This window comes from Sphaeramia orbicularis, chromosome 1, assembly GCF_902148855.1.
Source record: "Sphaeramia orbicularis chromosome 1, fSphaOr1.1, whole genome shotgun sequence".
Lineage (NCBI taxonomy): Eukaryota > Metazoa > Chordata > Actinopteri > Kurtiformes > Apogonidae > Sphaeramia > Sphaeramia orbicularis.
The window spans coordinates 54280747-54424925 of record NC_043957.1 but is presented as its reverse complement, the minus strand read 5'-3'; the positions used below and the strand labels follow the sequence as shown (position 1 = coordinate 54424925).

At 37.2% G+C, this 144179-nt stretch overlaps 2 protein-coding genes and 1 long non-coding RNA gene across 4 annotated transcripts in view; all 3 read left to right on the top strand.

Moving 5' to 3' along the window:
* Positions 1-6343, top strand: part of chrnb3a (cholinergic receptor nicotinic beta 3 subunit a) — a 48292-nt gene extending 41949 nt beyond the window's left edge. The window contains exons 4-9 of one of the 2 annotated variants that reach the window (XR_003936142.1): positions 1542-1651; positions 1739-2252; positions 3519-3709; positions 3785-4001; positions 5752-6093; positions 6132-6343. Coding sequence is in view for 1 of the 2 variants with exons in the window: in XM_030142342.1 (XP_029998202.1) it covers positions 1542-1651; positions 1739-2252; positions 3519-3709; positions 3785-4001; positions 5752-5886 (1167 nt within the window). In the remaining variant the exon portion in view is untranslated. Of the gene's footprint in view, positions 1-1541; positions 1652-1738; positions 2253-3518; positions 3710-3784; positions 4002-5751 lie in introns of both variants that reach the window. The other variant, XM_030142342.1, reaches the window with a different exon arrangement.
* A 27813-nt stretch (positions 6344-34156) lies between these two features.
* LOC115424900 (neuronal acetylcholine receptor subunit alpha-7-like) lies at positions 34157-128630 on the top strand. Its single transcript, XM_030142297.1, has 10 exons — positions 34157-34369; positions 71361-71500; positions 80004-80048; positions 88438-88547; positions 110701-110780; positions 112247-112414; positions 120296-120490; positions 121023-121109; positions 125570-125679; positions 127563-128630. The coding sequence occupies exons 1-10, from the start codon at positions 34300-34302 to the stop codon at positions 128148-128150; spliced, it is 1593 nt and encodes a 530-aa protein (XP_029998157.1). The 5' UTR covers positions 34157-34299; the 3' UTR covers positions 128151-128630.
* A 4677-nt stretch (positions 128631-133307) lies between these two features.
* The window catches only part of LOC115425193 (uncharacterized), a 17373-nt gene continuing 6501 nt past the window's right edge, over positions 133308-144179 (top strand). Inside the window, exons 1-2 of the long non-coding RNA XR_003936195.1 lie at positions 133308-133662; positions 138143-138145. This is a non-coding gene — a long non-coding RNA (uncharacterized LOC115425193). The remainder of the gene's footprint in view (positions 133663-138142; positions 138146-144179) is intronic.

Sequence of the window (144179 nt, the reverse complement as noted above, 5' to 3'; positions counted from 1 at the left end):
AACAGCAGAAACCTGAGGATGGACGAGTGACAGGAGGAGAGAGAGGGTTAAAGACAGAGAGAGAGGAAAGGAGGAGAGAAAGAGAGAGAGGTAGAGAGAGACTGGGGGAGAGGGGGAAGTAGGGGGAGACAGATGGATGGAACTGATGAACAGAAAACTGAAGTAGAACTGATGAAAGGAGATCAGCTGGAGTTGGAATAAGAACTAGAAACCAGAACAAATATACATGACTGATAATACTACTACTACAAATACTAACAGTGGATATACTACTACTTCAAATACAAACAGTGGATATACTATTACTACAAATACTAACAGTGGATATACTACTACTACAAATACTAACAGTAGATATACTACTACTACAAATACTAGTACTAACAGTGGATATACTACAACAGTTAGTTCAAATACTATAAACCTGTGCCATCTGTGGAACTATAGAATAAACACTTTCATAACTATCTGGGTAAGTGAGTGATGACGGTGATGTGGCCTTCAGACCCATAGAAGGACTCACTGCAGAGTTTTATACGTTTTTCCACTTGTATTTGTGTTGTCAGTGATAGTTAAGAGTCCTAGTAATCTGCACACAAGTTCAATATGACAGATGAAGGTCTGAAGGCTCATGTATGTTCACTTTACCTTCGTAAACAGCTCCGTCCATCCTCCTCAGGTTTCTGCTGTTAAAGGTACTTTTTCCTCTCTCTCTCTCTCTCCCTTAACCCATAACCCTCCCCTGTGTTTTTTTTCCACACACAAATACACTAAGTGGCCTAAACAGTTTGTTTGTTGTCCTAAAATAAATAATTTGGTTAATTTTCTTGTTAATGTTGCTCTTCAGTTTGTTCAAAGAGAATACTAGTTTGCCCTCCTGTTAATGTTGCACTTCATGTGGAATTTTTTGGTTATTTTTCTGCAGAATGTGAACTGACAGAACTGTGATTAGATTTTTGTTGTCTGTTTAAAACTACCTTTCAGGGAAAAGTGCAATACTAATGTTTAAAATACATTTAGTAATTTTTTATTTATTTTACTTTCTATTTGATTTATAGCAACAGAATTATATAACTCTTGTTTTTCTATATTCTATTGTCTCCAAAAACTGGGGGAAAAATGTTCAAAAATTCATAATAAATACATTAAAAACATTTTGAGGGGTTTTCTTTCGTCCCGTACCGAACCAAAAAAAACTGAACCGTGGCTTTCAAAACCGAAAATGTACCGAACCGAAAATTTTGTGTACCGTTACAGGCCTAGGAATTACATATGCTGATAAGAGCAGTTTGGCAAGGAAAAGTATAAAGGTGAATCCAAAGAAAATCATACAATATCATCTAAAAAACAACGATAAATACTATTCACAGAAATAAAAAATACAGTGGTGCATTTTGTGAATTGCTGTTTTTTTGGGGGTTTTTTTCACTGGGTGCTGTCCATGGTTCTGAAATGACAGGCACTGCTTCACATAAGGCACAACAACATGGAAATGCAGCAGGATCGGCCACTAATATGAGCTCTGTCTGTGTTTTTTAAAGGAGTGGATTGACGTGAAGCTGAAGTGGGACCCAGATGAGTATGGAGGCATTACTTCTATCAGAGTACCATCAGAGACTATATGGCTTCCTGACATTGTCCTGTATGAAAAGTGAGTCATACTGCACTCCACATAAATCAGCAGTTTCTTATTGCTATCTTTTTCCATTTCATTCACTTCACTTCCACTGTGTCGCAGTGCTGATGGTCGTTTTGAAGGTTCCCTCATGACTAAAGCCATAGTACGCTGGGATGGCACCATCACGTGGACCCCACCTGCCAGCTACAAATCCTCCTGCACTATGGATGTCACGTTCTTCCCCTTTGACCGACAGAACTGCTCCATGAAATTTGGCTCCTGGACTTATGATGGAAATATGGTAGACCTGGTCCTGGTGGATCACTACGTGGACCGTAAAGACTTTTTTGATAATGGGGAGTGGGAGATCCTTAATGCCACAGGAGTAAAGGGGAGCAGGAGGGATGGGGTGTACTGGTACCCGTTTGTCACCTATTCCTTCATCCTCAAGAGGCTGCCGTTGTTCTACACCCTATTCCTCATTATCCCATGCCTTGGCTTGTCTTTTCTCACTGTGCTGGTTTTCTATCTGCCGTCAGATGAAGGGGAGAAACTGTCACTTTCCACATCTGTGTTAGTGTCGCTCACTGTGTTCCTGCTGGTCATAGAAGAAATCATACCTTCATCCTCAAAGGTGAGGAATCTAAGTGCTAGGTTTATTCCAGACTTTCAATGACTATTTTTTTTTTTTTTTTTTATTTACCTCCATGTGCTCAGTTATCCTAACTATAATCTTGATTAGAATACGTTGTATGTGACACAGATCACAGCCAGATCCTATGTAGAGTCATATTGTTTACCAGCATCTTAAACTGTGTGGCCCTCAATTAAACAAATAAAGTATGATTTAATTAACCATTATATAAACTATACAATTATAAATATATACTGGCGCATTGACCTGTGGGGATCCACAGGTTCTAGATGTGGTAGTTTTTATGCTGTTGTGTATTTGTGCATGCTTTACCACATTTGTCCAGCAGTCACCGCCAAAGTGTTCTGGCCTTAGCAATGTGATTGTAAGACTATTGTATTCCAAAATTACTAATATCTCCCAAAATATCAGTTCTATCAACTTGCCGTTTTTGCTAGTCTGTTCCTTGATCAAAAATACATAAGTATGTCAAACTGCAGCCATCAGCTCTTTCTGAATTTTGTGTTAGTCCCAAGACACACATACACGCACACAGAGGCCACTGGCACACTCACACAAAACACAGAAAAATAGGTAAGGTGAGGTTGGTTCAACATCTGAATATATGCAAGTAAAAACTTGGTTGAAATGTATGTTGTATGTCACTCTATAATGCAGCGTTAACAGACTAAGAGGTTCCACAATCAACATGAAATTTTCACATAAACAAACTAGAAGCCCTCAGAGAGCGCAGACCTCCGTCAAGGCTGATCAGTGGCCCCCCCCGTGGGCCCCCCCACCCCCGATCACCACCAAAATTTAATTATTTCTTCCTTATCCCATTTCCAACAAACCCTGAAAATTTCATCAAAATCTGTCCATAACTTTTTGAGTTATGTTGCACACTAACGGACAGACAGACAGACAAACAAACCCTGGCAAAAACATAACCTCCTTGGCGGAGGTAACAAGAAAAGCACTCAGAGAGTGCAGACCTCCACCAAGACAGATCTGCCCCCCCCCCCCCCCCCCCCCCCCGATCACCACCAAAATTTAATCATTTCTTCTTTGTGCCAGTATCAGCATTTCCTGAAAATCTCATGAAAATCCATCCATAACTTTTTGAGTTATCTTGCTAACAAACAAACACATACGCAAACACGCACGTAAACACACAAAGCAACGTGATCACAATACCTCCTGACAGAGGTAATAACAATTGTTTATATGATATGATAATATTACATCTACTATGTCCCCTGCCAGGTCATCCCACTGATCGGAGAGTACCTGCTCTTTATTATGATCTTTGTCACCTTCTCCATAATCGTCACTGTCTTCGTCATCAACGTCCACCACCGGTCCTCTGCAACCTACCATCCCATGGCCCCCTGGGTAAAGAGCCTCTTCCTTCAGAGACTGCCCAGACTGCTGTGTATGAGAGGACACACTGACAGGTAACACAAGACAAACTGCATTCCATTTCTGTCAGTACATACATGACATCAAGTACAAAACCTATGTGTCAACAGGTACCACTATCCTGATATCGAGCTACGCAGCCCCGAGTTAAAGCCCCGCAGAGGTGTGGGGAGGAGGGGCGTTCTTGGTCACAGCGCCGGCCAGCAGAGAGGCCCCCTCGGAGGGAAGGAGGATGAGAACCAAGCCTGGCTGGCCATGCTGGAGAAAGCCACAAATTCTGTCCGCTACATCAGCCGTCACATCAAAAAGGAGCATTTTATTCGAGAGGTGTGAGAAGGGGCTGAGGTGTGAAAAGACGTGGGATGATTATGACTATGATTATTATACTCACAAAAAATGAAAACGTATCTTTGCCATTTATACTAGTGAAGAAAGATGTAGACGACGATGTTGTGCCACTGTGTTTCTATAGTGGCTCCAAACTGACCTCCCTTTTTTGTATTGACAGTTTTTAATGGGTAGCATATTGCATTAGGGTGCACTAGCATCACCTCTGATATCTGATATGGGCCAGATTTAACATGTCCTTAAATAAAAAGCTACTAGCAGACAAAACAACACTGGCTGTAATAAGAGACGTCCACATTGTTTTTGCATTCTCCATATATGAGGGGTTACAGTTGGTTACAGTTTGCAGTTCCTCCGCTAGATGTCACTAAATATCACACAATAAACCAGAAATTCTATCCTCATCAAAATAACTCTCAACCCTATAATGCCAAATGTATCATATTTGATACATGAGTTCTGAAGCCCTCTATATGATCAGTGTGATTTTTTTTTTCTTGAAAAACCTGATGTATACAATTAGATACATGCAATACACAGGTAATCCACCAGGGGGGAGGAGTTCATTCACTAGAGGCTTTTCCAGTGACACTACAAGACTGTCATTAATGAGGAAGGAGGCAGAACTTTGACAATTTTGAAAAAGAGTAGTTAGTTAAAATTAGTTAAAAATGTTTGTTATATTATGCTTTTGTTTGTTCAATAACAATAATATTTGAGGATTGAGACCCGATGTATCAAATATGATACAAAATTGAAACTCATACACGGAAATTGATATTTGAAAAATAAAAATGTTTTGGTTGTTCAGAAGAACCAATAAAGGCTCCAGTTTCAAAGAACTGGAATTTTCTGTCAATGATTTAATGGTTCAGGCTTTATGGGGTTAAGTGTTGTAGTTTAGGTTAGAGCTGGTCAATAAAGCGGAAAATGTTATGACCAACATGACCAACATTCCCACATCGGTCAATTTTGTAAATGACCACAATAAATGTAAAATCATTATTTCTCTCGAGTTTGTAGACTGGTCACAGGCAGATCTGAAAAAAAAAAAAACAGATGGGTATTTGTGGTTTTTAGTTATTTGGAAAAAAACAAAACAAGATGAAACAAATTTAAAATAAAGTAAAATATGTAGAAAGACAAATTATGTAAACAACAACAACATGAAAATAACATTAAAGACATAATGGGAATAAAAAGGCACAACAGAACAAAAGCACTGTAAAAGAGACTAAAAAACACAATAAATCAAAAACTGTTTTAAGGGATTTTGTGAAAGTTCCAAAAAGATTAAAATGTTATCAAATAGCTTCCAAAAAAAATTGTACAATACACTCTTCAATTTAGCACTGACGCATTTATACTGGCTTTCAAATGAACAAATCCTATTTTTGCCCTTTTCCCAATTTTGAAAATGAATTACCAATTTGTTAGACAGATTTGTATTATATTATGTTTTTGTTTGTTCAAAAATAATAATATTCGAGCATTGAGACCCAACGTATTAAATATGATACAAAATTGAAACTCACACACGGAAATTGGTATTTGAAAAAAAATTGGGTTGTTCAGAAGGACCAATAAAGGCTCCAGTTTCAAAGAACTAGACTTTTCTGTCAGTGATTTAATGGTTCAGGCTTTACAGGATTAAAGGCAGAATGTTTTTATTTTAACAGTTTTAACAACTCTGTCTTTCTTTTTTGTTCCCCTCTTCTCTCTCATTCAGGTGGTACAAGACTGGAAGTTTGTGGCTCAGGTCTTAGACAGGATCTTCCTTTGGGCCTTCCTTACAGTGTCAATATTGGGAACTGTCCTCATCTTCACTCCTGCTCTGCAGATGTACCTCAGCTCACCCTCATGAACACATACTCTCAAATTCACCCATAAACAGCTCATTCTTGTTTTCCTGTTGGTCTCTGACTATAATTTATTGATAAAGCTTAATAAAACATTGTCATTGTATATTTCTATTATAAAAACAAGCTCAAGCCACAAACTTTTACCTCCCTACAGTATGGTTTACAGCCTGTAATTACTCCTGGAATCCACCATGTTCAAGATGCAACTTGTTATTCACTGTAAGCTGCATCCACAGGCGTACAGAAGGACTGACAGCAATAAGCAGGTTACGGTAGCGTGTTTGATTTGAATATCCATGTTTGTATAACTGTAACTGTAATATACATACAAGAACATGCACAGTATCACCCATGAATAATGAGTTGTTTTATGTGTCACATGTACCATGTTGTCTAGACCTGACCCTATCCTTTATGTGCAATATTATGATAACAAAATTAAATCTGATATAGTAAATAAAATTTTCTGTCTGTTTTCTTTTTTTTTTTTTGATAGATTAGATTAATGTAATGCGATAGCATCGAATATGCTATGCTAATACCAGGTGACTTCATGTATAGAATGTGTTTGAACCACAAGAATGTCATTAATTTAAACCGTCATGAGACAGGTTAGTTTTACCCTACTGATGATGTGTTGTTGCATTAGTAATCCTTGCTAAATTCACAAACAGTGAATTTAGCAAAGATAATAAACAACATACCCACATAAGCCTCACAAATAATCACAAGTTTAGAGGAAATGTTATGATGTTATGAGAAACTCCCTTATTACTATTAGTAGTAGTAGTAGTAGTAGAAATAGAAGTATTATTATTATTAGTATTATTATATCTGTAGTGTTTCTTCAATTTATGGAGGTGAAAGTGGATTATGGTTGTAATGACAATGTAACAACACTAGGTGGCAGCAAAGACCTTTTTCCATAGAAAACATTGGTTTTGTTCTTGGAAAGGAGAAACACACACCAGTAAGTGAATATAGATCAATGATATGACAATTTTTATGCCCTTCTTGTTAATTATATTAAATGGTTTAAAACTGAAAAAATAAACTTACAAAGAATACTCGTGTTTTTTGAGTAATTAGTGTAAAATTTCTTGTAAGTCATGTCTAAAACATTTGACCAAATAATTAAACCTGCTATACAAGGCCAAATATTAAATAAAATATTCTGAATGACTTACATCAAAACTACACATATCTAATAGTAAATAAAACGAGTCTAATCATCTTGAATACACTTTCCACTCATTCTTAGACGTATTCAGTCTTTGAGTAAAAATGTTTTAACGATGTGATTCCATGTGGCATGAAACCAACCATCCATGACTAAAACAAGCTACAAGATTTTTAATGGCTCAGCTTGCCAAGTCTGACCTGTGTACGGTGTTTTTAGTTGTGTAAGTCATGTCTTATACTATCAGAGCGATGCATATTCCTAATGCTGAGGACCTAATGATATTGTAAAAGTAATAAACTTGAGGTATTGTATGTCTTATGTGACTCCACTTCTGATCAGGTCTGCTCAAACTCTGACTCATCTGTTGCTGAAGTGTACGTCAGTCTTTTTAATTCCACAGCAGACAGCATCTCCTTCATTTCCTCTGAACATATTCTCCCAGCTGTCTGCCTTTGTCTATCTGAACAGCAGAGCTTCCACTTATTAGCTGCTCTAACTCGCCTGTCAAGCCTTCAGCAACCAAATACTGTCACATGTGGCGGACCCTGGTGATATCGCACAACATTTTTTTATTGTGGCCTAGTTTTCAAGAGACATGAGTTTGTTCTGTGACTTATTAAAAATGGCTGGCATACTTAAGTGAAAACTCCCGTCTGTCCCCCCACTCCCCCCTCCGTACTTGAATAGTCTGACCTCAACCTGCTCCTCTATTATTCACAACTACAGATCTGACTCAGGCAGACAGGTGTGTGTGTGTGTGTGTACAGATGTATCTATGCAAGTGCAAGACCAAGTGAAAGTGCGTAAGAAGGGCATAGTGTGTGTTCGTGTGACACAGACAGACTGTGACAGAGGGTGCAAAGCCCTCAGGATTCCACATAAATAAACAAGTCAGAAAAGCATGTGACCGTATTTGGATAAAAACTCTAAATACATTTTCATGTACCTTTCCAAAACTCAGAGTCGAATATTAATAAATACTGAAACAGAACATCAGTTGTTTACAATAAGTTACCAGAATCTGAGGATTACATCATATGTAATATACAGTTCTTTTTTCATTTCTATACCTTGTGCAGGATTTCCACTCAGCTGTATTATTTCCCTAGTGCAGTGGAGCTATTTGATTCATATGAGGACCTTTCCAAGCTGAGCCCTACCCCACTGTTTTTCAACCTTGGTGTTGGGACCCCACGTGGGGTCACCTGGAATTCAAATGGGGTCGCCTGAAATTTCTAGTAATTGATAAAAATAAAAAAAACTTACTAATAAAAAATATATGGTGAGTTGACAGACAATCCCAATCCATAAAAGACATGACAAAATCTGAAGCTGAAACTGAAGCACTGTGGTACTGCTTATCTTTCAAATGTTCATTGTGGTCAGTTTCAGATGCTGCAGCTCTTTCATAATTCATAGTTTGAGATATTGTTTGTTCAGTATTAATTGTCAGCCTTGTAAAGCCAAGCCGGACTGACTGTACATATCCTGACCAAGGAAAATCAAACTCTCACTTTGTGCAGTAAGCTACACCTGACTTTTCTGCCTCCATCCATAATATTATACATTATATAGACTAAATGTCATCTAAAATTAACATTTATTTGCAACATAGTAGAGCAAACTATTACATAACAAAAAACCAAATTAATTTTAGCAAAAAAAAAAAAAAAAATTCTCAGTTTTGAATGTCTGGAGTTGTCAGAAATCTGAGATATTAAAATGGGGTCACGAGACAAAAAAGGTTGGGAACCACCGCCCTACCCTAAAGAGCTTGCATCAAACCTGACCAGCCTGTAGGTTTTAGTTTGTCTCATTTAAAGTCATAGCATTTCCTAACGAAAGCACAATCTTGGAATGCACCGGGAAAACTCATGAGGTGCAACAGTCTGGGAGTGCATGGTTGATGCACCTGCTTTATTTTCGGTGACACCACCACATAGCTTCAGTTGCAATGAAGAGAGATGATCATGGGAACACTCTAGGGAAACTCTCAGTATATAGAAAAGACTCAATTTTCTGCTTCACATCTGTTATCACCGGTGTATATTGAAGCTCATCTGGATGGAAAGGCTGAAGCACACGTTCGCCACAAGGTCATCGTCTCATGCATTCTTAATGAAGTACCTTCAGGCTATACATCATGGGAAAAGTGTAGGGTAGGCTGCTGTGTGTGTGGCGCAGGCTGTGGGAGAGAGCTGACCATGCAATGATCCAGGTTCTGATTGAACTGCTGTAGACTGAACCAATGAGACAAATGCATTTTAGCTGCATGGGTCATCCTGGTGTTACATAATCACAGGTTGTTTGCTTGTTTTTGAGGTGTGTAAGCCTTGTCACTTTCCAACTTCATGACTCAGACTGCCAGTGGCACTAGAGCACTGCGGAAAGGTCGTTGTAAGTGCTGCAAAACATGCCTCTGCATCTAGAGGTGTGATACTCTCTCAAAGGAAACACAGTCTTACTTAAAAATGACCTTTCCTTTTTATGTTTTCTGTCACGGCAGCAGACAGCCACTGGACAGGATGTTTGTTAATGTCACTGTGATACACAACAGAATTTAAAGTGAAGAAACTGATATTGATACCAAAGAGGTGAAGGAGCAGCTGGAGAAGGAAGAGCTCCAGTGGTAATGATAACAGATTTTAGCCAAAGGCCACTGTACCACTGAGTAAATATCTACAGTGGACATTATTTTTTAATTCACTGAAGGAATATTAAGGTTTAGTTCTCCATTAAAGCTGCAATAAAAGCATATTTTATGCAATTTTTTTTTTTTTTTTTCCACTTAACCCATAAAGACCCAGTGTTACTTTTGTGGCTGTTCCCAAATGAATTTTCCCTCTATTTCTACCTTTCTTCATTGATTTATCAATTTATTAAAATAATATTATCCTCTGTATTTGCATTTTTTGGTGTAGATCATGTATTTTTCTATATTTAATCCAGAGACCATGTACATATTCATAAAAACTCTGAGTAAATTCAAAGTTCACAAGAAAAGCACTCGAAGAGCGCAGACCTCCACCAAGGCAGATCAGTGGGCCCCCATGCCCCACCCCCAATCACCACCAAAATTTAATCATTTCTTCCTTGTGCCAGTATCAACATTTCCTGAAAATTTCATGAAAATCCGTCCATAACTTTTTGAGTTATCTTGCTAACAAACAAACATGCACGCACGCGCACAAAGCAAAGCAATCACAATACATCCTGGCGGAGGTAATTATATCAAAACAGAGAAAAATGAAGAAAAAGTTACTTTTTCTGTAAAGATATTGCTAACTGAATGTAAAAGAAAAAGTGTGTCCATTCACTGTCATTGATCCAACTCAATGGGTTTTTACTGGTGAATCAAAATTGTAGAAGATGACAGTGTCTCCACGTTAACTATGGAGCCTCTGAACGTCCAAATGGGTCATATCTGATGACCATGAAAAGATGACAAACTGCATTTTACACCTATTCTTTGCATGTATTGGTAGGAATAGTGAATCAACAGGTATTAAACAGGTCATATCTGTAGATGGTTTGAGTCGCCGGTGGTTGTTTGGGTCTTTATGGGTTAAGTGTCCTGCAACCTATGGCTTTATGACTGTTTAACTTTACCTCTAATATGCACATTGAAATGCATAAAATGATGTTCTGGTTCATACAAGTGCAAGAAATATAGAAAATGTCAATGTAAAAACAAGCTAAAATACTGTGCATACATACATTCACATATCTATATGGTGTATCTAAATACACTTAGAAATATGTATCTACTTTCATCCATTATTATTCATCAATTATTAATTAACCTCAAAAGACCTGTAAATGCTCCACATTCAGTTGGTTTCAAGGTTAGCTAATGGAGCTGTTTTCTTTAGGTCTATCAATCCTGCAGGCTGCCAGAGATCCTCCAAATCCACACTGTTTTATAACTTAGTGGCAGACAGATGAAGTTACAGACTAGCAGGTGTAGATATTGGAACATTTAACATCTTAAAGTAACTCTTTTCAGGAGTTAAAATTTAACTCTTCTGGGAGTTACAAAAACTAATCTCATGTACAGTAAAACACAACTCTCGCCTGGAATTCATTTTATGTGAACTCTGGCATGGAGTTAATATGTTAACACTTAATGGGGGTTAATATTCAACACTTAATGGAGTTAATATTTCGATTCAATTTTTTGGGGGGGTTAAAATGATTACAAAAACAAAAGACACCACTAGTTGTTTTTTGTTTGTTTTTTTAAAGTGTGCCCAAACACATGCTATATAGATGCTTATAAAGTGTTCTTGCATGAAGTGCTTTCTTTCAACAATATAAATAGCCCAGGAGACAATCCATGAATTGGTTTGAGGTGCCTGAACAAAAGTGAAACAAAGGAAACAGCTTAACATTGTCGATGTTTTAGCCAGTTACTGTCACGACTGAGTGAAAGACTGAACTCAAACACACAGTGCTGAAGGAAGAAAATGGGTTTAGTAACATAAAATAATACATGAGAACGAGACAAAATCTGGGTTTGAAAACATCAGAGTCCATGGAAAGACAGGATCAGGACGGTGAGAGTCCAGGTTATGGCCCTGAAGTGGAATGGGATGAACGTCTGTGGAGGTCTGAAGCAGTGACAGCAGCAGAAATGTTCTGGCACCGTACCAGAGCAGAGGAGCTGCTTCTATGGGCTCCTAATGCAGATCTGCTCCAGGTGTGACAGGTGCCAGCAGGTGAAGTTGATAATGAGTCTGAGGGAGGGGTCTGTGGCAACGCAGGAGTGCACCATGACATGCACTATTTGTTCAATACCTTTGCTCTCAACTTTTGTATGAATTACCTAAGACTACAATGCAGGAAGCCGTCGAGCTAAAATTAGCATGTTCGACGTTCTAAGTTTGCAGCAAGAGCTAAGTTTATCAGCTGGTTAGAAGTTGGTCCGAGCAGAAATATACACATTATGATACTGACAGAGCTGACAGAAAAGTTCCTTCCAGCCAAATAAATAGCCTTGTTTCAGAAGTAAAATGGTGCTTATACAACGCCTCATATGACGTCCATGAGCACACTGGTTGCTATGTCCAAAAATCAACACCCATTATGGTGTTCAATCATGCTCCTCAACACCTGGTAAATGTACCCCAAAAAATGACACCATCAAAGACACAAGCTGGAATTAAATTTACAGAATGAACTCCAGAAATTTAACTCTTTTACTCTTTTTTACCTAACTCCAGATCATTTTACTCCACAAATTTGCTGTGAAAAGACCACTGGTCCTTCATTTTTATTTATTTTTTCTTTTTCTCTATTATGATTATTAATACTACTATATGTGTGTATTTATATATCATTTTCTTTGTCTTATTTCCTAGAAGTGTGGTTGGCTATATGTACAAGTTTATTATCCATTTATTTACTTTTTTACTTTATTTATATTACTCCTTTTTTGCATGCATTCGTTTCATGGACACGTCCACAATCATTTATATATGTAGATAAATGTGAGTGCATGCAAGTACATGTAAATATGTTTGTTTGCATATATAATCTTTATTACTATTGTTCTACAAAGTAGGATGACCATAAAAAGCACTGATTTTCACAATTTACTCTTCTGTTATGTTTGCAAAAGTCTGCAAAGTCTATGTTTATATGACAATATTCATGCAACAAAGGTTCACAAATTACCCCCCTTTTTTTTCTTCCTTCCAGTGAGCAATATTGACACCCAAAAAAAAATAAAAAATACAGAGCAGTGTACCAGTGTTGTCCAGTGTAATATGTTAGGAGACTGTTCTGAATAATGTGTTTTCAGACAGGTAGAAGGGTTAAACACATGATTTACAGCTGTAATTATGGATCACTGTTCAGACCCGACCTGGATGAGGTTCTACTGTTCTACTCTGTGTCTCCACATGTGGAGAAAAAGTGGCTTTATTCATCAAGAAAAGCATGAAATGATGTCAGGTTCATCTGTTCTACTGCTTTAAGTCTGGCTTGTTCTCAGATAGTGGTTGATGATGAAGTAGCATGATAAGGTAACAAAAAACATAAGAAGATAAGATAAGATAATGTCACCCCACCTGTGTGCTGCCTATGGCGCCTCTCTGCACCTGGAGACTGGTTGTGTTTTTGTATGGATGTAATACAGAGGGACAAGCCGGACACACGGTGGTGACTGATCGTGACTTTGACCGCGCTGGTTATTTTCACAACCTCACTCATGCTGATGCTGGCGGCTTCACTTTTTCAACCTTTCAAGGAACAAGAAAAACATGACAACATCAGAGTATGTTGCATAAAACAACTCAGTAACATTTACAATGAAGTTCTATAGTTCCACCACCTTAGGAATGACTGAAACTAGGAAAGCTAACACACGTACAAATTAAAACCTAGCCACACTCATGGCTGACATAAGCATGAAAAATATTTAACTTTAATATACTCCCAAACTTCTCCAGACTCTTTCATTTTTGTTTCAACACACATACCATTCACACAGAATTACTTTACAACTGTTAATAGTTCAAATATTTGACTATACTGGAGAGAGACATTCACAGTATCCTTACCTTTCAAGCAACAAGAAAAGCATTAAAGCAAAATGGCGCTAAAATACGGTAGCCTATAAGGATAAATGACCACTATTGCTACACCCCCTGAGGGCAGAAATAATACCACAGCGCCATCTACTGACCAAAATAGGCAACTGCCCTACAAGAAGAGAAGACAAGACAAGACAAGATACAGAATATTTAACTTTATTAACTGGGTGCTTCCATGAAACTGGTCCCTAAAAACAGGACACGGGGGATAAAAATTCAAACCAGATGTAGACTAATGTTATAAAGAAAGTCTGAAAGCACTGGGTATATTTTAAAACTAAATACTTACTGAGATAAAAGAGAAACTACTTTTCAGATAAAACACAGTTTTATATTATTTTACATTATATTTAAAACAAAAATCTGCATGTAACACGGTAAAAAGGACATGAAAATTATGCACTACTATTTTTTTTAATATCTCTTTACTCTCTCACAGGTACATTTTGGGAATCAAACTAATTATGCAAGGCAGTGTTTCATAAAAATGACCGCTGTTGCTAAATCATTCGCAATTTATGTGTGTTTAAATGGTCAGGTTCTGTATGTAACACAAGTGGACACGATGGGTTACACACAAAACCTGGAATGAGACTGAGATTCATTGAAAAACCACAGGGATCATCAAATTTAACAGTGTTTTTGTTTATAGAGCTATATAAGACCATTTCAAGCCATGTTTTCAAGATAAAATGTACTGACACCTAGGTAGTTTTTCCTGTCCTAAATTTAGTCCTATTTTTGGCCCAAATATTTGATTAAAAAATGCATTAATTTTGAAATGGGTGACACAGTGGTGCAGTGGTTAGCACTTGTGCCTCACAGTAAGAAGGTCCTGGCTTCGGTTCCAACACCAGTCGATGGGGGTGGGACCTTTCTGTGTGGAGTTTGCACGGTCTCCCAGTGTCTGTGTGGGTTCTCTCTGGGTACTCCGGCTTCCTCCCACCATCCGAAGACATGCACTGATTGGTTAATTGGTTAATCTAAATTGCCCATAGGTGTGAATGTGAGAGTGATTGTTTGTCTCTATATGTCAGCCCTGTGATGAACTGGCGACATGTCCAGGGTGTACCCCGTCTTTGCCCTTAAGTAGCTGGGAAAGACTCCAAGCAACCCCCCATGACCCTAGTGACGATAAAGTGGGTTCAGAAGATGAATGAATAATTTTGAAATGGCTCAGAGCAAGAGTATAATTTTTTTGCATTTATCTGAGGTCATCATTAGGTACATCCTGGGGGGAAATATGTCTACATTTCTCTTTTATTATTGGGTCTAAAAAGCTGGAAAAGTGCCAGGTACCAAAATGAACCCAGTTCCACAAAGGGCAAATTTACCATTAAAATCAATATGAATTTTATATCCCTCCAAATCCCTCAAACCTGAACCTGTACAACTACCTTTATTCATGTGGTGTCTGCAGTGTTGGGAATAACATGTTACAAAAGTAATGCATTACATTAAAGGATTACTTTTTTTGCTGTAACTCAGTAGTGTAAGGCATTACTAATCAGTTTTCAGTAATATTTTACTTGGTACATGTTCAATAGCGCTTGTGTTACTATTTAATTTAACTGCTCAAATGAAAAAATAAATAGATAAATAAAAGCAGCAAAGCTGTGAGACCTTAAGGTATCAAAAATGCAACAGGAAAGTTCTATTTCCTCTTGGTGTTCAGCCAGTGGGTGAAGATGGCAGATGACAGTACATTATCCACATGGACATATGCTCATTACTAACCCTAACCCTGCTTTAAGAAGCTAGTTAGCATGATCCCTGTGATCTGTAATGACAAAATAAGCTAACGTTTCTATGACAAGTTAGAATTACGAGTGTCCTCAGCACTGCACCCCCTGTTTGAACATGTAAAATGTTGAAAAAAATGTAAGCGTTCCGCACCCTAAATAACAAATTTAAGAAAATATGGGAGCCTGTTTTACACTACATGAATATGTTGCCTGGCCCGAACCTGTAAACATATTTTAGTTGTTTATATTGCTATTGACTTGTTTTGTTTATTTACTTAGTTGTTTATTTATTTATTATTTATTTTCTTTCCTTAAATGTACCAGAATGTACTGTCTTGACTGTCTTGTTATGCGTGTTTTGTTTACATTGCCTTTTTTTTGTTGTTGTTGTTTTCTCTCCATGGGTTCTGTTTGTTTATCATGTCCGGTGTCAATCTCTGTATTATAAACACATTACTTGAAATTAGAAACGTTATATTTGTTAAATGAAAAGTTCTATAAATATTGAAAAGTTCTATTAAAAAAAAAAAAAAAAAAAAAAAAGGCAAGTGTTCCTGCTGGGATTTCAACATCATAGACCGCAGCATTACTTACTGAGCTATCAATCCACATGTACTTCATGGTGTAAATGTATGCGTCCCAAGGCTGTCCTATCTGTTGTATGGGGGGGGGGGGGTTCTACTGCACACGCGCCATTTATGATGAGATCCTGTATGTAACCCATAAGTAATACAGGAGTTGTGTAATGCATTAGGATTCTGAGACAGTAATATTGTAACGAATTACTTGTAAATAACAGTAACAAATAATCTGTAATGTATTACAGTTTGGAAGTGCACAACACTGGGTGTCTGTGATAAAAAGTCAAATGTTGGCGGTTATGATTTAATTTGGTGTATTAGCTGAAGGAGCTTTGGCGTTTTCATCCTTATAAAAGCTGTGGTCTCTTTCACAGTCGCTGCAGTCGAGGCTTTTCTCGTACCATATTTAGTGCGGATGTGATTATACAGAGTATATACGATTTAATCCAGTCAGTGTTCGGCTGACTGGTATGAACATCTTGATAAATCACATAAATCAGATGTCCACCCATATGCTTGATGATCATGCCTGACATGCTCGTATGTTGCCATGTTTGTGTTTATGATATTTATGGAAACAGTCTCCGGGCCACAGCGTTATATGTTAATGTGTTGCGGGTTGTTAAAAGAAGAGGCGGAAGAGAACACACAAATACACAGCCTTGACTGTAAAATAAACAGGTGCACAAGTGGAAAAAATGCAAACCCACACTTTCACAGATACTCAGTACACACACACACGCACACACACATACATGCATGCTACCAACTGTAATCCCTGCAGGCTCAGCCAAAAGGACATTTATTTAATATGAGATGATGGCGGTCCACATACATGTTCGACTGTGTCCAGACTGAGGCCAGAGGAGACAGAAGGAGAAGGAGCGGTGATGGGGTGTGTTAATGTGTGTATGTGTGTGTGTGTGTGTGTGTGTGTGTGTGGGGGGGGGGGGGTTACATACTGAGGGGCTTACAGGAAAGGAGAAAGGAGAGTGATACATAGTGAGAGCTGGAGAAGCGCTGCAGGCTGTCTCGTAACGGTTTGAGGACATTACTGCATCCAGCGCTCACAGGCAGAGCTACAAGACTACATACAGAACACAGAAGTGGAAAAAGGACAACAAAAAAAGGGAGAAAACTGAGCAGGACAGGCAGAATGAGTCTGTGTGTGGCGGGCTAGAAATAAAAGATTAAACGAGTGACTTATGAGGAAACCGAAACATCATAAGAGTGAACATTAAGGAAATGATGTTGAGCAGACATGAGTGGCATATATAAGTGAGTTAACAGATTGGGACCGAGTCATCGAGCCATTAAAAACCTGAAAACATCTTCGAATAGTCGAATGAAGCTGCATGGCGCACCAGCACACGTCCAAACACAGAGGGATAATCCATCTCACGTCATGGCATGGCTGCATACCCTGAAGATGTTTTCCTTTCCTTCACACCTCACAGAACCACAATGAAACTCCAGCTGCCTCATTAGAGGTAATTATGTAATACAATATGCTTTAACGACCAGTCACATGCACCGAAACATAAAAAAAAGAAAAGAAACATGCAGCAAACTAATATGAAATTATGTTCTACGTAATTTATTGTCTGAGCTACTGCTGAAAGAGAAATGCACAAAAATAGTAACAGACAGGTAGTGAGTAATGTTATGTTGTTACTATGACAGTGGTTATAACCAGCTGATGTTTATAATACCAGGGAATGGAGTGTGAAAATGTGTATATCTGGAAGCAAGTCAAATGTTTCCCTATCAGAGAGACAAAAACAGTCTTTTACTGTATACTATGGGATAGGGATGCACCGATACCACTTTTTTCGACTGAGTACAAGTACAAGAACTTACATTTGAGTACATGCCGATACCAAGTACCCATATGAGTACTTAATAATACCATTACAGTTCTTGGTTACTTTTGTAAATGTGCTTTATTGTCATTGTCATTAGTCCAGTGTTTTTCAACCTTGGGGTCAGGACCCCATGTAGGGTCGCCTGGAATTCAAATGGGGTCACTTGAAATTTCTAGTAATTGATAACAAAAAAAAAAAAAAAAATTTCTAATAAAAATATATGGTGAGTTGAGAGAGACAATCCCAATCCATAAAAGACATGACAAACTGAAGCTGAAGCACTGTGGTTCTGTTTATCTGTCAAATGTTCATTGTGATCAGTTTAAGATGCTGCAGCTCTTTCATAATTCATAGTTTGAGTTCTTGTTTGTTCAGTATTAATTGTCAGCCTTGTAAATCCAAGCTGGACTGACTGTACATATCCTGACCAAGGAAAATCAAATTCTCACTTTGTGCAATAATCTACACCTGACTTTTCTGCCTCCGTCCATAATAATATACATTATATAGACTACATGTCATCTACAATTAATGGTTATTTGCAACATAGTATAGCAAACTATTACATGATCAAAGACAAATTAATTTTAGCAAAAAAATGTCTCTGTTTTGAATGTTTTGGGTCGCCATAAATTTGGGATGTTAAAATGGGTCACGAGCCACAAAAGGTTGGGAACCACTGCATTAGTCTGGCTGGAACAAAGTGCTGCTACTGACATTTAATGCGTTGGAATGAGCATTTCTCAATCAATCCACCACAAATATTGGGTCTAAAAATAGGACCAAAATTGAGACATGAAAAACTACCGACGTGTCAGTGCATTTGATCTGGAAAACATGGCTTGAAATAGTCTTATATAGCGCTATAAATAAAGACATTGTTAAATTTGTCGATCCTAGTGGTTTTTCTAATCCAGACATGAGGGTTTTTCATGAATCTCTGTCTCATTCCAGGTTTTGTATGTAACCCATCGTGTCCACTTGCGTTACATACAGAACCTGCCCAGTTAAACGCATATAAATCTAGCAACAGCTGTCATTTTTGTGAAGAACTGTCTTGCATAATTAGTTCAATTCCCAAAGTGTACCTGTGAGAGAATAAAAAGATATTTAAAAAATAGTAGCGTGTAATTTTCATGTACGTTTGACCGTGTTACATGCAGATTTTTGTATTAAATATGACGTAATATAAAAATGTGTTTTATTCGAAAAATAGTTTCTCTTTTATCTCAGTAAGTATTTATTTTTTAAATAGACCCAAAGTGCTTCCAAATGTGCTTCATAACATTAATCTACATCTGGTTTGAATTTTTAGCCCCCATGTCCTGTTTTTAGGGACCAGTTTCATAGAAGCACCCATATCCATACCCATCACTTATCACACAAAAAGTAATACAATACAATAAATTTTACATCAATGTACACACGAATCAACTCATAAACAGTTTGAGAAGGGACAGAAAGAAGCAAAAGCTTATCTAGTCCTGCCCTTCCTTACATTCAGTGTTAGATTAATAACCAAATATATTTCCTTCATCGGCTATCTAATACATTAAAATAACAAACAATAATAATAGATAACAATGAATAACTAGTCATAGTACATAATTTTATACAGATGTTTATGTAGAAAAAAGTTTGTATAATATTTCATGCATTGAGGCTGTTTGTATTCATTTCAGGTGTCTTTTGTTACTTTGTCCCAACCTATTACTTCATTTCAATGCTTCAGACTGAGAGAGTATACTATTTTTTGCTTTGAATAATCACTCTCATGAAAATACACCTTTGCAAACCATATCGCAGCAGTTTAGTGTACTTATATTTGAAGTTGCTCCACAGCACACAGCTGCATTCCAGAGCAGGTGGCTGTAATGCATTAACTCTGACCTGATTTTAGACAAAAGAGGAACAAGAGGGTGACTCTAATGCAGTATATAACACAGGTAACTCAGGTGGCTTCAAGTGTACATCCAGGTGTCTTACTACAGGTTTTCAGGTTGTCACATTTAGCTACATGCCACTTGGTATGTTTAGTCAGAGTAAATAGTATCTGATGGATTTTGGATCATAACTGGTCATTATGGCCAATTATACTTTTGACCTTAAAAAAAAGTTGAACACAAATCAGTCTCATTAAATCTACTTAAAGTAGTGATATTATGCTTTTTTTAATGGAATTATGCATTTTAAAACATTTCCCTGTGGTCTACATAAACTGCAAATGCTCTGCTTGGGTCTGAATTCTTCATTAATTCAACTCCACAGGTCCATCTTCAACCCTATTTCTGACTAAAGACACCAGAAAGGTGGTTTTGAGCATTGGCCCTTTAAATGCACATGAGCCACTTCACGCCCCACCCCCTCCAGGTTACTGGCTATGGTGCTCTGTCCTATTCAACCAACAACTGAACCTTTTTTTTTATTATTTATTCATTTCGAGGACGCAACAAAGCAAAGTAATCTTACTTAGTCCTTAGAAATAAAACAGTAAGAAATCACGGAGAAAAAAAAAACAAAAAAAACTTATACATATATATGAAAGCAAAGTATGACTTCATTTGCACATTTGAAAAGGAGTGGGAGGAAGTATGACTTATTTAATCCCACCCCTTCTCCATTTTAGGTAATCAGTTCAAAGTTTGGACATACTTTCAGTTTTTACTACAAACGTTGCAGCTGACAAACAATTATGTTGTACTCGGAGAAATGTTCATCAGAAGTCTTGACCTTATATGTGCAAATGTTGCAACATAACTAGTTATAGACCTAACAAATTAAGCAGGAATTAAAACAGGTTGTAGAAATCTAGTCGATTTTGGCCAAAATAAATAAAAAGATAACTTTGCAGCACCTGGAGGGTTGAAATTCAAACTTTTTGAACTATTAGGGTCCAAATACACAAATAAACAAGTGTTTAGAGAACGCAAACCTCTGCCAAGCACCCCGAACAGTGTGCATGTGTGGATTGACTCTTTCTTTTTAAATTAAACAGTTTCAAGGTTGTTCCATACAGCAGAAAAGGTTGAAGCTTGGTACCAGTCATGTGTATGTCAAATTATATTAAATTCCAATCCACATTTGTTGAGTTATAATGAAAAATGTGTCATAAATGGGATTTTCAGTGTTCAATTGAAATGTCCACAGAGTCCACATTCCACAGTGGATGTGGACAATACAATTTTGTGCCAGATACAAGATATTGTTATAAGCTATGGGTGGATCAAATTGGAGGCTAATCGGAGTCGTTTTGAATTTTTTTATGAATTTTCGAAAATTGCTCAATGATGAGAGATAGGAAAATTTGAGATTTTGTGACCTTGCTGTGACCTTGAACTAGGGCTGCACGATTAATCGATTTTAAATCGAAATCAGATTTTTTAATTAGGACGATTTTTAAAAAAGGGAAATCGTAAAATCGATTTCATCTCTCTCGTGCCTGCGGGCCGTGCGCTTGCGGGCTCCCGTAGGCTCCTCCTCCTATCAGTGACAGCGGTCTGTCACAGAACTCCGTGCAATGGCCGGACTTTAAATGTGTTCATGAGCCCGCAGTACTTATAGCAATGTAAGCCGTGGCTTCACGCACGGATCCCGCAACTGAAATAGAACTGCATGCGGATCACTCATCTTCCGTTGTCCCGGATCCGTACCGTACTGTCTTCTTCTGATCCGGGTCCGGGTCTCGGGGTCATCAGCCTCAGCAGAGGAGCCCAGACAGCCCTGTGCCCACACACATCCACCCGCTCCAGGATAGAATCCCTCCAGCGTGTCCTGGGTCAGTCTATTCCACGCACGGATCCCTCAGTTTAAACAGAACCGCATGTGGATCACTTATATTAACCTGGTCCACGCACGCACGCACGACTGATGCCTGTCACTGACTTACATTGGTATCATTTCTGTGGGCCCAGATACCCAGGAAAAAAAAAAAAAAAAAAAAAATTAAAAAAAACAACAACAACAACACACACACACACACATATATATATATATATATATATATAAAAAAATTTAAATAATTAATTTAGTCCTCTTACTTGCTAAATTTTTCATTCACAAATGTAAGTTCTGTAACACAAAAACAAATATTATTTATTTTTTGAAAGATGTTGAACTTTATTTAAAGCTGTTAGATAAATCTGGAAACAAAAAGGCTATAAAAAACATAAGTATTTGCTCTGATTTGGACATTGTATTATAGTGTATTCCCCCTGGCAAACTTATGTTATTTTCTTGTTGCATACATTGTTTGTATACTCTATTTCATTCAATAAAGATTTAATTAAGAAAAAATAAACTTCTGGGGGTTCATCACGTGATACCATCACAGATTTGAGGTCAGAGCAGTGCCTTGCATTGTGGGCTGCTCACGAAAACGACATGCTGACTTCTGTTGTCTTTTGTAGTTTTACCCAAAAATCGAAATCAAAATCGAAAATCGAGTTTTTAGAGGAAAAAAAAATCGGGATTTTTTTTTTGCCAAAATCGTGCAGCCCTACCTTGAACTTTGGCCTACTTGGCCCAAAATTGAACGGGTTCATCCCAGGGCCTAGGCCTATCTGTGGGTAAAATTTGGTAAAGATGGTTAGATGGTTGCAGAGGTGGGTAATCCCAGCTCCATAGAGTAAAAGTCCTGCCATGTATTTGTTCCAGCCACTCACTGAACCAGCCCAGTTTTGATGAGCACAACTCCTCATCCAGGTAGATGGATAATTAGTGGAATCACCTGTGTAAAGTGAACAGGTAGAACCAATTCATGGCAGGACTTTTACTCTGTGGAGCTGGGATTACCCACCTCTAGATGGTTGGAATAGTTTTCTCGTAAAGTTGCTAATAAACAAACAAACAAACACACACACAAAGCAAAGTGATCACAATACCTCCTGGCGGAGGTAATGTACCAAAGACAAATAAAAGTGGGTTTAGCAAACTATGGCCTCTTTAAAAAGACCTAAAGCACATAGCATCAGAGGTGTCAAAAGTATTCACATTCAGTATTCAGGTAGAAGTATAGGTACTAGGGTTTAAAAAGACTTCTGTAAAAGTTGAAGTACCAAATCAAGCTTTTTACTCAAGTAAAAGTGTAAAAGTACTGGTTTCAAAACTACTTAAAGTATAAAAGTGAATGTAAGGGGAAAAATGCTATTGACTGTAATGTTATATTATGTGGGATGCGCTAGACTACCTGTTTCAGCCTCATATGTCCATTCAAAACGAACACATTTGGCCATGAACAAATATTAAAAGCTCTTTTTGATGGCAAGAAGTAGTTCAAGGAAAAGGGTGAGTCAAACACAAATTTACATATTATTACCTAGTCAGGAATTTTAAGTGTTTGAATCGTCATGTATAAAATCTAAATAAATACCTACAGGTCGTCACCTCACACCCACTGTGATTGTGATTTCATTGAATGCTTCTGAATGAGTACGCTGACGAGGAGTGCAAAATTTGTAAGAGTAGACAAGGCTGAAAGCGATGTAGAATTTTAAGACAAAAAGAATGGTATAAAAAAAAAAAAAAAAAAAAAAAAGAGTATGGCAAATTTGTCAGTGGTTGCCTCTCCTTGCAGGAGGACAAGGTTGCTGTATAGAAGTGAGAAGACAAGGACAGCAGACCTGAAAAAAAGACCTGACAAAACAGGACTAAGCAGAAAAGTTAGACAGAAAAAAATATAGCTCCTGCCATAACCCTGTCAGTGGAATTTGATACAAAAAAGAGAAGCTCTGTCACAGTCTTAAAGCACTAGACCTGTGGAAGGAAAAGGACAAAGACTATTCAGCGTGTTTCACACTGAGGAAGACATGGACTTACTGCAACAAACGGGGCGTCTCAAAAACAAAAGACAAAAAAAACCAAAACATTTGCAATTAAGAAAAACATTTTAATTAAAAAAGAGAATTATTTAATGATGTCACAATGATATTTTCATTGTTTATCATGTTTATCCAGTGATGTAATTTTTGTGATCTGGTTGAGGATCTGAACAGAGGTGAGATCTATAAACCATCCACCTCATCCCTTATAATCCCAATTTACCTTATGCAGTGTCATTTTGTGCTAATATAAAAAAAAAAAAAAAAAAAGGGATTTTCTCCCTACTAGTTTACATGAACACATTGGCGCCTGCAGCAGAGTGAAATTTGAGAGAGAGAGAGAGAGAGAGAGAGAGAGAGAGAGAGAGAGAGAGAGAGAGAGAGAGAGAGAGAGAGAGAGAGAGAGAGAGAGAGAGAGAGAGAGAGAGAGAGAGAGAGAGAGAGAGAGAGAGAGAGAGAGAGAGATATGCCCCCCCCACACACACTGACATACTGTATTTATTACTGCACTGGAATTCTACTTTTGTGTTCAGTGATGTGACTAGATGTACAATATTGGTGAAAACATGGCAAGAAAATGTATGTAAGCCCTTTGAGATTACCTAGTTTCTACATGAACTGGTCATAAATCGATTCTGATCTGCATCTAAATTACAGTTACAGAGAAACAATGTTGTTAACCTAATACAGGGTATGCACGTGATGTCACCACTAGCAGAAGTCACCGCGGTTCTGCCCACTGAGTGGCAGAAAGAGGGAGATGAGTTAGCTTCAATACTATCTAAACTTAAGAACAGTATTTAATAAAAAATAGGGAAGAGCTGTTGTGCGATTGATTGTATGAACAGGTTTGAAATGCAGTCGGAGCTATCGTTTCACAGACACTGAAAGACAAAGAAAAGAGAAGTAGATGGATCCACAAATCCAGGAATCCAAACCTAGATTTGTGGATCCTGTTTAGTGTCAGGTCACATTAATTTATGTTGTATTTTTGGGTAAAATCAGACCTTAAATGACGTATTGTTTTGGCTAACGTTACTTCTTAGTAAAGCTCTTGGTTTCATGATCAGATCTTTCATGGTTTTTGTCTTCATTTTGTGATTCTGAGCCTTGTGCTCCTACATGATTAGTAAACTAACTGAAACTGAGGCTAACCCAGTTTTTCAAATACGGGGGAACTGGAGAATAAAGCTACAACGGCATATTAGGGCCACATAAGAGAATAAAAACACTTGTCACCACGAGTATAAAGTCATAAAATATCGCAATAAAACCCGTAATTTATGATAATATAGTCGAAAACAAAAAGAATCACAATGTTATGAGAATAAAGTCATAGTTCTAACAAAAACTAGTATTTTAATAAAAATGTCATTCGTTTATGAGATTAAAGACATCATATTCTGACAATAAAGTCATAATATTGCAAATGTAGCACCCCCTAGCTGTCTGGCTATTTGTTGGAGTGCGCTCCCCGAATCCATGTGTTGTGAGAGATCTCTCTCTCTCTCTCTCTTTATAGTTCACCAATTCGCTTTGTTAGGCAATTATAAGCTCCTAAAAATGTAACTGTTCAGATACTCCTAATATCCTACTGACAGTAATAGACTACTTTTGCGACACCTGTAATAGCTATATAAGTGAAACTAGTAAATTTAGATTATATAAAATCAATTACTCAGTGTAATATATTTTAGCTTCAATACCCTGCCTTACTTATGCACATCAAGTTAGTTTAAACCCTGTTCAAATTTTTACTCCTTTTACTATTCACCCCTTTAAAATCAATATCCCCACAATATAAATTATCACAATTAAACATGCACACATACACCAAACAGAACATTGAACAATTTACTAAACATTTGATTAACCCTTTCATGCATGAATTATGAGAACCTTAGTAAAGATTTTTTTCTCGAATGTTTTTATTCCTCCTTACACATGAAAAAAAAAAACAATGCAACCAATTTTTTTTTTTTTTTTTTTTTTTTTTTTTTTTTTTTTTTTTTTTTTTTTATCATGGAGTTACAAAAATGTCCATGCATTTAATTTTTGAAGTAAAGAAACGTGTGTTTAAAACCCAATATCAGAAAGTATGGAAGAGGATTAGGGCCACTGGAAAAAAATACAATAAACTAAGGTCCAATATGCATTTCTTATTATTATTATGGAAAAAAAAAAAGAATTCTGAGATTAAAGTCAGAATTCGGAGAAAAAAAAGTCAGAATTGTGAGGAAAAAAAGGAGAATTCTGAGTTTAAAGTCAGAATTCTGAGTTTAAAATCAGAATTCTGAGGGAAAAAAGTGAGAATTCTGAGATTAAAGTTCCAGTGGCCCTAATCCTGTTCCCTAAGAAAGTAATATGAAAACAATGAAATAAAAAAAATTTTAATGCTGCAAATCTGATGTTTTCTCACATTTTACAATATTCTAGGCCTTGTTATTACTCACGTCATAGAAATAACATGCAAAAAAAACAAAACAAACAAAAAAAAACCTTTGTGTCTAACAAATAACAGGTGATTTACACTCCAACATGTCAGTGTAGATCAGGTTTATGAAGAACAGCAAAGTGACAGTTTGAATATCAGTGAATGGGATGGTGCATAAACAGCCAGTGTGTTGGCTGATATGGAACTAAACCAGCAAAACCCATGAATATACAAGAGAACAGATGTAGAATAACTGTCCACTGTAGTGACCACTATGCATGAAAGGGTTAAATAAAACATTCAATAGGAAGATGTAAGATGTAGATGTTTCTTTTTTTCTGTTCAGTTCTTAGAAATTAGTCCAGTCCACTTCAAAGAGTATTATAAGTCCCCTTAGTTCACTTTAAATGAGTGGTTCTCAATATTTTTCTGTCAGGCCCCCCTTTGGAGGACGAAAAATCTTTAGTCCCCCCTCAACCCCAACAACATTGTAGCAGTGGTGCACTTATAACTTTTATTGAAAGAAACATCAAGACTGTAACAATACTTTTAGCTTTTCCTTCAATTATTTATTGCACAAATTAAAAGTAACGTAGATTTTTGTGTGAACAATATAAATAAACTCAACCAGACTGCTCCCTGAGACAATATTTTTCCAAATAAAAACAGGAAATGTGCAATTATCTACAACTATGACAATACAGGTCCTTTTTTTAGAACAACAAACAAATTTTGGTAACAAAGATAAATGTTTTAACAATATCTGTGGGTCAATGAGCCCGTTTACATTGCATCTCACATCATTAAAGTGCAAACTGTACAAACTGTGCAAAAACACAAACTTTGCACATTTGTCTTTTCCAGTCCAGTCCTTGTCCGATCTCCAAACCTAAACTCTTTGTCTAGTCTAGTGACAGATCACCATGGCAGTAGATTTGTTTCTTATACGTCCTTAAAATGGTGTTAAAATGGTGTAAAAGCAGGGTGCTCCAACGCTAAAACATTAGTTCAACCTCCTACATGTTGTAATCTGGAAAAAAAAACAAAAAACACCCTGGATTGATTCCATGCCCACCCCGGCAAGCCTTCGCACCCCCCCCAGGGGGCCCGCCCCACAGTTTGAGAAACACTGCTTTAAATGAACAGAACACATAAATCATAACCCTTGTAATTTAAATCCTAAAGCCAGCAGTTTATATACCTAAACTGACATATTTAAATATCAAAATGAATACCAAACACGTGAGTTACAAACCGGTGCAGGCCTGAAGCGTGGTTTGGGAGCGGAGGGACCTAAAACCCCATGGTCATTTCGCACTGTGGCGCAGAAATAAAAAAAACTCACAGTTGCTGGTTAATGGCGGCGGCAGCGGTGTCCTCTCTGAAGCCTCGCAGCGCTGGCGGTGCCGATAGGAACTGCTGTCGTTGTCCCGTTCAATAATCCGGCTTCCAAGGAAAAAGAGTCTGATGAACTGGGCTCCCTAGTATGGTCGAGCAGACCACTAGCTTGCACAGTCCACTTTAAACTCTGGCGAGCTAAGTCGGGTTGACTAGCATTCACAGCATCTTCCAGGAAAAAAAAAGCACTTCGTCAGAGTATTCCACATGAAGCACAGAAAATCCAAATAAACACCACAGAATGTCCATAAGTGACTCACTGTCCGTTAGTCTTTGAACATTTCCACATTACATCCACAAATTAGCGTTTTGCCAACTCCTTTTAATGCCTCTTCAACTCTACATGTCTGTCTCCGCCTCTTCCGCATTCTCCTCACACGTCACTTCCTCCTGACTCGGATTGGCTCAACATAACAGGTAAACGATTTTTTTTTTTTTTTTTTTTTACAAATAATTCTTTTTACATATACACAATGTTTCAAAATTTTAAACATAGCAATATTCACATTTTAATTAAAAAAAAAATACAATGAAATCAAAAATATTAATTTAAGAAATCAACTTAGAATTCCCGTGGGGCTACACAAAAATAATGTCGTAATTTAAAAACAGGTAGGAAAAATGTCATAATTTACAACAATAAAGTCGTGCCCTGCTGGTCCACAGCAGTAGTATCTGTGTTGTATAAAGTACTTGATCTGAACTAGACTCAGTAAATCTCCTCAGTCCCAGTAGATCATGCATATATTCACTGGGGTCAGCACATGGTCTACTGTAAATGCACTTTGGATCAGCTGGTTCTGGGCCCTGGTTTTCGACCCTGGTTGTCAGTAATGATGAAACCATGTATGTTTGTTTCAGGTAAAAATAGCCATGATCCCCTACACCCTGGATGTCAGGATACTCCATTTCTGTCCACATGTCAGTGTTCATGGACCACTCATTCTTTGGTAGTTCATACGGATCCATGTCCAGTCCAATTCTCCTTAATTTAATTTCATATTTCGCATTTTCCCGGTCTCGCTGTGTTTACTGCTATACTCCATCATGTTGAGCAGGCTGGTTTTCGCCACTCAGTCTGATTTAGAGGGGCGTGGCCTGGGGGGAGGGGACATATGTGCGTACCCTCTATACCACACAAACAATTATAGTATTCCATTTTTTCCAGGTCTATTATCAATCCTAAATTGTCATAAAGGGCCATTTATTTAAGAGCACGTGGCTCCCATTTTTAGCCTTTAGGTTTGACCCTGCTGGTGCAGTAGGTTGACCCTATCACCCCAGAGCAACAAGGTCCTGGGTTCAGTTCCTTTCTGTGTGGAGTCTGCATGTTCTCCTGTGTCTGCATGAGTTTTCTCCAGGTACTCCATCTTCCTCCCACTACTGACCACTAACTGGTCAATCTAAATGTGAGAGTGAATGGTTTTTCATGTGTATATTTGCCTGCCCTGTGATAAACTGTCCTTGGCCTTTGCCCCCTGGTTGCTGGGATACGCTCCCCCGACCCTCCCACAGATGAAGCCGTTCAGAAAAGGAATTAGTGAATGAACATACTCTGTGATGTTTTATCTTTTCTTTCAGTAAACCGGCATGACATGATCCTTTCTCAGTAGTCACTTCCTTCAAACACAAGGCACGAGGGTTCAATTCCCTCATGAAAGAAAGAGGCTGACCAGAGCAGAGAAGGTCCCACCCTCAAATCAATGATTCATTTTATGTCAATGATTTAACTTTTCATTATTTCTTATTTATTTATGTATATTTTTATACTGATTTTTTTATTCTATTTACTAGTGTTTTATCTGTGTGTTTTTTATTGTGACAGTTGCATCATCATTTAGTTTTGCATTGCATCTATCATGTAATGTTTTAACTAGGAGTGTGACAAAACATCTATATGGCGAACTATCACGATATTTAATTTTACAATGGATCATCGATGTGCTCTTGCCATGTATCATTTTAAATAATTACTATTAAAATATAGCCGCTATAAACTTCTTTCATGGTTCCTCCTCAGTGAGTCGAGTCACCGTTGTACATGTCCTCCAGGAGGTGCTCCTCACACGAGTGGCTGAAAATTGGGCTCAAGTCACAGAAGAAGAAAAAACAAACAACGGTGCTAATATAGAGGACTCGAGTGGTGAAGTTCAACTGAAAGATGCACCGACAAAGTTTTAATCCAAAGTGTGGACTCACTTTGGCTTTTATTGTGTGGATGGGACAAAGCCGTACAAGGACACTGAAGTATGTGTAACCGGTGGTGTCGGACTCTGCGTTGGCTTTTTTTTAAGGACGAGACCCGCACATATAACTTTGGAGGCAGTCTCCGTTTATTGTTTTTCAGCTCCTGACAACAGTGGCATAAGACACAAATACCTCTGGTCAGCGACCCCCATAAAACAAGCTCCCACACAAACCAAATGATACAGAAATGTGTTTCAGCACATCATAAGCACCTCATACAGTTTGAACTAGCCAGTTCATTTACGAGGGCCGTTCAATAAGTTCATGGCCTCACCCAGAACAGAACAACACAGACTGATAATTTATATTTTATTTTTCAACATAATCTCCATTTACAGCAATGCACTGGGTCCATCGATGTTCAAGCATCACTATCCCATCACGAAAGAATGTAACATCCTGTATTATAACAACCAGTATTTCTGGGTGAGGCCATGAACTTATTGAACAGCCCTCGTAAAAATTGAATTAGCAGAGGCTAAACCAAAAATTTTCCTCGACTGCACGGCTGCTTACCTCTCCCATAGAGATCCAGAACAAAAGGGAAGAGGTAAAGGCATAAAAACTCTTGTTATAGCGGGCAGTGTCACACTGTAAATTACTCGTTGGGGAACAAACTCAAATGAAAAGTTCCATATACTGACTCAGAAGCTCATAATGTCAGGTATTAACCAAAAGAAATGAAAACAAAATGAATAGATTTTGTGTAATTATAACAAACAATACACAATATCATCGACATACCCACATTGATGCGAAATAATTGACCCTGTTACACATGTACGAACTGTCTCACAAAAATACGATACACTGGCGGCATGACAACCATGCACAGGAAATGAGATGAGATGAGATGTCGTGTTTTCTGAATGAGTTTAAAATAGTGTCACTGTTTGTCAGACACCTAAAAAAAATCCTGTTTACAGTTTTGTTGCACTAAAACAGTGTCATTGTTTTTGCACTATTGCTGTTTGTACTCTGGTTAAATTATGCTGCAAAATATAAACTATGAAAGTTATTTATTTTGTTTGTTTTTGTTTCACCCCTATAAACACACAGATATATCATAGGTTATTAAGAGCCATGTATTGATAATCGCAGTATTGCTATATCGCGATATTATTGTAGGCCATGCATTGCATGTCATATTGTATTGTACGGTGATTCCCTGAGATTCCCAGCTCTAGTTTTAACAGTGCTGAGGATGTGAAGGATCTGCAGATGCTTCAAGAATCTTGGAATTTCTCCAAAGAAAGGACTTAGACCTCAGAGGGATCCTAGGGATTAACCCAGTCCTCTAGTAAAATGTGATTACATAACTTTATGCAAATGAATCCTCGAAGGATCCTTAGTGGAGAAAAAAAAAAAAGACACATAGCATAGCTGTAGTTTTTGGTGGAGATGATGACACATAGACAGAAGGTACCAGGACTTTGTTTGAAGGAAGTTTGTATGAGGGTCTGAAATACCAGTGTCCTCTGTTTAGTGGGTAAAAATCCATAAATTTAGCATGAAACCTTGATTTGGATCAGCACCAGTGGCGGCTCATCAATAGAGTGCACTAGGGCATGAAGAAGACGCTCGGAATCACATGAAAAAATTTTTACATAAACATGAATATTTAAAAAAAAAAAACGAGCTATACATGATATAGCCCATGAGTACCATGTATAATCTGCATTCAAGGGTAGTCTAGGTTTTCAATTGTTTAGTGAGCAGTCAAGTGATGTGTTTCCCGTTTGAGGTGTAAAAATCTGCACCCAAGGCTCTCAGACTCATTATAAATGATGCATGTGCAGTAGACCCCCCCCCCCCAATATATGAGATAGCAAAGCCTGGGGGTGCAAACATTTGAGCCAAAGCACCACCCACAGGTGTAAACGTCACATCCCTCAGAAATGCAACGTCACACAACATCGTCTAAACCCACACTTTTTGGGCTTGTGTGCTGCTTTTAAAATGATCAAGACTAAATGATGCATGTCCAAAATATATTAATATAAACACCAGTGGATACCTGAGTAGGTCACACTACCAATGCAAACTGAGTGACACAGTAGGTAACATTACTGACTATGATGTGGAAGACTGGGATTCAAATCCTGGCACCAGCAGTGGTAAAGTTTCATTTAATTTAGCCCATTGGCTGACTTCTATTTTTTTTTTTCTTCTTTATTAAAATTAATATAATTTAAATAGTGGTGTATGTGCTTTGGCGAATCCTAGTGGGGATATGTGGTTATAGTGCATCCACAAACTGACTTACATACTGCATCCCACTAAAACATAATTTCACCAGCCTCCACTGATCACAACCTGTTCATTCTTAACAGTACTGCAGTTTTCTTTTCTGCAAATGTAACACATCATTTCTCCTTTCAAAATAAAAGCTCTCTAGCTTTTCAGTGGATAGAAATGATTAATTACTTAACAGAGGTTTTATCATTTTAATATTGACTTCCTGTCACACAAATGATAGTTTTGCTGAAATATGAGACAAACTCCCACCTGCAGTGACTAAAATCTCACAGTAACACTACAGATGACTGATGTTAAGAAACAAAGTCATGCAAATTTGGATTCTTTTTTAATGTATTAAGTTGAACTGAACTAGAAATGATTAAGTGGCATCACTTTATAGACTTGACAGAGATATTTATCCATGTTGGTGAACTGGAGCTCTGTCAGTGTATTACTTGTTAGCACCAAATGAACAAGAAGACCTGCGTATGTACCTTTTGCTTCGAACATTTTTAGGGCTGTGAGATGTGAGAGGACCTGAAAGTGTATTGCATTAACTAGTGCCTGAATTTGTGTTTCCCCCATACACTGTTCACATAATACACCAGAATGCAGATACTACATGGATGTTCAAATAAAAATTAAATGACTGCAAAGCCATTTTCAAGTTTCTATGTTGACTTACTGAGAAAAATAGTTTAAAATTTTAATATTTGCATAAGTTCTACCTGCCTGAAAACACCTACACTGTAAAAAAATAAATAAATTTTAAAAAATCCTGTTGTTTTTATGGAAAAAAACTGGCAGCTGTGGTTTCCAGAAAAATACTGTAAAAAAACACATCCAACTGTAAACATATTTACGGAGTAATATGTAGATTTAACATTTTAAACATGTATTTAACATTGGATTTAAATGGTAAATGGACTGCACTTATTTAGCACATTTTATACACCTTCATGGTGCCCAAAGTGCTTTCTAAAGCCACCAGGTCCAACTGGGAGCAATTTAGGTTCAGTGTCTTCCATGTAAACTTTGACATGTGGACAGTCGGAGCAAGGATTCGAACAGCCCTTTGGGTATTGGACGAGCCGCTCTACCAACTCTACCAACCCATTAATTTACAAGTTTAAAATGTTACATTGTTAAATGTTTACTTTTTATATATATATATATATATATATATATATATATATATATATATATATATATATATATATATATATAAGTAAATAGGCTGTTATTCCAACGTCATGGTCTTGCAATTGAAACGGCACCACGCTGTACTTCAATTTACAGTTTTATTTTCTAAAAACAATAGAAATACATCATTTCTACTTACAAATCTGGTTTTGTTAACATACTCTTCCTGTAAGAACTACAGCTATATTTGATTTAATCGTTAACACAAAAATCTTTTCAAATAAACAACTTTGCATTGTATTGTCACTTACAGTTTTTTTATGTTGCAATTTTACATCTTTTTGGTGTTAATTCTACAGTCATTTTTTACAGTGTATGAACACCAGAAAACAGAGTCAGTGCAAGGAGGTAAAATTCATTTTTATTCTCAGATCACTTGAATTAAAATAGGCTGAAATGTTATTTATGGAATTTTTGGGCAATCATTTTCAGTTAGATAGGAATTACAAATATGCACAATCTATTACATGATGGAAAACGTCTTGATTTTAAATTTTAGACTAAAAAAAAAAAAAAAAGTCTAAAATCTTAAAATCAGGGGGGTTGTCTGCCTCTGGTTAGTCATTCTTCTTGTGCGTGTGGAATTTTGCATGTTTCCTTTTAGTCATAGAGCAGATGGGCACGGAATGCCTCCAGGGCGCAGACCTTGACGAAGTTCCCTGCGTTGTGCATCAGCCATCAGACAGGTGGATGACACCGGCAGCACTGGAAACGACAGCAAACACGTAGATGACAGGATGACAAGCTGGAGATGGAAGGTATAAAAATATAACTGAGGGAAGAGGAGGGGGCCGGTTCAGAGGGAGAGGGAGGCGCACGGTGACAGAGAGAGCCAAACCAGGGGAAACGGACCAGGGAACGGAGGAGAGAGAGAGAGAGAGAGAGAGAGAGAGAGAGAGAGAGAGAGAGAGAGAGAGAGAGAGAGAGAGAGAGAGAGAGAGAGAGAGAGAGAGAGAGAGAGAGAGAGAGAGAGAGAGAGAGAGAGAGAGAGAGAGAGAGAGAGAGAGAGAGAGAGTCTGTCTGACCAGCGGCATCCTCCAGAAGCCTTCTCCTTCTAAGTTTGCGTCTCCACCGGGCTACACCGGGAGTTGTGCTCCGCCGCAGTGATGGACCATCGGAAGTCCACTGGATCACTATTAATTGGAGTTTACCTGTGGGCGACGTTCTGCTGTCAAGGTGGGTTCCCTGCTGTAGCCTCCAGCCCAAAGAAAGCCCCCCCCCCAAAAAAAAAAAAAAAAACAAGAAGTATCTAGAAGTGACTGACCGGAGCTTTAACATGTTTATTATTTTTTTCTCCATTTAACTTTACGCGTCATTAAGTTTCAGGCGCGTCTTTTGCGCATTCTCACATTCTCTCCCTCCTCTTTTTTTCCCACCATACTGCAATTCAAAGTTATGTTTTCACGGTTGTAAATGCAGCTTATGTGTGATCTGTTATATCACTGTGTTTGTATGCTTGCAGTATATATATATATAAATCCGTGTCACGGTGTTTGTGCGCGCTCCCGCCGTCTTTAATTGACGGAGAACATCTGGCTCAGAATAAGGAGGGCGTCCCGGCGATGATGCACGAAGCCCATTGGGGTCGTTCATCCCCTCAGTGTAATCTGCTGCTAAAGGATTGTTAAATGCGTGACTGGCAGAGCTGACAGACAGGACCTTCAGAGGAGGTTAAATCTCTCTGTAATATGCTCGAATCCCCGATTTAAGTCTGATTTCGATAGATGGATGTTTTTTTGTTGTTGTTTTTTTTATACATATTGTTGCTTATGCAATCACACATACTTTGCTGCAGAAGAAAAAGTGGAGGTTTTGAGGGTACACACATCCAGTAAGTGGGCTCACATATTGAGCAGCTCTAAAGGGGGACTTGACAGAAGGAGTTAAGACAGGGGTCTCAAACTCATTTTCTTTCAGGGGCCACATTCAGCCCGATTTGATCTCAAGTGGGCTGGACCAGTAAAATAATAGCATAATAAGCCATAAATAACAACAACTCTATTATACTATGCCCATGAATAATGACAAATTTAAATTTTTGTCTTTGCTTCAGTGCAAAAAAACGCATTAAATTATGAAAATACTTACTTTTATAAACTATCCAAACAAAAAAGATGCAAATAACCTGAAAAACCTGAAATTTCTTAAGAAAAATAAGTGCAATTTAACAATATTATGCCTCAGCTTATCATTTATATGTGTGCATTATGGATCAGATCTACAAAGACACTGTTGTTTGTCCGTTAGTCTTGATGACGACCTTGACTTCAGTTTTTGTGGGTCCTGGAGTGGGTTGTCAGCCCTATTTTTACCCTGAAGTATCTTCCACAAAGACATTAAACACTGAGTAACAGGCAGAAAATTGTTAAAATTGTGCTTGATTTTCTTTAGACATTTCAGGTTGTTCATATTTGTTCAGATTATTCACATTTTATTGTTCAGGATAGTTTGTAAATGTAAGCATTTTCATAATTTAATGTTATTTTTTGCACTAAAACAAAGACAAAAATTTGAAGTCGTCATTATTTATAGGCATACTGTAATATTTTTTTCACATCAAACCAAGAAGAAAATATGGAGTCATTCTTTTTTTGTAGGTTTTTATGCTAATATTTTACTCTAGATCATATTGGTCTGAATGTGGAACCTGAACTATGGTGAGTTCCACAGCCTTGACTGTGGAATTTTTGCACTTTGCAAATTCATCCCACGGGCCGCATTGGAACCTTTGGTGGGCCACATTTGGCCCCCAGGCCACATGTTTGAGACCCCTGAGTTAAGATGTGTAAGATCACGACTGTCTGCCTTGGTTTTTTTATCAGTAAACTCAAACATGCGCACAGGTAAGGGAAAAGAAGGCTGCTTTATGCACATGTTCCCTTAATGATTCTCACAGCAGGATGAGTAATTCCACACTGGTCACGAACACTCGAATAAAATAGCCTTTGTTTGAATAAGTACAGTATAATTAAAACAGCCCTGTGGTCTACGTACATAGCATAAGGAGTAACGGCTTCCATAGACACTGCAATCCAGTCAGATGTTCTTTATGAGATCTCTAATCACCAGATGAAAACATCTGGGGTTCGAAAACGTCTGCAGTCCAGACGATCGAGTAAAAGCATCTCTATTCCTCAAAGTCTTCTTGTCTTGGAACAGAGGAGAACTGAGCTGCACTATCTCACTGGCCAGTGGAAATAATGTGTAGTACACATTAGAAGCAGGGTTTCACTTCTTCATTTTACAGGTGACTTCTTCCCTGATGTCCACGTAACTGTTAGTGTGTCCGCTGTCTGTTCCACTCAGACTCTCTCCAATTAATGCTGCTGGATCAGATGTAGCCAGTATGCCGTTCTATCAGTGTTTAATGAATGTGATTGTGTGATTTTTCTGTGGGCTTGTTTTAATAGAAGTAGTTATTTCTAAGAGAAAAAAAAAAAAACAGAGAGCATATCAAAAACTTTTCCTTGTACACAACAGATATGCGTATTAGTGCATAGTGTTATAGAAGTGTCACTGCTGCCAAAAGGATAATGTCTCCAACTTGTAACTCTGAAAATGTAAGGTTTATTTTCAGTGTGTTCTGAATAGAAATGTGTAGATACTTGAGTGTCCTGTTGGCACATATGTTTTTTAACATCATGATGAGAAGGTTAGATTTTTACCAATGTCTGCTGCTTTGTGACTTTGAACAGTTTTGGGTAGTAATCCCCAAGATATGCATGTTCAAGGCCAAGGTCAAGGACAGGAAAAATTCAAAAAAATGTACTGTAAAAAAAAAAAAAAAAAAAGCTGTGGAAAAAAAACAAAAAACGGTAATATTCTGGCAGCTGGGGTGCCAAAATAATACTGTTAAATAACGGAAAATAACCATCTCATAAAAAAATGGTAATTTTCCACAATTAAAATACAGTTTTTTGCCCTAACTTTACATGAGATTTTGCATATTTTTTTTTACTTTTTAATGTTTAATAAAGATTATTTACATGTATTAAAACAATCAAATTACCTATAAATACATTTATAAATAATTTTCAATGAGACTAAGTTGTACAATGCACCGATAAAAGCTGTATTTTGACAGTTTATGTTATACATTTACAAAAATACATTTATTCAACATTTTTGTTGTGAAACCTCCTGTAACTACACAAGATATTTGTCAATTAACAAACAAGTCTTGTTAAACTTAAAGAACAAATACTTTTTTTTTTTCAGTAATTTTATCTAGTTTTTTTTTTTTTTTTTTTTTTTACAGTATTAAACTTTAAATTAACAGTTTAATCTCATAAATAGAAAAGAAATATTTGTGAAATTATGATACATTTGCAAATGTATTTTAACTGTATTTTTCTGTGAAAAAAGAAAAAATTTCTTTTAAAAAATGGAAATTTTATGGTTATTCACAGTTACAGTTTTTTCATGTTATTTTACATCTGACATGTAAAATCACAGTCTATTTTTGTTAATTTCACTGATACTTTCCTATATCTTAAAAATACAGGAAAAATACTGTAAAATAAACAGTGAAAATTCTGTTGAACTGCAGGGTTTTTTTTTTACAGCGTATTTGTGCTATACGTCAATCAAAACTTGTCTGATTTGATGCCACTATACAACATACACAGTACAACCGTGAACTTTGACCATAGATCGTCAAACATCAAGGTCACAGTACACAATTGTGTAATAATAGACTATTGTCAGACCATTGTCTTCCAGAATGCAAACTCTCTTTGGTCAACTGATCAAGGAAGACGGCCATTCTCCAGAGGTCATGGTCTGCTCCAGGTTTCTGCCTGTTAAAAGGAAGTTTTTCTCACCACTGTCACCAAGTGTTTGCTTCTGGAGGATTCTCTTGGGTTTCTGCAAATTGGCTTGAGAGTCTGGTTTCGACCGGCTCTATATGGAAAGTGTCATGAGGTAGCATTTGTTATGGTTTGGCGCTATATAAATAAAACTTGATTGATTGATTGACTGAAACCATGATATTGACCATAAAATTGCACACATGCAGAAACAAAAAAATCTGCATTATCCCTTTTAACAGATACAGGAGCTCAGAGTTAGGGTTAGGGTTACTGCACCTAACAGGAAATGGTTATCCATTTATTTCCATGAAACCCATGTGATCTCTGAGGATGGTTTATTGTTCTTAATGTGGTTTCTTTGGTGTAAGTCTGTCTTCTTGTTAAGAAATAAACATCAAGTCAAAATGTGATGATGCCATAAATGCTTGGTGATATTGAAGGCAGGCGTTAGATGAATTGCTGATGGATGAATTTAACTCCATGACTCAGATATTTGTAACTTTCTGTGCTTAGTAATTTGTTTTAGTCTATTATTCATCAGTCTGAGTCACCTTGATGACAAAAGTGACTGATTAAAACAATGGTGGCATTAGGAGAGAAAGAACAAGGGGAAACCATGCGATTACATTTGACTTTTACACATAGAATTTTAAAGTTTTTTTTGTTTTTTTTTTAATATATATAACTTTATTTATAGAACATTTGGAACATTTTAGACAGACAGAGTGATGCCCAGCATGAGGTACAAAAAAAAGTACAACCGACGTTGACTGCTACACCTGAATATCAACTCCCTCCACCACCACCACCCAAGGCCAGCCACTCAAAACCCAAACAAAAGACAAAGAAATACTTTTAAAAGGTTTTAATGCAGTTCTGTTCTTGCTGAATGTGCAAAATGAACAATTTGTAAACACAGTTACCATTTCAAGTTCTAAAGGGACGCTTGTGTGTTTGTATCTTGGGATGCTGCCCCCAAGTGGCCACAGAAACGATTTATTGCAGGTTTGTCGAGAAGTGCTCCAATATTAATGCTAATTGGCCACACTTGTAAAAGTGAAGCTTGCATGATGAATGAGACGCCGTGTGTGCACTTCCTTAGCTGCATTGGCTGTTGTGACCTTGGTTGGTTTTCTTGAACATGGTGTACTGTTCAGATTTGGTTTTCTGTGTTCTCTTGTCTCATAGATATTGGATGTTCATTGATCTTATACAAATATTTGGGGTCCAGCTGCTTTAATGTGATTTGATTTGAAGGTTAGCTTAGCCTCTCAGGTGTTCAGAGGGAGCTTATCAGTATTCAGTCTGTGTGTGTGGTGGGATATTCTTTCTAAGAAAAAAAAGACAAATTATAAATAGTGTATCTTACAGTGAATTCCCCAGTTTGGAAGTAAGACTCCAACAGGTGCTTGTTAGAATTTTTTTCTGTGGGTATTTAAAAGGAGACTGATGAATGGAAAAAAGGACCACGTCTCATATAAAGAATTCATTATTTTTGACAAAAAAAAAAAGGTGTAAAAAATATAGGGGACATAGCCTACATTAAGCAAAGGTTAAATCACCATACACAGACCTGTGACCATGACAGGGATTTAACCCTTTGATGCATGAATTATGAGAACCTTAGTCAGATTTTTTTTCCTGACTGTTTTTATTCCTCTTTAGGCATGAAAAAAACAATGTGACTGAATTTTTTAATGAACCTAATTTTTATGGAGTTGCAAAAATGTCCACTCAGCTGGACACCCTGTGTTTAATTTTTAAAGCAAAGAAACATGTATTTAAAACGCAATATCAGAAAGGGATAAACTGTGTGAAAACTATGCAATAAAAACATTTTAATGCAGCTAATCTGATGTTTTCTTACATTTTAACATACTCTAATACTAGTTATTATTCACTTCGTAGAGATAATATGAAAAAAAAAAACCTTTTTGTTTACGAAAACTGTTAATTACAGTCTAATAACTAGCAATTGATTTACACTCAAACATGTCACTGCACACAATGGATTAATGAGGTTATGTCCTTTTTAAAAGTAGAGAAAATTAGATATTCAAAACAGGGAAACTTGAACAAATTCTACAATAAATGGCAAATGTTCATGGATTTTTTTTTATTTTTTTTTTTAATTTATTTATTTTTTTCTTATGTTTATGTCATCAGTTTAATTATTTTATTCAGATTATATCTTAATATTCATTTCATTGTATTGTTTTTCGGGTTTCATTGTTATTTGTTCTTATAAATATGCAGTTCTAAACCTAATGGTGTACAGGGTGGGGAAGCAAAATTTACAATGAACATTTGGTTGTTTTTTCTCGGCAGGCACTACGTCAATTGTTTTGAAACCAAACATATATTGATGTCATAATCATACCTAACACTATTATCCATACCTTTTCAGAAACTTTTGCCCATATGAGTAATCCGGAAAGCAAACGTCAGAGTGTGTGATTTGCTGAATGCACTCGTCACACCAAAGGAGATTTCAAAAATAGTTGGAGTGTCCATAAAGACTGTTTATAATGTAAAGAAGAGAATGACTATGAGCAAAACTATTACCAGAAAGTCTGGAAGTGGAGGAAGCAACAAAAAACGTACCAAAGCTTTTATTAAAGCTCTGAAATCCAAAATCCTAAAGGATCCAACCAAATCCATGAGAAAAATGGCAACTGAACTTGAGGTAGACAACAAGAGCGTTAGAAATGCAGTAAAATATGATTTGAAGTTAAAATCTTACACAAGAACACCAAAACACTTGTTGACAACAGCAACAAATCCAACTTTAGCAATTTTTAGGAATCATGTTTATGGCCGCCTTCTAGCCCAGATCTAAACCCTCTGGATTCTGCTATTTGGGGCGTTTTAGAACATGCTACCAATAGAACATCACACAGCAATGTCGACTTTCTTAAAGATACTATTAAAGAAGAATGGGAGAAGTTGTCACCCGAATATTTGAGGAACACTGCGCAAGTTTCAGGAAGTGTATGAAGGCAGTTACTGAGAAAGAAGGAGGACACATAGAATAAAAACATTTTCTATGATGTAAATTTTCTTGTGGCAAATAAATTCTCACGACTTTCAATAAACTAACTGGTCATACACTGTCTTTCAATCCCTGCCTCAAAATATTGTAAATTTTGCTTCCCCACCCTGTATATAAACATGGTTAATGTTGACATCAGTGTGCCCTGGTATTTGTAGTACCTTTGTTTCTCTTGGACACACTTCAATAAAAATATGAAACAAAAACATGGCACTGCAGATCAGGTTTATCAAGAACAACAAAGTTACAGTTATGGTATGAATTGCAGTGTTTAAGATGATGCATAAGTGTCCACTGTGTCAGCTGATATGGAACTGAAACAACCAAACCTATGAATATACAAGAGAAGTAGAATAACTGTCCACTGGAGTGACCACTATGCATGAAAGGGTTAAAGACCACCATAAACTGCACATAAAAAAAAGAAGAAAAACATCTCTCAGGAGTTTAATTTTAAAGCTGCATGTGATGATCGTCACCAATTTTTCATCAAATCTGTAAAACCTGAGTGATAGCCTAAGTATCACAAATCTGTTAGTCTTTCCTTGATTACGCACCTGAATCACTTCCCTCACCATGAACAACTTCTAAGTGTACGCCACCACAAACACTCCATTTGTTTAAATACTAAACTGAAACCTAAACGAAACCGTCACTTGGGTTTTTTCGGAATTCCACGCAGCCACAGTATGGCCGTAGTGGCAACAAACATGGAAACGGCTTCATTGTTTCTTACTACTACAGCTGTGAGGAATTCTGTAAAAAACAGAATGACGGTTTTGTTTAGGTTTCAGTTTGGTATGTAAACAAATGGACTGTGTGTAATGGAGTACACGTCACAGATTCGTGATACTTAGGCTACCACTCAGGTTTTACAGATTTGATGAAAAATTGATGACAAACGCCATACACAGCTTTAAGGGATAGATTGTTTTCTTCAGGGCAGAAGTTTTGTGTTTCTACAGGAATCACTTACAGATACCTCCATTTTTTTTTTTTAATTTACTCTCCTTTAAGACAATTTCACTGCCATTTTCCTGTTGACTTTTAAGTACTGGCAGCTTGCAGTTTTCTCCTTTGTATTCCATCCTGTCAAATGGTTGTGGAGTGGATGGTTTGTAGTGTAACCATTTTTCATTTATTTGTTTATTTATTTATAGTGTATTTAGGGTTCTTCCTTCTGCGATTCATATTGACTTCAGTCTGTAAACGAAGCTGCCTCTTGGGGACATTAAAAATTGACTGAACTCTGCTCCACTCTGGCATTGACCTACTGTTTTTACACATTCCTCGTAGTGTGAAGTTAATATTGCTGCGAGCAGCAAGCTGTCCAAGGATGGTTTCTGGGTCTTGAAAGCTCTAATATGGTGTGTACACTGAGACAGGAAAAGCCCAGATTAGGACTGCGCTTGGGGTGTGTGTGTGTGTGTGTGTGTCTATATATATGTATATATATATATATATATATATATATGTGTGTGTGTGTGTGTGTGTGTATATATATATATATATATATATATATATATATATATATATATATATATAGACACACACACACACACACACACAGAAACACACACACACACATTTATTTATTTAATTTTTAGCCTATTTTTTTCCCCCACAGCTACACTCTAAAGAACTCAAAAGTGACATAATATAATGTAATATATTATAATATAATATAATATAATAATATATAAGCCCTGCGATGAACTGGCGACTTGTCCAGGGTGTACCCCGCCTTCGCCCCTATGTAGCTGGGATAGGCTCCAAGCGACCCCCATGACCCTAGTGAGGATAAAGCGGGTTCAGAAAATGAATGAATATAATATATAATTTTCAAAATACCATCTAAGTGTAATAAAAAAACCCAAAACAAAACAAACAAGAAACTAAAAAAGCACTCGGAGAGCGCAGACCTCTGCCACGGCAGAACAGTGGCCTCCATCACCACCAAAATTTAATCATTTGTTCCTTGTGCCAGTATCAACATTTCCTGAAATTTTCATCCGAATCTGTCCATAACTTTTTGAGTTATCTTGCACATGGACAGACAGACAAACAGACAGACAGACAAACCAATGCCAGCAAAAACATAACCTCCTTGGCGGAGGTAAAAAACCCTCCACATGCATGCATAGCTGTTAGGAAGAAGCAACAGGATATAAGTAAATAAATTAATAAATACATGTACATACATACACAGTATTAAAGGTTATACAATTACATGTAAAAACATTTAAATGAAAGATTATAATAACCAAAAATGGTCTGGGATGATTATGTGAAGAAACAGAAATGTGAATTTGAGCCCAGATTCTGTTGTGGTGCTTCATGAAATTCTATTTGTAATAAATACTGTTTTGATTAGATCTTATATGTTTCAGTATGAAGAAGGTGACAGCTCCAAAGTAGTAAAAAATTCACACAGGAAGTAGCATTAGTGTAAGCATCATAAAAACTCAAACCTAACTGACCTAATGCTGCTTTTCCACTGCGTGTATTCAGCCGGACTTGTTAAAACTTAGCACAGCTTTGCTCAGTTTAGCCACGAGTGAAACATTTTCATTGTACTCCTTCAGTCACAGCAATGTAAGGTCAAATACTGTGACATTGTCTTTACCACAACTGCAAGTTCTATCAACACAAAAATGGAGGATGGAAGTTTAAGTAAGTCTGAAATGAAACATACTATTTTTTTTTCTTAGGTATATAGATATTTACACTTAAAATATATGGGTAATTTATCTGATGTTTTTAAGAGCCCCCATTGCCTTAACACTATTCCACAGTGAGACATAATGGTTCACTTATGTAATGACACAGTGGATTGACCAGTCCACGTTTAGTATTGCTTTGACCCATTTGGAACCTCAGAGAAGACGGGATTAGAAATAGTATCTGGTAGTCTCTTGTGGTTCCTGACAGAAAAGCTGTAGCGAGTTGAGGCAAGTTGAGCTGATAGTGGCGGTGGAAAAGGGGCACAAAAGAATCAACACTGAGGGTTACATTTTTAAGAATCCAACCAGCAGCCATTTAATTGTTTCTCCTCAACTATTTGAGGAGAAACACTATGATCCACACATATAACATCAGCTATTTGCTGCTCCATCAGCTGTAGCTAACAGAACAGCATTGGAATGAGGTCAAAGAACTTATGTTGCAAGATCTGAAAGTCAGTATCCTTCCACTGAAACAGAATTGCCTATCATCAGATCTACTTTGAAACCATTAAGGACTGAATGGTTCTCAATAAGCTGACTTCTAATCTTTTTCTCCAAACCTGTGTTTCTATCCTCTTTGCGACTGCCAAGCACCTTATATTGTTTAGAAGTGAAACACAATTTTTGCTCAACGACACACACAACAATTTGTAGCTTAATGCCCTTATTTGTCTTGTTCATGGCAGATCTTAGTAAACCCTACGTTCTGCGGCTATTTACACTGTTCAACTCACCAATCATGCCAAGACCATAGAGATAGGGTGACTCATTACTGTGGACAATCCCAGAGAGCAAGGCATGAAGACAAATAAATAAACGTATCCTTTGCACGATAGCAACAGATTTTATTATTAGCTTTTGAGCTTTTGTTTTTGCTCTCAATTAACCATTTAACAATCAAATTTCTTGAATTTCCCTCACGATTAATAAAATATCTATCTATCTATCTATCTATCTATCTATCTATCTATCTATCTATCTATCTATCTATCTATCTATCTATCTATCTATCTATCTGTCTATCTATCTATCTATCTATCTATCTATCTATCTAAATTGAACTGTCTAAATGTGAACCACATGATTAGGGATGGGAATCAAGAACCGGTTCCCAGTAGCTCATTTCCTTGGAATCATTTGCCTGCCTGCTTAACCATTCTGCTTATCCATTCCGCCTTCATTGTGCATGTGCGATGACACAACATGTACGCTGCATTGTTTTGATTTAGAACGTAGCCAACATAGCAGAAACACTCCAAATAATGGCTACATTTCATACCAAAAGATGACACCAGGGCGACTTGTAAGACTTGCAAGGCTTCCATTTCTTCAAAGTTGGAAATCCCTCCAATATGTTCAAGCATTTGTCCACACAACATGTGATTCATTTTCAGGAATGTCACATGTCTGATACGCTACTTAGTGACGCTTGTGAATGTAGTGGCAGAGTGAACACCAGGGCATCATCTGATTTGGGGGGGGGGGCAGGCAACAAACGTCCTGCCGTCTCACATAAAAGTTTTGGAAGGTAGGGAAAAGGAAAACCAAAGAACAACACCCCCCACCCTAGTGTCATCTGTTCTTATTATTTGTGCGTACTGTATATGGTAAATTTTCTGCGCAGAGATGAAAATATAAAAGACAGTTAATACAAACAAACACATTTGTACTCTTTTATTTCCTTACCCAAGGAGAATTGATAAGAGAATCGATAAGGAATCGGATCGATACGCAAAATCGATAATGGAATCGATAAATTCTTATCTATTCCCATCCCTACACATGATCAAAAGTGTGTTTTGTGAGGTGATCCTGACCTTGACTTTTAGCCACCAAAACCGTTTCACTTCCTACATACTCCACAAGAACAGAGTGTGTTCTCGCTCCCAGGGCTGCCAGAAAAACAAAACAAAACATAATTTTGTTCTCACAGCGCTGGTTTGGAAGTTCTCACAGCTTGTTCTCAACACATCATACAGAGAGAACTTCTTTGTCAAATGGTGTCCGAGAACTATTGTGTGATTGGTGACACATTTGAAGTGGGCGTGGTTAAAGGTTTATGACAGCCTAATTATCCCGTAGGGAAATTCAGCTGTTGTATGTTACCCATCCTAATACATACACAGTACGTAGCATTAGCATTTAACACATAACACACAACACACTTTAGAAGCAGTGAGCTACCATTGAAGCCTGCGCGGCGTGGAGCAAACAGATAAACTCAACACAGAAAGGGTACAGTCTGACGGAAAAAATGGAAAAATACAGGACTTCTCAGGAGTTCTGGACTTGAGAGTCTTGTGAAATCTTTGCCAAAATGAACTTTGTTTTTGTTTGTGTCACTTCAACAAAATGGACAAGTTTTTCTGTTCTTGCAAAGTATGTAATCACTTTTACATCCTAGTGAAGGTTTATATCAAATTTTAAGTGATTTTGTCCCTGAGATATTTCATTATTAATGTAATGATCAATGGATGGACAGACCATCTGGAGATGCATTATGGAGACATATCATGGAAAAAAATGGCACCATTTTCATAAAATGTGAAATTTGGAATTGATAAACATTACACTGTTTCACACTGTATTTGGATTTATATCAGAGAAACATTTATTTCTAATCTGTGACTTGTTCTATTACAGTGATTTGTTACACTCACAAGTGTTTTTGTTTGTGACAGAAAAATGAGGACACCAGTGAGTCTGTAAAAGTGATTTTGAAGGCAGAGAATACTTTCAGGGGTGAATGGATCATAAACTGAACTGCCTATATGGCAACTACTGCAATAAAATAAACCCTTTTTATTTTTCTACAATATAGCTGAGCTTTAATGATTGAAGCTTGAATGAGGCCCCTGATGGGCTCTGAAATGGAAATATGAGAAGACACTAATACTATCACAGAGATATATGTGGGCCATTTGAGATTGATAGGTGCCTTCAGGCCGTATGAAGGCTGTTTGTATTGGTATGTTCAGTGTATCTGTTGAGGTTGTGGATCATGTTATCATCAATGACAGCAGGGTTTATTGCTAAAAACTGTATGTGTGGCAGTGGTCCTGAGAATATGATGAATACACATCAGTTTTTTCACTAATGGTGCCGATTGTGGCAGTCAACCGTAGCCTATTTTTCTCAACTACCTTTGTAAAATTAACTCATAAAGACCCGGTGCTACTTTTGTGGCAGTTCCCACATGAAATTTCTTTCTTTTTAACCTCGCTTAAAATATTTATCACTATTAATTGTAATATTATCTTCTGCATTATGTGCTTTTTCAATGAAAATCAGGTATTTTCCTATTTTTAATTTTCTGATCATGTAAATGTTCTTAAAACCTTAAAGTTGTTTGTCATAATATCAGAAACAGAGAAAAATGAAGAAAACGTGACTTGGTCAACAAAATATGCCATTAACTGAATATAAACCAAGTGTCTCCATCCACTGTCATTTGTTAAACTCCACGGGTTTTTACTGGTGAATCAATGTTGTAGAAGATGCCAGTGTTTCCACGTTCACTACAGAGCCTCTGAACGTCCAAATGGGTCATATCTGATGACCATAAAAAGATGACAAACTGCATTTCACACTAATTATTTGCATGTATTGATAGGATTAGTGGGTCAACAGGTATTAAACATTTACATCAGTAGATGGTTTTAGTCACCACTGGCTGTTTGGGTCTTTATGAGTTAAAGAAAATACCAGTGTTGAGCAGTGTTTTACTTATGTCACTAATGATTTAAATGCATTTTGGGATAAATATGGACCATGGTATTAACTTTGCAATGCAGGAAAAAAAAACACAAACTAACCACTACCACACAAACTACACTTTACAACATTCACACATGTGCATGTGAGCCAAGCCCTAAACCAGCAGCCTTCAAAACCACAAGAACTGCACTTGCAATGGAAAAATCAACCTAATTCAATCAGATAATAGCAGTTTAAATTAGGGCTCCAACTAACAATGATTTTAATTATTAATTAATCTGTAGATTATTTTTCTTACTAATTAATTCATTGGATAAACACAAAAGACTCAATTCTCAAAGATCAGTATGTAACCCAAAGCCATATAGGCAAACACGTCACTAATAATTACATTCCCACAATGGCTTTGGGTATAGTAGCAATTGTGGGTCCCTTGAAAGGTAAACGTTGTGGGCCCTTCATAAAATAAAGTATCTGAAAATTTGTTGGTGGAATGGGGAGGGGGGGCGTATGTATACGTGGTACGTCCCATAAGTGCTGCAACTAATGTAACTGGTGTGAAACCGAAAGTGAAACTTAACTTTGGACGTCCAACTCTCGGCCTCTATGCCTCTCTTTTACTTCGTAGCTTACAAGAAATTTTCACAACTTCTACCCTATATCCACCAGGCCTCCTGGGAATGCTGGGCCCCATAAAGTTGTCATGTTTACACCCCCTTTACGGCACCCCAGGTTAGCAAGCACTAGCCCGCTACCAAGAGTTGTTATGGCTAGAGAGTAGTAAGCTATAGTTTTCAACCTGCTCCTGTAGCGTGCCAGCATGCCTCAATACAAATGTGCTCAAGAGTCAATGAATCGACTGCCGAATTTGTTCTCGACTCCTTAAAGAATCCATTTGGATCGATTTAATCAATTTGTTGTTGCAACATTAGTTAAAGTATTAACAGCAATGTCTCTGTTGTTTATTTGTAAAGTAATTACTGTTTGTCTGTATCGTACATGTAGTTTTACAGTGAAATACAGTGAGTCAACTCCTCAACAGCTGCAAACATTAACTAGAAAAGCACACTCGGAGAGCGCATACACCCCCCCACCCCCCGGTCACCACCAATTTAATCATTTGTTCCTTTTCCCAGTATCAAAATTTCATGAAAATTTCATGAAAATCCATCCATAACTTTTTGAGTTATCTTGCTAACAAACAAATAAACAAACAAACAAACAAACACGCAAACACACAAAGCAAAGTGATCACAATGTCTCCCAGCAGAGATAATAGCATTAATGATAGTGTTTGTAAAATGCAAACATTATTTCCCAGACAAATCTGCCATCAGATCATCAGAAAATATGTTATCAAGCCAACAGCTGTGCTTTGTGTTTATTGATGAGAGAAACAAGTCTGTTCTTTCATTGATTTTGCTCACATTCGTCATGCCAACTCTTACACCCAAAGTCCATTGTCTCACAGGGTTAAAACTTTAGGACTGATAACTTGACTTCAACTGAGTGCACGTACGCCGAAGTGGAAGGCAATTACCATGGCAACAAGGGACACTCACTGGCAGACTGTTACTGAGCCTCTGCAAATTATTATAACCTTAATAGTGAAATATAATAGTAGAACACGTCTTTGTTGATATCATGTAATCAACAAAATGTCACAGACACACTGAGATCTCTATTCTGATCTTTCATTTTAATTCAGTAGCAAAAGCAGAAAGAGAAAAAAAGTTTAAACTGTTGTAATGATCACTGTGAAATAGGAAAACTAGGACTCAGATTCAGATATTTATCTCAAAGAGCATGAAAATAAACATTTTTTAAGTTAAGTCAAATGAAGTCATCAAGGATTTTGAATGTGGTGTTTATAGCAGTGTTGATATCGTCTGTTCTTGCAGTGCGACATTTGGGGGGTTCACGTATGCAGCAGGACATAAGTCAGACTTCCCTGACTCCCATCTGAAATTAGAAGACAAGGTGTTTGGCATTAATCCTTGTCATGTAAAGCTCAGCTGCTTTGGATTGCATGGTTGAATTCACTTTGAAAAAAAAAAAAAAAAAAAAAAGCTGAATAAATATATATATTCAAATCACTGCCTGAAAAAAAAACAGTATTGTGTTTAAAACATAGTATTACTTACATCTTTTGCTGCTTTTCATGAGGCAGATGCATTTTAAATGAGGGAAATATTTGCTACATATTAACTAGGGCTGGGTCGTATGGAACAAAGAGAGTTTCAGAACGTATATTTCTATATTTTCTGAAGTGGATAAAAAAATTATGTTGTAACCAAAACCATGTGAAGTGTCACACATCCTTATTTTAAAGTCTATTTATCTAGTACATGATGCACTCATTTATAGCCTCATGAATAACATACAGATATATAAAAGATAGTGCTCTCAATTAGGACTGGGTGATGTGACAAAATATATTTTTCTAGCACCCCTTCCTGTGGTTTCTGTATTTATTAGTTTCACCATCTATCTTGATATATAATCTAATAATGCCTGAAAGCTGAGGACTCATATAAACATAGAGAAGTTTTTGAACACATTGTGGAATCCTAGATGTAGTACCATGTATTTACAGACTGGAAAATAAAAAATCTAAATAAATGCTCCTGTTTTAAACAATATTTGTGGTCATTTATGCATACCGTAATTTCCGGTCTATAAGCCACTACTTTTTTCACATGCTGTGAACCCGCGGCTCAAACAATGATGCGGCTAATTTATGTTTCACGGGCTAACGATCGATCCGGCTGTTAAAGAAGGAAATAGAGCTGCTGCACGTAAGGTTGGCATCAATGACTCGATGGTGAGACATTGGAGACGGCAGCGTGAAGCGTGGGTGCGGCTTATAGTCAGGTGCAGCAAATAGTCCGTAAAGTATGGTAGATTTCTGTCCAGCCTTAGACTTTCCAAGTTGCCATGAATGCATCCCTATGCCTGTTTTAGGGCCAAGACACACCAACTCAATTTTCGGCAGTCGGGCAGTCTGGCGTGGTCGGTGACATGAGTCTGTTTGGTGTGTTCCGTGCAATCAGCCATAGTTAATGCCGTTGCCAGTCTTTTCAGCTGATTCAACATGTGTAATCGGCCACTACTCAACATTCAGTTTGACCAGTCTGATCGGTGGAGGGACAGCCCTTGACAAGCGAATCAGTGAATGAGAAGACCGGAATCTTTCTTCTTCCACAAGAACAAGCCTGAGAGCTAACAACGCCAGAATCTTCCTATTAGTAGCCATCCGTTCAACAAGTTCAACCACAACCGTTCTTGACTACTCAACACTCTCTGCTGACAAAAATGACTGACAACAGTGAGGTCTGTGTTTTGGCCTGAAGAGATGTTCCGTCATTTCCATTTTTTTGGGCCACAATACAGATTAGCGCCGCCTGCTGTTGTGGAGACACTACGTCTCGCTCAAGCGCAGAACGTATGCTCAAGTCAGTACTCGATGTGGTGTGTTCTCCACACTTTTTTGACCGTGTCGGGGAGACAGGAGCCAACTGATCAATCTGGCTACCTTTTCTGGCAAGGATCGGCAGTCAATTTGGTGTGTCTTCGCCTTCAGTTGCAAACAAAACTCCAACACAGAAAAGCAACAGAAACAGGAGCAACTGATCAGTAAATGAGACCACAACACAGTACAGAGTTTTAACACTGATTTAAACACTTTGGTACAAACATTTAGGCTGAATCCCAATTCACCCCATGGCCCCTCCCCCTTACCCCTACCCCTCCATTTTGTGCATACACGTGAAGGGGTAGTGTTGTTCCAATTCTCAATTAGACAGAGGGGAAGGGCTAAGGAGAAGGATTGTATAGCCCTCGAAACTGAGATTTTTCAGGAACACACTACGAACAGACAGGTAGGAGAAATATTCCATAATTCTGTTCGAATCATCAGCAAGATGGATTTAAGCACAGCAGTGGGATGAAAGAAACACACAAATGTACAAATTTTCATTGTAAACAACTTAATGATTTGATCGATTGTTTAATGCCGTTTCAGTGTGTTGTGGATCGCATTTCTGCGGTTTATAGTTGATAGCAGCAAAAAGATGTCCAAAGCCCATGCAACAGAGACTGTTACAGCTACTGATGGCATGATGAATACTTTCAGAAACAAAGCTGACATATCTGTTAATAACAGCATCGATGACAAAACAGGTCGCAAAGGCTTGTCCTGTTTCATAGGGGAATATTTCAACCCCTAACCCATGCAGCTCCATTTCAAGGGGTAGTGCAAAGTGCAAGGGCCAAGGGGTAGGGGTACGGGGGAGGGCTAAGGGGTGAATTGGGATTGGGCCTTACCTCCCCATTTGATGAACAGCTTTTGGAGGTTCTCTGCAGGTTAGAATTGATAAACACTTTCTCAGCTGAAGAACTGTTATGTCATTTAATAAACTAAGTAGGATAGGAATATCAGTGCTTCTAAACACACAATGGAGTTCTCTGTCTAAAAGATGCAGGTACATGACAGAAAGGTATAGGAGAAAATGAAAAAAAAAAAAAAAAAAAAAAACAACTCTGATGCTGAAATGAATTATATGACAATTTTTTTTAGCACTAGCAATATGGTCATTTTCTACACCATACCATACCATACCATACCATACCATACCATACCAGCTTTATTTATAAAGCACTTTAAAAACTTTACAGTTGGCCAAAGTGCCGTACACAAATCATAAAACAAGGGAAAAAATAAGTAAAACAGTGATAACATAAGATGCAAAGTGGGCTATGTACAACAAAATACACCCATCATAAAAACAAATTCAAATCTGGTATGAACAACATAGGAAATTTAAAGAAACAACTCACTCATTGATTAAAAGCCCCAAGTATATTTGAGATATTGGTTATCAATATTTCTATACGTATTTCCAAGCCAAGCCAGCCTCTTACACAACAACTGAAGAATACTGGATACATAATGTACATGCTATAAGACCTCGAGGTACAAACAAACTTTATGTTTAGAGTATAACCATCCTGTGGCCTTGTGTTTATCCTTAAGGTCTCATAAAAATACTGAAAACATACTTCTTCTCTCTTATAAAAACTTTCTGTTCCTATGTTAACTTGGTAGCACTGGCCTTGTCTGCCTTTCTCGGCATGTTGTTATATTTTGTATCCATTGTTTCCACTAGTCCATAAAAAAAGGGTGCAATTACTGGTAAGATCCTGCTCAGGTTCATGTCATGATCTCAGTAGAATAACAGTGAAAAAAGTAAAATGACATTATGATAATGTTTACATCTACAACGTTTCCTTAAAAATCTGAATAACACGAACAACTTGAAATGTCTTAAGAAAAACAAGTGCAATTTTTTGCAATTTCTGCCTCAGTTTATCATTTACACATGTGCGTTACATCTTACATTACAATTACAAATACACAAAACATATAGTACCAGGTAAAATATTTGTAAAATTGCATTTACTTCTCTTAAGACATTTTAGGTTGTTCATATTTGTTTAGGTTATTTTCACTAAAACAAAGATAATCTGACCCAATTGAGATCTAATTGGTCTGTGTGTGGAACCTGAATTAAAATGATTTTTACGCCACTGATTGTTAATATCTTCAGTGTAATTTTTGTATTTCACTAATTCATGCTACGGGCTGGATTTGGCCCCCGGACCGTATTTTCGACACCTGTGATGTAATGGATCTGAATTTGTGTTCTTGTTCTTGTGGAGAACAATGGGGATACTAATGGGCAGTGACTTGTATAACATTACCCTATAAAACTCCACAGGACACCTTTAATGTGATGGTGAAATGATTATGCTAATTAATATGGGAATCTATACTTAGTGATTATGTAGAAGTGAAGAATTTAGTTTATTGATTCATCTGTTAACTGCTGATTAAAAAATGCACAGAAGTATGTGATATGATGTAAAGGCCATGTTAGAGGAGAGAGGGTGTTGCAGGATGAGAAGAAGAATGCATTGCCTTGATTTTTTGTTTGAATTTTCCACTTTAAAGTACTTGACCTCAAAGTCACACATTTTAATGAGACATTGATCCAGATTTTCAGTACGACAGGTCACACTATCACTCCGATACACATTTCCAAGATGCTCGCAGTAAATTATGTTCAGAAATATATTGATCAAGAGATGAGGTGTGCGGGCATCAACTGTTTATCTGTCTAGACACACACCGTCTTTCTTTTCATACTGTTCTTTGGTTTTATTGTTGGCATTGTATTTTCCACTTCATTTTCTTCCTTCTAGAGACTATGGCAGCCCATAATTCTGAAATTTGGCTCGTTGATCGAAGACAGCCTCCAGAGTCTCTTCACCGAATTTCATGTTTATGTAACTGTGTCCAAGTTGGAAATACTTTTCTACATCCAATTATGTACCTGTATGTCTGATTATCAACTAGAGAAGCACTCAGAGTGTGCAGACCTCCACCAAGGCAGATCAGTGTGTGTGTGTGTCCCAGCGCCCCCCCCGTCACCACCAAAATTTATTAATTGTTCCTTGTACCAGTATCAACATTTCCTGAAAATTTCATCAAAATCCATCCATTACTTTCTGAGTTATCTTGCTAACAGACAAACCCAGATGGAAACATAACAGCGGAGGTAAATATAAGGTACTGTTAGATTCCTTGGATATAGTCATGTTTTGTTGTCAGGCAATTTTTAGAGACCACAAATTTCACACATACTGTATAAGTAATCTCCTTGGAGTTTTATACAGATTTTTGAATGTTGTAAGCATTGTCCAACACGAAAGAGAAGCTACTAAACAGAAACTACGGTTTGGTTTATGAAAGCCAAACTCTGAACCTTATTTTGAGAATGCAGAAAAAAGTACCACAAGGGGGCACTGCATTAAGCAAAAAATGTCTGGTGACACTATAGCCCCCTTGACGCAGCACTTTACTTACGGGAATATTTCGCCTTTATTCCAGAAGGACGTCTGTGCAAACGAAATGGTGGGATCATTCGGTCCCACTTTTATCGCAGCTTCGTAACACATCTGGAGGTAGTAACAGAACAGTGATAAAGGTGGAATCATGGTTCTGGAACACTATGTAAAAGGAAGACCTCTCATTCCGCAAGCAAAGTGTGACGTTTTGATGACGTATTGCATGTGCCACCCCTGCGCCAGGGGGATTTAAAAATGAGCATGGGCCGTGTACAGTAAACAAACATATCAACATGACCAGAAAGATATCAAACTGGAGAGATGCCGAGATCCACCAGCTGTTGTCACTTCGGGCAGAGGACTCTATCCATGCTAACATTTGTGGAACGGTGAAAGAAGGGCCGACTCTGGAGAGGTTAGCAACACCGCTATGCTCGGGGAATTTCCAAGGCGCAAGTTAAACGTTACTGTAATGACGGGTCGCCGTTATGCCCGATGTTAATTCGTCTGTGTATTGAATGATTGCGGCAGTAAAGGGTAATTTATGGATCACAGGAATATACACACAGCGTGTTTTAAGCTGAAATATTTATTGAATATGATTTGTGTTGTGGTACTGTGGTAGAGTTGGTCCGGCGAGTGGATGGTGAGCCATTTGCGCTTCAGTCCTCTTCACCATTCCAGCGCATATCACAAAAACGCTGCATATTAATTGTGGAAGGTATAGCTGTTGTGATATGGTGAATAGAGACAACGTACCAGTATTATTTCAGAATATTGTGGGAAATGGGTTTCAAATGCCAACTTGCCGTATGTGTACTTCGGTTTCCGGCATGGTGTCTGGCCAAAAGAATCCTGGGGGGGGGTTCTGGGAGTGTGAGCACACACGGGAGGTTGAAGGAGGGGTGTTTAGTGTTGGGTGAAATGTAAATATGTATATATTTTTTTTGTATAGTGTTGTTTTGGGTATTTGGTTTATACTAATATTTGTAAATAGTGTATTTCGTGAGTTTGTGGTGTTTTTTTTTAAAGGTAAAAAACTGTATAGTTAGTGTGTATATTGTGTCTCCCCTGTGGTAAATGGTGTATCCCAGTCACATGCACAGTGCACTTTTGTATATATTTGGTCCAGTTAGTGTTCATAGAGTGATGGTGAAGGTTGTGTTTTGATTCTCCAGAGAAAATAAATAAAAACAAGTATTTTTGGCTACAACACCTGGGTCCAAGCACCTTTTTGAACGCGCCCTGACCGCTCAGGCTATTACAGTTACACTATACGCTGCGTCACCGCTCATTTGATTGCGGAACGCAGGTCCGCTGTGTAAAAGTCCAGCCTGTCTCACCTCTGTTACTCCTTCGGCTGTGGAAATCAGTCAGTGATGGAAAAAAGGTGGGATCACCGTCTCTTTTTTCCTTTTTTCCAGGATCTCTGTGTAAAAGTGGCTTATGAGACGCTAGCATGTCAACCAAACTAGATGCTAACTCTGGTGCATCTACAGCAGTGTGAATCGATGTACAATGTCCTTGTTAAATAATGGATTTTATCAAAAAGTTTCATTATTTAAGTGCTTACATATTTTGTCTTATTTTCACCAAATGTGCCATAGCTGGTCTTTAGACTGAAATTGTTTCTGTCATGGACAATTGAAATTGCTGATGGACGTGGCAGCACTGCTTTATGTTTTACAACAATATTGTATCATTTTACCTACAAGCACTATTACAAGCAAAAACATGTTTCCCTCATACAGATTAATACAGATTATGTTCATTTTGAGAGATCCCAAAAATCTGACATGACAATCTATTATCAACCAGATTAGATCAGATTACATTATATTAGATTACATTAGATAGGAACTTTATTGATCCTCAGGAAATTGAGGTTCCAATAGCAGCGCGAAACCAAATGCACACACACAACAAACACAAGCCAATACCAACCAAATACATGTGGCTACCATACTGGATTTAATCATCAACCATAAAGAGTTTTCATTGGCCTAAAGTACCGTTCAATCATCATCAAATTGCACAAACATCGTACAGTTAAATCAAAGGGACACAGTATAAAGAGGATTTGAGCTACACTTTCAACCCAGTCTTCAGTGTGTTGACATTAAACTTGCTATCACCATTTGGGTGCTCCTATGAAACTGGTTTCATTTTGGTATCTGGCACTTTTCCAGCTTTTTAGACCCAATAATAAAAGATAAATTTAGACATATATCCCCCCAGGATGTGACTGCAGATAAATGCAAAAATATATATATATATATATTCTTGCTCTGAGCCATCCCAAAATTAATGAATTTTTAATAAAAATATTGGGGCTAAAAATAGAACCAACATTGGGACATGAAAATCCAGACGTGGGTTTTCCATGAATCTCAGTCTCATTGCAGGTTTTGTGTGTAACCCATTGTGTCCACTCACATTACATGCAGAACTTGCCCATTTAAACACAAATAAATCGTGAGTGATCATCGTGTCATTTTTGTAAAACTCTCTGCCTTGGATAATTAGGTCAATTCCTAAAATGTTCCTGTGAGAAAATAAAAAGATATTTGAGAAAAATAGTAGCGTGTAATTTTTCGTGTCGTTTTTATTGTGTTACATATGGGTTTTTGTATAAAAATAAAATAAAAATATATATAAAAATGTGTTTTACCTGAAAACTACTTTCTCTTTTATCTCAGTAAATATTTATTTTTTAAAATAGATGCAAAGTGCTTCCAAATTTGCTTCATAACATTAGTCTACATCTGGTTTGAATTTTTAGCCCCCATGTCCTGTTTTTCGGTATAAGTTTCATAGAAGCACCCATTTACATCCATGTTCTCAACATGATCCAGCCTCAGCTCTGCTGCCTGACTCAGCTGCATTTTATGTTGTAATATCTGAAAAACTGAAAATCACTTTCATTCACCATAGCAGTAACTATTCTTCATTCATCTGAATTATTCATATCCATAATATCCCAATAATTCTATCCATCAGTCTGTCCCCTCAGTTACACATTCATTTGCATTTTAAACATTTATTTCTACAAAGATGACTGATATTGACTAAGTAAGGCATTTTTGTCTGCTTTGTGTAAAATATCCTGTATTAAGTTAAAGCTGCTTTTGTAACTTTATTCATTTTTTCCCATTTTTTCGAGACTGAGTTTTTCTTTTTTTTTTGTTTTGTACTGTTTTTGTTGGAATTTACTGTCTTTCATTCCAAACAGTCAACCCATAACTTAAAAGCTCCAACAACCCCAACCTTCAAAGTGATGTAACTGCACACAATTTAGCAGCTGTAGAAAACAGACTGAAGTGTTCAGCTGCTAAAAAAAAAAAAAAGACAATAACCTCAGGAGATAAAACACAACAAAACAGGACAAGAAAGTGTACAGTTTTTTTTAATGGAAATTTGATATTTTGCAGTTTCACATAAATGTTCTATATCTGCACATGTCTAAATATGTATATGTAAGTGGCTGACCAGTGTTTGTCCTCAGGAGCTTTAAAACTGAAGATTAAAGCTGAAGTTAAACACATCAAAACATGAGGCTGTACATTTGGTATGAGCACATTATGTTGGCGGTGAGCAGCAAGTGCAAGGGGTCTTACATAACTGGACCACTGACTTAAAGCATACATCACATATGGACACTATAAGGATTAACATGCAGATGTGGGTAAACTGCCCTGACGCCTGATGGGAGTGAACGTCTGAAGCCCAGTCTACACAGAGTACACTGCCTCAGGCTGCGCTGGGATGAACCACCACTGCTTACTAACAATAGGCTGTGTTGTCTTCTGTAGCGTATTGTGGCATTAACATTTGTTTACAGATCTAGTATGCAAAATTTAGGGGGTATTTACAATGATCTAATTGCAGAAATTCCAAATATTTAGAATATATTTGATTAATCCTGTAAAGCCTGAATCATTAAATGACTGACAGAAAATTCCAGTTCTTTGAAACTGGAGCCTTTATTGGTCCATCTGAAAAACCCAATTTTCTTTTCTTCTTTTTGCATACTGGTCACTACAGCGGACAGCTATTCTCCTCTTGTTAAATTCAGGGGTTTTGTTGTTTTTGTTTCATATCATCCAGTCACAGTCGACACTTCTGCATCATCCCATACACTGCAATTCACACCATTACTGTAATTTTGCTGTTCTTGATAAACCTGATCTGCAGTAATATGTTTTAGTGTAAATCAATTGTTAATTGTTATTAGACTGTTAAATAAAAGTTTTCTTAAGCAAAGAGTTGTTGTTTTTTTTGCATATCATTTCTTTGAAGTGAGTAATTACAGTCTACTCTCGTTATACCGCCAACTTCCGTTCACGGCCAAATTGACGGTATAGCGAAAATGGCGTTACAATGGGTTGCGTCCATAATGTGCATGTCTTTACTAAATGATGTCTATGCTGCCTCCGTTAACCCGTTCTAATTGCGTTTCTAAATAAATCTTGATTCTGTTATGTTGTAAGGGATCATTTAAAGTGGGGAAACATTTTAAGCATTATTATACCGTGTTGGGAAATGACACCCCATCATCTTGAGGCTTTGGCTTAATCCCACGTCCTCTTCCCGACATCCTGACCTACTGAGTGTTCTGCGATAAATGAACGGTGGCCGTTCCGTAGACCTACTCGTAGCTTGTCGCGATCAGCGTCTGGCGCGTTTGTTTCAGTGCATTGTTAAAATCTATGTGTACTCGATGGCAATCACGCTGGCGGTATAACGGTCGGGAAATCAATGGTATAAGTGTTGTTTGTGCATGGAACTGGGCTGGCAGATGGCGATAGGCGGAAATGGCGGTAGCTAATGGAATAATGCATTGGGGATTTTTGTGCAATGGTTTTGGTCGGCGGTGAGCGAAAATGGCGGTATAACGGCGGGCAGTTTAACGAGAGTAGACTGTACTAGTATTAGAGTATGTTAAAATGTGAGAAAACGTCAGATTAGCTATAAGAAAAATGTTATTATTTCATAGATTTCACACAGTATACCACTTTATGATGATGGGTTTTAAATACATGTTTCTTTGCTTCAAAAATTAAACACATGGTGTTCAGCTGAGTGGACATTTTTGTAACTCCATGAAAAATAGGTTCATAAAAAAATGCAATTGCATTGTTTTTCATGCCTAAAGAGGAATAAAAACAGTCAGGAAAAAAAAACCATCTTGACTAAGTTTCTCATAATTCACGCATGAAAGGGTTAAATATCAGTTTCCATGTATGAGTTTCAATTTTATATCGCATTTGATACGTTGGGTCTCAATCCTCAAATATTATTATTTTTGAACAAACAAAAACATAATATAACACAAACCTGTCTAACAAATTGGTAATTCCTTTTCAAAACTGCCAAAGTTCTGCCTCCTTCCTCATTAATGACAGTCTTGTAGTGTCACTGGAAGGGCCTCTGGTGAATGAATTCCTCCCCCCTGGTGGATTATCCGTGTATTGCATGTATCTAATTGTATACATCAGGTTTTTCAAGGAAAATGAATATCACACTGATCATACAGAGAGCTTCAAAACTCATGTATCAAATATGATACATCAAGTTGATTATCTAAAATGTTCAGTTGTTGGTTGTATTAACGAACAAAATGGCTGAACTGGACAGAGCAGCACAGCCAACAACCTGGAAGCGGGGGGTGGGGTGGGGTGGTGGCTTATTTGCATTTAAAGGGCCAGCGCTCAAAAGGACCTTTCTGGTATCATTACTTAGAAATAGGGTTGAAGATGGACCTGTGGAGTTGAATTAATGAAAAATTCAGACCCAAGTAGAGCATTTACAGTTTATGTAGACCACAGGGAAATGTTTTAAAATGCATAATTCCATTTTTAAAAAGCTAAATATCAGTCCTTTAAAATCCTTAATTCCATATTATTACACTGGGTTACAAAAAAATGTTTTTTGCAAGTTGTCTAGGTTTTTTCAACTGAATTAGGACCACTTTGCACCGCTAAATTCAAAAATGACATCTATTTTTCTCAATCAGGTCAGGTTTTTTTTGCTAATTTGATTTTGAAAAATTTGATCTTCTCACAAAATTGATTACATTTTTGTGACTTTATCAGTTGATTTTTTATATAGTTCTCACCCAAAATAGGTTTTAAGAGAAAAAAAATCATTCGATCACTTGATTCCTGTTAGGTACAATGGTGTATTCACCGCAGATGTAGCAGAATACGTCAGGCTTATTTTTGCAAGATCTTCTAGTCGAAGCCATTTCATTCACCTGTAATATTAAAAAAAATATTAATCATAAATTGGCAAAAGTAAAATCTTCAGAACTCATTTATTGCAAGAAATATGAAAGAATTTTGTGTCGTTTTCTGTCGTTAAGGTACATTTCCTACTATGTTTCTTGAATTAATATCCCTTTAACTAAATCTCAAAAAGGACAAAACACTTATGGGAGATTTATGCATTTTATTCCCCTGCCATCATAAGTTAAGGTGGGGGTTTCAATCTACACTTTCATCTCTAAATGTCACTAAATATCACAGACTGAACCTTTAATACGCAGTCACGTCCACATAATTTCATATATGTGGAGGAGGAGGTAAAATGTGGGGCTATGTCATTCCTATTTCCTAGACAGAGCTTTCAAAACGCTCTTAACTTGCAGATAAATCACATATTGCCACATAGTCTTCAGAATGTTCAAATTTACACCAGATCTGTAACTGGGCAGTGTTCTGTTAAGCCTGACTCTGTTCACTTTGGCTCAGCTCACTCCACTTCACTGGGTCTCAACACTTGAGCTGGCTGATACTCGCAGCTATTATGCAGATTCTGTGTCATGCCAAGATTTAGGGGTGCCCGATCCGACACCCGCCAACACTCTCACACAAAAACCCACAGGGGGCTGTCTTTGTGTATATTTGCTTCATTAGCTAATTAGTCATCCACTCAGTCATTGTGTCTCCACTCACGTCTTGGCTGTCACTCTGTAATTGCTGGAATATGTTGAGACAACATCTAAATTGGACAAGGCTCAATGGGGACATGCAGGCCAAGACCTTTTCAATTCTGCCTCAAATGAGACACTGATGGATGAAGCGGTGTGGAAAATTTGCAGATGTAGCAAAGGTGTAAACTTTATGGTAGGAAAGAAACTACTTTTCCTAAGTTTGGAAACAATAAAGTACTGATACCAAATATCTATATCTGCTTAAATGTTTGAACTCAGAATGCATGTGTTAATAGAACAGTATAATTTTGCTACTTGTCGTTTCTACTAGTACTTTCTAATGTGCAATTGCAAATTTTTACTACTCCTTTTTATACTTATTGTATTGCTCTTTTCTTATAGTATTTCTTGTGTGTATATTTGATATTGTGCTGCTATTGGAACCTCAATTTCGTAAGGGTTCTGCCCAAACGATCAATAAAGTTCTATCTAATCTAATCTAATCTAATCTAATCTAATATAATATAACATAATATAATATAATATAATATAAAACAATCTAGAGCTGCAACCAATTAATCGACTCAAAGTGAAAAAAAAAAAAAAATTCAACCACAATTCACCTGAATCAAAGCTTAGTTTCCCTCTTTTCTCTGCTGTTAAACATTGGTTCCACTGTTATGTTTCACACGGACGCTTATTGTGACGCTCAAAGAAGCTTCAATTCAGGAAAACTGCAATAGAATATTTCCCTTCAATCAATTCGAGTCGATTAATTGAAATGTGAATTTTTGCATTCGCTTCAAGAACCTAATCGATTAATAGGTTGCAGCTCTAATCTAATCTAATCTAATGTAATCTAAAAATTTTGGTAAATAAACTTAATTTTATCTCTCAAGCATAAAACAACCAATATTATCAGTAAAGACATAATAAAAAATCCTGGCAAACTCTAGTTTTTCCTCATACAAATCAGTGTGTACTTCCCACTGATTAGAAAAACTATAAGTTAAAATACAAAATATGGAAATTAAAGGAACATGTGCTTTGCAAAAACTTTGTGAACTTTTTCTCATTTATTTCTGATGGGAGAGAGTGAACCTGATTAAACCAACACCTTCCTCAGAGCCTTTACAGACCCTTTAGATGCCAGCAGTTTTTTTTTTTTTTTTTTTTTTTTATTCAGTTTTGATATAAAGATTTCAAAAAGCTGTATCTTGGAAGCGGTTAGAGATAAAGACATACTGTAAATGTGAAAAACATTGGGTATGACCCCAAAGTATATGTTGGGAGTAGATTTACTCAACTAATTTGCATATTGGGACATCACAGGGTGGCAGCCATATTAGGTTGCATCACTTTTAGTAACAAGAAACGTTGAACATATTTAGATGGAAGTTTTCTTTGTGTTTTTGTTTATTGTGAACTTAAACATTAGTAGAAAGTAAAAGGCAGCAAGTTTTAGTAGCTTTTTAGCTGAACAGCAGAATTGCCAAATCTGTCCTTATTTATCAAAACTAAACAAGTGGTCCCAGGCACAACAAACCCCGCCCGTCGCATGTATTGTAGCGTATTTTGGTATGGATCCAGCTGATGTCATCATTTCTATGTGTGTGCTGATGTCACCATATCAGCTGCCTCTATATATGTGCCAAGTTTGAAGTAAATTGACCAAAAAAATTATGTTTTTATAGAGTTTTGAAATTTCACCCATTATAAGTAAATGGGAGAAAAAAGATGTAAAAAAAAAAAAAAAAAATCATGAAAAAAATTTAAATTTGACCTACTTTTCCAAAAAATATGACATCTATTCTTGGTCACTGGCAATCTATAAACCCAATTTGGTATGAATTCAACACATAGTTTTGCAGCTACAGACATTTGAAATTTCACTCATTATAAGAAAAAGAAGAAAAAAAAAAAAGTTTTAAAATAAAAAAAAAATACATAAAAATTCACTTTGAACTACTTTTCCCAAAATTTAATCAGATCTATACTGGGTCACTAGCGATCTATAAACCACATCTGGCATGAATTCAACTCATAGTTTTGCTGCTGAAGTGTTAACAAACAAACAAACTGAGCCAAAAACAATACCCCTTGCCTCCCCTTCAGAGGGCAGGGTAATAACCTTTACTTACTTACTAAACCAGCTCAGGACCACACCTGTCAAACTGGATTTTCCTTTTAACTTTGACAAGAAACATGTCCTGAAATCCATCCATCTATTGATAGAAGGTGGTAACAAGATTTGGCAACTCTGTCTGGAGATATGGTCTGTTTCATTCAGTTATATTGTTTGTTGCAATATTGCAACTTTAGCACTTAAAGAGTTAAGTACCCCAGAGGCAAGGGGTATTGTTTTTGGTTCAGTTTGTTTGTTTATTAACACTTAGCAGCAAAAAAATTGGTTGAATTCCTACCAAATTGGGTTTATAGATTGCCAGTGACCCAGAATAGATGTCATTATATTATGGGAAAAGTAGGTCAAAGTTCAAATTTTTTATGATTTTTTCAAATCTTCCCATTTACCTATAATGGGTGAAATACGTGTGAGGGGCGGCATTTGTTGTGCCTGCCACCACTTGTTCTTTATGCTTTAACATGAAAGATGATTGAAATTTTAAGGAGTTCACTGTTAAGATACGACACTCTGGTGTGGACCCAAATGCTCGAGACACACAGGATTTGAGAGGTTAAAGGAATTTAATTAAACAAAAAAATCGAAAAATACAAAATCACGAGAACAAAAGGAGGGAGTAAAAACGTGCTCAATTATAAAACTAAAAAAACAGATGAACAGAAATACATGAAGCTAGGATCAAGGTAAATGAAGGACATGGTCTTCACGGGGGTAACAAGAATGACGCACTGACAACAGACGAAGGGAGAGAGGAGAATAAATAAGGAGAGCAGGGATAACAATCAGGTGTGGGCAATCACAGGAGGAACACCAGGTGCAGGCAATGAGGGAATTAGGGGAGACAAAGACAAGTCAGACAGAGTGCAGATAAAAACAGGAAGGTGAACACCTTCACCAAAATAAAACAGAAAAAACCAAAAACCCTAAACTAATTTAACATAAACAGTGGCACATGACATTCACAAGATGTCTGACATTCCTGGACTCAGTGGGTACGTTGATATCCATACTTACAGGTTAACTTTTATGTTTTTCTCATAATTTTGTACATACTGTTCAGACTTAACCTCCTGAGACCCAGGAAATGTCAGCAAAGTACAAGCTTTTTTTTGTTTTTTTATTAAATAAGTGCCTATATTGGAAACATCATGATGCAACAGTTTTTTCAGATGCAGTTTTTAAAAAATTTAAGGAATGTCCTTTGTGGTGGACAGTTTTCTTTTTTTTGTATAAAGTTGTGAAACTCTGGACAGAAAACCAATAGCTGGGTGTTAGGAGGTTAAAGCCTTTACACACCATGAAGGCAAGAAGAATAAATAGCATGAAACTGAAAAATACTTCCTTATAACTAAGTAAAACAATAATTATTCAATATCACCTGGAGCCTTTTATCCTTTCTATTATGTGTTCAATACAAACTCAACTTGATTCATATGACACTCATGTTCCAGAAACTCCTCCCTGTCCCAGTAGTCTAGTGTGGTTTATGATGCTGCTCCACAGATAATCCTAATTGCTAGGTCAATTTTTAACTCAATATAATGATGCGTGAAGTAATTGTTCAAAGAAAACTGTGTCACTGTCATGTGTTTAGAGCAGATGATGCCATCACTAGAGTGGAAAGACGCTCTTGGAAATATTCAAAACTTTTCTTTTGAAACTGCAGCTGCTCTTACACACTGACTACCATTAAATCATTCTTATTACAAATATAGACATTTTTGTTTTCTTTCAGATGTAACTCCTGTCTGCCTCAAAGTGACAGGACTTCCATTCCAATGCCCCTTTTAACCCTTTATCGGACACTCATAGAAATACTCTGAAATTCTAAATTTCAACCTTAGTGTGTTATTGGAGGACATAACAAAACTTTATTACTTTTGTTAAATTAAACAAAAAAAACAAAACAAAACAGAAAAAAAAAAAAAAAAAAAAAAAAAAAAAAAAATATATATATATATATATATATATATATATATATATATATAGATATATATATAGATATAGATATAGATAGATAGATAGATAGATAGATAGATAGATAGAGAGAGAGAGAGTTATGTAGAAAATCATGGTCAATGAAGTTACCATATTTGGTTCCTTACCTGCAAGTTGCAAAAAATTTTGTAAAATCCAAGATGTATGTATAAAACAATACAAGAAAAACATATGTAAGGTGAAAGGAACATGTATTTTAGAACATTAGACCAATAAGTGCTGATCCAGACCCCTGTCCACCTCCACATGATCCCTTTGAACATCATTCCTTACATTAGTATCATTACTTCATGGTACCTAACAAAGCAGGTCCACTCACTGATCATGCAGAGGTGGACCTTACAGACCCTGGAGACCACATTGGACCTGAGATTGTTGACTCACTGTCCTCACTGTAACTGTTACTGTCACTCTCTTGTAATGTGTGGAGAAATTACCAAAAATAGTCACTTGTCCAATAAAGGGTTAAAGCCAATAATAAATCACATCAAACATATCTGTTCAAATCCAGAAAAGTCACTTAAAGGTCCCATATTATGCTATTTTTCAGTCACGTCATATAGGTCTGAGAAGCCCAAAAACATAGTATTTAAGTTTGTTCGCCCCAAAATCATCCTTTGTTCGGAGTTTCTGCGGTCGAAAAAGTCACTCTCACCAGCCCTCCTCAGAACAGGCTGTTTCTGGGCCTGCTTCCGGGTATGCAAATGAACGCATCTGTCCACGCCCACTCCCCCTCCCCTCTCTGGGAGAGGACGCGGCTTACGCTAGCGGTACTACGCGCTGTCTGAAATGCCCCTCTCTCGTCTACAATACACATGTCTCAGTCTTTCCAAACACTGGCTTTCTTTGCCTTGAGGCGTGATTGAGCCCCGACGGAAAATGGCGGTGTTGTGTCGGGTTCGTGGACCTGACACGGAAAGATGCCTGCCGCCACTAATGCAGGCAGCTACTAACAAGCTTGATGCTAACTCTACTGATGCCAACCACAAAAGGCCGTTGTTCAAAGTAGTTCTGTTGAATGTCTCTTGATATTATCAGCTCTTGCATGTTAACGGGGACGCAAACGTTAGCAGCAGTAACCGAGCTATGTTAGCGGCCATGCTAACGTTAGACGTACACATCAACAACCACCAGCTTATCCGTAATGTAGGGTTATGCAGTAAAGATACAAAAAAATGATCAGAACTTACATCTCCCACACTTGTACTTGGGTCACGAAGCGTTGGTACTGCGTCCTTCTTGATTTGGAGTCTTTGTGCTAAGCCGGAGCTGTATGGGCCCATGTTAAAAAAACACTCGTCCGTGAAATGCTGGGCACACACATACAAGCGTTTGGGAATGTTGTTTGGTCCATGACCATCACAGATAGAATCCAGCCACTTTTTACAGAGAGGCTCGGAAGTGGGGAGCAAAAATAAACTATCGTGTTGGTGTGTGCAGCCAACAACACCACAACTTGCGTGTCTGGCCTTCGCCATGTTTGTTGTCCAAGAGGTACTTTGCCAGGGCGGGGCTGACCTTTTCATGCAGGGTGGGGGCACAGTCAGGGGGAGGAGTTAAATCCGCTTATGTCGTCATAAGCGGACCCAACTCAAACTCGGCCGTTTGAGCAGGCATTTTCACAAAATGTGGTGTAGCAAGGCAGGGAGGAAACAGACAGTTTTCAAATTCGAACCTCATAATGAGGCTACTGCAACACACACTACGATCAGAAAACTTTCACAAAGTGAGAACTGCATAATATGGGACCTTTAAATCACAATCTTTCACATGGCTTCCACTCTACCAATACATGAAATTTATATCATTGCTTTCAGATAAGTCTCCTTTCCCTTATAGTGGAAAAGTTTTGGTGATATGAGCTAGTGTCTGCGACTGGTAAACCTCTTTCTGAGGGCTACTCTAAGCCAAATTTCAGTCATAGTCACTTGGGTGGATGGTTTCTAAGTTGTGAAAAGCATCCAGAGGCCCACAAGTGTTCAATAAAGTATTAGTTACACTTAGAGAAACTATGAATCTATGAAGAGTGCTGTAGGTTTAGGTTAAATCTGTAGGCACATCTGATGGAATTTTATAGTTCAGTCTAAAAAAATGATATGACTTGCTGTAAATAGGCAAGCTAATCTTGGAGTCCCCATTAAAGGGGTCGTATTTTGCTCAACTCTTTATTTATTAGTCTTTGGTACATTTATTTGTGTATTTGGACCCTAATAGTTCATACAGTTTGAATTTGAACCCTCCAGATGCAGCAAAGCTATCTTTATATTCATTCCAGCAAAAATCAAGTGGATTTCTACAACCTGTTTTAATTTCTGCTTAATTTGTTACATCTATCACTAGTTACTAGGGGTGTAACGGTACATTCATTGGGGCTGAACTGTTTGGGTTCGGGGTCTTCAATACAATACGGAGGTGTACCGAATGAATACATGTAGCCTATGTGAAGAACGAAAACTCGCACTTTAAGTTTCCACATGAACATGCACAGTATGAGCAGGGTGGAACAAGTGGAACCCATGTGCAAGATTTGATATCGTAGATGGACATCTAAGCGGTTCATGCACCATCCACATGCTGAAGGTGAACCAGTATGGCAGCTCAGAGCAGCACCACAGATCCAAAGCCAGAGTTGGTTCTCTACGGCCACGTTTCCACTACGTGGAACCAGCTTGACTCGACTCGGCTCGACTCAACCCAGGTACCAGGTACTATTCCTGGAGACCGTTTCCATTACAGGAAACTACCGACTGGACGTCATAGCGATGCGGCGCGTTACTTCCAAGTCATCTGCTCAGAGAGTCGCTGATAAACTTGCTCGTTGCTTGTTGTCTCATCAAACTCATGCTGAATTTTTACGTCAGCCACCAAAGACTGAATCTCCTGACTGAATGGTGAAGTTTTACAGGCTGTCATCATGTGGATTAACTTATCACTATATTTACTGTCAACTTCCGCATCTGTTTTTTGTAAAACGGAGACGACTCTCTGACCAATCAGTGGTCTGCAGTGTTTACACATCACATTTTAGTATCTGTTCCCCAGTCTTGGAACCTCGGCAGAGGTGATATCAAAAAACTAGAACCGAGTACCAGATTCCAGGTCCTTTTTCATAATGGAAACGCAAAAAAGGTCGAGTCGAGTCGAGCTGAGCTGGTAACACGTTGTGGAAATGCAGCATACGGTCTCCAATTTGGGAGCATTTCGGATTCTCTGTCAGTTATGTCAATGGAGACACAAGTCAACAAAACAAGAGCGGTGTGTCAGCATTGTTTCATGAAGATCAGTTATTGGTTATGTTTGGGTTTTTTTAGCGAAATTAGTCTCCTTCACTGTACTGAAAATGTATCGAACCAAAGACCTCTGTACCGAAAGCGTACCGAAATTTTTCTGTGGTGTTACACCCCTACTAGTTACGTCACAACATTTGCAAATATAAGGTCGAGACGTCCGATGAACATTTCTCCGAGTACGCCATAATTGTTTGTTGGCAACAGTGGTTGTAGTCCATACTGAAAATATGTCCAAACTTACCTAAAATGTTCAGTTGTTGGTTGTATTAACGAACACAAGTGGCTGAACAGGACAGAGCAGCACAGCCAACAACCTGGAAGGGGTGAGGTGTGAAGTGGCTCATGTGCATTTAAAGGGCCAGTGCTCAAAACGGCCTTTGTGGTGTCATTACTCAGAAATAGGGTTGAAGATGGACCTGTGGAGTTAAATTAATGAAGAATTCAGACCCAAGCAGAGCATTTACAGTTTATGTAGACCACAGGGAAATGTTTATAAATGCATAATTCCATAAAAAAAAAAAAAGCTAAATATCACTCCTTTAAATTGACACCACTTCAGTATGCATTAAAATACAATTTATTGGTTAGCATTCAGCATTTTATGAGAACTGCGACTCCACATTCACACTCAGGCTGTTTTATATGTGTTAATCTGTAAACCACTTCACAGTTGGTAATATGTCAACATCTGTATGAAATATTACAAATACAGTGAGACACACTCAAGCACTCCATGGTCTTGTGATTTTCAAAGATGGATAAGATGAAATCTCAGTCTATCTGGAACAATTGACAGCAGAATCTATAAGACAAATAATGCAGTAAAACACAGTATGGTGTCAAAGAGAAGAAACACTTCCTTCATAACTGACTGACTTCACCTTCACTTTGGCCACTGAATCATGACAACAAAGCTGGATGCCTTCCTGTTCTGTGTAAACCTCTTGGTGAAGCTTAATGGATATAAGAAAGACAGAAAGAAAGAAAGCATGCTGAACATAATCAAAGTTAACTGAGTTAATAACACTGGTCTACAGTTAAAATGCTTTCAGAATAACGGTAGTTAAACTTTGCCAAATTTGAGTCACTAAAAAAGAAAAATTAAGTCAAAAGTGTTCGTTGGTTGTAGTTTCTAAGATGTAGTATTGAGTCAAAATATGACATTTTGTGAATTAATTCATTGTAAAGGAATGTTTGTCTCAGAGATAAAAGATCTACCTCAAAACAGTGTCTGCACATGACTGTACATTCACTTTAGAAGAATAGAATAGAATAGAACAGAATAGAATAGAATAGATCTTTATTGTCTGTCACATGAACAATGAAAATCAGTTTAGCAGCCCAGTTCAATGTAGCAATTCAATTTAGCACCAAAACACTGTATAAGAAAAATAAGATAAAATACAAATATCACAGCGTTAAAAAAAAGTGGACTGTGCAAAGGCTTCAGAATAAAATATTAATACACATGTGCTACTATAGTAATGCTAGAACTCCTGAGATGAACAAAATATACAGAAAGACTATACAAAAGCTAACTCTATACCACAGATGAGAGATATGTACAGCAAATAGGATATATACATGTAGTAGTACGGTGCATGTATTGTGGCTATTGCACTGAGGTAGGGTGAGTATTTCACTGTCCATTACTCTGGGGGTGGAGATTGTTTAGGTTCTTTGTAGTGGAACATTTATAAATCCATTGTATAAATGTACATAAACCAACATTTATGTGTAATAACACGCCATCATATATATCAAAAATATGAGCTAACCACCAGTTTTGTCATTTGTTTTCTGATTCATCTTATTAAGATTTAGCACATTTAATGTCTGAAGCAGATATTTTCTAAAAGATTGTCGAGCAGTAATAGGCTCATTATGTTTAGCATGTCAGGATTTAATCAGGGATTTGGTGCCACATGAACAGTGCTAGAAATAATTGCAGTAATGGCCTTGATTAAATATCAGCATTAGAAAGTGTGGGAGAACATGATAATAAACTATTAGACTGACAGGATATTTGAAAATGTTGTTTACCCTTTATAAGGCACTCACTGAAATACTCTGAAATTCAAAATGTCAACCTTAGTGTGTTTTTGGACATTGTCATCTACCTCCTCTTGCCATAAAACATCTGAGCAGCACTTACTAAAAAGTAAACATATGCAATAAAACAACTGTTATAAGGTCATAAACTGACAAAAAACACTCATATTCACTATTTACAGCTTCAAAGTGTCTATAAAAATCTCTCTGAATCACTGTATTGTGTTTCTAAAAACCAACATGCTTCTGGATCTCACTGAGGCACAGGATTGGCCCCAAATTTAATGTTTGAGGAAATGACCAAAAATAGTCATTTGCCAAATAAAGTGTTAACAGATGTATTTGATAAAAGCTCCTCCCACTTATTGTTTCTGTTTCTGCTGTCATGTTCAACTCACACCATCCCCCTTTCCTTTATGTATTTTTTGTTACTGGAATCTTCCTTTATGTTACGTATTTATTGCTGATCTTTTTATTTCAATATTCTCTACATACTTTAAATCACCCATTGTCATCCATCCTTTCCTCTCTCCAGGCTGTCATGGTGGCGTACACCAAAGAAAGCTGTATCGTGACCTCATGGTCAACTACAATCGTCTGGAGAGACCTGTCCAAAACGACTCTGCGCCCATTGTGGTGGAACTAGGGCTCACTCTGCTGCAAATCATTGATGTGGTGAGTGTTTACCTGTTTGTTATGAATCGGAGTGAAGACAGACGGAACGAGTGGGGATGTGTGTGGAATATCTTTTGGAAATCAACAGGCAAACAAAAAAAGAAAAGAAAAGTTAACTTGCAGACTCTCCACAGAACTTTTTCTATGTTGGAATTTTCTTTGTGTTTTGTTTACTGAGTTATTCCAGGAACTGTGGTGCATGCTAATGCATATACTATATCTTGTGTTTTTTGTACTTAATCTTCCTCTGAGCTTACGACTGCTACGACAGCAGTGGCAGCATTCAACCAAGTGAGGTTATTTGAGAAAAAAAAAAGTTTCTTTCCTCAGTCCTCTTTATTTCATGCCCAGTACAAACCCTCAGTCCATCCGTTCACTGGACAAGAAAATTCAGTTTTAGCGATGAGACAAACAACTTACAGTGTGTCCTCTGTCTCTTTCTCTTTGTAACTTTTTTCAGTTATATATATTTTTGTATGTTTCCATTTAATATTATGAAAAATGCTGCATTCTTAATAATCAAAATAAATAAAATAAACTAAGCCCCATTTCAGATAATAAGATGTAACTAAAAACATACCAGAACTTAAGGCTGGACATTATTATCATTATCCTGACTTAGGCTACGTTCAGACTGCAGGCTAATGTGGCCCAAATCCAATTTTTTTACCCATATGTGACCTGTTTCCAATCTGTTAGACAGTTTGAACAGCACAAATCCAACCCAGGCCACTTTCATATGTGGTCCTAAATCCGATATGTATCCAATATTTTCCAATGCGACTTCAGTCTGAACGGCCAGGTCCCATTTATCCGACCTTTACGTCATTGAAATGCGACAAACGTCACAATTCTACGTCCCAGGAGAAGGAGCGGTGGGAAAAATATGTTTACTTCCGTAAACACAGTGCGTGTCTGCATGGTCACGTATTACGTCAGGACCTCTTTTGCGCATGCGGGTCACTTCAGGGTCGCATTCAGTTCATACTCAAAACTGATAGAAGTGAGATTTAATGTGTAACATGAATGAGCACAGAAAAAAAATCAATTTCATCCAAAAATCAGAATTGTGCATTAAGACCTGTTGTCTGAATGTAGTCTTATTGTGATATTGTGATGATTCTACAACGAATATCAGGAATTACAGAATATACTTATCTCTCTTTCTTTTTTTTACATTGTGAGATAAATTCCTCACAAAATGTTTTATTTTGTTCAGTAGGAACTAGGATTTGTTCATTTGAAAACCAGTATAAATGCACCATAAAATGCTACATCAAAGAGTGTATTTTACAGTTTTTGTTATTTCTTGGAAACTACTTGATAACATTTTAATCTTTTTGGAACTTTTGTATAATTCCTTAAACATTTTTTGATTTGTGTTTTTAGTTTGTTTTTGTATTGTGTCTTTTCAGACATTCTTGTCATGTTGCCTCTTTTACAGTGATTTTGTTCTGTTGTGTCTTATTCGTCCCATTATGTCTTTAACATTATTTTCATCTTGTTGCCTCTTTTACATAATTTTTGTCTTTCTGCATATTATAGATTGTTTTAATTTTGATTCGTCACATTTATTTTTTTACATTTTTTGTGGTCATTTACAAAATTGACTAATGTGGAAATGTTTGCCATGATAACGTTTTCGGCTTTGTTGACCAGCTCTAACCTAAACTACAACACTTACAACATGGCAACAGGATTATGCAGGCATGTTACTCTGAATTATGCCATGTATTTTGAGCTGGGGCATAATGCATTCTGGGTACATGTGGAATTTACAGTAACTTGTTCAAAATAAGCACAATATGTACATATATATATATATATATATATATATATATATATATATATATATATATATATATATATATTTATATAAAATTGCTGGTTTAGCCAAAGGGGTGAGAGCTAATAAGCTATGCTTCTTCTCACTCCTTTCCGAATGTGACTCTTTTTTTTCTTTTTTTGTGTGTATAATTATTTTTTGCTTCCTTGAATTTTCATTTCTATATTATGTTGTGCAAAGAAGTCAATTAGTGGCAATCAAGAAGCTTGTACCATTTCCATATTTGAAATAAATCAATTTTTTTTTAAAAATTGACCGTAAGAGCTAAAGAACACACAGAAAAAAACATGTGTAATTACAAAGCACTTACATTACCCATTAGCAAAATAATTATGTCTGAAACCTAACAATATATGTTAGCTTAGCTCGCTAGCTTAAATGACAAATTAATAAACAAGGGAGAGACACAAAATATTCAGTTACATTTCTAAATTTAACAGAAATGTACCTTGTGCCTCTTCAGAGGGGCAGCTAATACAAAACAATGAGTTAACTCCATGTTGAACTTTCTTTGCCTTTTGTAACTGTTTTTTTTCTCTTTTTGATGTCAAAATAGGAAGTTACTCTACAAAATAAAAGTCTGCTATGTCCAAACCAGAAGGTATCCTTTACATAGTCAAAATAAAAACAATATGCCAAGATGCAATTATAGAAGTGAGTTTAACAATGGTATTCGGTCTTATTTATAATACTGTTTCATCTTACTCAGGGTTGTGTTAAACATTTAATGATTTCTCTGTAAAGAAGTTATGTAGCTACTTCTTTAGTCCAAATGTGTCCTACATTTCACACCCACAAACACACACTAGAAACCTATTTAGCTCAATGTGGCCACAGCACTCTTCATAAGTCACTTTTTTTTTTGTTCCTGTCAAAGGCCCATCTCTGGGACCGTCACTTGTGTGGTTAGAGGAGTCAGATCTCATTTGGTGTTGTGTTGCTTTAGTATATGCCTTGTGCTTTACCGTGTGCATCCAGTTCCACGTCTCATGCACATATTTGCTCACAAGCCCACACATACCCTCCTGCCTGTTAAAGCCCACCACATAGCCAAAGCATTCATCCAAAAAACCCAAGCTGACACCCCGTCACATCCCTGAGCCAAGCCTGTCACAAGACATGCACCTCGCTTCATGGTATCTACATGCTGGTATGAGATGTACACAGGGCTTTAACAGGGTTCCCCTTCTATTATTAATAGTCAATTCAGTGCATATTACACATTTTAATGCATTCTCAGAGCTTGAAAAAGTAGAGATGTGCAATCTCATGAGAGAACATATGGCACTCTTGAAACAGAATTTGACAAGCCCATCAAGTGTTGTTTTTTGACGGGCACATGATTCATTTTTCACTTTTATTCACTGAATAGTTATAGAAGATGAGTAATGCTCCCAGTATTGGTTATGGCATGCTGCTCTATAGGGGTTTTGACCGACAGACTAAAGCAAACACATTTAGATGTGTTAAATATACAACATATTGTTCTATATGTTTAATTTAAGCATTTTTGTGCGTTTTCTTGTCATGTATTATTGTTAACATTGTTTACTGACACTATACATAATGGATAAGATGGAGATGCCATATGAATGCTTACTGGGCAGCTGTAAATAATGTAAAGCTGTGTGCGTCATGTGGCCTCTGATTCCTCCATCTGCTTCTGGGTGACTGGAACCAGAGAACTGGGGCAGGTTGATACCCACATACTGGGTTCATCACCAAAAATAAATAATTACACACACACAGACTGACTGGCAGACGGGGGTCACTGGATAGAAAGATTAAAAAAAAAAAAAACTGGAAGGAAAAAAGATAAAGATGTATTTTACATAGCAACTTGAGTATCTTGATGAAGATGCACTGCAAATAATTTGGTTCTTGTGAATTTACAAAACTAACTAAAACGGATAAAAATTATAGGTAAAATTGCCTTCATTTTCATCTTTGTTAATGTTGGATTGATACAAAATCGATTTATTTCACTTGAGCAGTTTTAGCTAGCGGCATCATACGACACTTCTCGTCACTTGTCGTTTAAAGTCGTCTCCACTCTACCTGGAAACATGGAGACTAAAGTTGGGAGAAAGCAGCAGAGTCCTGTCTGGGATTTATCTGAATACAACGGCAAAGAAGAGAAAAGATATGATGAAACTAAAACTAACACTAGAACTAAAGTAAAACTAAGCATTTAGAAGAAAACGGAAGCTGATAAAAAACTAGCAAACCTGCTCTAAAAACTAATTAAAACTAACTGAATTCGAGAAAAAAAGTCAAAACTAACTAAAACTTAACCATAATGAAAAATCCAAAACTATTATAACCTTTCTGTCGACATGCTTATTTCTAGATTTAACAATCTTAAGCAGAAAGCTTCAGCCTACTCCTTTTCAGTCTGAGTGTATAAATTAATTATTTAACTAGTTAAGTTTGTATTATACGTTTTTGTTTCATGGAGTGATAGTTGGATCTATGGATTGGATGGATCTGTGGACTGTGTTTGTTCCTCAGTCTGAAATAAAACAATAAAACAAACAAAAAAAAAAATTAAATAATTCAAGAAATCTTGAAATAATCTTGTTGCGCGGACAGATATTTCACTTGTTTTGAGTACCTTTTTCCTCAGATTTTGTGTCTTTATTTTGTTTTTTTGACACCCCTTTTTTGCAGTGTGCTCAATAATATCCCTTGAAGCCCGGATGCTGTGATCTGGATTTAAAGGAAAAGAGAACAGATTGGGATCAATCCTGTTGTTCCCTTGAGAGGATAACAGCGCAGTGAAATTCACAAATAAAATGCCATTTCTGGAACAATATACATGAAGATTTACAGTGAGTCGTATATATGAAAACATATTTCAGCCCGGGCCATATGATGTGAGATGACTTGCAATAAAATACAGTTAAAGAGCTTTTCATTGGGAACAAGTGTCCATCAACCCCCTGCCAGTCTCTAAAATCAATCTGAGCAGATTTATGCGGAGATTAGAGTGTTTGTAGGGGTCGTGACGTTGTAGGTACTGGCCATTGTTGCAGAGCAAAATCCCACAAAAGAGGGGTGAGGAACAAGATAGATTGAAACACAACCACCTCAGACTGCAGCTGAATCTCACAATTACTCGCTTGCTCATGCACAAACACGGTGCGAGGACAGAAAAATGTTGCTTTGTATAGCAGACAATAGGGGGCTGTTCCATTTGAGCTGTGGAGAAAGAGGGCTGTTTAAAAAGAAGGACAGATCAGAGAGGACAGGTGGAGATAAGATTGGAGTGTGGAGTTGGGGAGGAGGTGAGGAGACAAGGAGGCGAGGATGAGAAAAGGAGCAGCGGCGATTGTGTGAGAATCGATTTTCAGGACAGAGTGAGAGCAGCCAGTTAGCGTAGGCTGTCATTGATGACAGAGGTTGAAACTTTTTTTAAGCTGATATACATCTGTATAAAACCACAGAGAGATAAAGGGAAATAGTAAGCAACTGAGAGTCATGTGGAACTCATATGACAAAGGTTTGTTTTTCAAGTTTACATTTTAAATCTTTATTTTGAAGCTTAGATCGCCGATTAAACCGAGATGTTCCAGATATTACAGATGACTTTAGCCTTGGCTCAGTTTTATGAAGGCAGTGGCAGATGTACAGTGGCAAGAAAAAGTATGTAAACCCTTTAGAATGTTTTAGGTGTCTGCAGGGATTGGTCATAAAATGTGATCTGATCTGTATCTAATGCCGCATTTCCACTATGTGGAACCGGTTCGACTCGGCTCGGCTCGGCTCGACTCAACTCGGGTACCAGGTCCTATTCCTGGAGACCGTTTCCATAACAGGATACTACCGACTTTACAGTACCTGGATGTCAAAGCGATGCGGCATGTTACTTCTGTGTCGTCTGCTCAGAGTTGCTGATAAACTCGCTCGTTGCATGTTGTCTCTTCAAGCTCATGCTGAATTTTTACGTCTGAACCTCCTCGACAAACCATGGTGTAGTTTTACAGGCTGTCATCATGTGGATTAACCTACCGCTATATTTAATGTCAACTTCCGCATCTGTTTTTTGTAAAACGGTGGGTCACAGAGACAACTCTGACCAATCAGTGGTTTGCAGTGTTTACACGTCACATTTTAGTATCTGTTCCCCAGTCCTGGAACCTCGGCGGAGGTGATACAAAAAAACTAGTACCGGGTACTAGATTCCAAGTCCTTTTTCTTAATGGAAACGCAAAAAGGCCGAGTCGAGTCGAATCGATACCACGTAGTGGAAACGCAGCATTAGGCTACATTCAGACAGCAGGTTGGATTTTTTTTGTGAAATCTGATTTTTTTGTGTACTTGTTCATATTACACAGTAAGGGCCGGATCTACTAAAGACTTGCGTGTATTAAAATGTCTGCAAACTCACTGCACAAGCAAAAAAATGTCCAAACTGATTTAGTAACAGTGCGCACTAAGGGTTGCATCTTTCAAAGGTGCAAAATAGCGCGTCTGCATTCAGTTAGTACATTTACTACAATGAATATGCAATATGGGGTGTTTACACACAGTTGTGTGTGTGCTGGGAGGAGACAATGTAAATATATTAATTTAGCACACGCAAAGTGATTTATCAAACCCCAAAGCAATTTTGCTGATAGAAACTGTGTCTATATTTAACATGTCTCAAAAGGAGGTACCAACGGTTTGGATGTGTAATTGTGCACACATGGAAGTGGTTAGGAGACATCGAAATGATGAAACGAGACGCAGAGAATGCATTTTTCACCCTCGTGAACATTTTTGGAGTGACAGAAGAAGCCCCCCCCACCCACACACACACACACACACACACACTTTACGGGACTCTTTTCCACTCCTGATGATTGTGATTAAAAATACACACAGACATTAGGCTACAGTGTGTTAAAATTATGTGCACCTGACAGTCATTCAATCCACCCCCCCCCCCCCCCCCACACACACACACACACACACACACCTTTAAAATGAAAAATGAATGAATGAATGAGTCATGCAATACCTTCTATAACAAAACTGCAACATTACATTGTCTGGATCATCCAGCGCACTGTTACCACTAGTGCTGACGTATCCTAGAGCAGTTTAGTGCATGCAAAATCCTCATTTAAATAGGGCAGTCTGCAAGACTTTGCACCTGTTGACATTTGCGACTTCTATCAGTTTTGAGTATGAACTAGGTGCTACCCTGAAGTGACTCCATGTGCAAAAGAGGTCCTGACGTAATATGTGACCGCGCGGACACACACTGTGTTTACAGAAGTAAATCTGTTTTTCCCGCCACTCCTCTTTCTAGGACACAGAATTGTGACATTTGTCGCGTTTCAATGATGTACACTGCAAAAAATGTCCCTCTGAAAACAAATTTTAAAAAATTAATACAAGATATTTTTGCTTGAATTAAGCAAAAAAAAATCTGCCAATGGAACAAGTAAAAATTATCTTGGTAAGATTTCTTGAAGATCTATTATCTAAAAATCAGTTCTTATATCTCACTGAAAAGTTCCTCTTTAGGTGATTATGTCTTATTTAAGTGTGATGAGATATTTTGACTAGAAATGAGAAAAATACATTTGGTAAGATTTAGATTTTTTTCAGTGTCAGATAAATGCGACCTGGCCGTTCAGACTGAAGTCGCATTGTAAAATATCGGATACGTATCGAATTTAGGACCACATTTGAAAGTAGCCTGGGGATTTGTGTTGTTCAAACTGTCTTTAACAGATCGAATACAGGTCACATATCGGTAAAAAAATTGGATTTGGGACACATTTGGCAGCAGTCTGAACATGATCATCTGTGAGATGAAAATAAAAAAGGATTAATCCATGAAAAAAGATAGGAATAGATGGTTCTGTGACACACTTCCACTTTTTTTTTTTTTTTTTTACGCTGTTTGCGTTTTATTTTGGGGGTGAGATGAAGGTAATGCAGCAGATGCAGTGAGTACAAGTGTGTGACACAAGTTGCTCCTTGTCGCTGTCATGTAGACTCTACAAAACAAGACTCCAAGAGATCTATTCCCACTTCAGCTGTTTTTTTTTCCCTCTTGCTTTTCTCTTCCTGTTACACCGTGTCCATCCAGATTCTTTTCATTCTCCTCTTTTCTGCCATCTTCATTTTTCCCCTCTGACCCATTTGACCATGAGCTGACCCTGACAAAAAAAACACAACCGGACCCACTGAGTCGATGTATTCCTGTCATCATGATACTAATACATTTTGCTGTGCACTCGTGTATTTGTTTGTTCTTTCTGTCACTTTCTGCTTCCTGTGCAAATCTCGACTTATTTTTCCAGTTATTTTCCCTATTATTTATGACTGCAGCGTTGTTTAAAATAGCAAATACATGAGCTGTGTTAATGTTATGTAGGCTACATTATATTACATACATCCCAGGCAGAGAGGGGAGGGGGGAAAAAGACCCCACATTGTCATTCAGGGAGTGCACCCACTCTGCATCACCTCTGCTGCAGTTTGACTTCATTCCCAATCTGCCTCATAATCTCACCACATGTTTACTAGACATGGAGTATTTATTTTTTCCTCTCACCGCTGCAGAACATTTTCATTCACTATCTGTCAGAAAATCACATCTACTCTGCTGATACCGCCCTCTCTCTCTCTCTCTCTCTCTCTCTCTCTTACCTCCAGGATGAGAAGAACCAAGTGTTGATCACCAACGCCTGGCTCCAGCTGGTACGTCTCCTCACAAAAGCACTTCTACTCATTAACATACTGTAATAACTGACATCTAGTGTATTTTTGGAATATGTGTCTCCTATGGTTCACTTTGTATTCCCATATTTAACTGATCACAGTCAGGTCTGAAATAAAGTTTAATTAATAAATAACCGTTTGATTTTCAAACTCAACCGTCGGGATGAAACTTTAGGTTTCTATGCCAGGCCCTGTGACAAAAATATTAAGACGAGTTTGACATTTAGGTTAGATATGAGTGTCAGCATTAGCAATTTTGTCATCTTAAAAAAAATAAATAAACTGTATGTTATGTCAAAACAGATGCTGTATTTTTAGACCAAATATAGCAACATAACATAGTGTCAACCTAATATCATAAGAAGGTAAAGATAAAGGTATCTCATTAAAACAGATTTGGGTTTTTTTTTGTTTTTTTGATATTCTTCCAAGATATTTGTCACACTGACAAAAGATTTTAAATACAGAGTAACTGAAAATGTGCAGGTTCTCTTCAGGTGCCATGACTTACTCCATTCTTCTAAAGATATGCACCTTTACATGTGCCTTTGGTGGGCAGCTGTGGCTCAGTTGGTAAAGCAGCTCATCCAATGACCAAACAGTCGGCAGTTTGAATCCTGGCTCCGACTGTCCACATGTCGAAGTGCAACACTCTGAACCCTAAATTGCTCCCTTGCAATGGCAGCAGCTGCCCGCTGGCGTATGAGTGTGTGCATGAATGGGTGAATCTCAGGCTTTCGAAAGTGTTTTGGGCACCATGAAGGTGTAGAAAATGCACTATGTACGTGCAGTCCATTTACCATTTTCCCATTTAACAGGTTAATTGGTCAGTCTCAGTTGGCCGTAGTTGTCAGTGGTTGAATATAACAGTAAATGGTTGTTCGTCTCTTGACCGTGTGCACCAACGTCACATTTATCACGTGACTAGGGGTGCAGTGCCATGGTGGACGGCAAAAGCAACACAACAAACAAACGAATGAGCAACAGATTATGTCCACCAGCACTGAAAATAAAGTTTTGGAGTTGTCCTGCAAAGTGACTCCCCTTACTGGACAGCAGAAAGAAGGCTATTTGGAGAAGCTAGTGATAGCAGGGCTAGCTACCAACCCACACCTTCTCCCTCCTGATGTGTTTACGGATCTAGCAAAATCTTCCAGTCTACTGGAGTTTAATGCACAAGATCTGTACCATTCTGTTCGAAATGGAGGGTCCCCATACACAGGTGCTGATCTAAAAGCAGACAAAAGTCTGGATGCTTACTAAATCTTAGTCTCTGGTTAGATTACCGAGTCACTGTACTGCGCTCACGGCAGATGAATGTATCTCATAATGGTAAAGGAAAGATACAGCTAATGTTAGCTAGCTAGCTGTGTAAGTTTTTAACATGTTTCCCCCAGCATGCCATCCAACTCAAATAGACTGGGACCAAAAGCAGCTCTAATTAACTAACATTGTGTAATAATGTTAGTGGTTGTCATCAGTATCCTACAGTATTAGCTCTGTTGTTGAAGTGTCTGCCTTTCTACTATCTACACACAGTAATATGTACAGTTCCACTACTATAACATATGGCACAGCATAATGACAATAACAGCACGAACAGAGCGTGATGTTACGTGCAAAGGGTCAGTATGTTAGCCCTGTGATTAACTAGTGACATGTCCAGAGTGTACCCCGTCCAGCTAGAACAGGATCCAGCTCTAAGCAACATTCATGAAGTTGAAAGAGTTTGAAAAATGACCGAATGACATTAACAAGAATGGGTGATCTGCTACATCAGAAATTATCCATTAGCGCACACACACACAGAGTTCATAAGGGTGAAGACACACCAACCCCACTGCCAACGGGAAAAGGTAGCCTGACTGATCAGTCAGCTCCCGTCTCCCCGACACAGTCAAAAAAGTGTGAAGAACACACCAAATCGACTACCGACTTGAGCGTATGTTCTGCACTTGCGCGAGACGTAAAACCGGAAAATGACAGAACATCTCTCTAAACACATATCTCGCTGTCATCAGTCATTGTTGTCAGCAGAGAGTGTTGAGTAGTCAACAAGGGTTGTTGTTGTTGTTGTTGTTGTACTTGTTGAATGGATGGCTAGTAATGAGAAGATACTGGTGTTGTCAGCTCTGGGCTTCTTCTTGTGGAAGAAGAAAGATGTCACAGGCAAAAACTAAGGAGAAATTGCACTATGCTAACAGTGTTCACTTCATGGAATCGATGAAGTCCATAGAAAACACTGACTGGCACTCATTCAGATCCGATATGAGCAGTTAATGGACTATTATAGAAGACAGCAATAGTGTGAAGTACCTTGGCATAGCTGTATTCACATGGAAACTTCTCGTTCACTGATTCACTCGTCAAGGGCTATCCCTCCACCAATCAGACTGGTCCAACTGAACGACTGGTGGTGGCCGATTACATGTGTTGAATCAGACAAAAAGAATGGCAATGGCATTAACGATGGCCGATTGCTCAGAACACGCCAAGCAAACTCATGTCACTGACCTCGCCAGACTACCCAACAACGTCCAACCACCGAAAATTGGGTTGGTGTGTCTTCACCTTTATGTCCTTAAAAAGCACATATTGTAATATTTACAGATATTGATACCATTCATGTGTATTTTAAAGGTTTTTGAAATGTGTTGACAAACCAGTGAGTATAGATTAGATTAGATTTTCCCCTTAATTTTCTGCCTCGCCTCTACTGCTACGTATACTGCAAGCCAAACTTCGCCGCCTACTTTTTTATCAGCCAACACTCTGATTGGTTAAACACAACCATCATAAAGCAACTGCAAACACATGATAAATACGTACAGTACCATACAAATGCAGCTAAATCCAACAATTCACACTCCTCATCCAGCTCTACACTGAGCAGCTCATTAGCATTAGTGTTAGCCATTATGTGTTCACCCGGATACTGCAGGTAAACATGAGCATAAATGAAAAATAAAATACAAATAAAACACCAATACTGGTCATGGGTCTCTGCTTTCTACAATGACTGACAATAGTATGTTACAATACTATAGCAATGTTGTATTGAGAATAAAAGTAACAGGACATGAGTATAGATGAGATTTGATTTTCAACAATAAATACGACTGAGCATGATTTCTCCAATTTTATTTAATATCAGAGTAAAAATACAGATGCATTTTCTTGATATGGGGCCTTTAACTGTGTTTTTTTAATCCGGTGCGCACACATTAATAGAATATGTTGTGTGAGTAAAGTAATTATCAAAATAATCATTTTATTCACACTGAATACTTAATGTGTTTACTACAGATTGGAACAAGTTAATTATTTTTACAGCCACGTTTTTCTCAATAAGTTGTGAGAGCAAGATATAGAAAGATTTTTTTTGCTTTTCTTAAAGTCCAAATAATCACTACTTCACTGTAAATCAAGCTCAAAGTAATTAATGGATAAATCAGAGGGTGATTGTCAAACTAAGGCCATATTGTTATTAATTTATTTTCATTCATTCATTTCATTCATTCATTTATTTGTTTCGAGCAGAAGGAAAAATCAAACATCTTTTGTGTACAACTAATGGCAGAGTAAATACATTAATAAATAAAGGTGATCGAGACAAAATAACAATTGCCATGTACACTTGTAATAACAAAATAAATTCAATATGTACTGCTCAAAAAGGAGTGAGAAGAAGAAAACATATTAAATCCCACCCCCATGTCATATTTATACAATATAGCACATTAATTTTGCTTCCTTAATGATATAATAACATCTGTTTAGAGTCCTAATAATGTAAATAACAGACAGAAAACAGATTAGGAAAACTGAACTATATTACACTAAGTAACTATCTAATTGATAGTCTACATAACTTAGAATACAATATATTTCAACAATAATCACGTACCAACAATGGTAATGGACGTAATACATACCAACATGGTAAACAACAACAAGCACAAACCAACAAAGGTAAGAAAGAGCCAAGGGTGGAATGGCCCAGCAAGTAACAATAAGCCCCGCCCTCTGTGTACTGTGACCATTCATTTTGAAGCAGTGTTTTATAATGAAAACAGTCTCCAGACACACTAGAGCAGTGTTTCTCAACCTTGGGGTTGGGACCCCATGTGGGTTCGCCTGGAATTCAAATGGGGTCACATGAAATTTCTGGTAATTGATTAAAAAAAAAAAAAAAAAAAAAGACAAACAAACACAAAAAACTTAACAATAAAAAACATGGTGAGTTGACAGAGACAATCCCAATCCATAAAAGACACGACAAACTGTGAAGCTGAAACTGAAGCACTGTGGTTCTGTTTATCTTTCAAATGTTCATTGTGGTCAGTTTCAGATGCTGCAGCTCTTTCATAATTCGTAGTTTGAATTCTTGTTTGTTCAGTATTAATTGCCAGCCTTGTAAATCCAAGCTGGACTGACTGTACATATCCTGACCAAGGAAAATCAAATTCTCACTTTGTGCAGTAATCTATACCTGGTTTTTCTGCCTCCATCCAAATAATATACATTATATAGACTAAATGTCATCTAAAATGAACGTTTATTTGCAACATAGTATAGCAAACTATTACATGATCAAAAACAAATTAATTTTAGCAAAAAAAAAAAAAGTCTCAGTTTTAAATGTCTGGGGTTGCCATAAATTTGTGATGTTAAAATGGAGTCACGAGACAAAAATGGTTGGAAACCACTGCACTAGAGTTTGACAAAGAGGGTTGATTTTATTGCTGTACTTGGGAATTATTGCAAATTTCTTCAATAAATACAACAATTGTAATTCAGCACAATACCAGCTGTTGTGCTTCTACATGTAGTGTATCACTACAGTGTGGATGCAGCAAAAATGACTTATCTCAAAACAAAAAACATGCTTAAATTACTCTGCCCACTATAGGTTCAAAATGTATATTTTGAAGTGATTTTTAAATTTTTTTTTTCCCTCTTAGCAAAGCCATGTACTACTATTGGAGCCAAGTTATATGAATAGTTTATAAATCATCTTATTACCTCATATTTGAACACATTTTTTATGAACTCATTGCACTTTGTATTTTGGTTTGGAAAGACTAAATAAAAAGACATGAACCTCTGACATCAGACATCATACAGCTCTCAGCAGCCCCATGTGCATGGTTTTGTACAAGTCCAGAAAGCTCATATGGTCTGTTGTATTTAATTTTCTGTTACTAAGCTACAATTAGACAGTTGTTGTTCAGGTGCATGGTTCATTGAACTGTGAACAGCCACATTTCGAACTGTGTCTAATGTTTTGCCACACTAGTTGTCATGAGCATATGGAAATTGATCTGTAGAGCATCAGTTACAAGTTAGCATGATAAGAAACATGCATCACACTATAGGAAATGTTACAGCAGGTCAGCCGTGCAGGTATGGCACCTTATTATCTCTGCAGCTCCAGTCAGAATAGCCCATTAAGGATGTCGCAGCCCACACTCCGTCAGGCTTACTTGGATGCTGACTGGCTCACAAGTTATGAATGAATCAATTATTCAGAAAGCCACCTCTTTAATACCGGCATCCACTTTGGTATAATGGCTTAAGGGGCCTGTGCAGATGCAGCAGATTTTGAAGGAGACCTACGAAGAACATTAACAAGCTCAGGGAACAGACAGACAGAAAAGAAGCCGGACGGACAGAAAAGGGACACAGGGTTCCCTCTGCATTGTGAAAGATTTTAGGATTCCAGGTTTGTCAGGCAGTAAATGCCCCGTATTCGAATGGACAGCATTTTATTTGACTTTTAACACTGAAAATACAACGATCCTACATTTGGAATGAACTAAGTGTGACCTTTGTGTCCTCCTAAATTTCCAGCTCTCATGGTTGATAGTTTGACTCTTTCATCTAGGATTTATGATGTCTAAGACTTTTACATCGACCCCAAGATAATGGGCACAAATGAAAGAAAACCTTTCAGTATCCCTTTAATCTAGAAATGATTTAAACTGAATACTTTAGTCATTATGTCATACATCACTGAAGGCTTTCACTTAATAATTTACTACTAATCACTCTAATTTGTCGTATTTTGACTGTATGGTGGCAGGTGATTTGTTGGAGGAGGCTGTAAGCACTGATTATTGTTCTTAGTCATTAGAGTGAAATATTCATTCATTTTAGAAGCCACTTTTCTTATCTGCCTTTATATTTAGAGCATAATTGAACCCTAAAAACACATCATCCTCATTCTTACATTCAGAGAAGGAATTTCACACTCTCCTAATAAGAAAGTACTTGTCTCAAATTAGTGATGCTTTCTTAAATTTCCGTTACGTAACTTCCAAAACTATTCTTAGACAGCTGTTACCTTATGTAGCCCAGTGTTCTCCTCATCTGTTTGTGACAAAGTTACTGAGCTGTAATTTGTTCCTTTGGCTGTCAGTTGTGCTTTTCCAGCCAGCAAACATGAAAAGAAAGCTCTCTAGCACCAAACCGCCAAAGCCCACAGATGACAAGTGTAGTGATTAAGTCATTAACTGCGTGAGTGGAGACATATGTCAACAGGCACACTTTAGATAGATGGCATTCCTTTAAAGAGAAAATGATTTTGCGTAACTTAAGTCACATATAGTAATAGAAGTGTAAATTCATATCCATACGAACATGGAAAAACATGTCTCACACTATACAGTACACTTGCCGACACACACATATTAAGTGTATACATGGAGCCATAAACAGATGTGTCCAGTGTACTGTAACAACATCAGCAGTGGAACTGTGTTTATTCCATAGGGATGCAGGGACGTGCCCTATGGGTACAACATCTGAGCAGCCTCATTTATATAAGCAACTTTGAAAAGGCTATAAAAGAAACACACAAACTATAAAAGACATGCATGCACAAAGGGCCTCAAACACACTGAGACATATATTAATGTGTGCGCTAGCCAAGGCATGAACTAATTTACAGTACTAACGCGTTGACCCGTGGGGAACCATGGATTCTAGATCCTGGACTTCATCATTGTCAGTACACTGGAAATTTGCCTGAGTAAAATTTACTCAAATTGAAGAAAATTTTACTCTACTCCAGTAACATGTGGTCCCTCTCTAAAAAGAATAAAAGTTACTCTTTGGGTAGACCTCTCCAAACTCAATATAGAGCCAAATTTACTCAAAATTGAGCCAAATTTATTCAATATAAGGCCAAATTTACTCAAAATAGAGCCAAATTTACTCTTTTTGAGGAAAATACTTTTGACTCTGGAAAAAATGCTCAATAATTTTTCCTGTGTACCAAAGGTGTGGTTTTAAAATCCACATGCCGACCCTGAGGGGCAACATCCTTTTTCCCCCAGCACGAATATTTGTTGTGTATTCACACATGCTGTACCACATTTGTTCAGCAGACACCGCTAAAGCATTCACATGATTCTGGGCATAGCAACATGATTGTAAGTCTGTTGTATTCCAAAATTCCAAATTCTCCCAAAATATTGGTCCTATCCACTTGCTGTTTTTGCTAGTCTCTTCCTTGACCAAAAATGCATAAATATGCCAGACTGCAGCAGTCAGCCCTTTCCAGATTTTGTGTAATGCCCAAGACACACACACACACACACACACACACACACGCACACACACTCACACACACAGACTCACACTTCCCTTTTGTAATATAGATGTTGGATTTCACAGTTGACAAATCAGTGTGTTACTTATTGAAAGTTATAAAAAGGGACATAGAGAGTGAACAGACTCACTCTGTGCTTTTAAATACTTTGATGCTGGGCTCACTTAGCCTTTTCTGAACATGGGCTTGTACTCAAAAGAGAGCCCAGGGGTCAGTGCCAACAACTGTTGGCTTGGCAAGGATTCACTGCCAGGCTTCATTATCAGAGCTGCGGACACATAGCAGCCAACAGTTGTTGGAGTATCAGCCTGTAAAAAGTACAATGTTGTGATTTTTGACTGAATGAGGTCAATCATAATAGTAGTTAGAGCTCTGACACAATTTACTTTACCGGTGTGTATGACAGTATAATATTTCACATTGTCATGTAGGTGCTGTGACTGATGGTGTGTGCAGAGTGCGTGGCATTGGACCAACATTATCTAAGCTGTGAAACACATCTTGCTGTCAAAGGTGTGAATGTTGCTAATGTGCTGTCTTGCCAAACAAGACATCAACAACAAATTGTCTTGTTTGGCTGGGAATGAAACCAGAAAGACCAGCTTTTCAGTAGAAACTCCTTTTTCTTTTTATTCAGTTAATTTGAACTTGTGCCTTGCTCCCCTTTTCTCTTACATCACATCATTTTCTGGACTTCAAATGCTTCTGCAAATCCTTCAGAATAACTATTTGTCTCTTTATCCTTTGCTTCAGTATTGGACAGATATTTACCTTTCATGGAACCAAGAGAGCTATCCTGGGGTTCAAAACCTTCGCTTCCCCTCCCATTTGATATGGGTCCCAGATATCCTCCTCTATAACAGGTAGGGTTTGCATTGATTATTATCAGCATCTCCATCTATTTGCATTCAGTATTTCATCACATTTTTTCATCCTTTCACTCACTGTTTGAGAATTAAAGGTAGAATAAACAATTCCTAGAGAAGACTGTTGATGTTTGAGCTCAAGCCAAACAAACACACCCCTTCCTTCAGTTCTTCTATTACATTCTCCCAGTCCAAACATCAATTACACTGAAATATTGTTATGTGGTATTGTGCAATGAACAGACCTGGTCTGTGTATTAACAATAAACAATGTTCTTTCCAACATACACACATATAATGGGCTAAGATGACATGACTATGCACATACATAGTTTAGAATCACTGACCCCATCTTTAATTTTAATAAGATAAGACAAGATAAGATAAGGTAATATAAGATAATCCTTTATTAGTCCCACAAGGGGAAATTTTAGATTTATAGCAGCGAAGCACACAAGAGTGAAATAAAAATAAGTATTTTAGTAATTTGTCCTGAATTTGCATATCTGGGTCTGGCTTTGTACTTGTGTATATCCTAGTGTTGTTTTCATCAACGAAATTATGACGAAATATCAACAAACCTTTACTGTGTAATGAAAACAAGTGGAGACGTAATGAAAATGGTCATGTGACGATAACTATAATTAAATGTGTAATGTAATATTGTTGACTAATAAAAACTAGACTAAATGTAGCTTACAAAACAAAACGTTAACGAGATGAGACGAACTGACGTTGTAATCTTTAGTTGCATTACTGCAGGTGTGCCGTGACAGTGTGAGGTCCACAGGTTACCAGACGTTTCGCACTCAGGTGGTTCACCTCCTCCGGTTTACACCTGAACTTTGGATGGTTCACCTTCCATCTCATGCTCCAAACGTCCAGGGTCCAAAAAGACCTGCTCCCAGTCTGGGTCTGCACGTAGAGTACTGCAACCCAAACCGAGCCAGACGGGACCTGACGGGTCGGGCTGGGTGTGGACACAACTATGTCAGGCACCGTTCGGGTTCAGACAGACAGAAATATGCAGCTCAAGCCATGCTCCACCCGGATACATGGATAACGCCCCCCCCCCCCAATTAAGGCATCTCAAGACGTAGGCTATTTGCACAGGACAGTGACCGACCAAAGACTCTCTAGTAGACTGGCCCTCATGAAAATTCATAGATATGGTAATTGACAGCATATATTTCTGAGTCCATAAGAATGATAAGATAACCTTGTTTGAACTAAAATGTGTTTACTAAAAGAAAATGTTGGTTTTGTCAAGACTATATTGACCAGATTAAATAGAACTGAATGACTAAAAAGAGACTAATATACAATTTTCATTGACTGAAACAAGACTAAAATGTCATCAGTTTTCGTAGACTAAAACAAGACGGAACTAATCATGTATTATTGTGACTAAAATATGCTAAAATACTCAGAGTTTTAGTCAACTAAAACTTGACTAGATGAAAAATCTATGAACGCAACTAAAACTAAAACTAATAACGACTGAAATGAAAGTTTGGCACACAGACTAGAGTAAAGCTAAAATGTAAACTGGCTGCCAAAAACAACACTAGTATGTCCCAGATTTCCTAATGCCATATGGACCATTAAAGATGAGTGGAGAACATGATGATCTTTAGCTTAAACTTTATTGGCCCTTATTTGTAGGGCCTCCAAGCACTGAATAGATCTGTTACAAGTTTCTTAATGGATGACTTTACATAAAATATTTCATGATACTCCATTTCATTTCATTTGTGTAATACTGCTGTTCATTTTTAATCCCTACTGCATGGATAAACAGTATTAGGCTACTCTTATACTGACTGAGTCATTTATTCTTTCATCAAATCACATTTAAAATGATCCACATACTTTAATTTTACACCCACAAATCCAATTTATATTAAAAAAAAAAAAAAGAAAACAAGAAAAAAAAAGCATATCATTAAGCAATGGGTGAAGCAAGGTAGCCAACCCAAACTGTGAATCTTCCCTTTTGTTGTTAATAATCTTTTCTTTCCAGTTTCACATAGACAGATAGTCTTGATGAACTATTGTGTTTACCTAGAAACAGTCCCCCTTGGTTACAGCTACTTTGATATCAAACCCTGCAAGACATAATGAAAACACAGAACAGCCATTCATTTAGCAGCGTTTATTTCTTTTCTTTCCATTGTTAGAGAAGTTAAATAACCGTCTTAGACAGCTTACTGAGTCATTGAATTTGCAAGTCTATCTAAAAGAATCCTTTTTTATGCTGAACTCATGCTGCTTTGCCATTATGCCTTTTCAGCATTTGGATGGAAAGATCTTTTTTTTTTTTTTTTATTCTTCTGTCTGGATAGATTAAATATATAAGAACTGAATTAGGCATCTGGGTGTTTGTGAGGTTTTAATATGCAGACTGTTGCCTGGACCTGCACAGTTTGGGAAAACAACTCAAAGACCTCCCAGGTTTCTATTGAGCAGCTTCAGACCACTTTGTGTTTCACACTTTTGTGCAAAGGAAAACAAAACTGTGGCAAACAGGCTATAGAGCCCAAAAATATCATCCCGTACATTTACCCTCTAGCCAAGGAGCAAGGTTGGTCAACGAAACAATAATGTAAATTGCAACAGAATTCATATACATTTCTACCTTTGTGCATGTGTGTACGGTGGTATACAGTTGAGTTTTATATGGCTTATGTTCTTAACTTACACACACTTACACTGCAATGAAAGGTTACGACGAAAGCAAAGACTACAGGTGTGTTTTTATTATGTCATATTTTTAATATTGTTTTCGTCTCGTTGCATCCTGTGTCATTTTCATCTGGATAGGTTATATTACATCTTCATGTTTCATCCTTTATGTTGTTTTTCTTCCATTGGGTCTTTTAAGTTGTTGTCGTCTTGTTGCATCTATGTCACAGGTCTCAAACATGCAGCCCGGGGGCCAAAACCGTCCCGCCAAAGGGTCCAATCCGGCCCCTAGGATGAATTTATGAAATGTAAAAATTCCACTGAAGATATTAACAATCAAGAATGTTCAGTTTAAAGTGGGTCAGAGCAGTAAAATACTGTCAAAATAACCCATAAATAATGGAAAAAAAGCAATTTTTTCTTTTTGTTTTAGTGTCAAAAAAGTAAAATTACACAAAAATGTTTACATTTACAGGCTAGCTTTTCACAAAAAATATGAACAACCTGAAATTTCTTAAGAGAAGTATGTACGATTTGAACAATATTCTGCCTATTATCAAATGTTTCGTGTATTTGTAGTTCCACTGTTGTCTGTAAGTTGGGATGCACATGTGTAAATGATAAACTGAGGTGTAATGTTAAAATTACACTTATTTTTCTTAAGAATTTGCAGGTTGTTCATATTTGTTCATGTTACATTCAAGTACGGTTCGTAGATGGAAAGATTTTAATTACAGATTTTTACTTTTTTCACCCAAAAACATAGAGAAAACTTTGGAGATGGTATGATGTCTAAGTTCTTATCCTATTATTTATATTATTTTACTGGTCCGGCCCTCTTTATACCATATTATGCTGAGTATGGCCCCTGGACTAAAATGAGTTTGACACCCCTGATCTATGTCATTTTCATCTTATTGAATCTTTTGCACAATTTTTGTCCTACTGCACTCGACAGCGTCGTAGTAATATTGCTGCATTTTTAAATTTCCATCTGGTTGTGTCTTTTATGTTGTTTTCATCTTGCTGCAACTTCTATATAATTTTCCTCTTGTTGCATTATTACATTGTTTTTGTCTTACTGCATCATTCTTCTTCTCATTATTATTTTTTGTCTTGAACAAAATTCAATATTATTTGACACATATCAGTATCAATTGATATCAAAATCTTTATCGCAACAAGTGGTGCCACGCACAACAAACCCCGCCCCTTGCACATATTGTAACTTATTTTGGCATGGATCCAGCTGATGTCATCATGTCAGTTGCATCTCTATATGTGGCAAGTCTGAAGTAAACTGAAACAAAAATTAAGTTTTTACAGACATTTGAAATTTTGCCCATTATAAGTAAATGAGAGAAGAAAAGAGATGTAAAAAAAAATCATAAAAAATTTGAATTTTGATCTACTTTTCCTGAAATTTAACCAAATCTATTCTGAGTCACTGGCAATCTATAAACCAAATTTGGTATGAATTCAACCAATAGTTTTGCTGCTACAGACATTTGAAATTTTGCCCATTAGAAGTGAATGGGGGGGCAAAAATGATATTAAAAAATTCATTCAACAATTGAAACTTTGACCAATGTTTCCCAAAATGTAATGAGATCTATTCTGGGTCACTGGCAATCTATAAACCCAATTTTTCATATGAATTCAACCAAAAGTTTTGCTGCTACACACATTTGAAATGTTGCTCATTATAACTGAATAGGGGGTTTAAAAATTAAATTTTGACCTATTTTTCCCCAAAATGTAATGAGATCTATTCTGGGTCACTGGCAATCTATAAACCCAACTTGGTATGAATTCAAGCAATAGTTTTTCTGTTAGTGTTAACTAACAAACAAACAAATAAATAAACAAACAAACCGAACCACAAACAACATTCCTTGCCTCCCCTTCGGGGGGTGGGGTAATAACATTTTTGGACATATCGCCCAGTCCCATCAAAGGCGAACATACACTCTAAACATCCACAAAGTGCTTCTTTAGTGCAAATGCAGTCACATCACTCGGTTTGTCATACATGAGCAATACAGGCTCTTACTGCAGTTCTTCATTTGAACAACTATTAAGGATTTGCAGTCATGGGTACAGGGGTCAAGTACAAATGGAAGTCTGGCAACAAAGCCAGTGGTTGGATGTAAATGATGCAAATGCAGCCTGTCATCCTGCGAAACATGTCTGTTTGCATTTGTAAGTCCAAATAAAATACGCTTACTCTGCTCAATCCACATGGCCATTTCAGCCTTAAGGTATATTCAGATCTTGGATATAAGGCTCTAACAAAGAGGTTGGGCTGACTAACAGGAACACAGTACATTAAGCAGCTTACTGTAGGGATCAGCGATCACTAATAGTAATGACCTCCCAGTCTTGACACAGACTCAGATCGAAAATGACATTCTTTATATACTGTCCACAATATATGGATAAGTAAACTCATCTATTTTTTTTATTTTTTTTTTTTAATAAAACAAAACACAAGAATAGATTACAAATACTGCCTGGAATAAGATGAAACATCACTGGTCCTCAATGGGAAATTGGGTCATTGCAATAGCCACACCTCAGCAGCAGAAACGAACACAGCATGAATAGATAAATAAGATAAGCAGTATATGAAGTAAAATACAGGGTGAAGAAAGTAGACCGACACATTGAGCTTTTATTCTACAGCAGGGGTGTCAAACTCATTTTCTTTCAGGGGCCACATTCAGCCCAATTTGATCTCCAGTGGGCCAGACCAGTAAAATAATAACAGTGAAAAAAGTAAGATTATATCATGATCAGATTTACGTCAACAAAGTTTCCTTAAAAATCAAAATAACATGAACAACTTGAATTGTCATAAGAAAAACAAGTGCAATTTTAACATTGTAACAATATTCAGCCTCGTTTTATCAGTTTATCATTTACACATGTGCAGTACAATCACACAAAACATGTCGTAACAGGCAGAATATTTTTAAAATTGCATTTAGTTTTCTTCAGACATTTCCGTTTGTTCATATTTGTTCAGGTTATTCACATTTTTTGTAAAAGTATAGTTTGGTAATGTAAACATTTTTATGTAACATTTTTACACCAAAAAAACAAAGAAAATTTGGGGTTGTCATTATTTATAGGTTATTATAATATTTTACTGGTCTGACCCACTTGAAATCTAATTGAACTGTATGTGGAACCTGAATTAAAATGATTTTGACACCACTGATTGTTAATATCTTCAGTGTAATTTTTACATTTCACAAATTCATCCCACAGGCTGGATTGGACCCTTTGGTGCGCTGGATTTGGCCCCCGGGCCGCATGTTTGACACCTGTGTTCTGCAGTCATCATTTGTTTTTACAGGACACACATATATTGATCACAGTAGTTTTGTTTTACCAGAACTAAGATCAGAAATCAAACTTTTTAGGAGCAAATTCCTTATTGCATACGATGAGTTTACATGTCTCTGCAGTTGAGAGAAGTGTGTTTAAAGGTGAAATGGCTTTGGTGTGGGTTAAACGGTTTGCAGCATTGGGATTAAACTATAAGGTGTCAGCGTTCTTTGAGTGAGGATCAGGAACACTGCAGAAACAATGAGAACACCAGGGACAGTGGAAGACCTAAAAGGTAGACTCATGTATGTTGTATATGCCTGCGTCTGGACCCAGGAAAAAAACAAACAAAAAAGACAAAAGCATTTTCCAGATGAATGATATAGGAATCATTTGTTCTGTATGACTATGAATATTTCACCATCTGATTCGCCAAACAGGACGGTTGGACTCCGGGGTCCTGAACACTATGCTCACTCTGTGTTTTTTATGTTAATAATGTAAGCCCTGTCTACAGCAAGCTGGTTTCAATGTGAGTCCATATGATAACGCATTTGAACTGTAACAGTATTTACCGGTGATGATGTTTTAACTGTCCTTTCCTGATAAGATCTGACGTATTTAGTTGAATTCATTCAGTTTGTTTAATTAATGTCAGCCAATGTCAATATCAGATTCTATGATTTTAACCCATAAAGACCCGGTGCTGCTTTTGTGGCAGTTCCCCAATGAATTTTTCTTATATTTCTTAAGTGGTTTATCAGCATTTCTTCGAATATTATGCTCTGTATTTTTCATTTTTCAATGTCAGTCAGGTATTTTCCTATATTCAATTCACTGATCATGTAGATGTTCATAAAAGCTGAAATTAAAGTTGAGGGTTATTACGTTAGAAACAGAGAAAACGAAAGAAAACGTTACTTTTTCTGTAAAATCTATCATTAACTGAACATAATCCAAGTGTTTCCGTCTACTGTCATTGATCCAGCTTCATAGGTTTTACTAGTGAATCAATGTTGTAGAAGATGACGGTGTTTCCACAATAACTACACTATAAAAAAAAAAAAAAAAAAACAGTAAAAAAAAAAAAAAACGGTATTATTCCGGCAGCAGGGGTGCAGAAAAAATAGTGGAAAATAACAGAAAATAACCATCTCATAAAAATATCGTAAATTTCCATAATTAAAATACAGTTTTTGGCCCTAACTTTACATGAAATTTTGCATATATATATTTTTTGTTTTACTTTTTAATGTTTAATAAAGAATGTTTTCATGTATTAAAACAATCAAATTACCTATAAATATATATATATATATATATATATATATATATATATATATATATATATATATATATATATATATATATATATAAAATTTTCAGTGAGACTAAGTTGTACAATCCACTGACAAAAAGTGTATTTGGACAGTTTATGAGTGCTTATGCATGTTTTACATTCACAAAAATACATTTATTCAACATTTTTGTTGTGAAACCTCCCATAATTACACAAGATATTTGTCAATTAACAAACAAATCTTGTTAAACTTACAGAACAAATACTTCTTTAACGGTTAATTGTCAGTAATTTTATCTCGTTTTATATATATATTTTTTTTTTACAGTATTAAACTTTAAATTAACAGTTTAATCTCATAAATAGAAAAGAAATATTTGTGAAATTATGATACATTAGCAAATGTATTTTAACTGTATTTTTCTGTGAAAAAAGAAAAAAAAATTGAAATTGAAATTTTATAGCTATTCACAGTTTTTTCATGGTTTTTTTTTACATTTGATGTGTAAAATCACAGTCTATTTTTGTAATTTCATTGATATTTTCCCGTATCTTAAAAATACAGGAGAAATCTATAAAATAAACAGTGAAAATTCTGTTAAGTTACTTTTATTTTTTTTTTTACAGTGTACGGAGCCTCTGAATGTCCAAATGGGTCATATCTGATGACTATGAAAAGATGACAAACTGTATTTAACACCAATTATTTACATGTATTGATAGGATTAATGGATCAACATGTATGAAACAGTTTATATCTGTAGATGGTTTGTGTCATGTGTGGCTGTTCGGGTCTCTATGGGTTCATATACTGGCTGGCTGTTGGTATTGGCTGATAAGGGCCTATATCAGTATATAATATTAGACGGTATATCTTTTCACTGATGGCAGTGGCTGATTTTTATCTGGCTTTTGTATGTGTATGTAAAATTTGTAAGTTTGAATCTCTGTTCATTCAAATATGATATGATGAAAGGCTTTAAAAACATAACTATTTGTACATGTATAATGGAGATTTCTTTGTTAAAGGACAAATAATAACATAAACAAAATACACAAAGAGACGGTCACACTGATTTCAACCATTTGTCATTTAAAATCTGATATCAATATTGGCCAAGAGTCTTACAAATGGTACTTTCATACTTGTAACATAATACAATAGGTTATGTGTTTCATTATATAATTTATTAATATACCCACACACACAAAGCTAACCTTGATAGTGGTTTCTGGGGCTGAATACCTCATTGTTTTCTCAAAAGCCCTGAATCTTTAAGGTTTCAAACACCTTCAACTGTAGTCTGATTCAAGGTTATTATTGTTAATGAAAACTAACAAAATGACGAAAACTAGAATTGAAAAAACATTGTCGCTAACTGAAATAGATAAAAACCATAATTAAAAGAAAAAACAATAACTAACTGAAACTGTATTGTGTACTTACGAAACTATCTAAAATGTATAAAAAATTATAGATAAAATTCCCTTCGTTTTTGTCAAGATAAAACTAATATTAAAACTAAGCATTTAAAAAAAAAAACTAATTGAAACTAGCAAACCTGCTGTAAAAGCTAATTAAAACTAACTGAATTATAGAAAAAAAAAAGTAGGCTGTTGTTGTTGTTGGACATGTAATTTGGCACCTCAGCCACTAGGGGCAGACTAAGCAGAAGAGAAATTCACCACTTCCTTTAAAAAATTAAGCTCATTAACACTTTAAACACTTTGAATCTTGTAAGTTTAATTTGTTCACAGGCCATCCACTGTCCATTCCTTCATGTATTAGAATTCATTTTTTATCTGTTTAAAGATAACAAGTAAAAATGCATAATTTATCCTGTTGTTACCATTTAATTCTTTGTAGGCAAAAAAAAACATAGCATTAAAATCCTCTATGAATTGCATTTAGGGCAAAACAACTCCTTTGGGATTCAACGCTGGCATCCTGTACTTAAATTTGCTACATGGCATGACCTTTTCTAAACATGTTCTACTTATTTAGTGATGTGATTAAATGTGATTAGGATTATGCATCATGGAATCTGGAAACTAGGTTCTTGTTTCACATTTTAAAGCTAAATCCACTATAATAGCAAAATATAGAACATTATCTGAATAAGTATACTATATCTAGTTATAATATAGAAGAATGCTTAAAATAAGATATTATTGCAATGAATTAATACAGACTATCATGATTAGAAGATATAATCCCATTTATTAATGATTGTATTTGTAGTAAATATTTAAAATGCAAATAAATATTATAGTTCATATTAAAAACGGTTGATTATGCAAATCTGATTGTATATGAGGAGACTAAAAAAGTGTATGTGAATGGTTTGTATGGATGCTTTGAGTTACTGGAAAAATATACAGAAAAATAGTGTGTTAACAAAGCAAAGGAAGAAAGAAAGGAATTTATTTAATTATTAATTTGTAAAAAGTGGGTGGGAGTTTATAGGTTATACTTCTTCCCACTCCTTTGCAAAAAATTTAGTGTGACCATGGTTACCAATATTCACTTTTAAAGTCTTTGAAAAGATTTGCTCAACATCTTTGTGTTATTTATACAATAAAGTATATACATTTTTCAAATTGGATTTTATCTTTTTTTGTGTGTTTTCTGGCCTTTTATATTTTCATAGTAGGTTAAAGTGAAAACAATAATAGACAGATGATGTAGATGAAGTTGTGCTGAAAAAAAGACACCAAACATGGGTTTAGTAAACATTTCTTTATATAGTATATAAAGGCAAAATCAAAAGTACTCAGAAATAGCCAAAATAGGCTCAGACCCCTGAGGGTTAATATTTGAATGTCTCTGCCAACAGAAAGTACATTGTGCCTATTATTTGATTTTATTTATTTATTTTTGTATGTTTTTGTTTTTGTTTTTTTTTCCAAAATACAACTTATCTCGTTATAATATAGAAGAATGCATAAAATAAGATATTATTGCAATGAATTAATACAGACTATCATGATTAGAAGATATAATCCCATTTATTAATGATTGTATTTGTAGTAAATGTTTAAAATGCATATAAATAGTATAGTTTATATTAAAAACAGTTGATTATGCAAATGTGATTGTATGTGAGGAGACTAAAAAAGTGTATGTGAATGGTTTGTATGGATGCTTTGAGTTATTGGAAAAATATACAGAAAAATAGTGTTAACAAAGCAAAGGAAGAAAGAAAGGAATTTATTTAATTATTAATTTGTAAAAAGGGGGTGGGAGTTTATAAGTTATACTTCTTCCCACTCCTTTTCAAAAAATTTAGTTTGACCATGGTTCTTTGTAACCAATATGCACTTTTAAAGGCTTTGAAAAGGTTCGCTAAACATCTTTGTGTTATTTATACAATAAAGTATATATATTTTTCAAATCAGATTTTATCTTTTTTTGTGTATTTTCTGGCCTTTTATGTTTTTATAGTAGGTTAAAGTGAAAAGAATAATAGACAGATGATGTAGATGAAGTTGTGCTGAAAAAAAAAGACACCAAACATGGGTTTAGTAAACAGTTCTATATATAGTGTATGAAGGCAAAATCAAAAGTACTCAAAAATTGACAAAATAGGCTCAGACCCCTGAGGGTTAATATTAAGAATGTTTCTGCCAACAGAAAGTACATTGTGCCTATTATTTTATTTTATTTTGTTTTTTTTTTTTTCATTTATTTATTTATTTATTTATTTATTTATCAAAATATAACTTATCTAGTGTAGCAAGAATAGGATACCAAATTATTTATTAATTGAGTGTTGATTTATTGATTAATTTAATTATAGATTTATAACCAAACTTAAACTTAAATCAACTCAAAACAATAATTTGGAAATCTTGCATAGGTTGATAGTTCGTTGACTGCACAGTGAACCCATGTGTGAATAACAGTACACAAAGCACAACTGAGGCAATGGATTTATATACATATAAATACTTTATTAACTAAACTAAGACACACTAATAACATAAAGACAAGAGACAAATACAACCAAAGGAGCAGGAGATTATGGACAGGAGAATATGTAGATTAAGCTGGCAGACAGCTATATTCAAGAGATTATAATGTTAGTGAGGTTACGTTGAGGTAAACCTACTTAACTTGGAATAACACCAACTCAGATAAATCAGGAGCAAGTTTTCTTACAAGTTGCTGCGGTGCGGATGCAGCAACTGGCACGGCCTTGACGGCGGATGGATGAAGTCTTCTGACGTAGTTCGAAGCAGGAACAGGCTGTGAAGCGACGTGCTTGCGCTGGAGGCCTGAAGGTCTGGAGTTCTGAAGTTCTGCTGGCTGGAGGAGGTTCACAGCTGGCTCTGGCGGCTGGTTCTGGAAAGCTCACCAGGAGAAGATGGAGAACAGCGAAGATGATAAAGCTCTTTGGAGAGCTTAGAGGATAGAACAGCTCTGAGAGCCAAGGAGATGGTCAAGACTCCTTGGAGAAAGCTCTTTGCGTAGGTGAGAGCTCAGAAGAGGTGGAGATAGCTCTTCTCTTTGCGTAGGTGAGAGCAGCAAGGGTGGAAAAAGCTCTGCTCTGTGAGAGCCTGGGAGAGGTGGAAAAGACTCTTTGCTTAAAAGTTGGTTTCGTTTACTTTTATAGTTTGTCCAAAAACCAGCTTGCCACGCCTTCCTCGTGCATATAGATGAGTTATCGATGCCTTGGGGCGTTGCCTTCTTTGTCTGTTTTCGGCGGGAAAACGCCTCCTCGTGAATATTCAAAAATATCACGTTTCTCTTCCCTCTTGGGAAGACAGAGGGGGAGAGGACTGTGGCTTAGCCTTGTAAGAAAACTTTGCATCCTCAAATAAGATCCTCTTAAACTTTATACATCACCTGTAACCTCACTTAAGCATCAGTAAAATAATAGCATGATTATTCAGACATGCTATAAGCAGTGATACTCTTACTTTCACATAATTCACCGTGAACATGATCAGGACACACATATGTGAAACCACAGGTCAGGCAAATGGCTTAAGTATTACATGCATAAAAGAGTTAACGTGCTGAGTTAATCAACATTAACACATAATGTAATACATTATTTACATGGCACACAGAGTGATTTTATCATTCAGTCCTTTGTTCGTTTCTGGGTTCATCTTCACCTCTGGATAAGCAAGAATAATGGGACACAGATGTTGAGAGGCAAAAGGTCAGCTTAGTGTCAAAACCGAGTCCATTAGGCTCATTCTTTAAGATCATCTGTCTTTGTAAATGTCATTTGCAAAGGATGTCCCAGTACTGACCTGGTGACGGACCAATCAGCATGGTTGTTCAGGAATTTGGTTTGACACGGAGAGGAAGATAATATAATTTATACTTCTGTTTTTGAGTCTGTTCACTCACTCCACCGTCATCCGGCTACACTAGTTATAATATAGAAGAATGCATAAAATAAGATATTATTGCAATGAATTAATACAGATTATCATGATGAGGAGATATTATCACATTTATTAATGATTGTATTTGTAGTAAATATTTAAAATGCATATAAATATTATAGTTTATATTAAAAACAGTTGGTTGTGCAAATCTGATTGTGCATGAGGAGACTAAAAAAGTGTATGTGAATGGTTTGTATGGATGCTTTGAGTTATTGGAAAAATATACAGGAAAAAAGTGTGTTGAAAAAGCAAAGGAAGCAGAATTGATTTAATTATTAGTTTGTTAAAAGGGGGTGGGAGTTTATAAATTATACTTCTTCCCACTCCTTTTTGAAAAATTTGGTTTGACCATGTTGTATGGTTGTTTGTTATCTGATCATTCTGTGTGCTGGAAATAAAACTAAACTATCTACAGCTAAATCTTTCTAAGTTTCATGAAATAGTATAAAATAACATTTGCACATCCAAGCATTTATTTATCATTCATGCGAATCCCTGTTGAATTAGCTGCATCCCTAATTAGTGTTCCAAGAAATTCTTTTGAGACTTAAAAAAAAACAAAAAAAAAAACAAATTTACTACATGTACAGTTCATTTTAGGTTGAAGTTTTCCAAATACCATTACAAGGCTAAATGCTAATCAGCTCATTTATTCCAATGGAGAAGAGCGATTACAGCAGTTCCAAAGTATTCTCCCAGCTCCTTTGTTTTTCCACCGTCTGCTAAGTGAAAAGAGTGATTAGATTTAGATTATTGATGTAGCTGCTATAAATCTGCATTGGGTAAAGCCTCGTCCTGCTTTATGTCTCCTGGGCACAGTCCCAGTGCGCTTTGTTAAAATTTATGTCCTACCTGTCTAACAAAAAGCCTTCAGGAAGACTTTAAGCGCAGTCCTCACTCTCACTGCCTCTGTTTCATATTGTAAGTGGTACAAATGTAGTAATGGACATAACAGATGATGGTGTGAGTCAAGCTTTATTGTCCAGCCTGATGAGCAGTCATTTATTGGTCCAAATGAGGTGACTGCAGTTCAGCACTTCCATTCTGCCTGTGGAGGTGACATTACGCAGAAAAGGTTTGAATAAATATTGAACTAGATATAAAGAAATGAACAAACACTGCATCTCCGCTTTCTTTAACCCACAGGTGTCAAACATGCGGCCCGGGGGCCAAATCCGGCCCGCCAAAGGGTCCAGTCTGGCCCTTGGGATGAATTTATGAAATGCAAAAATAGAAATTAAGAAACTGACAATCATTTTAGTTCAGGTTTCACATGCAGACCAATTCAATCTCCAGTAGGTCAGACCATTAAAATTCTAAAATATTACTCTATAAATACTTACAACTCCAGATTTTTCTCTTTGTAAATGTAAATATTTTCATGTATTTTCTCTAAAACAAAGTATAATTTCACAAAAAATAGGAATAATCTGAACAAATGTGAAAAATCTGAAATGTCTTAAGAAAAATAAATGCAATTTTAACAATATTCTGCCTAATACTAAATGTTTTGTGTATTTGTAGATCCACTGTGATCTGTACGTTATAATGAACATGTGGAAATGATAAACTGAGGAAGAATATTGTTAAAATTACACTTATTCTTTCAGTTTGTTGAAGTTATTCACATTTTTTGACAGGGCAGTTTGTAGATGTAAACATTTTCATTGTTTAATTTTACTTTTTTCACAGTAAAATATAAAAGAAAAGATTGGAGTTGACGTTATTTATATATTATCATGTTATTATTTTAATGGTCCGGCCCACTTCGGATGAAATTTAGCTGAATGTGGCCCCTGAACTAAAATGAGTTTGACACCCCTGCTTTAACCCTTTCATGCATGCTAGTCACTACAGTGGACAGTTCTTCTACAGCTGTTCTCTTGTATATTTATGAGTTTTGTTGTTTTAGTTCCATATCTGCCAACACAGCACCATCCCATACACTGCAGTTCATATTGTTACTGTAACTTTGCTGTTCTTGATAAACCTGATCTGCACTAACATGTTCAAGTGTAAATCAATTGTTTGTTATTGTTATTAGACTGTAATTAACACATTTTTTTTTTTTAACAGAAAGGTTGTTTTGTTTTTTTAATTGAGTAATGACTAGTATTAGGGTATGTTAAAATGTGAGAAAACATCAGATTAGCTGCATTAAAAATGTTTTTATTTCATAGTTTTCACACAGTATATCAGTTAATACATTTCTTTGCCTCAAAAATTAAACATGAACCCCCTAGATCAGGGGTGTCAAACTCATTTTGGTTCAGGGGCCATATTTAGCCCAGTTTGATCTCAAGCGGGCGAGACCAGTAAAATAATGACTTAATAACCTATAAATAATGACAAATCCAAGTTTTTCTTTTTTTTTTTTTTTTTTAAGTACAAAAGAAAAACCCCAATTAAATTATGAAAATATTTACATTTTGCGAAAAAGATGTGAATAACCTGAAAAAACTGAAATTTCATTTGAAAAATGTGTGCAATTTTAACAATATTATGCCTAGACTTATTATTTATACATGTACATTACACACGATGTTACATAAACATTTGGTAACAGGAAGAATATTGGTAAAATTTTGGAGTTTGGAACTAAAATTTGAACAATTCCTACAATATTCCATCTCTTATTATTAACACAACTACAGATCCCAGTGGATCCATAAATGCACAAAACATTTAGTAACAGGCAGAATATTGTTCAAATTGCACATTTTGGGTTGTTCTTCTTTGTTTTTATTTTGTTTATGCATTTATTTGCATTTTATTGTAAAAGAATAGTTTTGTAAATGTAAATATTTTTTACAGTGTAATGTTATTTTTTTCACTTAAATTTTTTCCACGTAATTTTTCACAAAGAAAATTTGTTGTCGTCATTATTTATGGGTTATTGTGTTGTTATTTTTACTGGAGATCACATTGGTCTGTATGTGGAACCGGAACCAAAATGATTTTTGACAACCTGGACTGTTCAGGTTCATTTTTGTACTTTCATCCCGCGGGCCGGAATGGACCCTTTGGAGGGCCAGATTTGGCCCCCAGGCCGCATGTTTGACACCTGTGCCCTAGAATATCTTACCAATATCATACATAACAGTGTAGATCAGTTCTACAGAGTGTGGCCCCCATTTTTGGACTATATTGGACCACACCTCTCTTCTACCCTATTAAAAGGACTGTTGTGCACTTCAATGATGTTCATAAACATGACTCCGGTACATTGTAAGTCTGACCTACCACCTTCTGTATTAAGCTATGTTTTTGTGTTTTTATTTCCAATATAAGAGTGGTCGTGTATGTTTTGTTATGTGTCTAGTCTTTAGAAGACACTGCTTTATTGAATGGAAAACCAAAAAATTGCAATAAAAACAATGAAAAAAAAATTAAACACATGGTGTCCAGGTGAGTGGACATTTTTGCAACTCCATAAAAAATAGGTTAATAAAAAAAATTGAATTGCTTTGTTTTTTTAATGCCTAGAGGAATAACAACATTCAGGAAAAAAAAAAAAAAATCTTGACTAAGGCTCTCATAATCCATACATGAGAGGGTTAAAACTGTTGTCTTTGTGGTTTATGGTTCACTAGGAAACATCAGAAACACACATACCTACTTGGTTTGTAACAGTGTTTTTCAACCTTGGGGTCAGGACCCCACGTGGGGTCGCCTGGAATTCAAATAGGGTTGTCTGAAATTTCTAGTAATTGATAAAAAAAAAAAAAACAACAACTTACTATTAAAAAATTTATGGTGAGTTGACAGAGACAATCCCAATACATAAAAGACATGACAAACTGTGAAGCTGAAACTGAAGCACTGTGGTTCTGTTTATCCTTCAAATGTTCATTGTAGTCAGTTTCAGATGCTGCAGCTCTTTCATAATTCATAGCTTGAGTTCTTGTTTGTTCAGTATTAATTGTCAGCCTTGTAAATCCAAGCTGGACTGACTGTACATATCCTGACCAAGGAAAAAAAAATTCTCACTTTGTGCGGTAATCTACACCTGGCTTTTCTGCCTCCATCCATAATAATATACATTATATAGACTAAATGTCGTCAAAAATTAACGTTTCTTTGCAACATAGTGTAGCAAACTATTACATGATCAAAAACAAATTAATTTTAGCAAAAAAAAAAAAAAAAAAAAGTCTGAGTTTTGAATGTCTGGGGATGTTGAAATGGGGTCACGAACCAAAAAAGCTTGGAAGCCACTGGTTTATAGTGTAAACAGTTCCTCTTTTTTTGTAGTATTTATTTCTGTTGCACTCCTCCTGACAGTCATAACATAAAATATTTAGGTTAATGAACGCTGACTTCACAAGTATGAATTAATAAAAAGCTGAATATGCATGCGTTAATTCTTCTGTTCATATTAAATCACTACTAACTCTATATGAAACAGCATTTCATCTGAAGAAAAAAAAAGTAGTGGTGGATGTTTAACTGGATCAAATCCACAACTTGTCGACGTTTATTAACCCTTTATAGGGCAGTTATAAAAATACTCTGAAATTCAAATTTTCAGCCACAGTGTCTTATTGAAGGACATGACAGGATTTTATTACTTGTGTGACGATATCTACATTTTTTACTGTCTTGCAGAAAATCAAGGTCAATGAAGTTACCGTATTTGATTTCTTATTCGTAAGTAGCAAAAAAAAAATCTAAGAAGTAAATATAAAAAAAAAAAAAAAACTAATGTGAAAGGAACATGTATTTTAGAACATTAGAACATCACTTTTAGAACATTAGACCATCATAAGTGCTGATCCAGACCCCTGTCCACATCCACATGATCCCTTTGAACATCATTCCTTACATTAGTACCATTACTTCATGGTACCGAACAAAGCAGGTCCACTCACTGTTCATGCAGAGGTGGACCTTACAGACCCTGTAGACCACATTGGACCTGAGACTGTTGACTCACTGTCCTCACTGGACCTGTTGCTGCCACTGTCTTGTAATGAGTACAGAAAGGACCAAAAATAGTCACTTGCCCAATAAAGGGTTAAGGCAGTGTTTTTCAACCTTGGGATCGGGACCCACCCCACATGGGGTCGCCTGGAATTCAAATGGGGTCACCTGAAATTTCTAGTGTTTGATAAAAAATTTTAAAAACTTACTAATAAAAATATATGGTGAGTTGAGAGAGACAGTCAAAATACAAAAAAAGACATGACAAACAGTGAAACTGAAACTGCAGCACTGTGGTTCTGTTAATCTGTCAAATGTTCATTGTGGTCAGTTTCAGATGCTGCAGCTCTTCCATAATTCATAGTTTGAGTTCTTGTTTGTTCAGTATTAATTGTCAGCCTTGTAAATCCAAGCTGGACTGACTGTACATATCCTGACCAAGGAAAATAAAATTCTCACTTTGTGCAGTAATCTACACCTGGCTTTACTGCCTCTGTCTATAATAATATACATTATTTAGGCAATATTTTAGATGACACCTATTTGCAACATAGTGTAGCGAACTATTACATGATCAAAAAGAAATTAATTTTAGCAACAAAAAAAAAAAAAAGAAAAGAAAAGTCTTTGCTTTGAATTTCTGGGATCGCCAGAAATTTGTGATGTTAAAATGGGGTCACAAGCCAAAAACCACTGGGAACCACTGGGTTAAGGAATCAGGTGCTCATCAGAGATAGGAGCAGAATGCCCAAAATAGACTGTTTCGAATTGATTGGTGTCCAAAACGTAAGTATAACAAAAAAATAATCACGAAATAAAAAGTGTAAGACACGCTGACACGGAATTTACCCACAGGGTCACCGCCGACAATGCATTTTAACAACATGCTTTTATAGCCAAACAGAGTCTGTAAAAGAGGACTTTATTTCAAGTCTGCAGCTGAAGGTCACTCAAGGCTCATGCAACCAGTGAGTTCATTCTTTTTTGGCAGCAGGTCTGTGCAGCAATGTCAAAGTTTTATTAGCTCTTAAGAATCACAGAAAGCTGCACTTTCAATGGAGGTAAAACCTGCAGGAAAAAAAAGTAAACAAAAAATACACTTTAGGGATTTGACAATTACTGGTATAACGATAAAATTGGTAAAATTGCAGACGGTTAGTATTACCATTTAAATTCTAATTATCATGATAACCGTGTTTGATTAGTGCACTTTTAGAAAAAACACCACTGTAAAGCTATGCTTTCATGTCAAATATTTGAGTATAGTTTTAATTTATTACAATTTTGATTTTCTATACCTAATATTTGGAACCAGTCTTCACTTTTAAAGTCTTTGAAAAGGTTCGTTAAGCATCTTTGTGTTATTTATGCAATAAAGTATATACATTTTTCAAATCGGATTTTGTCTTTTTTTTTGTGTGTGTTTTCTGGCCTTTTACGTTTTTATAGTAGGTTAAAGTGAAAAAAATAGTCGGCAGATGATATAGATGAAGTTGTGCTGAAAAAAAAAGATACCAAACATGGGTATAGTAAACATTTCTATATATAGTATATAAAGGCAGAATTAAAAGTACTCAAAAACAGCCGAAATAGGCTCAGACCCCTGAGGGCTAATACTTGAATGTTTCTGCCAACAGAAAGTACATTGTGCCTATTATTTTATTATTATTCTTTTCTTTTTTTTTTTTTTTTTTTTCAAAATACAACTTGGTTAAATTATTTCAGTGTGTGTATTAGTACTTTCTGAACATTTTGAGCACAATTTCAACAAAACCACGGTAATAATGATAACCGTGATAATTTTGGTCACAACAACTGTGATATGAAATTCTCATATCACTACATCCCTAATACACATTCACACTCTCCTGCAGCTCTCTTATAGTTAGACTATATATACATGACAAAAGGCTGTTTCATTCTTCACTGTAGTCAAACCAACATATCACAGTTAAGGGAGCTGCCGTACACCACAAACCATCGAGTCTAGTTGCATTTCACTAAGTATTGAGAGGGATTGGTTACTGCAGCTGTCAATCACCTGTTTTTTTTCTGTCCAGGCATTGGCCAAAATCTTTCATCACAGACTAAATTTCCAATACACTGTGAAAATCACTTAAGTGCTTATTTGAGTTGGACGTACTGAAATAAATGCATAAAAACGCAACAGTTACCGTACTTTCCAGGCTATAAGTCGCACCTGACTATAAGCCGCAGGTGTCAACGCTGTGACATGAGATATTTACACAGAAAGATGGTAAACAGAAAGATTATTTAAATATTTATTTCCATGCCTTAACTGCTTTTTTCCAAACAGTGCCTGTAACACGACAGTAAAACGGCAGGAACACGGCTGGTTAAAAAACCCAGAAAAGTCATTGATCTGTATCTTCATCTTCCTTCTGCTCATCGAAACCACTGCAGTCGTCTTCTTCAGTGTTGGAGTTGAACAGCCTCAAAGGCTCCGTCACACACCTTCTACATCTCTCCTCTGTTGTTGCTCAATGGCACTTCCGTGCTGCAGCTCTGTTTCCTTCTTGGACAGACACATCGATTGCTTTCAACTTGAAAGCTGCAAAATATGCATTTCTTCGTGTGTTTTACATGTTGAGGGTTTGTGCATGACACGCAAAATGATTGTTCAAAGTTCAGCTTAAAACTTCTCCTCTTCATCACCTTTTCCACCTGTCTCTCACTTTAGCGCTTCCTACTAGAGCGCCCCCTGGAGGCTGTTAGCCTGTATAAATCTATACTCAAGCTGCATCGCTGTATAAGCCGCAGGGTTCAAAATGAGAAAAAAGTAGCGGCTTATAGTCCGGAAAGTACGGTAATTTTGTCTTATATTTACATATATGATTTAAGTTTATTTCGCAAAAAGAAATGAGCATTTGAGTAACAAATTATATTTTTAAGATATCCATAATATTTTCTGTAAATACCAGTGAGAATATTTGAGTATGGCGCACTTGTACCGATCAGTTTCCAGGACTTTAATTATTACTCATTCTAACTCAACAGTCTTCATCTCTAACAACAGCTTAAGAAAGTGAGTACGTTTTGGGAGTTGCAGACTGACGTGCACCGGCCAGTGCTTTGCCTTTGGCTCCTCCTACTTTAAACTGTCTGGTCAGTCAGATCAGGCGAGGGCGGGGCAGCATCAAGAAAGTTTTACTCAAAACTAACCTTTACCCATATATGGACCTGAAGTACTCCTAGATTAAAGAGTAAATACATTTTTAAAAATTACGTAAATGTAACATATTGTGTTTGCCGCATTGCATTGTGGGTATTAGGCATGTTGCTTGATCATGTGTTGTTTTTATGTGCAGGGGTTCAGCAGGGTTATGGTGGTTGTGTGAATTTAGGGTTAATATGTGTATGGCACTGTTCATTGGCCTTTTTGTGTTTTTTTTTTTTTTTTATTATTTATATTGAGGCGCACCGTAAATAAAAGCCAAAATGCCCAATAATGCCGAACCTGTTCATCTACGCTAGTTAAAGTTTTGATCTCTGATAAACTAAACTTTACACTTGTCAAATTAAAAGCACATCCTATGCTTTTTATTTCATTGAGTGAACCTCTTGCCAATCCTCCAACCACTCTGACTAACTCTGATATTTCATAATTCAGCATGAATTACCTTCTATTAAAATCATCATGTAAATGTGGGAGATATGTTTTGTTAAATAATAACCTCATAATATTTAAATTATATCTACTCATTTTGGTTACTATTGCATAGACTTAAAATTGTAATTATATCAACTCAATTTAATTATTCAGATCTGCTTCAGTTTTTTAAATTACATTTACTTAATTCATAAGGTAAATCTAAATGATTTGACAGCTTTCAAATTTACTCAATATTTTGAGTGTAAAAATGTTACACAGATTAAATTGATTAGAGCATAGTTAAAGTTTTTAGAGTGTATAGGCTGAAAACAGAACCAAGGGGTACTGCACTAGTCTAGTTTCATCTCAGACCATTTGAATTACAACATACTAAAATGTTTATTATTATGGAGTTTTTGCCCAGTGACACTAAAACAAATACGACCCACTGAAGCTGAATGTGAAGAATGTTTGGAAAGAAGTGAATTGTCTGACTCCTCGGAATACAATTCACATATCATAATCTTCCAGGGACAGCCCTCGCTCCTGTGTGAAATTTGTGTAATTTTCTGATTAGAATGTCTGTGCTGCGGTCTCTGACTGAACATAATCCCAGTGTGTTTGAAGGACATCTCCGTGACAGACATCCCTGCTTGCTAAAGATGATCAGTGATAATACACCGTCTGTCTGGATCTACACTAATCCCCCATGTGTCTACCTCTGTGTCACCTTCATTTGCACCTGTGTTTATTGTCTGGATCTCCCTTTGTACTAAACTCTAATTTAACCTCAGGACCTCTGCTACGTTGTCCCCCTCCCCAGTCCTTTCTCTGACAGTTTTACATTGTATTGCTCTGTTATATCTCACCACTCTTTACTCTTTTTGCAGTGCTGATGAGAGATTTGATGCAACGTTTCATACAAATGTGCTGGTCAATGCTTCAGGAGCCTGCCAGTACATTCCACCAGGTGAGATATTCAAGGCATTTTATTTTCATCTCATTTTTTTAAATTTACATTACACCCTTAACACCACCTCTACTTACAGTCTGTAGGTAAAACACTGGTTTAAACCGCTACAGAGATCCAAGACTAGTCATGTTGTCACTCATGCCTAGGGATGAGAGTCGATAAGAATTTAACGATTCCGATTCCATTATCAGTTTTGCTTATCGATCCGATTCCTTATCAATTCTCATTGGGTGAAGGAATAAAAAGAGTACCAACGGGTGTGCTTGCATTAACTGTCTTTCATATTTCCATCTCTGTACAAAAAATATAATATATACAGTATGCACACATAATACTGACAGATCATGCTGGACAAGGTTCGGGGGGGTGACGAATGTGTAGTGAAAGTGAAATTTTAGATGCTTCACTAATTCCTCTATTGCCGCATTTCCACTATGTGGAACCGGCTCGACTCGGCTCAGCTCGGCTCGACTCGACTCGGGTACCAGGTCTTATTCCTGGAGACCATTTCCATTACAGGATACTACTGACTTTAGAGTACCTGGACGTCAAAGCGATGTGGTGCGTTACTTTCATGTTGTCAACTCAGAGAGTTGCTGATAAAGTCGCTCGTTGCATGTTGTCTTGTCTCATGCTGAATTTTTACATCTGAACCTCCTCGACAAACCATGGTGTAGTTTTTCGGGCTGTCATCATGTGGATTAACCTACCGCTATATCTACTGTCAACTTCCACATCTGTTTTTTGTAAAACGGTGGGTCACACAGACAACTCTGACCAATCAGTGGTCTGCAGTGTTTACATGTCACGTTTTAGTATCTGGTCCCCAGTCCTGGAACCTCAGCGGTGGTGATACCAAAAAACTAGTACCAGGTACCAGATTCCAGGTCCTTTTTCATAATGGAAACGCAAAAAGGTCAAGTCGAGCAGGTACCACATAGTGGAAATGTGGCATTTGAGGGGGTAGGATGTTTGTTGCCCACACCGGAACCGGGCCCGGATGGCAGCCTGGTATTCACTCTGTCAGTAGATTCACAAGCGCCGCTAAGTAGCGTTTCAAATATGTGACATTCCTGTAAATGAATCACATGCTGTGGACAAATGTTTGAGCATATTGGAGGGATTTTACCCTTTTGAAGAAATGGAAGCTTTACAAGTGTTCCAAGTGGACCTGGTGTCATCATTTTAGACCGTATCTGCCTCAACACCATGTTGGCTACATTCTGACCAAAACAATGCAGCGTACGCATGACATCATCACGAATGCACAACGAAGGCGGAATTGATAAGCAGAATCGTTAAGCAGGCAGGCAAACAATTTCAAGGAATCAAGCTACTGGGAACTGGTTCTCAAAAAGAAACAGTTCTCGATTCCCATCCCTACTCATGTCCAAACTAATTCAGCATTATTTACATTTCTACCAAAATGAAGAGAATGTTTTCACAAATGCACCTTCTTCCAGGCATCCTGAAGAGCACCTGTTACATCGATGTGCGGTGGTTCCCTTTCGATGTACAGAAGTGTGACCTGAAATTTGGCTCCTGGACCCACAATGGCTGGCTGCTGGACCTGCAGATGATGGATGTGGACATCTCTACCTACATACCAAATGGAGAGTGGGACCTTGTGGGTAAGAAAGAAGTCAAATGTTGCAGTCGAAATGTTAAAAAATGACCTATCTGATTTTCTGGACCATATTTTCCTTGACATCAATGAAAAGCATCAAGAAAGATTTGGAGGAACATTTATAAGGATGTAGGAAAAGACAGCTGCAATGTTAATGAATGTTATATATGTGGACAACCAAACCAACAAAAATAAATAAGACCTTAAAATTAGAACTAGTAAAAGGCATAAAATATACATCCTACCAGACAGTGATGCTCCAGTTGTCAGTAATGATGCCAAATACCAGCCCCCTCCAGGTGTTCCCAGTGGGACCTCAGATCAGAGAAAACAGTTAGTGATCAGAAACAAGTAACTGTTTTGATCCCATTAGAATTATGTCTCATTTACACATCTGATGGTTGACAGTTTATTCATTCATTATCTTTATTATCCTTGCTGGAGCCTATCCCAGCTACTTATGGGTGAAGGAGGGGTACACCCTGGACATGTCACCAGTTCATCGCAGGGCTGACATGTAGAGACAAACAATCACTCTCACATTCACACCTATGGGCAATTTAAATTAACCATTTAACCTATCAGTGCATGTGTTTGGATGGTGGGAGGAAGCCGGACTTCCTGAAGAGAACCCACACAGACACAGAGAGAACATGCAAACTCCACACAGAAAGGTCCCACCCCCATCAACTGGTGTTGGAATCGAACCATGGAACCTTCTTGCTGTGAGGCACGAGTGCTAACCACTGCACCAACATGTTGCTCATAGAAAAACATTATATGTGTAAATAGTGACACAATTCAAACAAGATCAAAAAATGATTTGTCCCTTACCACTGAACTCCATTCATAATTTCTCTGAAAGCAGAATGTTAGCTAGGTAATTATATATATATATATATATATATATATATATATATATGTATATATATAGATAGATATAGTTTAATTATTATATGTTTTTTAAATGTTCTAATGAAGATCCAGTTTACAGGTTTTATGAAGGCATCTGTGACTGAAGTAGCCTAAAATTAATTGATATCCCCATGGTTGTAGTAAGACAATGTTCAAACTGAGGAAATGACAAATGCAGATGTAGTTATACTGCAACACGAACCATAGAAGTTATGCTTCCAAGAAGTGAGGGTCAATGTATTCCATTCCATTCCACCATAACTGCACAGTAATAGAACTACTTTTTTTATTTTACTATTTGTGTCTTTACTCTTTTCTATGGCACATATTGCACTGAACAACAACTTTTTTTTTTTTTTTTTTTTTTCTTGTGAACAGCTGTGTCAAACATGGGACTGACCTAAGTATGCTAAAAGAGACACTAAAGGTGGCACTACCACTCCTTACTTTAAAGGTGCGGGAGACTTTCATGACCAATTTTTCATCAAATCTGTCGAGCCTCAGTCATAGACTAAGTATCATGAATCTCTAAGTCTTTCTGGGATTACTCACTTGAATCTCTTACATTACGGTGATTTGATGAAAAATTGGTCACGAAAGTCTCCCGCACCTTTAACTTTTAAATATTTCCTGCAGCTCTTCTCATTGCTGACTAATATCGTTTCACACAGTTTCTTTCTCCACAAAAAATGACTATACAAGCGCAACCAATCAGTCATACACAGGGTGCCATTTGTCAAAAAAACATGGTGGGGGTGTTTTGGGGTTTTTTTTAATCATGAAAAAACAAGCAATCAACTGGCCTAACTCTTTTTGAAGTTAACGGTATTCTCTATTACATGTCAAGCAGTTGAACATTCATCTTTAATGCAAACTAAAAATACATGAAACATTTAATTTTCTGTGACAGCCACTCCTGTGATGTGGGAGATGGTCTAATTAAGTTTCAGGACCATGGATAAGGGCCGATCACACCAACATGGTAGAGGATTTATGGCCAATGGGCAACTCAGTCAGACTGTAAAATGAAACATAAAACCTAATTGATTAAGATTTCACGTCATATCAAAATAGTTCAGCTAATTAGACTAAGTAAACACTTTGCTCTGATGTCAGACTTCATGTGTTGAACATGTACATTGGCGCCTACAGACGTCCGTATGGCCTGCTGTGTGTACCTCGCACGTACCGAGGGACATTTGAGAGAGAGAGACACAGAGAGACACTGATATAAACAGAGAGCGATAGGTAAGGTATACGATCTATTTATGTGCATGGGGACGTTTGCAAATTCTGAGACTGCCGACAGTTCGGTTCAGGTGAGAGTTAGTGCTAGTAAAGTAGGATATAGGTGTAAGAAAACTCAGTCACAACCTGCCTGTTACCCCCCCCCCCCCCCCCCCCCCCCCCCCCCGCATGCGTGAGGATTAAATTCATTCAGCAGAAGTAGAGATGTAAAAACCAAGGGGGGGAGCCCCACCATCACCCCCAACAAATCGCCCCCTGCTTATACACATGCAAATATCAGGGTTTGAGGAGAAACAGACGACACCTGTTCTGTTCTAGGAACATTTGGTTCATGGGGAAAAAAAAAAAAAAAAATGAATATGCTCAAAATGTACATTTATTTAGAACTAATAAATCACTGCTAGCTGGTAGAAATCAGAAACACAGTTTGGGTCAATGGAACACATACTACAAATAATATGCATGGATTTGCATATATAGAGGGGTGAAGGAACAGGAGAAGCTATATGATAGTCAACAATATTCCTATATTTGTGGGATGTGTTAAAACATCATATTGACAATTGCTGCAGGGAATCTGAAACACAACGAGTCACTGTCATTCAGCTCAGACAGGCAGGTATGTCAGTAGTGTAGATGGAGACCTGTTATATGTCACTCCCACTGACATTTTCCTGTCAATCAATCATGGATGAAGGGAACTACACATCACCAGGAGACTATGGCTGATGTTTAGCACATCTGTACAGTTTCAGAAGTATCACCGATACCAAGCATTTGATTTGATCTGACACACACACGACTATAGATGGATAGATAGATTGAGAGATAAGGGGGGGGGGGGGTTATATATAGAATGTACGTAGAATATTTTATAGGGTTCAGAAATTAAAATAAGATCACTATATAGACAGACAGACAGACAGACAGACAAACAGACAGATAGATAGATAGATAGATAGATAGATAGATAGATAGATAGATAGATAGATAGATAGATAGATAGATAGATAGATAGATAGATAGATAGATAGATAGATAGATAGATAGATAGATAGATTTAATTATTTACTTTATTAATTCTCAAGGGAAATTCAAAATACGAAATACAGTCACTGCTCCACAGAACCAGCCATACCACATCAACAATAAATAAATAAATAAATAAATGCAGAGTATAAGTAGCTAACAATAAGTTAGATTAAAAAGAAAGTAGAATTAAAGGACAAAATGTGTTTTCTGCCTATCACATAAAAATGTAAAAGCATAAAACCATAAAAAAAAAAAAACCCTGAGGACAGAAGTGTTCTGTAACTTGTGCCTCCTATGCACCCCCACCCAGCTACTCCTCCTCCCATCTCCTCTCCTTTTTAAAGCCTTAAAAAAGTCTTTAAAAGGTCTTAAATTTAATATGATAGGTCTTAAGTTATGTTGTCAGTCACCACAGATAGCAAGATAAGAATCACTCGAACACTGACAAGCAATGTTATATATACAGGGTTCCTGCGGGTTCTTAGAAAGTCTTGAATTTACAAATCTGCATATAGATAGATAGATAGATAGATAGATAGATAGATAGATAGATAGATAGATAGATAGATAGATAGATAGATAGATAGATAGATAGATAGATAGATAGATAGATAGATAGATAGATAGATAGATAGATAGATAGATATCAATTACTGTAATATTCTATTTACTCTGGTAATTATTTGTAGAATTCATTTGTAGAGTAGTAAATGATGCTGGTTGTAATTACTTTCAGTCTGACATGATCATCTTTTATTGTATTAATGGTGATGCTTCTGTAATCATTTAGCTAAACTACTAAAATTGATGTGATAAAACCAATATAGCAGGGTTTTTCAACCTTGGGGTCAGGACCCCACATGGGGTCGCCTGAAATTTCTAGTAATTGACTGAAAAAAATCCAAAACTTACTAATAAAACTATATGGTGAGTTGATAGAGACAATCCCAATCCATAAAAGACATGACAAACTGTGAGTCTGAAACTGCAGCACTGTGGTTCTGTTTATCTGTCAGATGTTCATTGTGGTCGGTTTCAGATGCTACAGCTCTTTCATAATTCATAGTTTGAGGTATTGTTTGTTCGGTATTAATTGTCAGACTTGTAAATCCAAGATAGACTGACTGTACATATCCTGACCAAGGAAAATAAAATTCTCACTTTGTGCAGTAATCTACACCTGACTTTACTGCCTCCATCCATAATAATACACATTATATAGACTAAATGTCATCTAAAATTAACATTTATTTGCAATACAGTATAGCAAACTGTTACATGATCAAAAAAAAATTAATTTTAGCAACAAAAAAAAAAAGTCTCGGTTTTGTATGTCTGGGGTCACCAGATATTTGTGATGTTAAAATGGGGTCATGAGCCTGAAAAGGTTGGAAACCCCTGCAATATAGAGACAGAATCGTCACTGTCCTTTTGACTCCATCCTTTCTCACTACATGGCCATAAGTTTGAAGAGAGAGTAAAACAGCTCACATTCACACTCTACTCTTGCATACAGACTGAGTAGTACCCAGCTGGCTCTGAGGGGGGGTGGAGTTGTGGGGTGGGGGTGGGGGTGGCATGGGTGTGTGTGGTGGTGACAGCTGGCTCAGGGATGGTTCACTTAATTCAGGCACAGCCAGGCGGCAAGCTGGCCAAGAACACACACGGTCCTGGTACCTCAGAACATACCCACGTACACGCCAACGCACTCACTCACACACACGTACACACACACACACAGGATGTGGTGGATGCATCTGCAGGTCTGCAATCCATCAAATTAATACATTGCTAACAAAGGCTGTTCCTCTTGAGAGTTCAGGTGACACTGTTTAAATGAAATGAAATTGAATCCATTCAGTTGAATTCTATGGAAATGGAAACACTTAAAACACACACACACACACACACATTTCGGTGGTTTATTTATGTCGGGAATAAGTTTTACATTTTGACTATTCTGATTTCAAGGTTTAAGAATGTACGTCTGAAACGCCTACTGCTGCTCAAACTGTAATTACATTCAGTGCACTTTAGGTTAATTTTAGTCAGTGTGACTCTGTCTGCGACAAAGACACAAAAACAGCTCAAAGACTGTTGATTTCAATCAGAGGAAATGATAGCTCTACCTGTAGTCTACTCTGAAGTGATTGTGAAATCTATCAAAGTCGTACGTGCTAATCAGACTGTGACACTGCAGCCCTCACACTCAGATTAAAGACTATGCTCTCGTATACACACAGAAAAGTTTTTGTCATGTCTTTGCTGACTTTGATCGAACCAAGGTGATGTTGTTTTTTGTTATCATATTGACTGAATGTGTGAAACAGATAAGATGTGCAAGCATACGAGGTAAAATCAAGGTGATGAGCATTTGAGTCAATGATCTGGGATAGTATTCGGAGAAACACTGGGATATAATGTAATTTGGTAATAAATGATAAAAGGTTAATGGAGTTTTAATTGAAATCCGCCCTCAGTGTAGCATAAAAAGGTGAATATTTAGTTCCTCCTCCTGTTACTGAGACACCTGGGACTTTGGAGCTGTTGTGGTGCAGTGGTTCGTACATCTGCCTCACATACAGGGGGCTTTAGTGGGGAGTTTGCATGTTCTGTCTGTGCCATGCTGGTTTCCTACTGATCCTCCAGTTTCCCCCACCATCAAAACATCTATATGTAGGTAAACTCTCATATAGTTTAATTCAAACTCTCCTGTTTGAATTAACCATGGTACTGATGAAGATCTGGACTTACTGAGCTAGTGCTATTGTTATGTACTGTATATGTAATAGGGTGGAAAAAATGCAGACACCAAGTTTCCCTAGAGCAGGGGTCTCAAACATGCGGCCCGGGGGCCAAATGCGGCCCGCCAAAGGTTCCAATGCGGCCCGGGGGATGAATTTGTAAAGTGCAGAAATTCTTCAGTCAAGGCTGTGGAACTCATTTTAGTTCAGGTTCCACATACAGACCAATATGATCTACAGTCAAATAATAACAGCATAAAAACCTACAAAAAATAATGACTCCATATTTTCTTCTCGGTTTGATTTGAAAAAAATATTACATTATGCCTATAAATAATGACAGCTTCAAATTTTTGTCTTTGTTTTAGTGCAAAAAATAACATTAAATTCTGAAAATATTTATATTTACAAACTATCCTGTAACAATAAAACGTGAATAACCTGAACAAATATGAACAACCTGAAATGTCTAAAGAAAATTTTGCACAATTTTAACTATTTTCTCCCTGTTATTAAGTGTTTAGTGTCTTTGTAGATCCGATCCATACAGCACATGTATAAATGATAAGTTGAGGCATAATATTGTCAAAATTGTACTTACTTTACTTAAGAAATTTCAGTTTTTTCAGGTTAGTCACATCTTTTTTGTTTGGATAGTTTATAAAAGTAAGTATTTTCGTAATTTACTGAGGTTTTTTTGCACTAAAACAAAGACAAAAAATTGGAGTTGTCATTATTTATAGGTTATTATGCTATTATTTTACTGGTTGGCCCACTTGAGATCAAATCGGGCTGAATGTGGCCCCTGAAAGAAAATAAGTTTGAGACCCCTGATCTAGAGGGATGGTAAACCTTGAACTAATCTGTGCCCTGTTTTGCAGATTACAAAGTATGTAGGTTCAAGATTCAAGTGATTCAAAGCACTTTATTGTCATGTGTACAAGTAAATAAGCAGGTGTCCTTGTACTATGAAAATCTTACTTTACCGTCCACACTGAATGCCAAGAGAATTTAAGATGTACAGAAAGAAAATGGCATCTAAGAATGGCATGCAAAAAGAAAATGAGCATAAAAAACATATAAAATATAAACTACTATTACTAAGAGAAAACGTATGTAGCCTATACTACATGCAAACATACTTAAGTTGCATCTCAAGCAGGTGAACAGTGGATCTAATTCTACATCACCTTTTGATATTTCCTTCATTTATTTTTTATTACTGGGGGTTTGTTTTCCTTTTCCCTGCTGATGCTTGATTGTGAATTCCACTGACATTCTGTACGTGACATTGGGCTTATTATAAACCTGACCTGACTGGTCTGGGGGCAGACTGCTCCCTTGTTTCTGTTCAGTGACAGATCTTATCAGTCTGAATGATGGGTTTATAGGCCACATTCATGAGCTGGTTACAGCTGAAAACTTTACAGATCACCAGGTACCGTTTAAAAACCACATTAAATCTGTTATAACTACAAATATGTATCTAGTAATGTTTTTGTCCTGACAGGATGTGCTGACAGGATGTGGGTGTGCTTTTTAGATAACAGATAACTACTGTATAAGCTGTTCAGTGAATGTTTTTGATCAGCTAAAATGTATTACACAAAGTGGTAAGACTTTTGAGTAGATTATTGTTTTATATAAAAGATTACATCAATGCATTAGTGTATTCTGTATTAATTTAGGCAAGAGGGCTGTTCATGTTTTTCAGCAGAAAGCTGTCAATCAAGAAAATAAATAATGACAGAATCCCAATCCACCTAAAAATGCTGATTACTTTGAGTCTGAATCCAGATACAGAAAACAAGGCTTTAATTCGGATAAAACTGATGATGTTCCCATTCTGTCCTGAACTTACCAAATTAAAACTTTAAAGATATTTATGTGAAGTTACAGGTAATTTTGCCTTTTACACTCATTCATTCATCTTATTTCTCCTCTAGGTGTGCCAGCAAAGCGTAATGAGCTGTATTATGACTGCTGTAAAGAGCCGTACCCTGATGTGACGTTCACTGTCACCATGCGGCGCAGGACACTCTACTACGGCCTCAACCTGCTCATCCCCTGCGTGCTCATCTCTGGTCTGGCTCTGCTGGTCTTCTTGCTCCCTGCAGACTCCGGAGAGAAGATCTCGCTGGGTACAGAACAGGACACACATCACTCATTCCTTCACACACACAATCTGACAGTCAGTGAACTACACACGGGATAATGATTCATGATCGTTATCATAAATGAACAGTGTCTCCTCCCTGCCGTAGTGATCTCTGCCCACCAGAGTCCGGAGCTCCTGCTAACCTATTTGTTTGTCAATGCTTTATGCTAATGCTGACATTATGGCTGCGTAATTAACATTTGTCTACATTCTGTTCATTAGCAGATGAATAAAAGCCCTATTATAAACGCAAAAAGATAATCACCTGGACCTGGAAATGCCAGCTTTTCTCAAAATGTCATTGAGTGGAACAAGGTCAAATAAATATAAAACTATGTTTTCTCTAGAGGGAAGAGAAAAAAAAAACAGTGAACATTCTGAAATAAATCCACTGTACCAGCTGCATTTATTTGACATTCTCTTAAGTCAGCATTATGGAGGAAAAGCAGCCGGGTATGAAAATCTGTATTCTTTGTGTTTGTGCTCACGTCTCGGTCTAATGTGTCTCCCACCAGGCATCACAGTGCTGCTGTCACTCACTGTGTTCATGCTGCTGGTAGCGGAGATCATGCCTGCCACTTCAGACTCTGTTCCCCTGATTGGTGAGATGCTTTTTTCCTAATTGATGTTTGTTTTGGTGTTCATTTGGCTTATTGAGCAAGTTTTCTGATTCTGATTGTAATTATAATTATAATATATGACATATTAGAAAATAATGAAGGAGTAAGACAGTACAAAACTTTAGCAATTCATGAGTAACATACAGTATGTTTAAATCAGTTTTTTTTTAAAACCTTGTTAGATTGCAAATTTTAGCGCATAATGTAGGGCTGCTAAATATGATTAAAAAAAAAGGCCATATTATGATTATTAAATTTGTGCTGAGCCATCTCATGATTTTAGCTCGTGACTGGTTTTAATTTGGCCCTTTCACCAGTGTTTGATAGAGTGTCTGGTGTACAGGGTGGGGAAGCAAAATTTACAATGAACATTTAGTTGTTTTTTCTCAGCAGGCACTACGTCAATTGTTTTGAAACCAAACATATATTGATGTCATAATCATACCTAACACTATTATCCATACCTTTTCAGAAACTTTTGCCCATATGAGTAATCAGGAAAGCAAACGTCAAAGAGTGTGTGATTTGCTGAATGCACTCGTCACACCAAAGGAGATTTCAAAAATAGTTGGAGTGTCCATAAAGACTGTTTATAATGGAAAGAAGAGAATGACTATGAGCAAAACTATTACGAGAAAGTCTGGAAGATACTATTAAAGAAGAATGGGAGAAGTTGTCACCCCAATATTTGAGGAACACTTGCGCAAGTTTCAGGAAGTGTGTGAAGGCAGTTATTGAGAAAGAAGGAGGACACATAGAATAAAAACATTTTCTATTATGTACATTTTCTTGTGGCAAATAAATTCTCATGACTTTCAATAAACTAATTGGTCATACACTGTCTTTCAATCCCTGCCTCAAAATATTGTAAATTTTGCTTCCCCACCCTGTACATTGTACTGAGTTGATCTCTGTCTGTTCATAAGTTGACTTTAGTGTCTGCAATAAAGTGTTTGTTTTTAGTCTGTGTTAAGTTGCAGAGTTTGTGTTACATGGTTTTATGTTGCTGCTGAAAAAAACAATGATGCAGAATTACCATAAGTCCATTAGCTGTGGGTTTGCTTCTTTCAGGAAAATGTGGACTAGCGTTTACTTTATTTAGATACTGTTAAATTATCGCAATAGTGTTGGTCCAAAATAATGCAAAAATACAACAACATTAACACACACAGCCTGCGTCACCAGAAAACAAAGAAAACTTGCGGAAAACTTGCTATAGTATGATCTTTCAGTCATATTGTCCAGGCCTAATATGAACAATACTACTGTTGGTGATTCACAATTTTCAGTCTGCTTGCTTAGTTGTCAAGAAAATGCAAAAATCACTTACATGGAAAGTGCAACACAAATTACATAAAAATACAAAAGTGTGGGAAAAAATGCAACTGGTGCAATATTTCTTTCTGTTCAATGTCATCACATCCAATAAATTACCACAATATAAGTTGTGGTCATGTTTTTGTTTTGTTTGGTTTTTTTTTTCATTTCTGCCATTAGATGATCCCAAATCCTCCTAAATCTGAACTTTTAAATTGTAGTGTTTTGCGATGACATATTTGCACATGCCAACAATGCAACTACAATTGCAATGTAATTGACTGCAGAGCCCTGCTCTAAAGAGTAAACCTCAATAAATTAAGGTAGTGGCTACTGTCATAGTACTGTCTTTTGACACAGAACCAATCAAATGTTAGCATTTGTACTAGAGCCAATCACGGATAATGTTCCATGAACTCATTGTTGCCACAGTACTGTGGTCATATATGGTGTATACTTCAGTGCATTCTTTTGTGCATTTGCTACCACAGTACTGTGGCAACTGACGGAAGAAACGACAAATTAGTGATAGTATATAGTATAGAATAGGAATTATACAGTGAGATTTAGGCTGGAGAATGTGGGCGGAGCTACATGTTAGGTACAGCAGTGTGCCATGTTACTTCTCAGTTCTGTGTCAGTTCAGTGTATTGACTGCTGTGGTCTGAATTCTTCTCTCTGAATGTTGTCCCAGTGGCTGATTTATATCAATGCCGGATATACCTACCAGCGACACCCCCCCCCCCCATTTGAAAATCTGCCAAAAAAAACGCTGATTTGACTGGGAATCAAACCCAAGTCTTCCACATTGCAGTCTGAAGCATTACCTATTGAGCTAAATCTCTACCTATTTGCTATCTGATAGCTTTTGGTACTTTTCAGGATGTGATGTTTTAGGATGTGACAGGTTACCAGTCTACACATGATATAACGAGGGTGCTGATTGGCTCTGTGGTCATAGACAAACCAATATTTCAGGCCACAGTACTGTCATAACCACTTCGTCAAAGCAAACAGAATTTGTCTGTTTTTTTTTTGTTTTTTTTTTTTTTTTATCTTGAACTGCGAAGCAAATAGTCACATGACAGAAAACCTGCAAAACATAAAGGATGCAAAGACTCATACATCTAACAGGCAGGTCACCATAATGAAGAGGCTTCAGTGTCAAAAACCTAACATGAATAACATACTGCTGAGATATGCATACCTTATATTCACACCTGAGGGCAACTTACAACAAGAAAAGGTTCAGGCTTCACAGGGTTTGACCGATACGTTGTTGGAATGGGAGGGGGAGGGGGACGGTGCGCTTATAGGAAGAGCCAGAACTGCTTTGTATAAGGCCACACTGATACAGAGCAGAGATGCTGAGGCAGTGGGCCATGAGATGGGGGGGTGCAGAGAGGTGCTTAGCGTCATTTGGCAGCTCGGTGAAGTAAAACGAAGCCATTAGCAAACTCGTCTTTATTGGAGTGGACGTCTTAACACGTGGCAGATGAAGCAGCACTGATACACTGAACAAAAAAAAACAAAAAAAAACCCAAACCTCCTTAACGTCTCTCTGATACACTGTCATACATACAACCTGAAGAATGATTTGGATACTATTATTTAACGGTCTGTTATGATTGTAGCATCAAACAGGATAAAGAAATTAAATAAAACTTCCTTTTTTTTTTTTTTTTTTTTTTTTTTTTAGTTGTGTGTACAAGTAGAGTGTGGAGGTCCAGTAGAGGGTACAGTATGGGTTTTACATTTACTATGAGTGGAACCTTTATGTGCTTTAACCCTTTATAGGACACTCATTGAAATACTCTGAAATTCAAAATTTCAACCTTAGTGTGTTATTGGACATTGTCATCTACCTCCTTTTGCCATAAAACATCTGAGCAGCACTTGCTAAAAAGTAAACACATGCAATAAAACAACTGTTAAAAGGTCATAAACAGACAAAAATCACTCATGTTCACTATTTACAGCTACAAAATGTCTATAAAATGTCTCTGAATCAGTGTATAATGTTATAAAAACCAACATGCTTCTGGACCTCACTGAGGCATGAAATTGGCCCCACATTTAATGTTTGAGGAAATTACCAAAAATAGTCACTTGCCCGATAAAGGGTTAAGTGTATGTCAGATGTCTTTCTACATTCTTTACTTGGGTAAAAAAGTACCAGCATAAATGTAAGGTTTTTTTTATTCACTGAATAGAATAGAGTAGAATAGAATAGAATAGAATAGAATAGAATAGAATAGAATAGAATAGAATAGAATAGAATAGAATAGAATAGAATGTCTTTATTGTCATTGTACAGGTACAACGAATTGTTGAAAGTGCAATTGTCCTAAAGTGCCATAAAAAAAAGTGTAAATAATGTAAATTAAAAGAGTATAAAAACTAAAATATAAAAGAAAAACTGCTGTAAAGGTAAAAAAAAACAAAAAACAAAAACAACTATGGGTTGTAATAAATATTAAAAAAAAATAAAATAAAAGTAACAAAATTGATATGATTTGAAGACTTTCAAGCAATTTAAATGCATGCACTGAAAATAATGAACATTAGCTTCGCTCAGATGTACAAATCAGTTTCCGCAGCTGAAATCAAAATACCGTTTCTGCGTGACACAGTTTCCCTGCCATGTCTGTTTCATCTTGTTGGGTCTTTAATGTCATTTGTATGTTGCTGTCTTACTCCTGTTTTATTTGTGGTGTGTGATATACGGTGACAGATACATCAAAGGGTCATATTCTACAGGTCATTGACACTGGTTTTGATGTGAGGAAGGCACAGTGATGCAAATGAAAATGATCCCATATTTCCCTTCAAAAGCATTGAAACGACAGTAGCAACAGTGTTTTGAAAATTAAATGAGTAAACTGTATTATTTCTACTCATATATTATTTCGGGAGTAAAAGTAAAACATATCAGAAATGTAAAGTCCACATTGCATACTTCCTATCTCTATCTGTGGAGTTACAGCTGAGGTTTGTTTTGTCTTTTTTTTTTTTTTTTGAACAAATGATTTGTAGACACCAGCATTTCTTTTGGGAACATTGTAATATTTTTTTAATGAAGATTATGGTGTAAATATGACTTCTCTGTTTCTTTCTCCCTTTAGCGCAGTACTTTGCCAGCACCATGATGATTGTGGGCTTGTCTGTGGTGGTCACAGTGCTGGTGCTACAGTTCCACCACCATGACCCTCATGGAGGAAAGATGCCTAAATGGGTAGGCTCAACATAGTACCTCTAGTTTATGTCATTTTGATGTTTATTCTATGATTCTTATATATTTCTGGGTGCTTCTATGAAACTGGGTTCATTTTGGTACCTGGCACTTTTCTAGCTTTTTAGACCCAATAATAAAAGAGAAATTTAGACATATGTCCCCCCAGGATGTACCTAATGATGACCTCAGATAAATGCCGAAAAAATAAACTCTTGCTCTGAGCCATCCCAAAATTAATGAATTTTTAATAAAATATTGGGGCCAAAAATAGGACCAAAACTGGGACATGAAACACTACGTAGGTGTCAGTGCATTTGATCAGAAAAACATGACTTGAAATGGTCTTATACAGCACTATAAATAAAGGCACTGTGTTAAATTTGTTGATCCTAGTGGTTTTTCTAATCCAGACATGCAGGTTTTTCATGAATCTCAGTCTCATTCCAGGTTTTGTGTGTAACCCATCGTGTCCACTTGTGTTACATGCAGAACCTGCCCAGTTAAACGCATATAAATCGCAAAAGATTTTGCAACAGCGGTCATTTTTTGTGAAACACTCTGCCTTGAGTAATTACTTCAATTCCCAAAATGTACCTGTGAGAGAATAAAGAGAAATTAAAAAAATAATAATAACGTATAATTTTCATGTCTTTTTGACAGTGTTACATGCAGATTTTGGTATTAAATATAATGTAAAATAATATAAAAATGTGTTTTATCTGAAAAATAGTTTCTCTTTTATCTCAGTAAGTATTTATTTTTAAAATAGACCCACAGTGCTTCCAAACTTGCTTCATAACATTAGTCTACATCTGGTTTGAATTTTTAGCCCCATGTCCTGTTTTTAGGGACCAGTTTCATAGATGCACTCATATATATATATATATATATATATATATATATATATATATATATATATATATTTTTTTTTTTTTTTTTTTTTTTTTTTTTTTTTTTTTGTAATTATTTTAACCCTGTAAAACCTGAAACATCAAATATTAGCCACAAATTTAAATTTTTTGGGAGTTTTATTGGACCTTTTAACAAAATTCAAACAAAAAATTTTTGCCATATCACTTTATAATATGTTTTTGGTTCACATTTGATACATCAGGTGTTTTTATAAAGCATTTTGATACACACACTCTTAACCTCCTAAGACCCAGGAAATGTCAGCAAAGTACAAGCTTTTTTTGTTTTTTATTAAATAAGTGCCTATACTGGAAACATCATGATGAAACAGTTTTTTCAGATACAATTTTTAAATTTTTTATGGAATTTCCTTTGTGGTGGACAGTTTTCTTTTCTTTTTTTGTATAAAGTTGTGAAACTCTTGTCCACAAATGTGGACAGAAAACCCATAGCTGGGTCTTAGGAGGTTAACACAATTTAACTGCACTATAAAAAATAAATTATCAAACAATTTTGCATAGTTCCAGTACGTAATTAAAAATGAATAACAATATAAATGTTCTTCCTAACATAACTTTTTGAAAATTATTAAAGACTTTCCTACAAAAAGTGTGTGGTGGATTTAACGATAGCAGCCATATTGAAAAAGGCAGTGGCTGCAATGGGATGAAAACCCACCAGGAGGCAGAAAACACTTATCAGGTCATATACAAGTTTTTAGGGGAAGTATTGATCTTGTTGATAAAATAGAGGTCTCAGAGTCTGGTGTAGCAAATATGATACAAATGGTTTTATAGGGTTAAGCACTTTATTACAACTGGCTCAGTAAAGGTCAAAAGTCAAGGTCACAGTGAACCTATCGTGCAATAATTTCAGCCTCTGATATGACACTGAAGTATTTTCCATGTGACATCAGTGCCGTTGATCTCACCTCCATCTCCTGCTCTGCTTGATCTCACCTCTCCACCCAGGTTCGAGTCATCCTCCTAAACTGGTGCGCTTGGTTTCTACGTATGAAGAAGCCTGGGGAGGACAGAAAAACAGCTGTGAGCTCCAGCAGCCCAGCGGTTTACAAGTACTCCCACCCTCCACCTCACCATACCAGCACCAGCAGCATCCAGATGACCACCATACCGGGCCAGGCCTCCAACCAGTCCGCCACGACCAACGGGAACATGAACCTCTACTTCGGCTACCACTCCATGGGTACGGACAATCCCGCTTTCCCACCGAGTACAGAATCAGGGGTGGTGGTGTGCGGTGGGGGAAACCATCCTAACACCTCGTCGCTGCATGACACCAACACGGAGCAGACGCGAACTTTACTGCTGGACCAGCTTCCGGAAATTTCTCGCATCCTGGAGGAAGTGCAGTACATTGCCAGGCGCTTCCGAGAGCAGGACGAAGGGGAGGCGATCTGCAGCGAGTGGAAGTTTGCGGCAGCCGTAGTGGACCGCTTGTGTTTGGTGGCCTTCTCGCTCTTTTCCATCATCTGCACCTTCACCATCCTCATGTCTGCGCCCAACTTCATCGAGGCTGTGTCCAAAGACTTCACATAAGGACGATCCCTCTCCCCGACACAAGTAGAACAGTGCCACACAAGCCTGCCCGCTACTACGATGTGAAGCCACACGAGATCCAGTTCTTTATTTACAAATTGTTGCTCTTCAGAAACCTTTCCCTCTATTTTCACATATTTGTCAGTGATATGTGGTGTATGAGGGTGATGTGGTTTTTCCTTTTCGAGGTGGCTCTCCTTGTGTTCTTACATGCAGTTTGCCACGTGGGAGGCTGAGGCGACACGCGGCAGTTAATGATGTAGAAACTCACACTAATGCACTTTTTTATCTGCATCCTGGCTGCACCACATCATTTACCTGCCACAACTTATTTAGCTTTACATCGCTACATATAATCCTGCTCATTTTTCCATCCTCCTCCCTCTGTCTTTATTTTCTTTTCACATATCTTCTCACTTTCTTCAATACTGTGGTTATGTATCTTCAAGAAAACATCTTCCAGAGTAGTTTAAGTTGATTTTTTTTCAGTCCTATATTATAGAATTGCAATATATGTATATTTTTTTGTATTCTCTAAATAGATCTACAAATTACTTAAAGGGGTCATATTTTGCTAAACCTACTTTTATGTCTTTGGTACATTTATTTGTGTATTTGGACCCTAAAGAGTTCAAAAAGTTTGAATTTGAACCCTCCAGGTGCTGCAAAGCTATCTTTATATTCATTTTGGCAACAATCAAGTGGATTTCTACAACTTGTTTCAATTCCTGCTTAATTTGTTATGTTTTATAACTAGTTATGTCACGACATTTGCACGTAAAAGTTCAAGACTTCCAATGAACATTTCAACGAGTACGACATAACTGTTTGTCAGTAGCAGCGGTTGTAGTAGAAACTGAAAAGACATCCAAACTTCAAACCAGTTACCTAAAATGTGCAGTTCTTAGTTGTATTAACGAACACAAGTGGCTGAACAGGACAGAAAGCACGGTCAACAACCTGGAGGGGGCGGGGCGTGAAGTGACTCATTTGCATTTAAAGGGCCAGCACTCAAAACGACCTTTACAGTGTCATTACTCAGAGGTAGGGTTTATATTCATTTTGGCAAAAATCGAGTGAATTTCTACAACCCGTTTTAATTCTTGCTTAATTTGTTATATCTAGAATTACTTATGTCACGACATTTGCACATATAAGGTCAAGACTTCCGACGAACATTTCTTGAAAATGTTGACGATAGACCTGTGGAGTTGAATTAATGAAGAATTCAAACCCAATCATAGCATTTACAGTTTATGTAGACCACAGGGAAATGTTTGAAAATACATAATTCCATTTAAAAAAGCAAAATATCACTCCTTTAAAAACCTCTTAATATCCACCAGTGACCCTGTTTATGATTAGGGTTACGTTTGAGCCATGTTTCAACTGATGTCAAATATTTGAACCAGAAACAAGAAGTCGTTGTCTCACAGGTGTATGTTGGCCTTACACGTCTTCTGTTTCTAACCCAGGCTTAGGGTTAGGGTTCCATGAAAAGAGAGGATATTAACAGGTTAATTAATGTTTATTTGATGAATTTGCTTTCATGATAACACTGTACATTTAACTTCAATCCTTTAGCTCATTTTTTTTTCCTTCCATGTATGTACAAACTATCCCCATCTCCACCCCCTCCCTTCACAGTCGTTATATCCCCATCTTACTCTGGGTAAACCCAGGCACTGCCGTCACACATGTAAATAAGACTGTTTTACCGTTACTGGTAAATGTCATGTTTAACTGTGTCATCAAATGCTCCATTTTACAGGTTTGCTCTTGTTCTCCACACCAACTTTATTACATTTATGAAGCAGTTCTCATAGGGTTTTCCCAGCTGCTCTGTTTTCCTCAGTCCCTGTATGAAATTTAGTATAATTGGCATATGATACATTTCTGGTTCTTTGTTAATACTCACTCACACTGCATTTGTTTTTAGAGTTATTCAGTGTTTGTCTGACTTGTGTGCTTAGTTACACAATATTTTTGCAGTGTTCTGAGAAAAAAAACCTAGAATGAGGAAAGATGGTGATGACTGAAAGATAATCGTGGGGGATTTTTGCATTCATTCTAAAAGGACATCACTACACAGAGATGCATTTGGTACTAATCTTCGGTAGAGCTGAGAGCTTTGTGTTGTTTATTCTAATACTCGGTGAAAGGCAAACACTTTCTTCTCTAATCTCTTGCAAACAACAAGCAAGGATTACTGGGTGACCTTATGCAACAGATTTGAGTTTCAAACTCGCCTCTTCTCAGCACCCGAGTGTCCAGTCTGACCCACAGCGGTTCAAGACACGTGTGAATTTACACTCTGAAGCATGACTGACCTTACAAAGCTCCTCAGCTTAGGACCTAGTTAAATGAAATGGAGTTGTAAGGAAGAATGAAAGTGACATCTGCAGTACACTGTGAAAATACAGCAGCAACAGTCTCTGAAATGGAATTCATTCTGTAGCAGATAATCAATAGGCCAAGAGCAGACAAATACCTGCCACTTGGCAACTGAGTTTCAGAGTGTAAACCATTGAAATATTACAACAGAGTCTGTACGAGGAGGGTAACATCAGTGCTGCATCCTCACATATGGACTTCTTATATAGCATTCCATTTGAGTGTCATAAATAGAGGCAAACACATGCTCTGTTCCACTGTGCCTCATGGGATGTTACTTTTTTCCTGTTTGAATAATGCTATCAATTAAATTCATGATGTTTATCAATTTAATATATGATTTCATAAGTTAAAGCTGCGGGAGACTTCTGTGACCAATTTTTTATCAAATCTTTAAAACCCCAGTCATAGCCTATGTATCACAAATCCGTAAGTCTTTCTGTAATTACTCACCTGAATCTCTTGCATTATGATGAACAGTTTTGAGGTGCCATCCACCATAAACAAACCATGTGTTTACAAACAGAGCTGGGAGGTAACTCGGGCATCTTGGGAATTTTGTCACGACGTGCATTGTGGGAAACAGGCATTTGTGTAGCCGCCTGGCAGCGGCAGCGCAACCATATGATATTATATGGATGAAACAAACACGACGCAGAAACGGCTGGAGCTCCGCTTCCCTCTATGCATATTCCTCCAGCCATTTCTGCATCTCAGCCGTTTCCGCGTCGTGTTTGATGCTTTTTCATCCTGTTGCCAGGTGGCTGTGCAAACCTTCACTTCCCACAATGCACGTCGCGACAAAATTCTGAAGATGCCCAAGTGACCTATGGGCTCTGTTTGTAAACAAATGGTTTGTTTATGGTGGATGACACTTCGAAATTGTTCACCATGATGCACGAGATTCAGGTGAGTAATCACAGAAAGACTTACGAATTTGTGATACTGAGGATATGACTGAGGTTTTACAGATGTGATGAAAAATTGGTCACAAAAGTCTCCCGCACCTTTAAGAACATTGCATTTTGTGGTAAAACTACAAAAATCTACTTTTTATGTCAAATAGTTGTTGACTGCATCTCTTGTCTCATGTGATACATGTCACCAACAACAAAATATCCATCACCTCTGCACATTTCACTTGGATGACATCAGTCTTTATAGAAAGATTTTCCCCTCCATATTATTCTGCATTAATAGGGAAAGGGCATATTAAAATATTAATCATGTAATACTTAAATATGTATTAATATGTATTACTGTAGGGCAGCACAGTGATGCAGTGGTTACTATCGCCTTACAGCAAGAAGGTCCTGGCTTTGCTTCTCTACGTATAAGGTGAAGACACACCAACCTGATTTTTGGCAGTTGGATGTCGTCGGGCAGTCTGGCGAGGTTGGTGACATGAGTCTGTTTGGTGTGTTCTGTGCGATCGGCCATCGTTAATGCCGTCACCATTTTTTTGTCTGATTCAACATGTGTAATTGGCCACTGCCAGTCGTTCAGTCAGACCAATCTGATTGATGGAGGGATAGCCTTTGACCAGTGAATCAGTGAATGAGTGAGTTTCCACGTGAATACAGCTATACCAAGGTACTTCACACTAGGGATGGGAATTGAGTAGCTCGATTCCTTGGAATCGTTTGCCTGCCTGCTTAACAATTCTGCTTATTGATTCCGCCTTTGTTGCACATGCACGATGACATCACGTGTACACTGCATTGTTTTGGTCAGAACATAGCCAACATGGCGTTGAGGCAGAAATGGTCTAAAAAGACGACACCAGGTTCACTGGAACACTGTCAAAGCTTCCAGTTGATCAAAAGGGTGGAATCCCTCCAATATACTCAAACATTTGTCCACAGCATGTGATTCATTTGATTTGCTACTTAGCGGTACTTGTGAATCTAGCGGCAGAGTGAACACCAGGCCGTCATCCGGGCCCTGTTCCGGTTCTGGTGCAGGCAACAAACATCGTACCCCCTCAAATACAAGTTTCCAAAGGTAGGGGAAAGGAAATGAGGCGCACAACAACAGGAGACGGGCAGAGTCAAACCGGTTCTACGTAGTGGAGGTACGGCAATAGAGGAATTAGTAAAGCATCTTTAGTTTCACTTTCACTGTACACCCCCACCCCCCCAAACCGGGCCCAGCGTCATCTGTTATTATTATTTGTCCATACTGTATATGTTATATTTTCTGTGCAGAGATGGAAATATAAAAGACAGTTAATGCAAACACACCCGTTGGTACTCTTTTATTCCCTCACCCAATGAGAATCGATAAGAGAATCAATAAGGAGTCGGATTGATAAGCAAAATTAATAATGGAATCGGAATCATTAAATTCTTATCGATTCCCATCCCTACTTCACATTATTATTGTCTTCTATAATAATCCATTCACTGCTCATATCAGATCTGAATGAGTGCCAGTCAGTGTTTTCTATGGACTTCATTCATTCCATGAAGTGAACACTGTTAGCATTGTTAGCATATTGCGATTTCTCCTTAGTTTTCGCCTGCAACATCTTTCTTCTTCCACAAGAAGAAGCCCGAGAGCTGACAACGCCAGTATTTTCTTATTACTAGCCATCCGTCCAACAAGTACAACAATAACAGCAACCCTTCTGGACTACTCAACACTCTCTGCTGAAAACAATGACTGACGACAGCGACCTCTGTGTTCTAGAGAGATGTTCTGTCCTTTCCAGTTCTACGTCTCGTACAAGCGCAGAACGTATACTCAAGTCAGTAGTCGATTTGGTGTGTTCTTAACACTTTTTTGACCGTGTCGGGGAGATGGAAGCCGACTGATCAGTCAGGCTACCTTTTCTGGCGATGATCCACAGTGGGGTCAGTGTGTCTTCACCCTTACATGCACCTTATTAGGTTAATAGAGTCAATCTAAATTTGGCTGTAGGTGTGAATGGTTGTTCTGTTGTCAGACCTGTGATGAACTGACAACATGTCCTGACAACATGTGTGCTGGAATAGATTCCACTACACCTGTGACCGTATCAAGGACTAAGCACTTTGGAAAATGAGGGAATGAATGTGTATTAAAGCTTTAATCCTTTAACACTTTAATATTTGATTAGCCCCTTTTCGTAGTGGTGGTAAAAGATGCAGTCCACTGAGCTGTTTCACTCTAAATTAAATTATTTACTTTTAAACAAACTGCAGCTTTCTTAAAAATGATATTTTAAATTGACTAACATTCTATGTGCAGTTGATGGCATTGAAATAGGATTTTTTTTTAAATGGTATGTCCCTTGTTGCTGGCTATTCATTTTTTTCACAGTAAGGTCCTACAGGACACAATGGAAGGAGTGGGACTTCTCATTAATGTGATCAGCTTTCAAAAGCATTGTAACTGTTATGTACATTGTGTTCTTTGATTGTAAAGTGGTTCGTGAAAGTGGAAATGAAAAGTTGTGCATTAATGATCTGAGAGAACAATGTGTTTTTTTCCAGTACATTTCATTTTAGGTTTATTTCTTTGTGTCAAAGTTCACATGGACAGAGGTGGGGAGTCGGTCTTGGCTGTTGTCAAGTACTGTGTGTTGAATAACGGACTGAGGACGAATGCGAATCCTTGATCAGTGACTCATTTGAGACAACAGGAACATTGGAGATGTAATGACTCACACATGAGCTGTAGAGTGTCTTCTACATATGCCGACTTGGACTGACAACTGATAACAGCCAATTTAAGTTGGTAATTTGTGAAATAACCTTGACCCTGTTCTGTTATTACTCACTCCTGTTTTCATATATGTTCTCTCTTTCACATGTGAAGTATGTATGGCACTTAAATAGAAACGAGGAATGATCGAAAACATTAAAAAAAAGATCAGGAATTTAAAATCATACAGACTGTGTCTTTGCAGACTCTTGATGTTTCAGAGTGTTTAAATGAAGATGTTTTGCTTCAGCCATGCTGTCACAGTTTTTTTTTTTTTTTTTATTACATCACTAGTGTTGTATTTCAAGCAGCTTTCGGTGTCTTTTTCATTGTGGTCTGTGCCTCTGCTCATTTTGATTTATTGTTCTTTGACGGATGTACATAAATGCTCACTGTAAGTGGCAGTTTGGAGAAAAATAAATGACAAATGTTGATTACTGGCATTTGAGTGTTTGACATGGTACAGTTTGATAAATGATGACACACACAAAAAAACAGTCAGACCATCCATGATTTTCTCTGGAAGTTACTGTCAGTCTAACCAGACTGTGTAATGACAGCTTGTCATCTGATGTGTCTGGCTGATCACAGTATAGGTCTGTGATAGTTCACATGATGCACTGTAGGTATGTGAATCATGAGCTCAGGCAAATTACTTAGACTTAGGGCCTGATTTACTAAAGGTTTGCGCGTGTAAAAACGTGCGCAAACTTGACTGCGCATGCAAAAATACCTTGAAGCTGATCTACTAACAGGGCGCACCGAGGTTTGTGCCTCTCAAATGGGCAAAATAGCTCATGCAACCCATTTAGCATGTTTGCCCTGATGAATATGCAATATGGGCGTTTCTGCCAGAACGCGCAAAATTATTGGGAGGAGTAAATGCAAATATTTATTTAACGCGTGCAATGTGATTTACCAAACCTGAAACTGATTGTGGTGGCTGATTTTGTGTCTATATTTAGCGTGTCTGAAAGGCAGGTTTGAACTTCGCACAAAACTGGCTGCAGTAGTTGTGGCGAGGAGGAGACATAGGCACAGCGCAGAGAACTAATCTGTTCAGATCACATCAACATTTTTGGAATGACAGAAGAAAAAAAATAATAATTTGAGACATATGGCCCCCCACTTTATGGGCCTGCCCCCCACGGCCGGTTCCACCAGTGGCACATCACCATTAGACCAGGACCAACTCCTGAGAGACGTCTCTCTCTCTCTCTCTCTCATGCACGCAAGGGAGAACGAATGGGATGGGTTCTAGCGCTGCACAACACACACACACACACACACACACACAAACAGCGCTGCCCACAGTGTTGTGACCGTACTCCTGAACCTTCTATATAAGCACTGATGTGGAGGGTTTTCTCTCATGCCCACAGACTTAAAAGTTTTCGTTCACCATGCAGAGCGACATAAAGAGAGAAGGTATTTATTTCACTAATAACACACTTCACTGCTGATAAACAACAACAGAGAAATGCCCATTCACCCCTCTGTGTGGAAAAAGAGCAACTTCATATTTATGAGAGCTGGCATATCCCAGAGCAGTTTTTACAGCGTACTGTCTCCATGACGACAACCAGTAGCACACGCAAAATCCTCATTTAATTCCTCATTTAGGGTGGTTTCCAAGGCTTTGCACCTGTTGTCATTTGTGCAGGCAATCTTAGTTGATCACCCCTGACACACAAATCAATAGCACGCGCATATTTTAGTGCGAGCAAGCACATTTGCGCCCGTTATTCGCAATCTTAGTAAATCAGGCCCTTAGACTTTATTTGTCTCAGAGGGGATATTTGTTTCCACATGACTATACATAGGATTTGCCACAAAAACACACACATTGACATCAAAACACACACATCAACATCAGATAGAAAAGAAAAGCACACATGAAAGACAGACATATCACAAAAACACTTCGTTGTGGCGGACATGACAACAGATATGGGAGGAGGAGAATGTCAGCGGGGTCTGTTGTTAACAAAAAATGTTTCGTATTTATGACAAAGAGCTTTAACTTGGTCGATTCTAGAAGCAGAAACTGTGCCCCACTAGGACAGGGGTGTCAAACGCCGGTCTTTGAGGGCTGGTATCCTGCATGTTTTAGACATTTCCCTCTTCCAGCACACCTGGTTCAATTAATGATCAGCTCATCATCATACTCTGCAGAAGCCTGATAATGATGTAATGGCTTGCAGGTGTGCTGGAAGAGGGGAATATCTAAAACATGCAGGATACCAGCCCTCGAGGATCTAAGTTTAACACCCCTGCACTAGGAGGATGAGCTGTATTACAGTTTCTCACAATCGTTAAGACACATTTTTCCAAAGCTTCACCCCTTTTCTCAAAACTGTAAACACAAAACACACAATTTAAACTACATTCACAAAATCCATCACTCTTCTTGCAAAAGAAAACAATTGGCTCAAACCTATTTTACCTGCACTCAAAAGCAAACACAGCTTTCAGGTGACACACACAACCAGGCTACATGTAGACACTACAGAGCAGTCATCACACACTACACAGCAAAATGGAAAACACTGCATCCAGCACATGCACAACATAATGTTTATTACATGTTGTACATACATTTAGCATTCCTTAAAGGAGTGATATTTAGCTTTTTTTTTTTTTTAATTGAATTCTGTATTTTAAAACCTTTCCCTGTGGTCTACATAAACTGTAAATGCTATGACCGGGTCTGAATTCTTCATTAATTAAACTCCACAGGTCCATCTTAGACATTTTCAACAAATGTTTGTTGGAAGTCTTAACCTTATATGTGCAAATTGAATTGAACTGAAATGGAAAATCTTTAATGTCCCCAAAGGGCAACTTGATTTGCAACAGAAGTGTAGCTACATATCTCACACATCACCAAACAATCGATCTCACATAGTACAATAAATACAATAAATTCAATAAATACAGAAAATAAATAAATAAGTCATCATAGTTAATGGTGCATTGTTCCCAACAGGCTCATCTACAGGCTATTTAAAAAATTTTACGGCACGTGACGTCAGTAGTTAAGCAGGAATTAAAACAGGTTGTAGAAATCCACTCAATTTTTGCCAAAATGAATATAAAGATAGCTTTGCAGCACCTGGAGGGTTCAAATTCAAATTTGTTGAAATATTAGGGTCCAAGTACACAAATAAATGTACCAAAGACTAATAAAAGTGGGTTTAGCAAAACAGGACCCCTTTAAAAGACCAAAGAAAACTGTAAAAGAAAAGCACATGACTATAAAAGACTCAAAGATCTTGTACATCTTCAAATCAAACTGATGACATTCATTCTGCCTCAGCATCATGGCTTTGAGGACTTCATCCACATCACAGGTAATATTGTGTCTTTCCAGGCGATGGAGGAAAAAAACCCTGGTGTCTGATCCAGCCTTATCAACACTTCACACTTACGTCACCACAGACCATCTCCACTGCTTCTATAAGTTTTTCCATGGTATCTGGGTTCAGTCATAGGCCTTCCACTGCCATGCACTGAAACATTCTCCTACTATTGAGTTCAGGAAAGGGCTGTATGGAGGAAGACAAACATTTATGAAACTGGCTGATACTGAATCATTACCATATCTGGACATTCAATCTACATGTGATGACTAGGGATGGGAATCGAGAACCGGATCCCAGTAGCTCGATTCCTTGGAATCGTTTGCCTGCCTGTTGTAATGGATTTACTAGCATTCTGAGAGAAAGAAAAACACCACACTCTGATTTGAGGGATCACAAAAGTACTTTGTTATTCTTGCAAGAATCAAAGTGAGACAATTACAAGCACTCAGAGCAACCTCGTAATTTGTCTAAACTACGCTGGCTGAAGTCCAGCTTATACAGGGTGGGGAAGCAAAATTTACAATATTTTGAGACGGGGATTGAAAGACAGTGTATGACCAATGAGTTTATTGAAAGTCATGAGAATTTATTTGCCACAAGAAAATTTACACAATAGAAAATGTTTTTATTCTATGTGTCCTCCTTCTTTCTCAATAACTGCCTTCACACGCTTCCTGAAACTTGTGCAAGTGTTCCTCAAATGTTCGGGTGACAACTTCTCCCATTCTTCTTTAATAGTATCTTTAAAAAGTCAACATTGCTGTGTGATGTTCTATTGGTAGCATGTTCTAAAACGCCCCAAATAGCAGAATCCAGAGGGTTTAGATCTGGGCTAGAAGGCGGCCATAAACATGATTCCCAAAAATTGCTAAAGTTGGATTTGTTGCTGTTGTCAACAAGTGTTTTGGTGTTCTTGTGTAAGATTTTAACTTCAAATCATATTTTACTGCATTTCTAACGGTCTTGTTGTCTACCTCAAGTTCAGTTGCCATTTTTCTCATGGATTTGGTTGGATCCTTTAGGATTTTGGATTTGAGAGCTTTAATAAAAGCTTTGGTACGTTTTTTGTTGCTTCCTCCACTTCCAGACTTTCTCGTAATAGTTTTGCTCATAGTCATTCTCTTCTTTCCATTATAAACAGTCTTTATGGACACTCCAACTATTTTTGAAATCTCCTTTGGTGTGACGAGTGCATTCAGCAAATCACACACTCTTTGACGTTTGCTTTCCTGATTACTCATATGGGCAAAAGTTTCTGAAAAGGTATGGATAATAGTGTTAGGTATGATTATGACATCAATATATGTTTGGTTTCAAAACAATTGACGTAGTGCCTGCTGAGAAAAAACAACTAAATGTTCATTGTAAATTTTGCTTCCCCACCCTGTATACTGTTTTCAATGGTTACAAGTTACATGATGGTAGTAAATCTAGTTTGACCTTTACAATGAGCAAGGACTGATACATTCTTCAGCATTCTTTTTCAGTCTTCAGCAGTTCAGTGATTGACAACAAACAGGTGTTGTTGTTAAAAATGATAACTCCATCACCAAAACAAAGACACAGTGGCGGCGGCGTCTGGGTTGAGTGACAGCACACGTTTTGCTAGTGAACTAATTCTATGACACTTCTTAAGGATTCTGCTTATCGATTCTGCCTTCGTTGCGCATGCACAATGACGTCACTCATACGCTGCATTGGTTTGGTCAGAACGTAGCCAACATGGCGTTGAGGTAGAAACGGTCTAAAAAGATGACACCAGGTCCACTGGAACACTGTCAAAGCTTCCATTTCTTCAAAAGGGTGGAATCCCTCCAATATGTTCAACAACACTAGCAGCCTGCTGAAAAAAGCCCACCAGCGCCTATATTTTCTTAGGCGACTCAAGAAAGCCGGTTTGAGCCCCTCCGTCCTGACTGCTTTTTATAGATGTGCAGTGGAGAGCGTCCTCACCTCCAACATGACTGTGTGGTTTACCAGCTGCACAGTGGTGAGAAAAAAGCGCTGCAGCGGGTGGTGAGAGCTGTGGAGCACATCTGTGACTGCTGTCGTCCCTGCATCGAAGACCTCCACACCAGCAGGTGCAAGAAAAAAGCCCAAAACATCATGCATGATACCACCCACCCTGCACATGGACTTTTTACCTTTCTCCCATCCGGCAGGAGACTGTGGCATATCCTAGCACGGACCACCAGACTCCGAAACAGCTTTTATCCAGAGGTAGTTAGAATAATGAACTCTTGCTTAACTTAAGCCCAGAATGCACTTTAAATTGGCACTTTACTGCTGTGCACTTCAGAAAAAAATCTTTTTAGTTATTTATAGGTATTTTTTTGGCGGGGGGGCGGGGTATTGTTCTTGCTATTTTATATCAGTATTTTATTATTTTAGTATTTTATAAGTGATTTATACTATTTACTAAATGCTGCTGACAGTCGGGGACCTGAGTACAGTCTACTCTCGTTAAACCGCCCGCCGTTATACCGCCATTTTCGCTCACCGCCGACCAAAACCATTGCACAAAAATCCCCAATGCATTATTCCATTAGCTACCGCCATTTCCGCCTATCGCCATCCGCCAGCCCAGTTCCATGCACAAACAACACTTATACCATTGATTTCCCGACCGTTATACCGCCAGCGTGATTGCCATCGAGTACACATAAATTTTAACAATGCACTGAAACAAACGCACCAGATGCTGATTGCGACAAGCTACGAGTAGGTCTACGGAACGGCCACCGTTCATTTATCGCAGAACACTCAGTAGGTCAGGATGTCGGGAAGAGGACGTGGGATTAAGCCAAAGCCTCAAGATGAGGGGGTGTCATTTCCCGACACGGTATAATAATGCTTAAAATGTTTCCCCACTTTAAATGATCCCTTACAACATAACAGAATCAAGATTTATTTAGACACGCAATTAGAACGGGTTAACGGAGGCAGCATAGACATCATTTAGTAAAGACATGCACATTATGGACGCAACCCGTTGTAACGCCATTTTCGCTATACCGCCAATTTGGCCGTGAACGGAAGTTGGCGGTATAACGAGAGTAGACTGTACAATGTTTCGTTTGTGTGTATTTTTTATTTGCTGAGATGACAAATAAACTTGAATCTGAATCTGAATCATGTGCAGTCGGTTTGATCACATCATTTGAAATTAGTGTGTTCAGTTGTGAGTAGTTGTGTTTACTTGTCGACGACTGTGCTGTATTTGTGTTTAACGTTTGCCACCTGTGTTCACCATTTTGTTGCTCATGTGCATCACAGTGTCAAATGTGAGTAGAGCTGTGCAAAAAAAAGTGTGCTACAGGTGTGAAAATGGTGTCTAAGTATGAGAATCAGCTTAAGGTTGTGCCAAAAAAGTGACTGATTTGATAAATGACTTTGCGCAACTGAGTAGTTGAGTCAGAGAATGGGGTTTAGTGTTTTAACGATTCAGAAAGACTGGAATTCTGTGTCAGTCTGAGCTCCCTGGACTTGAGCTTGTCTCAGATCGACTCACAGACAGTAGAAATGTGCTGTGGTCAGAGTCCATGTTTTCTGACATCAGATTCTACATGTCACAGGTGAAAAAGGCCATCCAGGCTGTTGGGAGTCAAAGGCGCAGCATCAGACTCCACATGTCTGACCTGCAAATGCGTGAAGGGACCATCAATGTGAAGGCAAAGACTGGAATTTTACAGAGACATGTTCTGGCATCAAGTCGACATCTTTACCTGAAAATCATTGGTTATTTCAGTGGACGATGCCAGGCCTCATTCTGCACTAAGGGCGCTTTCACACAGTGTACCTGGGTCTGTATTCAAGTACATCTGACCCCAAAGTCCGCTTAATTTTATTCATGTGAATGCAAATGTTCCATGCTCAAGTACCGTACCCAAGTCCAGCTGAGAAGGTAGTCCTGAGTAAGGATTGCGTGGACTCCAGTACGGTACGTTGCCATGTGAAAGTGATCCGTGCCTGAGACCAGAAGTGACCTAATCACCACGAGACCGTAGACAGCGCTCCTGTTTTCTCCTGAAAAAGCCTCAGATCTGCGCAGCACCGGCTCACATTGTCCACTAAACCACTCTGTGATATATCAGGGACAACGAAGGTCGCTCTTCTTCACTTTTCCTCAAACAGGCTAACAGATAGACAAGTATTGCTGCCATTGTCGACAAATGAACAGAACAGTCACTCAGTTGATGACGTAAGGGTTTGTCTTCTTCTGACTTCCGCGTTTATTGGATAGCGACAGAATTCCTTCCACATCACCACCTACTGTTTCGGCCCTGTAACACCCACTCATACTCAGGCACGGGCCGTGGTACGTGATTGTGAACGCAACATCTGCAGGAAAAGTGTAAACGTATCCAAGTATGGTATGGACTCAGGTACACAGTGTGAACACACCTTAATTCAGCAGTATAAAGGTGCAAAAATTAGGGTCCTCAGATTCCTAAATGATTCATAAGTGCATTACCAAGGGAAGGTATACACAGTTTTTCCCAATTGCTAAAACACAAAAGCCAATTCTCTAAACCAAATGACCAGTCCTCTGAACACATTCAATAAAAGTAGCCCCCGTTTGCCAAAACCACACATTTCACATGAAGACACAATTCACAAAACACAATCCTCCTTTTTTCATAAATCTAAACACAAGTTGCAAAAAAAACTCTACTCAAATTCTCAAATTAAAGCTCATGTAATGTAAAATACTTGCCACAGTCAGCAAAATTTGAACACAATGAACACACCTGGCTTCATTCATTAAACACAACGACTCAAAATTGAAGACACTTGTTGCAAATGATGTGATTCCACCTATAAAAGCCAGTTCAGAGTGCACAGTTTACTGAAGGTTCAAACAAACACAATGGACAGAGGCAGAGGAAGAGGAGTGCAATGACGTGATGCCGCATAATATATGTATGTGTGGGATAAATACTGTAAATAAAAAAGAAAAGCACTGAAAATCCGTCCATAACTTTTTGAGTTATCTTGCTAACAAACAAACAAACAAACAAACAAACAAACATGCACGCACACAAAGCAAAGTGATCACAATACCTCCTGGCGGAGGTAAAAAATATCCCACCCTGAACAGTGTTTTCTATGAGTATTGTTGTGTGTACTGGATCCTCTGTAGTGTTTGCATAGAGTTGTGATCCAGTACAGTAGTGTACATACTGTATTTTCTGTAGATTTACATACTGTTCATATGAAACACACATCCATGACGGCCCAATACTTTACAGTGACATATTCTGAGAACGGATGCTGTAAGGTTTCTACAAATATGCTTTGGCAGTTATGGAAAAAAAGAACATTTTCTCACACTGAACACTGTGTTTTCAGTAGTTTTTTTGTAGTGTGTAATGATGTGTATAGTGCTTAAATTTTTGCAGGCTTTGAGCAGCTGTTTTGGAGTGAAAGTTTGAATTTTGAGGAGAGAAGGTGTAGTTTTGTTTATCAAGCTTTAGAAAAGTGTGCTGTGTTTAGAGTTTTGGAAAAATGGAGGAAAATTTTGTGAAATGTGTTTTAGCAGTTGAGAAAAACTGTAATATTGGTCTGGTACAACTTTTGTGCCTATACTGCAGGCATTAAAATATATTTAAAATGTTTAAAACTGTATTGTTTTTTTTTTTTTTCTCTACATGTAAGTGAAAAAAAAAGATTCAAGTAAATTAACAAATCACACACTGTATTGTATTTATTTTATATTTTAAATGTCCTGACACAGTGAATGAATGTTTATCTGTACCAAGGTTATTATCATTAACAAAAACTAATGAAATGACGAAAACTAGAATTGTAAAAATATTTTTATTAACGAAAAAAAAAAAGAACTATAATTACAGTTTTTCTCAACTGCTAAAACACATTTCACAAAAATTTCCTCCATTTTTCCAGATCTGTCTTGGTGGAGGTCTGCGCTCTCCGAGTGGTTTTCTTTTTTATTTACAGTATTTATCCCACACATACATATATTATGCGGCATCACGTCGTTGCACTCCTCTTCCTCTGCCTCTGTCCACTGTGTGTGTTTGAACCTTCAGTAAACTGTGCACTCTGAACTGGCTTTTATAGGTGGAATCACATCATTTGCAACAAGTGTCTTCAATTTTGAGTCATTGTGTTTAATGAATGAAGAAAGGTGTGTTCATTGTGTTCAAATTTTGCTGACTGTGGCAAGTGTTTTGCATCACATGAGCTTTAATTTGAGAATTTGAGCAGAGTTTTTTTGCAACTTGTGTTTTAGCAAGACAAAATGTGTTTAGATTTATGAAAAAAGGAGGATTGTTTTTGTGAATTGTGTCTTCATGTGAAATGTGTTTATGGTTTTGGCAAACAGAGGCTACTTTTATTAAATGTGTTTAGAGGACTGGTCATTTGGTTTAGAGAATTGGCTTTTTTGTTTTAGCAATTGGGAAAAACTGTAAAAGAAAAAAGATAACTAACTGAAACTGTATTGTGTGCTTACAAAACTAAATAAAACGGGTAAAAAATTATGGATAAAATTCCTTTCGTTTTCGTCTATGTCACTGTCGGATTGATATGAAATTGATTTATTTCCCTCGAGCAATTT

Coding starts and splice junctions, on each gene's coding strand:
- LOC115424900 (XM_030142297.1), top strand. CDS start 34,300: ATGGACCATCGGAAGTCCACTGGATCACTATTAATTGGAGTTTACCTG. Junction 120,491..121,022: donor CGGAGAGAAGATCTCGCTGG/GTACAGAACAGG, acceptor GTCTCCCACCAG/GCATCACAGTGCTGCTGTCA. Junction 121,110..125,569: donor AGACTCTGTTCCCCTGATTG/GTGAGATGCTTT, acceptor TTCTCCCTTTAG/CGCAGTACTTTGCCAGCACC.